At 50.4% G+C, this 141308-nt stretch overlaps 2 protein-coding genes across 3 annotated transcripts; one reads left to right on the top strand and one right to left on the bottom strand.

The window, feature by feature from the left end:
• Positions 1-25636: 25636 nt before the first annotated feature.
• Positions 25637-82214, top strand: SH3BP5 (SH3 domain binding protein 5). Its single transcript, XM_062214868.1, has 9 exons — positions 25637-25857; positions 27483-27545; positions 47728-47856; positions 71024-71188; positions 77920-78050; positions 78517-78559; positions 79083-79302; positions 80330-80590; positions 80864-82214. Exons 1-9 carry the CDS (start codon positions 25720-25722, stop codon positions 81079-81081), a joined length of 1368 nt encoding a protein of 455 aa, XP_062070852.1. The 5' UTR covers positions 25637-25719; the 3' UTR covers positions 81082-82214.
• Positions 82215-86284: 4070 nt separating this feature from the next.
• CAPN7 (calpain 7) lies at positions 86285-138165 on the bottom strand. Of its 2 annotated transcripts, XM_062214850.1 has the most exons (21): positions 138064-138165; positions 131554-131662; positions 126338-126495; positions 125275-125342; positions 123324-123524; positions 121117-121203; positions 112081-112207; positions 110304-110389; positions 108755-108848; positions 107212-107358; positions 105512-105618; positions 104469-104589; positions 98483-98627; positions 98257-98356; positions 97823-97958; positions 97216-97291; positions 91495-91640; positions 90588-90650; positions 89894-90024; positions 87527-87619; positions 86285-87437 (listed from the first exon to the last, which is right to left on the bottom strand). In XM_062214850.1, exons 1-21 carry the CDS (start codon positions 138163-138165, stop codon positions 87293-87295), a joined length of 2442 nt encoding a protein of 813 aa, XP_062070834.1. In that variant the 3' UTR covers positions 86285-87292. The 2 variants fall into 2 exon arrangements, with proteins under 2 accessions (XP_062070834.1, XP_062070842.1); XM_062214858.1 differs by lacking the exons at positions 91495-91640; positions 97823-97958.
• Between the last annotated feature and the right edge of the window lie 3143 nt (positions 138166-141308).

Below are 141308 nucleotides of genomic sequence, written 5' to 3'. Positions count from 1 at the left end.
GAGAAGGAGAGACACAGAGGTCTTCCATCCGCTGGTTCACTCCCCAACTGGCCACAATGGCTGGAGCTGCGTCAGTCCAAAGCCAGGAGCCAGGAGCTTCTTTCAGGTCTCCCACATGGGTACAGGGGCCCAAGGACTTGGTCCACCTTCTACTGCTTTCCCAGGCCATAGCAGAGAGCTGGATGGGAAGTGAAGCAGCCAGGACTCGAACCAGCACCCATATGGGATGCTGGCACTGCAGGTGGTGGCTTTACCTGCTGCTATGCCACAGTGCCGGCCCCTGGGAAAAATATTTCTCCCTCAGAAACACTATGACTATACCACCTCTGTGGACCCACAAATATAAATTAAGAATCAAAAGAAGACTCCATTAAACCAACAGGAAGGAAGGGAGTGGTGTCAGATTTCTTGGCTATTGTTGATTGGTCTTGAAAATCCCCTTTGGTAGCTGTGGCCTTTTGTTTTACTCTTCCTTCCCCTGGGTTAGAATTGTGCCCTTGAGAGGCAGGTGTCCTTACTGGGCCCCAGTGTCTCCTCTTCCTTTCTGTTTCTTTTCCACCTGTACAAATACATCCGCTGTTGGGGTGCATAGTGCGAGACCCGCCAGGTTAAATAGGGCCCTTGTTCCATGGCAGGCCGTCTCACAAAGGTCAGGAAGGGGGGGTAGAAGCATTACCTTGGACTTGACCTTCCTTTCCCGGAGTTAATCCAGCCCACCCCTCTTCACGCATCTGCCTTGCCTGCTCTATGCTGACTCTGGTTGGCTTCCCGGGCCTCTTTGTTCTGCCTTGAGCAGTAGTCTCTGTCTCATTCACACGTCCCATGCCCAGCCCCCAGCACTAGGACTGGGAGTGGGAGACACGGGTGGGTATTTAGCCTAGGGTTTTGGACACGTTGGAGTGTCTGGGTTTGATGACTGGCTATGGCTGCTGACTCCAGCTTCCTGCTAACGCAGACCCTGGGAGGCACCGGTGATGGCTCAAGGAACTGGGCTCCTGCCACCCACGGGGAAGCCCTGCTGTCAGTTCCAGGCCCCTGGCTTTGCCCAGGCCCAGCTGGGGCTGCTGTGGGCATTTGGGGAGTGAACCAAGGAGTGAAAAACCTCTCTGTCCCTCGTTTTCTAGCTCTGCCTCTTGCTCTTTCTCTCTGCCTCTGATTTTTTTTTTTTTTTTTTAAGGAACACTTACACTGCAGAGTTCGCCAGGCTACTCCTCGCCAGCCGTCCCCAATGCTGGCTGGCACTGACAGTCAACCTTAAGGTTTAACTGTGCCCAGTGGTCAGAGCTGAGTCCCCACTGTGTCAGCTCTTCTCAGGAGTGACAACTTCCCTCTTCCTTCTTGTTCAGCAAAGAAGCAACTTTTCCCCCTGAATTAAAAAAAAAAAAAAAAAAAAAAAAAAAAAAAAAAACAAAACACCCATCATGCTTTTTGATATATTTTCAAAAACTGTAAATTTTTTTCACTGGATTTGAAAGCCAGAGAGACACAAAGAGAGCAACAGAGAGACAAAGAGAGAGCTTCCATCCCCTGGTTCACGACAGCCAAGGCTGGTCCAGAGCAAACCAGGAGACTGGAACTCCACTGCAGTCTCCCACAGGGGAGGCCAAAGAACCAAGCACTTACAGCTGCCATCTGCTGCCTCCCGGGGTGTGGGTTAGCAGGAACCCTGGAGTCAGGAGCCAGAGCCTGGACTTGAACCCGACACTCTGTTATGGGTTACAGGTGTCTCCACTCCTGCGCCAAATACTGCCTTCTAACTGCTTCTCCCCGTACTCACTGATGCACATCTTCATTCCTTGTGAGGACAAAACTTCAGCGGAAGCCTTGGGTCTTGGGTCCAGGGAGTCTTTCAGGAAGCCGGGAAGGAGGAGTGTGAGAATAGGGGAGTGCAAGGAGAAGAAGCCTGGAGAGGCTGTGGTGCTGCCCGGGTTACTGCTGTGGACAGCGGGACTCGCTGCCACTGGCCCTGGGTGGCTGTGTGCAATGAACCCGGTGGTACCTCTGAAGAGCCAGGGGCTGGGGCCTCTTCCCACTGAATCCATTTCTCCCCTGGCAGAGGATGCCTGGGGGAGGCGGTGCTTCCTGCACAGGGAACAGGTGTTGGGCTCAGTGATTAAACTGCCACTTGGGACAGCCGCGTCCTGGGTGGCAGCAGGTGATGGCTCAGGCACTTTGGTCCCTGCCACCCATCTGGGAGACCTGGGTGGAGTTGCTGGCTCCTGGCTTCAGTCTGACTCAGCCCGGGCTGTTGTAGGCATTTGGAGGAGTGGTAGCCCTGTCTCTGCGTCTCTCAGATCAAATGAAAATAAATAGGGGCTGGTGCTGTGGCACAGCGGGTAAAGCCCTGGCCTGAAGCACCGGCATCCCATATGGGCGCCAGTTCGAGACCTGGCTGCTCCACTTCCGATCCAGCTCTCTGCTATGGCCTGAGAAAGCAGTAGAAGATGGCCCAAGTCCTTGGGCCCCTGCACCCATGTGGGAGACCTAGAAGAAGCTCCTGGCTCCTGGCTTCAGATTGGCACAGCTCTGGCCATTGTGACCAATTGGGGAGTGAACCAGTGGATGGAAGACTTCTCTCTCTCTCTCTCTCTCTGCCACTCCTCTCTCTGTGTAACTGACTTTCAAGTAAATAAATAATCTTTTAAAAATAATAAATAAATAAAAATTAAAACAGAAACAAAATATTCTTTAAAAAGATAAAAAAAAAAACATTTATTTGTGGGTGGGTGTTGTGGCATGGTGGATCAAGTCTCTGGCTGGGGCACCTGTATGTCCTAGCAGAGTGCTGGCACCTCCATGTCCAACCCAACTTCCTGCTAAAGCATCCTGGCAGGCAGCAGGTGATGGCCCAAGGACCTGGGCCCCTGCACCCACGTGGAGACCCACACTGAGTTCCAGATTCTTGGTTTCAGCTTGACCCAGCCCTGGTTGTTGTGGGTATTTGGGAAATGAACCAGTGGATGAAAAATCTCTCTCTCTCTCTCTCCTCTCTCTCTCTCTTTCAGGTAGATTAAAATATATGTAAATTTATTTAAAAGGTAGAGAGAGAGCTCGAGAGAGAGAGCTCTTCCATTCACTGGTTCACTCTTTTTTTTTTTTTTTTAAGATTTATTTATTTGAAAATCAGAGTTACACAGAGAAAGAGAGAAGGAGAGGCAGGGACAGAGAGAGAGGTCTTCCATCCGCTGGTTCACTCCCCAACTGGCCTCAAAGGCCAGAGCTGCGCCAATCCAAAGCCAGGAGCCAGGAACTTCTGGGTCTCCCGTGTAGGTGCAGGGGCCCAAGTCCTTGGGCCATCTTCTACTGCTTTCTCAGGCCATAGCAGAGAGCTGGATCAGAAGTGGAGCAGCCGGGACTCGAACCAGCGCCCCTATGGGATGCCGGCACTGCAGGCGGCAGCTTTACCCACTACGTCACAGCGCCGGCCCCTGGTTCACTCTTTTTTTATTATTATTGTTTTTATTTATTATTTTTGACAGAAAGAGTGGACAGTGAGAGAGAGAGAGAGAGACAGAGAGAAAGATCTTCCTTTGCCGTTGGTTCACCCTCCAATGGCCGCCTTATCCTGGTCTCCCATGCGGGTGCAGGGCCCAAACACTTGGGCCATCCTCCACTGCACTCCCGGGCCATAGCAGAAAGCTGGCCTGGAAGAGGGGCAACTGGGACAGAATCCGGTGCCCCGACCGGGACTAGAACCCGGTATGCCAGCACTGCAAGGCAGAGGATTAGCCTGTTGAGCCACAGCGCCGGCCCCGGTTCACTTTTAAATGCCCACATGAGCATAAGAGCCAGAGCTGGGCCTGGCTAAAGCCAGGAGCTATGAATTCCACCCAGGTCGTCCATATCCATGGCAGGGACCCAAGTACTTGAGCCAGTATCTGCCACTTCCCATGTGTGTATTAACAGGAAGCCGGATTGGAAGTAGAGGAACTGGGACTTGAACCCAGGCACTCTGTGAGAGGATACAGGTGCCTACCAGATTACTCCACTGTGCCACAATGTCCTGTCTTACATGAAAGGCTAAAGGTTCTCCACCACCACCACCAACAAATGGAAACAAACAAGCAATATTTGAGACCCTTCTACAGGATGACTTTGTGTCCTGATTACAAAGCTCTGCTTCTTCCTTGGTGCACACATTTCTATTTGGCAGCAAATCTCAGAAGTTTGCTTGACGAGCTTCCTTAACCCGCCTGGAAGGAAGAGCTCGTGTGCACACCCAGCAGAAACGGAACTGCTGGCTTTGTGGCTTCCCAGGTCTCCTTAGAGTGTGCACATCCCGCCTGAAGACCTCCGATGGTCTCTCTCTGGCTGCAGTCTTTTCTTTCTCTCTCTTTTTTCTTGAAGCTATAGACATGGATTTCTTTTGCATTCCATCCAACTTCTCAATGAGCCATTAGGGAGACAATCCTCCTTGGTGTCATAGGCAAGGCATGGCTGGCACACAGTAGGTGCTTCATGGAATCAGTGCACCTCAGCATTGAAAGGGACTTAAAAAAAAAAAAAAGATTTATTGAGGCCAGCGCTATGGTATAGAGGTAAAGCCACCACCTGCAGTGCTGGCACCCCATATAGGTGCTGGTTCAAGTCCCAGCTGTTCCACTTCCGATCCAGCTCTCTGCTATGGCCTGCGAAAGCAATAGAAGATGGCCCAAGACCTGGGGCCCCTGCACCCTTGTGGGAAGACCCGGAGGAAGCTCCTGGTTTCTGGCATTGGATTGGCACAGCTACGGCCATTGCAGCCAACTGGGGAGTTATCCAGCAGGTGGAAGACCTCTCTCTCTCTCTCTCTCTCTCTCTCTCTCTCTCTGTGCCTCTCCTTTTCTCTCTGTGTAACTCTGGAAAAGGCAGAGTTATAGAGGTGGAGACAAGGGGTGGGGGGGAGAGAAAGAACTATATATGTATCTGCTGGTTCATTTCCCAAATGGCCACAATGGTCAGAGCTGGGCTGATCTAAAGCCTGGAGCTTCTTTCAGGTCTTCCAGGTGGACGGCAGGACCCCAAGCACTTGAGCCATCTTTCATTACTTTCCCAGGCTCATTAGCAGGGAGCTGGATATCGGAAGTGGAGCAGTCAGGACTAGAACTGGCGCCTATATGATTTACTGGCAGCAGCTTTACCTGCAATGCCACAATGCCAACCCCTGAAAGAGAGTTTTAAACGCCATGAACCTGCAGTGGACATCTGTAGTTTTGACCTGTTCATTCTGCAGCAAAAGTTCTCAAAGTGAGTCTCTGCATTTTCTGTCTCCAACTGCCCACATCCCATGGTTTTCTCAAATCCCTTCAGGCAGTGAGCAGTGCCCTCCACTGAAACTGCTTAGCTCAAGGCTTGAGAGAGACCCCGAATCCCCAAATCGGGTGGTCGCTTCTCTGTCCACCGAGTCCTTCCCCACCCATAGCATTCAACACAAGGACCGCCCCTTCCAGTGTGGAAGTTCTTTGGGTTCTTCCTGGCTCCCTGTTGCTTCACCAGATGCTCCTGGTCCTCTGTGCGACTTCCCTGCCACTGGTGGCGTTCGGTTTCCCTGGGAGTCAGCCTTGCTGTGATGGCTGCTGGCAGGTCAGGGTGGTAGCTGCTGCAGGTTTGTTCTGTCGCTGAAGCAATGTCTTTCTTTTTATTATTTAAGATTTAATTTTTTATTTATTTGAAGGGCAGAGAGAGAGAGAGAGAGAGGGAGAGAGGGAGAAGAGAAAGAGAGAGGGAGAGGGAGAGAGAGAGATCGTCTACCTGCTGATTCACTCCCCGGGTGGCTGGGGCTGGGCCAGGCTGAAGCCAGGAGTTTCATCTGAGTCTCCCATGTCAGTAGCAGGGGCCATTAGCTGGGAGCTGGCTTGGAGATAGAGCAGCTGGGACACGAACCGGTGCCCCATGGGATGCTGGTGTCATAGACAGCAGCTTTACCCGCTAGGCTGCAGCGCTGGCCCCAGGCTCTGCTTCTAATTCAGGTTCCCCTGCTCTCTCCACATCATCTTCAGCTACTTCTTCCACTAAACCCTTCAGGGTCACTCACAAGACTTGGAGTCACCTTCTACTCCCATTGATGCTGACATTGGCTTCCTCCTTGGGGCCACGGGTGCCCTTTGTGGCCTCTAGGATGGTGAATCCTTGGCAGAAGGCTTTTGATTTACTTTGCCGAGATCCGTTGGCAAAGTCACCACATATGGCAGCCATAGTTTGCAAGATGCGCGTATTAAACGGTAAGACCTGAGAGCTGAAGTTACTCCTTGAACGGATGCTGTGACAGCAGGCAGAAACAGAGCTCAGTCCCATCAGCACTCGGGGTGACCAGGTGTCTGGTCAATGAGCGGTAACCTTTGAAAGAAATCGTTCATTTCAAGCAACGGGTCTCAACATCAGACTGAAAATGTTCAGTAACCCATGTTGGGAACACATGTGCCTTGTCATGTCATATATAGAGCACAGGCAGGATGGATTAAGTTTAATTATTTTTTAAAATTATTTATTTGAAAGGCAGAGGGAGAGAGAGAGACTGAAAGAGAGCTCTCATCTGCTGGTTTATACCACAAATGCCTACAACTGCGGGGGCTGGGCCAAGCGGAAGTTGGGAGCCAGGAACTCAACCCGTGGTGGCAGGGACCCAAGTTCCTGAGCTATCACTACTGCCTTCCAAGATGTACATTAGTCGGATGCTAGAATCAGGCACAAAGGTTGGACTTGAACCCAGGTACTCTTGATATAGGGTGCGGGTAGCCCAAGTGGCATCTTAACTACTATGCCAAACGCCCTCTTGTAGGTCAAGCACATTGCCCTTCACTCAGCTGCTCAAGCTCCGGACTTGGAAGTCTTCCTAGATTCCTCTCTTTTTCTTATCCCTGTATCCTGTGGCTCACATGTCCCATGGTCTTTGAGCACTAGGAATTTGTACCCAACTCTTCTATTTCTCTCTACCAGTATCACTGATTTCCTGTTTATTTTCCTATAGTACATTCCCAGAGTGGGTTTAAAAAAAAATTAGGTCGATCTGAAAGCAAATAGTACTAGCATAAAAGCCAACACACAGACCAAAGGAACAGAATAGAGAGCCCAGAAATAAAGTGACAGTATCTACAGCCAACTTATTCTTGACAAGGGTGCCAAAAACATACATTGGCAAAAGAACAGTCTCTTCAATAAATGGTGCTGTGAGAAGGGCATCTATATGCAAAAGAATGAAACTGGACCCCCAGGGATCAGCGCTGTGGCACAGCAGGTTAAGCCATTGCCTATAGTGCCTGCATCCCATATGGGCACCGGTTCAAGTCCTGGCTGCTCTGCTCTCAATCCAGCTCTCTGCTAATAGCCTGGGAGAAGCAGGGAAAGATGGCCCAAGTCCATGGGCTACCACCACCCACATGGAAGATCTGAATGAAACTCCTAGCTTCAGCCTGGACCAGCCCTGGCTGTGGGTGGCCATTTGGGGAGCAAACCGGCGAATGTAAGCTTCTCTTTCTCTCTGTCACTCTGCCTTTCAAATAAGTAAATGTTTTTTAAAAAAAACTAGACCCATATCTCTCATCATACACAAAATCAACTCAAAATGGATCAAAGACCTAAATCTAAGACCTGAAGCTGTGAAATAACTAGAAAAAAATTGGAGAAACACTTCAAGACCTTAGTATAGGCAACAAGTTTTTGGATAAGACCCCAAAGTGCTGGCAACAAAAGCAAAGCTAGACAAATGGAATTATATAAAACTAAGGATCTTCTTCATAGCAAAAAGAACTAATCAACAGAGAGGAGAGACAGCCTGCAGAACGCGAGGAGAGATTTTCAGACTAGTCATCTGATAAGGGATTACTCTCAAGAACATACAAGGGAGATACACACACCCACTGCCAAATAATTCAATTTTAAAATGGGCAAATGACCTAAATAGAGAAGACACACAAATAGCCAACAAGCATCTGAAAAAAAAAATGCTCAATGTCACTAATCACGAGGGAGATGCCAATCAAAACTGCAATGAGATATCATCTCACCCCAGTCCAAATGACTTTAATAAATACAATGAAAAATAACAAATGCTGGCAAGGATACACAGGAAGAAAAACTCTTCACCCTGTTGTAGGAGTGTCAGTCAGTCCAGCCATCAGGGAGGACGGTATGCAGGGTCCTCAAACAACAAAAGTAGAACCGGGGCTGGCGCTGTGGTGCAGTGGGTTAATGCCCTGGCCTGCAGCGCTGGCATCCCATATGGGTGCCAGTTCTAGTCCTAGATGCTCCTCTTCTGATCCAGCTCTCTGCTATGGCCTGGGAAAGCAGTAAGAAGATGGGCCAAGTCCTTGGGCCCCTGCACCTACCTGGAAGACCCAGAAGAAGCTCCTGGCTCCTGGCTTCAGATCAGCACAGCTCCGACCATTGTGGCCAATTGGGGAGTGAACCATGTGATGGAAGACCTCTCTCTCTCTGCCTCTCCTCTCTCTGTATAACTCTGATTTTCAAATAAATAAATAAATAAATATATATTTTTTTAAAAAAAGAGTAGAACCACAATAGGGAAATCAGTGCATCAGAGAGGTATCCGCACTCCCATGTTCACTGCCGCCCTACTCACAATAGCCAAGATATGGAATCAACTGGACTATCAATGAATGGATGAATGGACAAAGAAACTATGCTATATACACTCGATGGACTACTATTCAGCCATCAAAATAAAGAAATCCTGGGGTGAGCATTTGGCCTACCAGTTCAGGTGCCTGATTCCCTTATCAGAATGCCTGGGTCAGATACTCCCTTTGGCTCCTGACTCCAGTTTCCTACTAATGCAGACTGGGGGGGCGGGCAGCAGTGATGGCTCCAGTAAGTGGGTTCCCGCCACCCATGTGGGAGGTCTGGACCATTGTGGGCATCTGGTGAGTGAATAAATGGATGGGCCCTCTCTCTGTTTGTGTCTCTCAGATAAAGATATATAACTAAAGTGATAAGGAATGGGATTCCGTCATTTGGATAGAACTGGAGGACATTACCTTAGGTGAAATAAACCAAGCACAGGACAAATGCTGCCTATGTCACTTACACGAAAAAAAAAAAAAGATGTCTTATGAATAGACACCAGATGTTAGGAAGGGGAGCGGGGTGGGGAGAGAGGGGGACTGGGTAATGGGTGCCAAAACAGTTACATAGGAGAACTGTGGCCTCGTGTTCTACAGCACAGAAGGGTAACTCTAGCTCCCAGCAATTTATTAGATAGTTTATAATGAACTAGGAGACAGCAGTTTGAAGTTTCCCATCACAAAGAAAAATAATAAATGTTTAAGGAGAGGCATCTGTCAGTTACCTCGATTTGATCATTATACGTTATATACATGTATGGAATAGCTACCCCAGAAATAAGTACAATTATTATGTGTCACTTTTTTTTTTACAGGCAGAGTTAGACAGTGAGAGAGACAGAGAGAAAGGTCTTCCTTTCTGTTGGTTCACCCCCCCAAATGGCCGCTATGGCCGGCGCGCGGTGCCGATCTGAAGCCAGGAGCCAGGTGCTTCCTCCTGGTCTCCCATGAGGGTGCAGGGCCCAAGCACTTGGGCCATCCTCCACTGCACTCCCAGGCTACAGCAGAGAGCTGGACTAAGAAGAGGAGCAACCGGGACAGGATCCGGCGCCCCAACCGGGACTAGAACCCGGGGTGCCAGCGCTGCAGGCAGAGGATTAGCCTAGTGAGCTGCTGTGCCGGCCAATTATGTGTCAATTTAAAAATAAGATTTTAGGGCCCAGCACTGTGGTGCAGTGGGTAAAGCTGCTGCTTACTGTGCTGGTATCCCATATGGGCGCCAGTTCAAGTCCCAGCTGCTCTACTTCTGACCCAGCTCCCTGCTAATACATCTAGGAAAACAGTGGAAGATAGCCCAAGTGCTTGGGCTTCTGCACCCGTGTAGGAGACCGGATGAAACTCCTGGGCCAGCCCTGGCCATGGCGGCCATTTGGGGAATGAACCAGCAGATGGAAAATCTCTCTTTCTCTGCCTCTGTCTCTCCTTCTCTGTAACTCTGACTTGCAAATAATAAATAAATCCTTTTTAAAAAATAAAAGCAAGATTTTAAAAAGTAGTTAGTGGATGAGACTCCCTGTTTAAAATCCTCCAATGGGGGTGGGAATTTGGTATGGTGGTTAAGCCGCCAATTAAGGTACCCACGTACCTGAGTTCACATCGTAGCTCTGGCTCCTGGCTTTAGCTTCCCGCTAATGCAGACCCAAGGAAGCAGTAGGCGTGGCTCAGCACAACTGTTCTGAGTTAAGTGGGAATTGTCTCCTCAAACCTACGCAGCTGTTTAGACACTGTGGTCTTTGTTGTTCATGGTTGAGGGATTAAGGGTGGAGATTTGGCTTAATGATGGCGTCCGGGAGGTGGGGCCCGTGGGAGGGCTTTTATTTATTTTTTTAAAGATTTATTTATTTTTATTTGAAAGTCTGAGTTACACACACACACACACAGAGAGAGAGAGAGAGAGAGAGAGAGAGAGAGAGAGAGAGAGAGAAAAGGTCTTCCATTCGATGGTTCACTCCCCATTTGGCCGCAATAGCGGAAGCCGCGCTGATCTGAAGCTAGGAGCCAGGAGCTTCTTCCCTGTCTCCCATGCAGGTGCAGGGTCCCAAGGACCTGGGCCATCTTCTACTGCTTTCCCAGGCTACAGCAGAGAGATGTATTGGAAGTGGAGCAGCTGGGTCTTGAACTTGTGCCCATATGGGATGCTGGCGCTTCAGGCCAGGCCATTAACCCACTGTGCCACAGCGCTGGCCCCTGGAGGGTGCTCTCATGAGAGGTTTCATTAATTTTAGTTCAACTTTAGCCTAGGCTCTGGCTCTGCTTCCTGCCTCATGATGTGATCCTGCTTCCACACCTGCCACCAGATGCAGATCTGTGGGGCTGCCCAATCCTGTAACCTCAAACTGTGAGCTGCAGTAAACCTTTTCTGTCCAAAGAAGCTTCTCCAGGCTGGCGCTACGGCGTAGCGGGTAAAGCCGCCACCTGCAGTGCTGGCACGGGCGCCAGTTCTAGTCCTGGCTGCTCCTCTTCCCATCCCACTCTCTGCTATTTCCTGGGAAAGCAGTAGAAGATGGCCCAAGTCCTTGGGTCCCTGCATCTGCATGGGAGACCAGGAATAAGCTCCTGGCTTCGGATCAGCGCAACTCCAGCTGTTGCGGCCAACTGGGGAGTGAACCAGTGGATGGAAGACTTTATCTCTCTCGCTCGCTTTCTCTCTCTCTCTTTTAAATATTTATTTATTTGTTTGAAAGTCAGAGTTGCAGAGAGAGGGGAAGAGACAGAGAAAGATACCTTGCATTCGCTGGTTCACTCATTAAGTGGCTGCAACAGCCAGAGTTGGGCCAAGCCAAAGCCAGGAGTTTCATCCAGGTCTTCCATGTGGGTGCAGAGGCCCAAGCACTTGGGCCAACTTTTGCTGCTTTCTCAGGCCATAGCAGAGAGCTGGATCAAAAATGGAGCAGCCAGGACACGAACCAGTGCCCATATAGGATGCAAGAGGCGGCAGCTTTACCAACTACACCACAGTGTCGACCTAACCAGATGATCTCTGTTGCAACTCTGCTGTTGGACTCTACCACAGACACCATGGCAATGAATGTTGTTGTGTTCTAATAAAACTTTATTTACAAAAACAGGCAGTGGGCTGAATTTGGCTATGGGTCATAGTTTGCTGACCTTGGATCTAGCCCTTTGTATTTCCCTAATTTCTCACACATCACCTTGCCCTTCACCATGGCTATGTGTCTAATCTCAGATTGAGGTGGATGGCCTTCCAAGATGGCTGCTGCCAGTGCCTTCCCTCCCTTACAGTAACATCACTCCTCTTGAATGTGCTGCCCAGTGATGACTTTAGGGAAATGGGATGTGGTAGAATTGATGTCCAGGCTCTTCTGAGCTGAGACTTATACAAGACTGGCAACTTTAGCTTCCTTTGTTGGAATTTAGCTCCCATGCTAAAAGGTTATGTGGATGAGAGCCAAGGAGCTCCGGGCCATTGTCCCAGAGAAGCCCCAGCCAGCAGCTAGTAGCTGTGTGACTGAGCCATCTTGGGGATTCCAGTCTGGTCAAGTCTCTAGATGGCTGCAAGCAGCTAGCATGGAGTGGAAGAACTTCCCTGCTGAGCCCAGGCATCTCACAGAGCCGTGAGAGAGGAAATGGCCACAACTTTCAGCCATTGCACTTTGGTGCTCTGTTTTATAGCAACAGATAACTGAAACACTGGTCTCGTTTCTGTTCCTCCAACCCACCCAGCTTGTTCCTCCAGCAGCACCAGCTGCTCCCTCAGCTTAGAACTTGTTTCTCATCAGATAATTGCCTTGGCTGGGCCATCGCCTAGTCCAGGTTGACCCTTTCCTCTGGAAAAGCCACCTTTACTTTCAGCTCACGTGGCTGAACCCCTTCTCATCTCACCCCACCCTTAGCTGGACTCTGGGGTCAACTTGTAGTCAAAGCCAAGTCAATGAGTAATGCTGCCCTCTCCCCTTGATCTTGAGTATTGATTCGGGGATAAGCAAGTCAGCTCAGTAAGTGTTAGCCTCGGGAAATACTGGTGAGGAGAAACTCTTAGCTGGGATTGTTAAGCTGCCTTCGTTAACGAAAGCTTGGTGTCTGGCTGTTCATCACAAGGGTTAGTGCTATCTGGGAATGGAAGCAAAACAGAGGAGAGCAGGGGAGAGAGAGAGAGAGAGAGAGAGAGAGAGAGAGAGAGAGATGGATTCCCAGATCTAGCCATACCTGCATACCTGAAGCAAGATTTCCTTGGACTGCATGGAAAGCCAAGACACTGTGGCAAAAAAATGACCTAAATGAAGGATCTGTGAGTGAGATCCTGGTGGAAAGAAGGGGCCATCAAAGCAGGCGGCACCTTTCTCCGAAGGGAGGAGAGAACTTCCGCTTTGACTATGGCCTTGTCTAAATAAGGTCGGATTTTGTGAACTCAAGAGGCTTCCATGGCCTTGAAAGCTCATGACAAGAGCCTCGGGTGATTACTGACATCATAAAAAAGAGTGTCAATTGTTAAATCAACAACAGGAGTCACTGTGTACTTGCTCCCCATGTAGGATCTCTGTCCTTAATGTGTTGTACTATGAGAATTAATGGTAAAACTACTACTCAAACAGTACTTTATACTTTGTGTGTCTGTGTGGGTGCAAACTGTTGAAATCTTTACTCAGCATAGCGTTGATCTTCTGTAAATAAAGATAATTAAAAATGAATCTTAATGAAGAATGGGATGGGAGAGGGAGTAGGAGATGGAGATGTATTTTTTTTTTTTATTTGACAGAGTTAGAGAGAGAGACAGAGAGAAAGGTCTTCCTTCCATTGGTTCACCCCCCAAAATGGCCACTATGGCCAGCGTATTGCGCCAATCCGAAGCCAGGAGCCAGGTGCTTCTCCTGGTCTCCCATGCGGGTGCAGGGCCCAAGCACTTGGGCCATCCTCCACTGCCTTCCCGGGCCACAGCAGAGAGCTGGCCTGGAAGAGGAGCAACCGGGACTGGAACCCAGCGCTGATATGGGATGCCGGTGCCTCAGGCAGAGGATTAACCAAGTGAGCCACAGTGCTGGCCCCGAGATGTACTTTTTAAATTTATATTTATTAAATAAACGTTTCCTATTAAAAACAAAACAAACAAAAAGGTTTCCTTGGACTTCGCAGTTGCACAATCCGGTACATCTCCCACTCCACTATGCCTGTACCTTTCCTTTGTCTATGCCAGTTTGCGATATGCTCTGTCACTTACTCTTAAAATAGTACCAGTTGCGTGAGTCACCCTCTATAATTACTATCAAGTACAGAAGGAACAATGGGAATTTCCATTCATGCTGGGGTAAGGTGACCGATGTCAGTGATTCCACGGGCCAGTTTATTCAATGACCTCCATAGAGAACTCACTTTCCACTAAGGCAGCCTAATTAAAAAGCGGACGGATTTAAGAAATAGGAACTGAAGGTGACCAAACACCAGCTGCATTTCGCTAGCCCTTCCCAACCCCAGGCACACTCCTCTGAGCACATTTCACGTCTAGGGTAGCACCTGGTGGCAAAATACCACAAGGGAACGTTCTCTAAGAGAACAGTGTGAGATGATCGCCTTCTCCTTCCAAACACAATACTTGGAGCAATGCACCCTAAAATGTCCAGTTTAAAATGTTTAAATGTTAAATGTTTAGGGCGGCGCTGTGGCTCACTAGGCTAATCCTTCGCCTTGTGGCGCCGGCACACCAGGTTCTAGTCCCGGTTGGGGCGCCGGATTCTATCCCGGTTGCCCCTCTTCCAGGCCAGCTCTCTGCTATGGCCCGGGAAGGCAGTGGAGGATGGCCCAAGTGCCTGGGCCCTGCACCCGCATGGGAGACCAGAAGAAGCACCTGGCTCCTGGCTTCGGATCAGTGCAGCGTGCCAGCCGCAGCAGCCACTTGGGGGGTGAACCAACGGAAAAGGAAGACCTTTCTCTCTGTCTCTCTCTCTCACTGTCCACTCTACCTGTCACAAAAAAAAAAAAAAAACAAAAACAAAAACAAAAAACAAAAAAAAACATGTTTAAATGTTAAAATGTTTAAAAATGCGCTGCTGTAAGTCATGTCTTCTCCATCTTGTTCTAGTCGATTTCAAACCAATTTCATGAGCGGAAAGAGAGTCCCAGTGAATTTTGCCAAATTCAATTTTAGTCCACCAAGCCCTCTCTTTTATTTTTATTTAAAAGATTTTTATTGCTTGCCTTGTGGTGTAGTGGGTTAAGCCTCCACCTGTGGCACCAGCATCTGTATGGATGCTGGTTTGTGCCCTGGCTTCTCCTCTTCCGATCCAGCTTCTGTTAATGCCCTAGGAAAGCAGTAGAAGACGGCCACGTGCTTGGGCCCCAGCACTCATGTGGGAGACCCAGAAGAAGCTCCTGGCTCCCGGGTTCAGATCAGTCCAGCTCCAGCTGTTGTGGACACCTGGGGAGTGAATTGCTGCATGAAAGACCTCTCTCTCTCTCTCTCTCTCTCTGTGTTTATCCCTCTCTGTCTCTGTCATTCTGCTTCTCAAATAAAATAAACCTGTAAAAAAAAGATGTTTATTTATTTACTTCAAAGGCAATTACAGAGAGAGAAAGAGAGAGAGGAAGGGTGAGAGAGAGGAAGAGAGATCTTCCATCTGCTGGTTCACTCCCCAAATGGCCACAATGGCTGTTTAGCCTTTGGACCTACCTGTGCTGTCACTGCTTCTCCGCCCCAGGCCAGTAACCATCCAGGTTGCTCGGTCTTGTTGACAGGAAGTCACAGGATACTGGCTGAGCAGGTCCTCATTACTGGGCATTCGTGATCCCGTTCTTGAGAGCTCAGTAGAGCACTGGTAATTTAAGATAGATCAAGTCCCAGTGACAGACCGACCTGAGCATTTTATGTCTCATTGTGGGGGACTTTATCTCTGGGGAGCAGGTCCTCAAGTTAGCAGGGGGATTCCCCAGGGCAGCCTCTCGGGGATCTGGGTTGCTCCATCCTGTGGCTCTGCCATCCTCCAGGGCCTGGTTGTCGTCAGCATCCAGAGAAAAGGGAAACACGCAAAGGAGCACAGGAAGGAAATTCTGGGGGGGTGGGGGGCAGGTGCGCCGCTGCTGTTTGCTTAGTCACAAAGCCGCACACCTCGCCAAATGGAAGGAAAAGAAAGGCCGCTAGAGAATTGCTGAAACAGACACGGAGTGAATTTAGTGAGCAGACAGTGGTCTGCAGCTGAAGTCATCATGACGCGCTACTTGTCACTAAAGGCTGACCCCCCAGCCCTTCCTTTGAAAACCCACCTTCCACTCCTGCCCATTGGCTCAGTCTTTTCCCATTGTTCTCTCTACAGTCGCCAAGCTACGAGAGCGTGACGCAATGCAAACTACACAGAAATTGATGGCAAAGTCAAACCGTCAGTCTTGCAAAATCAGCAAGATTTCAAGATTAGGAAAGCAGTTTTGGTGAACGGCCTTAGTCATCTGCAGAGCGGTTGCCCTAGGAGGAAACGGCAGCGTGGGACGAGAGGCAGTCCAGGAGGATAAAGACCAACAGGATGGCGCAGTGAGACGGGCTCGAGTATCAGAGAGGGACAGACACCTGGGAAAATGATGGTTTCCAAAATTGTACTGATTCTAATTGTGCCAGGAAGGGCAAATCCAAACAGACAAATTTCATATTATGTGATCATACAACTTTATCAGGAAAAAAAAAATACGCAAATTATGGGTCTGGGGGTAATGGCTAGCCTGCAGTTTGGAGACAGTGTATTGTTTTGTATTTTTTTAAAAGAATTATTTTATTTATTTGAAAGATAGAGTTACAGAGAGAGGTAGAGACACAGAGAGAGGTCTTCCATCTGCTGGTTCACTCCCCCAATTGGCCACAACGGCCAGAGCTGTGCCAATCTGAAGCCAGGAGCCAGGAGCTTCTTCCGGGTCTCCCACATGAGTGCAGGCCCCAAGCACGTGGGCCATCCTCTGCTGCTTTCCCAGGCCATAGCAGAGAGCTGGATGGGAAGTGGGGCAGCCGGGACTTGAACCGGTGCCCATATGGGATGCAGACACTGCAGGTGGCGGCGTTACCCACTACGCCACAGCGCTGGCCCCAAGGGTTATGTGTTTAAATGTCTGGCTGTGTTCCCTTAGACTGTAGGCCCCAAGACAACAGGGACTTTGTCTATTTCGTTTGCTGCTGTATTGTCACTGGCCAGAAACACTCACATAATGGATGTCCGATAAATATTTGTCCAAAAAATAACTCATTTTTAAAATACAGCAAAAGAAGACCTTGTTTTTATAATTTTACGTTTCATTTTGCAGGGTAAAGTCCTAGTAAAAATCTTTCTTCGTCAGGCAAGCACTCTGGCTCGGTGTTTAAGACAACTTGGGTCACCGGCATCCCTTATCAGAGTGCCTGGCTTTGACTCCTGGCTCTGTTTCCAATACAGTTTCCTCCTAATGGGAGGCAGCAGGCTCAAATAGTTGGGTCCCTGCCATCTGTGTGGGAGACCTGATGAAGCATGGCTCCTGCCTCATGCTTGCTTCAACCCTGGCTGTTGCGGATATTTGGGGAGTAAGCCAGGTCAGCAGTTAGAACATCTCTCTCTCTCTCTCCCCCTCTCTCTTTCTCTTTCTCTCTCTCTCTCTTTCTCTGCCTTTGAAATAAATTTTTTTTTTCAAAACCTACACAAGCTTTTTCACTATTGGGTGTGAGGTTTTGGTCTCCTTTATCGGGGGACTGAGTTAGGTGGCCTTGCCTGGGCCTATCCCGGTGACAGTGAGGCCCTCCTGTCTTGTGTATTTCCTTCCAGGGAGTTCCTAGGAAGTGAGGGCAGTGCTGACATGATTTGTTTATGGTTAACCCAACGGGGTCACAGGGCTCAGCCATTTCTCTTACATAGCATAGAAGCAGCCTCTGCCCTTTAAAATCCACTCCAGAATCCTGGCTGCGAGGTTCTTGCTCAGTGGTTTGTAAGGTATAGAACATTCTTTCTTCATTTTCTAGCTCCAGGGTTCCAGCACCATGCTAACTATCTACAGATCCTCTGAGATCATAGGAGAACATTGAAAGTCTATTTCCTGGGTTCTCCAAGTGCTCTGGCCTGCAATTCATCTGGGTCAAGAGACCTGAGTTTAATTTGATTTAGGACACAAATAAAGGTTCTCATTAGAAGGGAGCGGCCACAGCACAAGACAATTTGGCAACATGTTAATGTTAATGAGTGGCTGGAAGAAACAGATGTCTCTCTAATGTGGAGGCCCTGATCCCTTTCAAACTGGCATCTCCGGCTCCTTGTGTTCTGAGAACCAGTCATTTGGAGTCCAAAGTCCTGCACCAAAAGAAACTTGTCTTTGAATTCTATCTCCCAGGAGCTTTTTGAAGCTCACAGTGTTGAAGGATTGCAGGTCTACTCTAAAATGCTCTTCCAGGGCAGGTGTATGGCACAGCAATTAAGACGCTGCTTGTTGAGGCTGGCTCTGTAGCATAGCTGGTGAGCCACGGCCTGCAGCGCCAGCATCCCATATGGGCGCTGGTCGTAAGCCACTGCCAAGGACTCTTGCATCCTGCTTCAGAGTGCCGGTTTGTGTCCCAGCACCTCCACACCTAATGCATCTTGGGAGGCAGCAGATGATGGATTCAGTGCTTGGGCCCTGCAACCCACGTGAGGGTCCCAGACGGAGCCCCAGGCTCCTGGGTTGGCCTGGCCCAGCCCTGACTGTGCAGGCATTTAGGGAGTGAACCAGCAGATATAAGATCTCTCTCTCTCTTTCTCTCTCTGCCGCTCTGCCTTTCATTAGATGAAAATAAATGAACATCTTCCATATAAAAAATGAAGATTAAAAAAAGCTCTTCTTACATGAAACTTGTATTTAAATGAAATTAAAAAAAAAATCTCTTCTGTAAAATACCTGGTTCCCTTAGGTTTAGGGCACGGGCAGAGGAGAAGAACAAAGGCAGGGGGAGCTCTGTGAATTACAACTTTGGGATGTGCCGGCTCTTTTGTAAACTTCCTTCTATTCAGTCCTCATGATGTCTCTGCGAGGGAGACACCAGTCGTCTTATCCTTGTTTCGCAGGCGAGGGTATAGAAGTTCAGAGAGAGCACACCAGGTCGGACAGCTCACAGATACTGCAGTTTGGAGCTGAACCCAGTTCAACCGCAATTCCTGCGACTCCCGACTCTGTGAGCCACACCAGAAGGGCCTTGAGTGCAGGCTAACGCTAGCGCTATCCTCAGGGACTGGAAGAACTCTGACACTCTTGCCGGGGCAGGGAAGGCCTTCCAAAGAGTGGGCTCAGCATTTACATGACTGGATTTCCATTTCCAAGTGCAAGGACTAGCTGCGCTTTCAGGGTTTTTCCATAAAAATCAGTATGTCCTAAAATGAATTCATTCTTGCCCTAAACTTCTATGATGGAGAGCCTCATGGTGTCTCCCAGTCACTCAAAGCCTGACCTCATTTTTTTTTATTTGAGGTAGAGTTACAGAGAGAGAGAGAGAGAGAGAGAGAGAGAGAGAGAGAGATTGAGATCTTTCATCCACTGGTTCACTCCACAAATGGCCTCAATGGCCAGAACTGGGCCAGGCCAAAGCCCAGAGTCAGGAGCTTCTTCTGGGTCTCCTACCTGAGCGCAGGGGGTCCAAGCAGTTGGACCATCTTTCCATCTTTTTTTTTTTTTTTGACAGGCAGAGTGGATAGTGAGAGAGAAAGAGACAGAGAGAAAGGTCTTCCTTTTTGCCATTGGTTCACCCTCCAATGGCCGCTGCGGCCGGCGCATCGTGCTGATCCGAAGCCAGGAGCCAGGTGCTTCTCCTGGTCTCCCATGGGGTGCAGGGCCCAAGCACTTGGGCCATCCTCCACTGCCTTCCCGGGCCATAGCAGAGAGCTGGCCTGGAAGAGGGGCAACCGGGATAGAATCCGGCACCCCGACCGGGACTAGAACCTGGTGTGCCGACGCCGCAAGGTGGAGGATTAGCCTGTTGAGCCACGGCGCTGGCCAATTGGACCATCTTTTACTGCTTTTCCAGGTTATAGCAGAGAGCTGAATTGGAAGAGGAGCAGCCAGGACTCGAACTGGCGCCCATATGGGATGCCGGCACTGCAGGTGGCGGCTTTACCTGTTATGCCACAGTGCTGGCCCCGACCTCCCAGGCACTTCAGGCCTCACAGCTCTGCCTCAGATCCTCTTTGAGGCTTTGTTCCACTCCACGTACACCACACTGACCCTTCGTGGCTGCTGCCTAGATGCGGCGGCTCCCTCCAAGCTGTCCTGACCGGGGCTGTCCCTTGCATGGCTTTGAGGTAGGCAGGCAGATAGGAGTAGATTGATTAGATTTGTGAGCTGAGACCACGCCTTTGCTCTGCCCCCTTTCATGATCTCACACCCCTACCTGACCTCACGGATACGCCTAACTGCCAATCACTCAATCTGATTGAGTCTCCTACAAGGGTGGTGTGGATCCAAGTACTTGAACCTGTTGCCTCCCAGATGTGCCTGAGCAGGAAGCTGGAATGGGAGTGGAGCTTGAACTTGCAGCCAGGCCCTCTGACACCAGACGCACGTACCCCAAGCAGTGTCTTACAGCTGCTGGGTCCGACCCTCACCCCTGCACCAAAATAAACTGATTTTTTTCTTCTCATTCATCCATGGACTTCTTGAAGTGCCCTTGTACTCCACCAATGGCCAGCGGAGGTCCTGGGGAAGGGATGGAATGCACACCCTTTGAGTGAAGGAGAAATTTAGACATTTAAAGACAAGTAAAGGGGCCGGCGCTATGGTGTAGTGGACTGAGCCTCTGCCTGCAGTGCCGGCATCCATATGGGCACCAGTTTGAGTCCTGGCTGCTCCTCTTCCAATCCAGCTCTCTGCTATAACCTGGAAAAGCAGTAAAAGATGGTCCAACTGCTTGGGCCCCGCGCCTATGTGGGAGACCTGGAAGAAGCTCCTGGCTCCTGGCTTCAGATTGGCCCAGCTCCAGCCCTGTGGCCATTTAGGGAGTGAACCAGTGGATGGAAGACCTCTCTGTCTGGAACTCTACCTCTCAAATAAATAAATAAATCTTAAAAAAAAAAAAAAAAGACAAGTTAAACAAGAAAACCTGGAACTACAGGATCCATTTCTGTAGATCAGAGGTTCCCAAACTTTGTGTTCTTTAAAATGACTGATGATCCCTAAGAACTTCTGTTTATGTAGCTTTACTTCCTGGTAGCTACTGCACAAAAATTAAAAACATTTTAAATGAATTAATCTAACAAGTAAATCTATCACTTGTTAATACAAGTATAATTTTATGAAAATAACTATAGTTTACAAAATGAAAAGATAAAATAGCTCCCAAAACAAAACAAATAGTGAGGAAGATACTGTTTTACATTTTTCAATTTTTTTTAAATTAAAAAATTATTTATTTGAGAGACAAAAGAGGGAGAGAGAAAGTGTGAAACAGAGAGGCAGGGGCTCAAGGACTTGGGCCATCTTCTACTGCTTTCCCAGGCCATAGCAGAGAGCTGGATCGGAAGTGAAGCAACTGGGACTGCAACTGGCACCCATATGGGATGTCAGCAGTGCAGGTGGCGGTTTTACCCACTACGCCACAGCACTGGCCCCATGGAACTCAGTCTTGGTCTCCCATGTGGGTGGTAAAGACCCGAGTACTTGAGTCATCACCTCTGCCTCCCAGCACATCCACAGGAAGCTGGACTGGAAGTGGGGCCGAACTCAAACCCAGGCACTTGGACATGGGATATGAGACATCCCAAACACTAGGCTAAATGTCCTCCCCCTGCAAATTTCTTAATGAAAGACAGCTGGCATCTTGTAACTTCTGCCTTTAGTCGGTTCGGGTATCACATGTCACAAAACTTCCAGAAAATTCCAAGTGTGCACTTGTGTAAAAATGAGAGTTTGGCAAATGCCACGTAGGCAGGCACCGTGTCTACCTGTGAAGGGGGCAAGAGGCTGCCCTGAAACAGCTGGTGAAGACAGATAGGAAGGTCAGGCTATCATGCAAAGACAAAGAGAGGCGAAGAGGCGCAGCCGCGGGGAGCTGAAAGCAAGGCCCCTCGGCTGCACTGGGATCAGGAAGTCCGGCAGGAAGTTAGCTGTTCCCTGGGCCTGGAGTGAGGCTGACTCTGGGTTCCAGTCCTAAGCATCGGGATTCCCTGCCACCCAGAGCTAGAACAAAGCCTTGGAACCTGCGGTACATTTGCACGTGAACTTGGGTACAAAAGTGGGGAAGTAACCACACAGCGGCTCCCTGGTTCTTAGTGGCTCTCACTCAGCCATTCTCACTTAGCAAACCCGGCCCCGGAATCCTGCCAGAGTCAGCTTTTGGTCTGTGTTCTCCAAATTCTGTTATCACCTGGAATTGAACCAACTCAGGGGGTGGGGGCTGGAGGGTAAAAGGAACTGGCAGATACTGTCTCAGCATGAGGTCATTTGGAGCTCTCAAACACTGTGAAAGGTCTCAGAGATGTCCAGGGCTCTGGCCCATTGCTCCTGATGGGTGTGCCAGCTGAAACAAATGTGCAGCCTTCGCTTGTCTCACAAGCACTCTGTTATACACTGAATGTGTGAGCTCCCCAGAACACAGGCTGAGATCCTAACGCTTCGTGTCCCGGGACACAGAGGTGGGAAGGTGCAGCCTTTGAAGGCTGCCACAAAACACACCAAACACCGGAGTAAGGGAGAGGTTTACTGGGGGAACCAGACAGATTGGGGGGAAGGGGCGAAGAGGGAAAAAGAGAGGGAGAGTGTAAGAGAGTGATCCAGAGATCAAGAGACAGAGAGAGGGAGAGAGATCAAGAGCACCTGTTCAGGAACAGGTCCTCTTAAAACTTTGCTGGGGCGGGGAAGTAGGAGCAGCAAATCCCATTAGGATAGGGGTGGGCCATGTATCATCTGGCTTCCAGCAATGGCGGTGGGGGCTAGAGCCTAGGATGCTGTCAGGGTGTAGATCGCACCGTAGATAAGACCACACCATTTTACTAGCAGCCTTCACCAATGACTGGTGGCCCTGTAACAGAGATCCCAGGGGCTGGCAACGAGGCGCAGGTTTGAGTCCTGACTGCTCCTCTTCTGATCCAGCTCTCTACTGTGGCCTGGGAAAGCAGTAGAAGATGGCCTGCACCCACATGGGAGACCTGGAAGAAGCTCCTGGCTCCGGGCTTTGGCCTGGCCCAGCTCTGGCCATTGAGGCCATTTGGGGAGTGAACCAGCGGATGGAGCATCTCTCCGTGTCTCTCTAACTCTGCCTTTCAAATAAATAAATAAATCTTCCCAGAGAGAGAGAGGGCAGGGGGTAGAGATCCCAGTAAAATCTAGACCTCATTCCAACACCCAAGAAAGCACTGACAGGCTGGCGGCCTGCAGCCCTGGCACGTGTCCTCAGCAGTACCTGGCCTTGCTGGTGTCCTCCCTTCTGGCTCCTGGCCTCCAGAACTGGGAGAAGTGAATTCCTGAGAGACCCTGGGTGAGCCATGCCTGAACGCTGTCCCAAGACCTGGGTGACATGAGTGTTGTCGGTTTTTTATTTTTTGAAGATTTATTTATTTTTATTTTTTTAAAAAAAGATCTATTTATCTGTTTGAAGGCCAGCGTTCCCATATGGGCACCAGTTCGAGTCCTGGCTGCTTCACTTCCGGTCTAGCTCTCTGCTATGGCCTGGGAGAGCAGTGGAAGATGGCCCAAGCCCTTAGGCCCCTGCACCTTATGGGAGTCCTGGAAGAAGCTTCTGGCTCATGGCTTTGGATTGGGGCCAGCTCCAGCTGTTGCTGCCATTTTGGGAGTGAACTAGCAGGTGGAAGATCTCTCTCTCTGTCTCTGTCTCTGCGTCTCTGTAACTCTGCCTTTCAAAAAAAAATCAATCTTAAAAAGAAAAAAAAAAAAGAAAGAGTTAGAGAAAGGGAAGGAGAGACACAGAGACAGAGAGAGAGACTTCCATCCACTGGTTCACTCCCCACACGGGCACGACAGCCCCCAAAGCCAGGAGTCAGGAGCTTCCTCCAGCTCCCCAATGTGCAGGGGCCCAAGCACTTGGGCTGTTTTCTATTGCTTTCCCAGGCCATAGCAGAGAGCTGGATTGGAAGCAGAGCAGCTGGGACTTGAACTGATACCCATATGGGAGGGCGACACTGAAGGTGGCGGCTTTACCCATTATGCCACAGTCCGGGCCCCATGAGCTTTGTTTTTACTTTTTTTTTTTTTTTTTAGATTTATTTATTTATTTTATTTGAAAGTCAGAGTTACACAGAGAGAGGAGAGGCAGAGAGAGAGAGAGAGAGAGAGAGAGAGAGAGAGAGAGAGAAGCAGAGAGAAGGAGAGAGAAAAGGAGAGGTCTTCCATCCCCATCCGCTGGTTCACTCCCCAGATGGCCACAACGACCCGAGCTGCGCCGATCCGAAGCCAGGAGGCAGGAGCTTCTTCCAGGTTTCCCATGCAAGTGCAGGGGCCAAGGACTTGGGCCATCTTCTACTGCTTTCCCAGGCCATAGCAGAGAGCTGGATTGGAAGTAGAGCAGCCGGGACTTGAACCAGTGCCTATATGGCATGGGGGCGCTGCAGGTGGCAGCTTTACCCACTACGCCACAGTGCTGGCCCCTTGAGTGTTGTTTTAAGCCACTGCATTTGTGGTATATTGCCACACAACAATAGAGAATGACTATGGTATGTGTTGTTTTGACTTTAAAATTTTAATAATACTAATGTGCAAAACGAAAGCATTTCTGGGCAGCTGAGTCCACTTTGCCTCCAAGCCCCAGCACAGCCAATCCTGGGCCCCTCCCTGCCCCTTTTCCCTGGGCCAGGGTTGGTAGCCAGTCTTTCTTGGGTATGACTCCTCCTGGATTTTTTCCTTTTATTTATAAGCATGCATAGGTACCAAGAGAAAACATACAGCACTGTTTGTGCTTTATTTTCCTTTGAACTTTAGCAACACCGTTGGGATTAACACTACAGCCGGCCCAGGTCTCCGAAAAAGACAACGCAAGTCTGAAGCTCCAGCTCCCACCTCCCATAGAGCCTTCTGGAGCCACACTCCCCACCTCTCAGCTTAGGGTGGAGCCGGTGGTGTAGAATCGTGGGGAGGCTGGGGTCCCACCTCCTGGGAGGCAGTTACTGTCAGGGCCGACTTGGCATTTCTCCTTTTCAACCTCTGCCCCTTAGGTATTCAGAGACAGGATGAACTTGCTCAGTAGCTGCTGGGTCTTGTGTCTTTGGGTGACACTTGCTGTCACCCTTGTCCCTGCCTCCTCCTATTACTGGAAAACCCAAACTCCAAAGCAATTATGTCTTTGGAGTTTGGGAACAACTTTCAAGAACTGCTGACTCACCCCATCCTTAAAGAAGACAGAACAGGTGGAACCTTTTCTGAAACACACCCATGGCATACACCTGCACTACCCCCAGGGGCAAAGACCCAGCTTTCAGAGCGCCCCACGCGGCCAGCAGGTGCAGGGTGGTCTCATGCAAGGAAGAGTCCAAGAGTCCCTTAGCTTAGCATCTGAGGGCACCCATCCCAAGTAGATTTCCCAAAGGTGGCTTTGACCACAGGCTCCCAGAATGACACTGGTGTCTCCGGGAAGCTTGTCCTCACCCACCCCCACCCCCTTCTGATCTCACCCGTCCAGCATCACAGTGGCCCTCCTGTGATGGTCCCCACGGGGGGGTGGGGGTGGTGTGTGTGCAGGAAACCTCCCCAGCTCACAGAGCCTCTGCCAGAGGGGGCCCCCCGGCTTTGAAAAGACTAAGCCAGGGCCCTGCATTCATCGGGCTAGATTCTTCGTGCTCGCTGGCTATCCAGGTAGGAGCACACACCCAGGAAAGCCTGCGGCTGGGTGCGGGGTCTGAGGACAACGAATCCCGCGAGGGGCTGCCGCGCGCTCCTCTTCGTGCCCCGTGCGTGCAAGAACGGCCCCTTGCTCTCCCTTTTCCGGGAAATCTTCCGGTGGCTGCAGCCACCAGGCTCCCCGTGCTCTGGGTCCAGGGGCCTGAGCAAGGGAAGGAAGTGGCCCAGGTTTCGTCCGGCGTCTGTGACGGGCCCGGGGCTGTGGCACCGGCCGAGCGCGGGCGGCGGGCGGGGCGGCACTGCGCTGCGCTGCCCGCAGCCGCAGGAAGGGGGCGGCCGCGTCTCCTCCGCGTCGGCGGCTGCCAGGCTCCGGGGCGGGGAGCGGCTTGGGCGAGCCTGCGCCGCCGCGACCCCTGCTGCGCTCGAGCGTCCGCCGCGCGTGGGCGTCCCGGGCGCTGCTCGCATGGACGCGGCAGCGAAGCGGAGCCGCTCCGAGGAGCCGGCCGAGTCCCTGCCGCCCGCTCGGGACGTGGAGGAGGTGGCGGAGGAGGGGATGGAGCAGGGCCTGGAAGAGGAGGAGGAGGTGGACCCCCGGATCCAGGTAGGGCGCACGGCGCGCGCGCCTCGCCAGCCGGTTGCGCCAGAGCTGCCGCCGAGGCGGTGCACACGCTTGTCCCGCGCTCGGCCGCTGGCGCGCAGCCCCGGGGCGAGAGGGTCGGACGGGGAGCCTTTATTATTATTATTATTATTATTAACCACCCCCGTCAGGAGGCTGCTGTGCCCGCGTGGATGCGGCCTGACTGCAGGCGGGGGTCCTCCCGCAGAGCCGGGGTACCTGGAGGCGGTGGGGCGGGCGAATTGCAACAAAGGGAAAAGGGGGCGGGGGCGCCACGCGGGTATCGGGGTACCCCCCAAGCCTGGTTCACGGCGCCACGGCCCGCTGGCCCGCAGCGCCCGCGCCGAGGGCGGCCGGGGCGGGTGGGCGTCGTCCTCTCCCGCAGCGTGGGCGGGCGCCCGGGCCGGGTTCGAGCTGTCACCTGGCCGAGGTGCCCGGCCAGAGTCCCCTCTCAGCCCGGTGGGTTCATTGTCCACAGCCCGAGAGGTGTATTGTCCCCCTGGCGTAGCGTCCCGCTAGACCTGCAGCGGGTTAAAACCCAGCTTTTCCCCGTGGAGAGGAGCTGAGCTGGGGACAGCCGAGGCGCGGAGCCGCGGTGGAGGCGGCGGGCGGAATGGCCCTGCTTCCTGCGTCTCCATTTCCAGGAGGGGTGATTAAAAAACGATTTCCAAGCCGACGTGTAGGAGTGACAGCTTAACCTCTTCACCCCTCAAGCGAAAAAGCACAGCAAATTCCTTCCCAAGACCCGGTTTTATACCCTTTCCATAAATCATCTTTAAAAAAAAATACAGGTTTTAAGCCTGCTCTGCGGTTTCTAGAGCTCTAATTGGTTTTTCAGCGCACAGATCAATTTAAAGCGCACTTAACTCAGCGGTTGGGGTTTAAATGAATTGTTTTTGTCAGATTAGCAAGATAAAAGATCAGGTAGGGGAAAAACCCACTCTGTTAGGAATTGTATTAATTAAAATCGTGGGTTTGGATGGCTAAATCCTGTGTTCTTGGTGTGGACTTCTGTTAGCCAGGTGCTTTGTTCGCAGAGCAAAGATGCCAACTTCAGGTTGGGAACTTTCTACGAAACGCCAACTCCTGTATTCTTTAAATATAAGGAATCTGGGTTAAAGCAAGATTTTTTTTTTCTTTTTTTTTTTTTTTCCTTTTAAAAACCAGGTAGCTAGGTTGAACAGTGGCCAGTGGGAAAAGGAATTGAAAAATATAGACAAGCACTGATGAGTGAATTCTGCCTTTGGGTTTGAATGGCTTCCTTGAGTCTGATCATACCTGTGGCTTGGCCGCCACCGCCTTCACTGTTTTCTTGCTCTAAGGCATACGCTGTTGTTTGGATTGGGCTGCTAAGGTTTCCCTGAAGGCCCAAACCTGGAAGAGGTGTTTGACCTTGGGATCCCGGGACACCCATTGGGGTAGTGGAGGGGCTTTTAGAAATGTTGACAGCCATTCACTCGCCCAGCTTAGCCAAGCCTCTGCTGTTTTCCTGGAGAGCGGTCTCACTCTGCTACCCTCCTCTGCTTTGGGCTCGGGGTAACTTTGCAGGATATTGGACCAGCTTATGCCGGAGACGGATGTTTTTAAGTCTTTTTTTTCCCCCCTTCTAGGGAGAACTGGAGAAGTTAAATCAGTCCACGGATGATATCAACAGACGGGAGACTGAACTGGAGGTGCGGAGCTGGGTCCCTGTTCTTGGCACGTGGCTGGGAGGTGATTGGGGCCCCCCAGCCCAGCCTGTGGGCGGGACGCATGTGGATCTGATTTCCAGTGGGGAAGCCCCAGAGGAGCCCAACCCAGGGCTGTGTGGAGCATCACGCAGTGCTTCAAGCCTCGGATTTCTGTGTATCTGGCCAAGTTGGATGGACTGAGCAGAGAAGCGGCTGAGCCCTTTAACGGGGGAGAAGGAATGAGCTCACAGAATCGCCCAAGTGTTTGAGGGCGGGCCCTTTCCTGGTCTTCCAGTTTTTGGCTTTCCTGTCCTGATAATTCCCCCCTCCCCCTTCCGCGTCCCTGCTCATTTCTTCATTGTCTGCTGTGTGCGGAATGTAATTAATCTTAATGATAACGAAAAGCTGTGGAGGCTGGGCCGGGCTTCCTGCTGGGAACATTCTTGGGAGACTAGAAGTTGATTGGAATTTCATGAGAGTTTCTTCTGACCTGAGTGTAAACCAGTTGTGAGCATTCTGCACAGCCGCCCCGCCCCCTGAGTCTTGGTTTCTCCGTCCCCAGCAAACCTGAGCAACCCCTGCACGTATCGGGGCCTGTGGGGGGACACAGAGCTGGAAGAATGCAGGGCGCTGTTGGGGGAGAACTGGCTTGTGTCGCCGCAGAGGTCACTGGCAAGGTCAGACAACACCTGGCCCCTGCGCACGGGGGTGGGAGGGAGGAGTGGAATGTGCCAGAAACTCACTGGCTGCACGTGCAGCCCTGTGGCGGGGTCCTCAGTGCCGTCCTAGGAACCAGGAACCCCCGCTGCCCTTCCCTTCCTGTGCACACTATTTCTTGGTTTCTCATTTATGATGGGTTGACTTGGTTGAGTTGGGCTCTCTGAATCTCAGGCTGGGAATTCTTATAAATACATCTTTTTAAAAAATTTATTTATTTATTGGAAAGGCAAAGTTGCACAGAGAGAGAAGGGTCTTCATCCGCTGGGTCACTTCCCAACTGGCCGCAATGGCCGGAGCTGCGCCGATCTGGAGCCAAGAGTGCAGGGGCCCAAGGACTTGAGCCATCTTCTGCTGCTTTCCCAGGCCATAGCAGAGAGCTGGATTGGAAGTGGAGCAGCTGGGACTTGAAACAGTGCTCATATGGTCACTGAAGGCGGCGGCTTTACTGCCATGCCACAGTGCCGGCCCCTGGGGAATTTAAACCACAGCACCCCTGCTGTCCCCAGCAAACTGTGGGGCTGTAGTGTGTGCACAGTGATGTTTTGTTTTTTGTAAACTTTATCTCGTCCATCCCATCACTAGTGTGGAGCGGTGCTGTCCCATAGGGTAGCCACGGGCCACGTGTGGTGGTTTGAATTTCAGATTAAAATTATTTAGTAAGCTAAAAAAAATTCAGTGCCCTAGTCCCAGTGATAGCGTTTCAGGAGCTCAGTGACAACTGGATTGGCCAAACAAAACACGTCTATCACTGTGGAAGGTTCTAGTAGCCTGGAGAGGGGACAGGCATGGATACTGGGCTCACGGCTCAGTGATGAGGCGGAGCCAGTCTCCTGTCCTAGGCCCAGCACTGTCCAGGTCTCTCATGGGTCTCACATATTCTGTCATCCCAAATGTGGCAGACAAGTTGGAGTTTGTCTGCGCCCCTCCCCCCCCCAAAAGGAAAGGATTGGTCGATTCGCTCTGTTCACCTGCCCCGTGCTGGCCACTGCTGTAGGTCGTGCCGAGGTGGCCCCACATCTCAGCCTGCATGGTGCTTGTCTGCTAGGGGGTGAAACTGGTTCATCTTTTCAACGCTGACTTCCGAGTCCATTTGTGGATGCCCGGAGGTGTTTGTGTGTCACAGGAAGCCGTGGGACAGGTGTTTCCTGCCTGGCCCCAGAGAGTACTTGGACCATGTATAAGGCGAGCCGGCGGGGGGGTGGTGGTGGTGGTGGTGGTGGCTGGGCCTGGGCGGTGGCACTAGATGCCCTCCTCGCGGTGGTGTTGTAACCCAGACTGACTCAGAGCAGGCCAGGCCACAGAATAGAGATTCCTTAGTAGGCGTGTTAAAAAGTAAAAAAGCCGTAGCTTGGTGTCGTGTTAACATGGATTCATTATGACAAAATCACCGTGGTAGTGCGTTAGGCTTTTGCATTAAGTCTTCAAGGGTCTGTGTGTATTTTGTCCTCAGCTCCCCTCCCTGGGGACCTGTCTCCAGGGCTCACTGGCCACGTGTGGCACAGGGTAGCAAGGCCTGATGGGTATTTGCTGCGAGCCTCACACGGAGCCAGGTGGGAGGTGCCCTCCGTACAGGCTCTGTGGACCTTGTCAGGCTGCCGGGGTCTGTCCCTTCTGTCAAGCCCTGGGCGCTCTGGGGGCCCCCTGCAGATTTGTGGGTGCGGGAGAGGTGGGGCAGGGACTGACCGTGCTAAGCACAGCGGGAGAACAGAGAGCCAGGTGACAGAGACTGGAGAGGACGCGCGTGTGCTGGGAGCGGCGGCCCGGGGTAGGGCAGGTGTGATCGGGACAGGAAGACGGCCGTTTTATGGGTCTCGTCACTCAACGCAAGTTGTATCCTATAGAGATGCAAGTGCCGAATAGCACTGGTTCCTAGGGGAAGCGTGGAGTTAAGTTCCTGCGGGCTGTGGGTCACGGTGTTTCCACGGGCTTCTATTTGAAGATCCTTCATGTCCCTGAGTTTATCGTCATTGCTTCCTGGACTTGGCCTCTCCAGGGCAGTGCAGCCTCATGGGCCACTTTTAAAAGCAAAACCAATGAAGCCGCAGTCGCGTGAAACTGCTCTCGCGTGGGTGGCAGGGCCTCGAGCATTTGAGTGATCATCTGCTGCCTCCCAGGCTGCAGTAGCAGGAGGCTGGATCGGAAGGGGGACTGGGACTGGTGCCGTGGTGTGGGATGTGGGCGTCCTCAGCTGTGACATGACCACTGTGCCGCTCTACCCCATGTCCGTTTTGGTGTGTTGGAGGCGGCGTTTGGCTTGGTGGTTAAGATGCTTGCCTCCCGCTTAGGAGCGCTTGTTGTTCCTTGGCTCTGGCTTCCTGCTAACGCAGACCCTGGGAGGCAGTGATGGCTCACGTGATGGGGTTCCTGCCCCCACCCCCATCCCCAGGTGGGGGACCTGGGTTGACTTTCCAGCTCTGGGCTCTGGCTCTCTAAACCCCACTCACTCTGGGCATTTGGGGAGTGAACCTGCTGATGGGAGCACTCTGTCTCTCTGCCTCTGAAGGGGAAAATTAAATTACAGTGAGGAGATGAATATGGAACCCCAAAATAATGAGGATCGACCATACAAAAATACTCCAAGAAGGTCACGGACAAAGGGAACTGGAAGATGATGCATGTTTTCCGTGAACTTGTTGAAGACCCCTCCTGTGTACTTTCAGGACCCCCGGGGAGGGGAACTTGCCGCTGCCTCCACTTCCCTTGGTGAGCTGGAGCGTTCAGTGTTCCTGGCTTTGACTCCTGATTGAGCCAAGTTGGTGACCGGGTTGTGGCAGCGACACCTTTGCCCCTTGGGTTCAGGCACGGCTCCTGGACTTGACCTCCTGGGCACGTGGCCGCCTGACCCGGCTGCCGGCTGACGTCGGAGGTACGCAAAGACCTCCGCACGCAGCCGTCTCTGCCTCTTCCTGCAGCCCCGGTTTGCCTCTGTCCTTCTGTGGACAGCGCCGGGTCCCCTTTTGCCCTCTGATCTGTATCGGAGCGAGCCAGAGAGGCCTTTGGATGGGAGCCCAGTGTTTTCGCTTAAGAAAATAAACATGTCTTCCCACAGACACATAGCTTAGCTTTAAGTATTAATTCACCCAGTATTTATTGATTATGCGCCAGCGACAGTTTTGGGTGCTGGGGAGAGCTCAGTGAAGAGCGTGGGCCTGGAGGCCCTGTCCTCTTGAGACTTACATTACAAAGTGGAGGGAATATGAGAAACATTGGAAATTCACAGTAGGTGACATGGGGTGTCGGCTAAGGGCACGAGTGAGGCACAGAAGGAGGCGGCAGAGGGGGTGCAGTATCAAGTCTGGCCTGGAGAGAGTGGACTTTGGGGCCATATGGAGGGGAGAACGTTGCAAACAGAGGAAACGGCCAGTGCTAAGTGGATGTGTGGCTGGCTGAGTCCAAGCCGGGGGTCCAGGGATCCGGCGTGGCTGAGTGATGGATAGAAGGGATGGAGCCGATTCCAAGAAGCGGGTCACGCAGGTGTGTGACTGCGCTGCCAGGAGATGACATAGAAGGTAACGTGTGGATGTGACTTAAAAATGCACGTGCCATAGAGCCGTCGTCTTTTCCCAGGGTTGTTAAACAGACGCCACACAGAGATTTTCGAAGTCTACTGAGAATCACGGTTTGCGGTATTCTGCACGCACCTATGTGTAGATTTTTTTTTTAACCCCAAAGTGCGGGGTTCTCCTCATTGTCCTTGCTAGCTCCAAAGCTGTTCTGGGGCGGAAAAGTGGTCTAAGGAGGAAGAGGAGGGCTGTACGGCAGCGCCTGGTTGGCTCAGGGTGATGAAAAGCTGGCTTTTCCAGCCTGCCCTTCCCCGGGAGGTGGAAGCAGTTAATTTTGGAAGTGTTCTGGGCTTCCCTCCCTGCTCAGGTGGGGGCGGTCTCCGGGCCAGTGAGCACAATGTGCTGGAAGATCACTGGGATCTGGGTGATCTGTGCTCCCCCAAACCTGCCTCGAGCCTGGGCGCACATCTGCCTGCCCCCTCCAGAAACCAGCAGATGCGTTCTCTCGAAGACAAAGCACAAACCAGACAGCCCTGTTGGGAGCTTGCAAACCCAGAGGCAGGAGGCAGAAGCAGCCTGGCTTCTCGCCAGTGGATTCTCTGGGTTCAGCAGGAGAGGAGACTTCCTTCCTCCAAGGCCAGTGTCACCGTGTCCTCGCCCGCTCTCCTTTCAGCCCCTTCTGGGCGCATGAACACATGTGTGGGGTGCACCGGGGGAGGAAATGTTTGAAGCCGTAGATGGATGAGGGAAATGAGGAGCAACTGTTAAAGCAGGCACCAAACTCTGGGCCTTGCCTGTCTGGGCTGGGAGAGTCTTTGTGAACGAACCTGGCACCCTGCCTGGTGAGCTAAGTCCCTTGGGTGCTGGGGTCTATGGCGGACCGTGCACTTAACCGTGGAGTGAGAGGTGCTGGAGGAGGCACCTCCCTTTGGGAGGCCAGAGAGTCCCAAATCCATTGAGAGGGTCAGCTAACATCCAAAGCAACCTGGGAGTGGAGAAGGACATCGCCTCTGGCGCTGCTTTGGTAATGGGCTTGTTGTGAAGGTAAACACACCTGCGGGCTTTCCTGTGCACCTGCTGCCGCCCCACCTTGGATGTGAAGTTTGGCCATTCATGGTGGGGCTTAGGGCCTGTGCTTCAGTGGTCCCCACCCCACCACACCGCTCCCCAACTTGAGGGCAAGCAGGTAGGCGAATTGGGGAGCCATTTGAAACCTGTCGAGTGGCTACGTCCCGGGACCCCTGACAAAGCTTGGGTTCTGGAGCCAGACTGGCTGGCTTCAAACCCCTCGCCCGCTGTGGGTCACGCTGACTCTGCACCTCCATGTCTTTGTCTGTAAATGAGGGCTCGGTGTTGGCTGTCAAGTAACCAGAATGTGTTTGTTTACTGCCTGAGCCCCGCCTTGTTAGAGTGACTCTTCTGATGTTTGATGTAGGGTGAATGAGTACCAGCCGGGTTGCTTCTTAACAGCTGAGTGACCTTGGACAGGTTACTTAATGTCTTTGTGTCTGGGTTTCTTTATCCCAGGCAGTGGTGCTTAGTGAGCCATGAGTCAGTGTGGCTGCCAGGGTTCTGGTGTAGGGAGGTGAGGGCTGCTCTGGGCTGGGTCCTGGCCATCTTTGCTGCCTGTTCTGTCTCCTGTCCTTTAATAGTGGCAATGACAGCCAGTGACAGTGAGCGTCTACTACGTGGCAGGCCCTGTTTTGAGCACGTTGCACAGGTGGACTCATTGAGTTCACGGCGTCACTTTATGGGTTGGCTGTTACTGCCTGTGCTTTGCAGAGAGCAACACAGAGGCATAAAGAGTATGGGTGTACTCCCTGTGGAGCAGAGGGCCCTGGGAAGGCGTCTGTCCCCGGGCTGACCTTGGGGACAGGTGAGACAACCCCGTGCTGCTCCTTGTTCCCACACACTTTATGGAGGTGTTGGCTCATGTTCCGTCCCTCATGGGGTGTTAGCATGTCGAGTGGCCCCTCACATTAGAAGGGATGATGTGTGTGGCTTGTTGTGCCGCAGTGGGTTAAGCCACTGCCTGCAATGCTGATATTCTGTATGAGCGCCGGTTTGAGTCCCGGCTGCTCCACTTCCAATACAGCTCCCTGCTAATGTGCCTGGGAAGGCAGCGGAAGATGGCCCAAGTGCTTGGGCCCTTGCCTCCATGTGGGGGACCCCGATGAAGCTCCTGGCTCCTAGCTTTGGCTTGGCTCAGCCCTGGCTGTTGTGGCTATCTGGGGAGTGAACCAGCAGATGGAAGATCTCTCTTTGTCATCGTCCTCCTCCTCCTCCTCTCCCCTCCTCCTCTCCCCTCCTCATCCTCTTCCTCCTCCTCCCCCCATAACTATGCCTTTCAAATAAAATCTTGAAGATGATGTGTGTGGATATGGATAAATTGCTATGAACTAATTAATGGAAACATTAGCTCATGGAGGTATATGTCAAGTGTATGTAAAACCATATGTGCAGGGGCTGGCGCTGTGGCGTAGCAGGTAAAGCCACTGCCTGCAGTGCTGGCATCCCATGTAGGCATCGGTTCGAATCCTGGCTGCTCCATTTCCTATCCGGCTTTGTGCTGTGGCCTGGGAAAGCAGTGGAAGATGGCCCAAATCCTTGGGTCCCCGCACCCGTGTGGGAGACTGGGAAGAAGCTCCTGGCTCCTGGCTTTGAATTGGCGCAGCTCCGACCGTTGCAGCCACTGGGGAGTGAACCTATGAATGGAAGACCTTTCTCTCTGTTTCTCCCTCTCTCTGTAACTCTACCTCTCAAATAAATAAATAAAATCCTTTAAAAAAATCTTTAAAAAAAACCAAACAAACCCTATGTGTAGTAAAAGAATGTGTGCACGTGAGACAGAGGTCTAGACCAGAGTTAACTCCCAGTGTGGGCTGAGGAATGTGGACTGCTCGCTGGCAGTTAAAGGGAAGCAAATGCAAGAAATTGCGAGCGAGTCTGGGAATTCCAGACTTGACATTGCCGGGACATTTCAGTCTGCTGGCTTTTGTTGTGCTCCACAATAGCCCTGCCTCACCGCGCGCGTGGGGAGGTTGCCTCACCGCACAGCTTCAGAAGCACGGCTCGGGGACAGTGCTTCCTCTGATGTCCCCAGCGGGTCCCTGGTGTCGCTCAGAGTGCTGACGATGTGATTTCTTACTCTTGGCGTTATCGGAATTGTCTACAGTGAGCACACTTTACAGCTCTCACGGGCAAGGGGGCAGCAGTAGGGAAAGAGGTGGATTTTTATGGAAGGAGTTTGAGGGTCTGTGCAGGCTGATGGGAAGAACTTGGAGTTGGAGGTTTCTGCCTGGTGTTCATGGGTTTGCTCGGTGAATGAGTGCCTTGTTAGGCTGTGGTCGTGGTCACTCATGGAAGAAGGCAAAGCGCTTTAAAGGCTCATTTTGGGATTGTCGAGAGCCAAGAAACACTTGCTGTACTCTTTCTTATAAAATACAAAGAAATCAAGAGGTGTTCCAGCTACGAACAGTAGCTATTCAGTTAGTGCGTGCGTTTGAGGGTAAGCACCCTTGCTTTTCTTTTTTATTTTTTTAAAGATTTGAGAGGCAGAGTTACAGAGAGAGAGATGTGTCTTCCATCCGCTGGTTCACTCCTCACATGGCCACCACGGCTGGAGCCGGGCTGGTCCAAAGCCTGGAGCTTCCTCTGTGTCTCCCATGTGGGTGCAGGGACCCAAGGATTTGGGCCATCTTCTGCTGCTTTCCCAGGCCATAGCAAGGAGCTGGATTGGAAGTGGAGCAGCTGGGACTGGAACTGGCACCCATGAGGGATGGCGGCGTCGCTGGTGGCAGCTGCACCTGCCGGGCCCCTGGCAGCCTCCTATCTCAGTGGCTCTCTCACACGTGTTTTCCTTGCGGCCGCCTTAGCAAAGCCATGTTCGCTTGGGCTGTTGGCTAGAACGGAGAAATACCTACCTACTACTGGAATCTGGACTCTGTTGCCTCACGCAAATTCAATATGTCTTCCTCTGGGGCTACAGAGACCCACAAGCTAACGCAGACTGTCCAGGACCCCTGATAGGAACCCACGGCGCATGCGCAGACTCTTGCCGTTAGCAGCCATTTCTGCCGTCACGTGACTTCCCAAGGTGTCTCTCCTCCGAGGGTCCCCATCCCAAAAGAAGACATGTCGACTGTGGGGGTGGCTGGAGGTGTTGCTGAGAATCTTCAAAGTCCCAGGTTCACAGAGCGCCGGGGGCCCTGTGGACTGTAGCCTCTCCACACGGAGCTGTTCTGTCCCCTTCTCTGTTGTGGGGATTCGCAGCTTGTGGGGTGGTGCGTGTGTGGCCGGAGGAAAATTAAATCTCCCTTTAGCGGGCGTCCTGGCTGTGTCTGCCCAGGCGTGAGCAGCCCATCGAGAGCTCGGCGTTTCCTTCAAGGAAGCTGGGAAGGCTTTTGTTCTGCTCCTTTGCCGGATTATCTGAGAGATACAGAGGCTGCGGGCAGGGGGACATGATGGGAATGCCGCCGGCAGTCACTGATGACCGCAGCCTGGCCCCCTTGCTTACAAACACGGCGATTGTGTGCCTGGCATCTGACGCCACCAGGGGCATGATGCATGGGCTCTGGCCTTCTCGGTGGGCGCCCGCCCTGGTGTCCGCTCCGGCTGGAGAGCTCGGAGGATCGCGGATCTAGTGTTTACTTCCTTGGTTTTGGCTCTGCTGGGGTTGGGGGGAAGAGAGGAAGTGAGGGTGTTGTCCTTGCTCCTTGTTCTGGGTTCTATTTCTGCGGACCTTTGTGGCTCCCAGCAGTGATCTGTGGATCGGGAGCTGGGAGAGGGCTGGAGGGGTCTCTGCCCAGCGCCTCTCGGGCTGGACATCTCTGCAGTGGTAGTTGCCGGCCAGCGGGGCGCTGGGCATCTAGGGTGGCCCTGGCACCTGTCTGTCGTGGACGCTGCCTGGGAGCTCCGCTGCGGTGGTCAACCAGGGCGTGTGACCTTTCTAATGTGGGGTGGGGGCCTCAGGTACCCCATCCTTCCAGGTGGCACTTGGGCCATCCTCTGTTGGTCCAAGCAGGAGCCCACTCCAATTTGGATTCCTCTTGCTAGGTGCAGTGCCTGGGAACTGGAGACCGCCATGTTCCTGGTGACCCTGGAGCCGCGCTGGCTGCGTTTGAGTCCTGAGGGTGTCTTCCTTCCCCATCCCTCCCTCCCTCTCTCAGGAAGCTTTCACAACCACATTCCACTCCTTGGCAGGTGCTTTAATGGTTCACCAGCTGGCCAGGCCAGGCTTTCGCTAGGGCTTGGGGTGATGTTAAATAAGCAGGCCCCGGTAAAAAGCAAAGGGACAGTGTTTAGCTGTGCCCTAGGTCTTGCTACTCTGCCCATTTCTTAAAAATGTTGTCTGAGAAAAATTCAGTGGACCCTGGGGCCAAGGGCACAGTAGTGAGGCAGACTTTATAAATTGGGGAGGCGGGGTCTTGGGCAACCACACACAAGCAGCCTCTGGGGAGGTGGAGGTCTAGTGTTGCATTCACTTGCTAGCAGTTGGCTCTGCTCGCCTGGATGGAACTTGTTAAAACCGCACTTTCATGCTTTACAACATGGGGTCAGAAAAGTGTAGGAAAGGTTTTTTTTTTCCTTTGCTAATAGCATCTGAGAGCTGGTTTTGAATTCTGTCTCTTAATCAGCCTGCAGTCTTGGCAAGTTTGTCTTAGCTTTGCTGGGTTCTCCTGTCCTCTTTTAAAAGGGGGAGGATGGGGCTTAACCTTGCCAGGCTGTTAAGGATTGAGTAAAAGTTGAGTTAGAGTTGAGTGAAGGGCTGGTCGTGAAGTGCCTGGCACGTAGTGTTGGGTTTACCTTTCCTGCTCTGTCATTTATTGAGTACGGGCATCCCCTAGAAAGAGCGACTCTTTGCTGCGAGCTTGTTATATGTGAAGTGTTGTGCCTGCTGGTTCACATAGTTTGTTCTATTCCCACAACAGCTCTTGAGGATGTTGGCGAGAGAGGAGTGGAGACACTGATGTTAAGTGAGTTCTCCCACGTCACACAGCCAGTGGGTGGTGGAGCCAGGATTTTATTTATTAAGAAATTTTTGGTTTATATTTTACTTGAAAGAGGGCCAGCGAGCCAGAGAGAGACTGATTGATTCCATCTGCTGGTTCATGCTGTAAGTGTCTGGGCCAGGTGGAAGTGAGGAGGCTGGAACTCCATCTGAGTCTCCCACACAGGACCTAAGTCCGTGGGCCATCACCTGCTGCCTCCCGCGGTGTACAGTAGCAGGAAGCTGGAATTGGGAGTGGAGCCGGGACCTGCACCCAGCCAGCAGCTGTATCCGCTGTGTCAAGAGCCAGGATTGGAATTCAAGAATCTGGAGTTGGAGCCTATGAGCCTAGATAGTTTTTGGGGTATGTGTTGGGGGGAATGCATAGTCTGAGATCCCCCATCCCCACCCTGCTGAGGTGAAAGATCACTGGCCAAGGACTTAGTGTTTGTCCTGAAACTAACAGGTCCTAAGGAGAGGGCCTCACCTCCCGAGCTGTTAGCTTACTTGCCTGTGAGGCGGGAGCCTCGGAGCCAAGTTTGCCCAAAGCCTTCTCTAGCTGTGTGTCTGAGATTTTCATCTGTCGGTGTGCTGCATACGTGATGACTCGCCTTGAGTATCGCCAGTGCAGGGAGCTCCCTGTGGTCAGTCTCTGCTGTCACAGGCATCCACTTCTCATTTCTGTCCAGTCTGACACGTCCACGTGTAGAAAGCCCCGGAGAGGCTATCCCCAACACGGGAAGGAGGAGCAGCCACGCCGTAGGATCTTCTGGGTGTGTTGGTGGCTCCGTTGCACCCGGGGCCCTCCTTCCTTTCCAGGCTGATTGGCTGTAGTTGGGGGTGGGGCGGGAGGAGAGAGCCAGCCTGCCGCAGAGGGGGCTGCGATGCCTGATCTGCCGAGCCTTGCAAGGCTGGCCCGGGAACCCTCCTCCCTGCTTCTAAAGCTCGGTGCTGATCACTAAGCAGACCTTGTGCGTGGGCGGTGGCGCTCCAGGCACGGCCCCTGGGGAGCATGCCTATCAGTTGTACACTTTGGAATCTGATGATTGTGAGGTTTTTTTGTTTTGGTGGTGGCGGGGGAGTGGCTCTTCAAGAAGATAGATGTTGGGCTTCCTGGCATAAACGTGGAACTAGTCCTCTTGTGGCTGAACTCAGTAAATCGCTGTGGTTTTAGTAATTCTGCCTCCTCTTACAACAAAGAATCCTGTGGGTTTAAGAACATGGGTTTGGCCATGGCTGGAAAGGCACTGGCTCTTGTCAGCAAGGCTTGCTCTGTGTGTGGGGGTGGGGTAGGGGAGCTGTTAGCTGTTGCGAACTTCGGTCCTTGCTCCGGTGCTTGGAGGACTGATTCCTGTGCGCAGAGGTTTAAAGGCTTAGGAGGTTTTCCTTTTGTTTGTGGTGCTCTGGACCTTGGGCTATTGAAACATTCTTTTGTGATCGCCTCACTGCCGTTCTGGTGGCTATGGCCTGTGGCACATCAGCCAAAGTGAGTCTCTTCTAAATGGACAAGCGTTCTGTGAAGTGACTCTTATTTAAGAAATCAAGGCCGCGCAAGACAGAAGACTGAGAACGGTTCCAGTTTGAAAGACCCCAGGGGAAGTGAGGTGTGAGCCTGGACTGGACACAGCAGCAGGAAGAATGTCCCCCCACCCCCTTTACTGTAAAAGACATCAGTGGGACAATAGGTACGGTTGGAAGGAGGCCACGGGTCGGTGCAGAGCTGATTCCGTGTGAATGTTCTGACTTTGATGATTGCACTCTGGTTCCGGGAGACGGCAGTCTTATTTTTAGGAAACATGGATGCCCCACAATACTTCTGGTGAAGGGCATCATGTCTGCTCCATCTCATCCTCCCACTTTTTATTTCAAGACTGAAATTACCGAGGCTGGTGCTGTGGTGTAGTGGGTAAAGCCGCCGCCTGCAGTACCTGCATCCCATGTGGGTGCCGGTTCGAGACCTAGCTGTTCCACTTCTGATCCAGCTCTCTGCTATGGCCTGGGAAAGCAGTAGAAGATGGCCCAAGTCCTTGGGCCCCTGCACCCGCGTGGGAGACCTGGAGGAGGCTCCTGGCTCCTGGTTCCTGGCTTTGGATCAGCCCAGCTCCAGCTGATGCAGCCATCTGGGGAGTGAACCATCGGATGGAAGACCTCTCTCTGTCTGTCTGTCTGTCTCTCTTTCTGTAACTGTGAATTTCAAGTAAAATAAATCTTAAAAAAAAAAGACAAATTACTTCGAGTTAAAACTTTTAAAAAAATTATTTATTTAGAGTTAGAGACGGAGAGACAGAGAGAAAGAGATCTTCCATCCGGCTGCTTCACTCCCCAAATGGTTACTGCAGCCCAGGCCAAAGCCAGGAGACTGGAACTCCATCTGGGTCTCCCTCATGGGTGGCGGAGGCCCAAGGACATAGGCCATCCTCTGCTGCTTTCCCAGGCACGTTAGCAGGGAGCCGGATCAGAAGTGGAGCATCTGGGACTTGAACCGGCGCTCATATGAGATGTTGGTGTCATAGGTAGTGGCTTAACCTGTTGTTCCACAACGCTAGCCCAAAATTAAAACTTTTCTCCAAGAGACAAGGCTTTTCTCCATTCTCAGGCCTGCCGGGGTCTAACTCTGTGCCCGGTGGCAGCGCCTCCCCTTGGTTACGGAATTCTAGAGTGGGACGGCCGTGAGGCTCTGGGAGGCGGGGCTGGGTGCTCGCCAGCTCACCTGCTTATTTGGAAATGCTCTGTAGTCAGAGTTCTGACCCCTAGCCCTTCTGCCTGGGAGGACCTCCACACAGGCCTAAAAGGCCCCTAGACCATTGTTAACTACGGCGGCAGTGGTAGAGGTAGGGTTGTCCCCATCGCCCTCCCCATGAGGAGGGAACCTCTCGGTGAACCAAGGAACCAGGCCAAGGCTGAGCAGTACTGCAGCTCCAGTGGGGTCAGGCATTGGGATCAGGTCCTATCAGGGAGCTGCAGTTAGACCCCCCTCACTTTGTCCCACATCCAAATTGCTGACACTAAAGAAAGGCCCTGGGAGTCTCTGGCATAAGTAACCCAGGGGAGGGAGGCTGCCTGACCCGTGGTCTTGCCCTGGCTCGCTCCCAGAGGTGCCTGACTTGGCTGATGAGCCATATGGCGTGTTACTGCAGGATGAGAGTCAGCGTCCCAGGCCGCCTTCTCTCTTGCTGCATGCTGGCTTTCTCATCTCTGTCTTTGTCCCTGCCGCTGTCGTGGGCCTTGTCCGTTCCGATCCCTGCCAGAGGGTTTGTGTCAGTAGCGCGGCAGCAGGTTTGGTCCTGATGGTGGGAGGACAGTCCTCATGCCGCAGGCCTGTGCTGCGGAAGTCGGGGCTCTGGTCGGCAGGAGGCGGGGCGGGTGCCCCCAGCTCTCCTGCGGGGACCCAGCCGGAGAGCCTCATCTATCTTCTCCTGCCTTCCCACTCGTGCTTCTCACCGAGGGGCTCATTCACCAGGCTCTTATGGTCGGATGGGGCCCATGGAGGTAGAAGCGGGCCTGCGCGGGGACCGAGTGTCCAGTCCCATGATCGCCTTTATCCGCGGCCCCTCCCCTCCACCCCTGCTGCTTCCTGGCTTCTTCACTGGCTGCCTTTCTAGTTTGCCCCACTGTGCAGTCCCTGAATTCCTACCTCTGCTGTAGAATTCTTCCAGGGCAATGAGAGACGCAGAGGCCAGGAGGGGAGGTAGCTGCAGGCCCGGGGGACCACGGCGAGATCTCTCAAGGTGGACATCTGGGGGCTAGGCGTGGCACCACGTGCAGCTGTGTAAATTCTACTGAAACCCCCTGTTCATTCATCCATGAGTGGCTGTGGCTTCTGTAGTGGATGGTGCAGAAAAGGAATAACACATCCAGCCTCGCCAAAGGTTCCGTCGGCCAGCCCTGGAGAGCACTTGCGCGCTGTTGCCAGCGCTGAAGTGGTTGCTGTGTGTGTGCAGTGGCTGCTCAAGTGAACCTCAAGAACACCCGGTCCGGGTGAAGAGGAAGCATTGCAGGTGCTCCGCCACCGGCCGCCACCTTTGGCAGCTTTTTCCAGGAGTGCCTTTCGTCACGGAATTCCGGCGCGCTCTGCGCTAACGTAGATGTTGCCGCCGTCGGCGTCGAGGGCAGTGCTTCTTTCATGCAGTCATTCTGTGGCCGCCATTTTTTGCCATTTGCTGGTGCTGCGTGGGCTGTTTATTCCAAATTGTCCTTTAAACTGATGTATTTATTTTCTTGTACTGCAGTAAGTTTGAACAAGAGACTCTGGAAAACCATCAGAGGAAAACATCTTTAAAGCAAGCATTTTTTTAAGGCAGAGCGAGAGCGAGAATGAGAGAGCGAGCGAGCCAGTCCAGTCTTCTGTCTGCTGGTTAGTTCCCCAGAAGATCAGGGGTCTGAGCCAGGCCGAAGCTAGGAGCCTGGAACTTCATGCAGGTTTCCCATGTGGGTAGCAAGGGCTTAAGTAGTTGGACCATCGTCTGCTGCTTTTCCAGACCACATTAGCAGGGAGATGGATCAGAAACGGAGCAGCTGGGACTTGAACCCGTGCACCCATGTGGGATGCTGGTGTTATGCCATAATGCCAATCCAAAGCAAGCCTTTTTTTTTTTTGGACAGGCAGAGTGGACAGTGAGAGAGAGACAGAGAGAAAGGTCTTCCTTTTGCCGTTGGTTCACCCTCCAATGGCCGCTGCAGTAGCGCGCTGCGGCCGGCGCACCGCGCTGATCCGATGGCAGGAGCCAGGTGCTTCTCCTGGTCTCCCATGGGGTGCAGGGCCCAAGGACTTGGGCCATCCTCCACTGTACTCCCTGGCCACAGCAGAGAGCTGGCCTGGAAGAGGGGCAACCGGGACAGGATCGGTGCCCCGACCGGGACTAGAACCCGGTATGCCGGCGCCGCTAGGCAGAGGATTAGCCTATTGAGCCACGGCGCCGGCCCAAAGCAAGCCTTTTATTAGAGATTAATACACCGGAAGTGCCCAGCGCCTTGGGGCAGAGCACCCTGTATGGTTCCCAGTGGCTGCCTGGCTTTGCTTTTCAAATCCTAGCACTGCCTCCTGTGTGGGAGGCTTGCACCTGCACTTGAGGAGGTTGGGGAGGTGAAGACGATGGCAGCACGGAGTCTTTCTCAGTGACAGAGCCGGAAGGAGAGAAGCAAGCTCCGAGGAGTCGCCGAGAGTGTAGGGTTCAGGAGCAGGCGGGGCGGGGTGGCCACTCTGCTGGCCCCTCCCCTTTACACTCCAGTAATCAGTCGGTGCCCCAGAGAGCGTTTGTTTTTGTTAGTAATTGCAGTGTACGCCCTGTAAGAAGTGAGAACTCAGATGTGCATTTGCTTGAAAAGGTTGCCTCAGCCTAAAATGAAGGATTCTGTACACTTGCAGGTCTCTTGAACGTCTGCTTTAGTAGAACTGGGGTCTTGGGTGACTTCAGTTTGTGGAAAAATGCAATTATAAAAGACGAGTTTGTTTTGGTGCCACAAGAATTTAAAATCCATGCATCGTTTTTTCATAATACATATTCTTCTGTGAACTTGTTGGAGATTTCTCCTATGTGTGGCTTTCAGATTTTTTTTTTTTGTGCATCAAAATAAAGTTATCTTTAAAAAATTTTATTTACTTGATAGGTAGAGAGAGAGTAAGAGCCCCTGTTTGCTTTTTACGCCCCAAATGTCCCAAACAGTCCGGCTGATCAGGCTGAAACCTGGAGCTGGGAATGCCGCCGTCGGGGTCTCCCATGTGGGTGGCGGCAGCTCAGTCTCTTGCGTCATTGTTGCTGCCTCCCAGGGTCTCCACTGGCAGGAAGCTGGACTCAGCAGAGCTGGGGCTGGAACCCCGGGCGGCGTCTCCTCCACCAGGCCAGATGTCTCCCCCAAAACTCGCCTCGTAGCTCCATTTGCCACAGCCTTTTTTTTTTTTTTTTTTTTTTTTTTTTTTTTTTTGACAGGCAGAGTGGATAGTGAGAGAGAGAGAGACAGAGAGAAAGGTCTTCCTTTTTGCCGTTGGTTCACCCTCCAATGGCCGCTGCGGCCGGCGCTTCATGCTGATCCAAAGCCAGGAGCCAGGTGCTTCTCCTGGTCTCCCATGCGGGTACCGGGCCCAAGGACTTGGGCCATCCTCCACTGCCTTCCCGGGCCATAGCAGAGAGCTGGCCTGGAAGAAGGGCAACCGGGATAGAATCCGGTGCCCCAACCGGGACTAGAACCCGGTGTGCCGGCGCCGCAAGGCGGAGGATTAGCCTGTTAAGCCATGGCGCTGGCCTGCCACAGCCTTTTGCAGTGTCCACGTGTCTGGTTCTGTGTCCGTCCCTGCAGGCCGCGTGTCCTACAGCCTCTGGAAAGCCCCAGCGCGCGCTCAGGGGGAGAATGCTGACCAGAAAGGCAAATGCGTCTTCCTCTTCAGCTAGAAGAGCTTCCCCTTTGTGGATTCCCCACCGCGGTTCCCTGGGACCCAGCCGGGGGAGCCCATGGTGCCGTGAAAGGCACGCAGGACTGGGAGCCCACAATGTGTGCTTTTGTGGAAGGTCTGATGCTTAACTCCCATGGCCTCAGGCAGAGTTACAGAGAGAGAAGGAGAGAGAGGAGAGAGAGAGAGAGAGATCTTTGATCAGTGGTTCCCTCCCCACATGGCCACTGTTATCTCCCATGGGTGCTGGTGCCTGAGGACTTGGGCCATCTTCCTCTGCTCTCTGTGTATCAGCAGGGAGCGGGATTGGAAGTGGAGCAGCCAGGATTCCAGGCCCCCTCTCCGGGGTTCTTATCTGCGGGCTGGGGGGTGGTGGTTCTGGCTGAGCCTGTCCGATGGGGTTGTTCTGAGGTGCAGCTCAGAAATGCAGAGCTGTGCCCGCAGAAATGACATTGCTAAGCGCCCTCCGAAGCGTGCCATCATCTCTGATATGTAGGGCAGTTATTTTTAAAAAGCCGGCGTCCTCATCTCCGAGGACAGCGTGGGGAAGGGAGAGGCGGTCATTCTCAGTTTACAAGTGAGGTCACTGGGTGGAGGCGGAAGGCAGGGACTCCGCCCTGCGGCGCTGCCAGCCAGTGCTGAGTCTCCCGTGTCTGAGGCACTGCCCCCGGCTTGCTTTCGCTGGCATTCCTGTGTCACACAGGGCTGTGTTTCTGACGCAGGGACACGCGCACGGGGAGGCCATGCCACCTCAGCAGCTCTTGGCTTGCTCACAAATTGTCCTCGGCCCGAGTCACAAGTGGATGAGACAGTTTTTGGCATTTAAGAGCCGAGGCCTCATGCAGCCAAAGGGAATGGTCTCAGGGTTCCTTTGAGGGCTGGTGTTCAAGATCCACAGGTCAACAGCCCTGGCCCAGGGGAGAGCCTGTTTTCCTGGGCTGGCGGAAGGTCTGCCCGTTCTCCTGCGAGGATTTTGCACTTTGGACCCTCCCCACTCTGCGGGTGGTTTCCGGAGGGTAGACAGCCTGCTCTCCTCCCTGGACATGTGTCCTCCCTCTCAGATCTCGGGGGACACATGTCCTTGTAACTGTGAGAGACAACCACAGTCCGGTCTTTTCCTTGAACTAGGAAGGCAAAAAGCATGTGTCTGAGTGGGGCGGGCTGTCGCTGGCATAGATTGAAAGAGAGGCTTTATAGGGGCCGGTGCAGCAGCATAGCGGATTAAGCCGTCCCCTGAAGCGCCAGCATCCCCTGTGGGTGCCGGTTCGAGTCCTGGCTGCCCCACTTCTGATCCAGCTCCCTGCTAACGCACCTGGGGAAGCAGTAGAAGATGTCCTAGGTATTGGGCCCCTGCTCCCATGTGGGAGGCCTGGATGGAGTTCCAGACTCCTAGCTTCTGTCTGGCCAAACCCTGGCCATTGCCGCTATCTAGGGAGGAAACCCAGGGATGGAAGATCTCTCCCTCTTCCTGTAACTCTGCCTTTCAAATAAATAAATAAATAAATAAATAAATAAATTTTTTTTTAAAAAGAGGCTTTATGACTCTGCTCTTGAGAACCCCAGCTTTACTGGCAGGCCCCCCAGCAGCTGGCCGGATCCAATCACATCACGGTGCTTTGCTGTGGTGGTAGTGGGGGTGATGTGGGCCGCCCCCTCCCTACCTGGAATAGTATGACCACCCTGAGGTGGTCTCATGTTTTCAATTTCATGTTTTTCAATCTCATGTTTTCCTTAAGGCTTAATTGCAGGGGGCAGGAATCTGATTTCACATGGCTGCTTTCACAGTGTAACAAGTTATTCCGGTAGCACATCAGCCACCTTTGCCTGAGGTCCCCAGGTGTTTACTTAATTTATTTATGTATTTATTGGACAGGCAGAGTGGACAGTGAGAGAGACAGAGAGAGAAAAGTCTTCCTTTTTGCCGTTGGTTCACCCTCCAATGGCCGCTGCGGCTGGCGCATCACGCTGATCCGAAGCCAGGAGCTTCTCCTGGTCTTCCATAGGGTGCAGGGCCCAAGGACTTGGGCCATCCTCCACTGCCTACCCGGGCCATAGCAGAGAGCTGGCCTGGAAGAGGGGCAACTGGGATAGAATCTGGTGCCCCAACCGGGACTAGAACCCGGTGTGCCGGCGCCGCAAGGCGGAGGATTAGCCTGTTAAGCCACGGCACTGGCCACTTAATTTATTTATTATTTTAAGTTTATTTTTACTTTATTTGGCAGAGAGACCGACACAGAGTCGTCTTCCATCTGCTCCCAAATGCTCACAATCATTGGTGCTGGCCCAGGCTGAAGCCAGGAGCGCTGTGATTCCATGGGTACACAGTTTTCACGTGGCCCACGGAACACGGGTGCTGCCTGCAGGTAGCTGTTCAGGCTCCAGACAGCCCCTTGGCGCATGAGCACGTGGTGTTCCTTTATCTCTGAGGATCCATTTCCTTTCTTGCAAACTGGTTTGTGGTCGCGTGTGTGCACACACCCTGGGCGTGGCTTTGTCAGGGGGGTGCCAAGGAGACAAGAGGTGGAGGGGATATGGAGTCGGAAGTACAGACCTGACCCGCCGTGGGTCCTGCCGGATGACGGACTGGATTTCTCCTTTTATGTCTTTCTCTTTTAAATTTGAAAGAGTAACAGAGAGAGAGAGAGAGAGAGAGAGAAAGATAAATAGATATCTTCATCTGCTGGTTCGCTCTCCAAATGTCCATAACAGCCAGGGTTGGGCCAGAAGTCCAAAACCCAATCTGGATCTCCCACATGGGTGGCAGGGCCCCAAATGCTTGAGCCAGGACTGCTGTGGGAAGCTGGAGTCTAAAGAGTGGAGCTGGGACTCGAACCCGGAACTCCGACACGGGCTGCAGTTGTCTCGCGTGGTGTCTAAGTCATTGTACCACATGCCTACCCCCATCTGGTTTCTTGACTTTCCTGGTGTAATTGAGCCTAACACAGCCCGACTAACGGTTCTTTCCTTCTGAATGCTGTCAATCCCACGTTGCTGTCCCCAGGGTGAGGGGCTGCCGTAGCTCTGGCCATTTTCCACACTCCAAACCCCGCACTCCCATCTCGCTCATTACCAGGCTGCTCCCCCCTCCCTCTAGGCTGAGCCAGGACCTGCAGCCTGCCTGGGTCTGGGTATTTCCTCTCTCACCCCAAGTGCCCATGCACATTTCAGGTTTCTGTTTGGATACTTTCTAGAAGTTTCCATGAGTCTCTCTCCAGTACTTGTCTTGCTGAGGTCCTCTGCCGCTGGGTTCCATGACCCCTGTGCTGTTCCCATCCCGATGCTGACTTTCCTGCAGTGGCCTATGGTGCTTGCCTTACCCGCCGTGCTACACGCAGGAAATTTGTACTGAGCGTGGAATACTGACTGTGTCCCTTGTGTGGGTGAAGACTTCGTGGAGCACAGGCCATTGTACCGTCATGAAAAGTGCCTTTGGATGGTGCTGGTGGGGACGCTGTTTTGTCAGGGTGTGAAGTTAGGGGCTTGGAGGTTGGGTGAAGTCCCACTTGGCGATCCTGGTGGGGGAGAGCAGGTGTCCACAAGTCCTTTCTTCACCCTGACCTCTGTTTGCTCCATGTCCCCTGGCTGCAGGATGCTCGCCAGAAGTTCCGCTCGGTCTTGGTGGAAGCGACGGTGAAACTGGATGAGCTGGTGAAGAAAATTGGCAAAGCCGTGGAAGACTCGAAGCCCTACTGGGAGGCACGGAGGGTGGCGAGGCAGGTACGGTAACCCCGCAGGGCCTCTCCCCTGCCTCTGCCTGGCGCCTTGGGTTCTGAGGGTGCCTTTGGGTTTCTCTGTCTCTTCGTGCTGGTGAGAAGCAGGCGGCCTGCGTGCTGTGACACTGCTGTGACTGCACAGCCACGTGGGATCTGCTCCGTTTCAGATCGTGATGCTATAAATAGGGTGGGTGCTGGCGTTTGGATGACCTGCAAGTGGGCACCCCCATGGCCGCCTGAGTGGGAGCCTGGTCCACGTCCCTGGGGGCTGGGCCTGCTTCCCGGGATACGCAGCTGCACCCAGAATGTGAGACGGGCTTCTCCTCCTATCCCAGTGACTGCCTGTCAGGTAGCAGGAAGTATACTCCTTGAGACATTGGTTCTGTGTCCTTCCAGCCCAAATATGCAGATAAGGAACCCAGGGGCGTGGCAAGAGGAGCTGTGGACATCAGCCTGGTTTCAGAGCTTGTCCTTTGGTGGCCTCTTAGGTGACACAGTGGATGGCTTTGCCACCTCCCAGCCTCTGATCACGCAGCCCTGTGAAAGGGGCTGAGAAAGAGCCCCCAACAGAGACCCCAGCGCCTGCTACATGCCACGCCCGGGCTGGGGGCTTTTCCCAGACCTTTACCATATTGTCGGGCTAGGTAGGGGAGTCACTGGTGGGGTGAACCCTTTAGAAATGAAGCCCCAGAAATCCAGAAACGTGTTAGGCTGGGAGTCGTGGAGCGTGAGGAGCCAGCCCCCACCCTTTCCATTTCTCATCAGGGCACCCCTGGCTGAGGTCCTGGCGAAGCGTTTGGATTTTGCACTCAGAACTCTGAGCTGAGCTAGATGTGAGGTGTCTGGTGGGGCTGTGCCAGGCAGGGTGCCTTTACCCCTGGACAGAGTGGCTGCCTTGAAGCCTCCTTCCTGTCCTAACCTGGAAAACCGAGCTGGGCGACCTCAGAGTGCCAGCGACCTGCTCCTTGGTTGCAGCAGGCTCTGAGCAGCTACTTCCTCTTCCCGCTTCCCTCTCGTGGCCTCCAGTGCTCCGGGGGGAAGAAACCCTTCCCCCAGAGCTGCTGCAGCTCCGACACTGCACGGCGTGCCTGTCCCCAGAGTCGCTGAGATGCCCCCACGTGGGGTAGTCAAGGCAACCTCAGTCTGAACCCCAAGTTCAAGTAGACAGGGCCCCCCGTTAGGCTTAAGACATCTCTGATCACTTAAATGTCAGGTAAATCCTGAGGAGACCATGAAATCTGTTTTCCTGAAAGTTTTTAACACTTACATTTATTACCATCTGATTCTTTTGTGTCTCGTTAGCAATTCGAAGTCTCCAAAATCTTAAACTTGTTGAGTGAGAACAGGTTGCCACAGTAGACTATTCCACACTCCCAAACTCAGTTTCATGCACGCACTTATTCAAAGTAGCATGTGAAATTACTTTAGGCTCTGGTGTACGTCGTCTGTGAAACATAAATGGGTTTTGTGTTTAGACTTGAGTCCCCTCCCCGAGGTACCTTACTGTATGCCTGCAGGAATTCCAGAATCTGACCACGAGTGGATGTCAGCGTTTTGGATAAGGACTACTCGGCCTGTGCTGAAAACAGCCCCGGGGGCCGTGCTGCAGACCCGCCTGAGACTGTCCTGTGGCAGCGGCCTCCACACCTGCTGTGTCCCTGCCTGCTCCCTCGAGCTCGGATCTCGGGGCAGCGGGAGCTCAGGGGCTGCGTGGTCAGGGCCTCTCGGGGTTGGCGCTCTGATTGAGCCGCTGGCCCTGGCTGCCGTCGGACGCTGCCCTCTGTGGCTGCACTGACGTCACGTGTGCCCCCTCTTCCAGGTCTTTCAACTTCCTGTTGTCATCTGGTGGCCATGGTGTCCCGACCCTCATGTTTCTCATGGCCCAGTCTGTCATCTCCTTCAGATTTTTCTTTCTGTATTTTTTTTTAAAGATGTATGTATTTATTTCAAAGGCAGAGCAACACTCAGACACCCACATACCCACCCACCCACAGAGATCCCTGACATCTGCTGACTCATTCCTGAAATGGCTGCAATGGCTGCGGGGGTCCCAGGCTGAAGCCAGGAGCCAGGAGCTTCCTCCAGGTCTCCCATGTGGGTGGGAGGCCCGAGCACCTGGACCATCTTCCACTGCTTTCCCAGGCGCATCAGCAGGGAGCTGGATGGGAAGTGGAACAGCCAGGATGCAAACCGGCGCCCCTATGGGATGCTGGCAGTGTCACAGCTAAGGCGTAACCCACTGTGCCACAGCCACCTCTCCTTCAGGTTTCTGTTCAGAAATGTGGCTGGGCTCTGCCAGCTGCCTCCCCCTCCCTTGAGTGGGCTTCAGGCTTCCTCCCCAGTAGCACTTCTCACGCCTGCCAGGTTTGGGGAGGGTCCTGCTTCTCAAGGACGTAGAATTCTGTCTACTGGCTGCGATGCTGGCATTCCGGAAACCCTGGGGGACTGAGCAGATGGATGAACTGCCTCCTCACACTGCCCTCTCCTCCCCGCTGCTTCCTGGGGTAGGGGTAGGAGCAGGAGGATTTGAGGCAAACTCCACTTCCTCTGTGCTGGGTTGGTTCAAAGCCTGTGTGGTGCCTTTGAACACCCCACCTTTCTTTTCTGTACCCCGGATCCTCTTCGATGGGGAAGGTCGGAGGAGGCGGGGACTGTGGCTCTCTCCCTTCCCTCTGCTGGGGAGTTCCCTGGGCAAGCCACTGAGTCACCAGGTCTCATCTGATGGGGCCCAGGTCCTGGGGGTGACTGACTCAGTGTGAGTACTGAGGGGCTGCTGTGGGCCTGGGTAGGGCAGGACGAAGGGTGGGGAAGGCTGAGAGTGCGCCCTGCCCCCACAGTCCCCAGGGGAAGAACGGGATGCAGTGTGGCCTCTGCTCTCTGTGTGTGGTGGGCACCTGGGCTGGGGGCAGGTGCGCCCTGACCTTCCTGGTGCTGCTGCCTCGCAGGCCTTCCTGTTTGCTTCCCCTGGCCTCATCGGCCTCCCCCAGTTCCTGTTTGTATTTGCAGCCCCCTCCCAAGCCGGGTATTCCGCCACTGCAGTTCTTTCAGGCGTCTGTGGGAGGCACTGTTCCTACTGTTCCTAGAGCCTCTGTGTCCTCATGGGGAGACTGAGGGCCCAGGGGTCAGTCTGGTTCTCCCAGGACTTAAAGGAGACAAAGTGTTTGACGATGGGATCCCTGCATAAACTTGAGTTTGGGCTTCTTTAAGAATTAGGCTTTACAGGGGCTGGCCTTGTGGTGCTGCAGGTTAAGCCTTGGCACACAGCGCCGGCATCCCAAATGGGCGCCTGTTCTAGCGGCTGCTCCGCTTCTGATCAGGCTCCCTGCTAATGCACCTGGGAAAGCAGCGGAGGATGACCCTAGTCCATAGGCCCCTGCACCACGTGAGAAACCTGGTTGGAGTTCTGGGCTCCTGGCATCTTCCTGGCATAGCCCTGGCTGTTGCAGCCATTTGGGGAGTGAACCAGAATATAGATGATCTCTCTCTGTCTCTCCCTTTCTATCATTCTCCCTTTCAAATAAACCTTTAAAAAAATAGGATTTATGAGTAGTACAGAAAACTTAGCAGACAAAAAGAGAATGAGTCCCAATACCTTCTCTCTCTCTCTCTCTCTCTCTCTCTCTTCTCTCTTTAAAAGATTTCTTTATTTGAAAGTCAGAGTTACGCAGAGAAGGAGAGGCAGAAAGAGAAAGAGTGAGAGAGAGGTCTTCCATCTGCTGGTTCACTCCCCAGTTGGCTGCAATGGCTGGAGCTAAGCCAATCTGAAGCCAGGAGCCAGGAGCTTCTTCCGGGTCTCCCATGTGGGTGCAGGGGCCTAAGAACTTGGGCCATCTTCTACTGCTTTCCCAGGCCATAGCAGAGAGCTGGATGGGAAGTGGAGCAGCTGGGACTCGAACTGGCGCCCATATGGGATGCGGGCATTGCAGGCAGCGGCTTTACCACTATACCACAGTGCCGGCCCCCCCAGTACCTTCTCTTACTTTCTGTATGTACCCCCCCGCATCCCACACCCCAGTCAGCACTCAGGCCATAGCAGTGGTTCCCTGTGTCTCAGGTGCCCATGCCTGCCACAGGGCTCTCTGTAGCTTACACAGAGGTGTAATTGTAGGGCCCTTGGAAACTGTCCATCCTGACTTTGCCGTTCCTGGATGCCCCCTTTTTTCTTGCCAGTGAGTCAGATTCAGTCTTGGAATCCTGAAAAGCTCGAGCAGATTCCCCCCGTGCTGAGCCGTAGAACCTGACCTGTGTGTTCTGGGCTGGAGCTGGCTCTGACTGGCTGGGCCGGGCGTGTGCCCTCGAGCCCAGGCTTGTTTGTGAGGCTGCCGTGACTCATCTGCCCGCCCATCTGGCCTTGGCCTCGCTGCGGGCGGCGTGCTGACTCAGGAGGGCCGCGCGGAGAGCCTTGCTTTCTTGCTTCCTGTGCTCCTTGCTTTCCAACTCGCGAACAATGACCTCGGACTGTCCTTTGGTCACCGCCAGGGCCAACCCTTGTTCATTCTTTGTAGACAGTTCTGGTAAAACAGAGTGATTGTTTAGCCCTTTTAAAGGTACAGGGGTGGGGCTGGTGCTGTGCTGTAGTGGGTAAAGCCACCATCTGCGTTGCCCGGAATCCCATCTGGGCGCTGGTTCGGGTCCTGGCTGCTCCACTTCCAATCCAGTTCTCTGCAGTCACCTGGGAGACCCGGAAGAAGCTCCTGGCTCTTGGCTCTTGGCTTTGGACTGGCCCAGCCCCAGCCATTGCGGCCATTTGGGGAGTGAACCAGCAGATGGAAGACCCCCTGCCCCTATCTCCCCCTATCCCTCTGTAACTCTGCCTTTCAAGCAAATAAAATCAAATTGAAGGGAAAAAAAAAAAAAAAACAGGTGCAAGCCCATGGCACGCAGTGCGTTGGCTTGGCTGTGCCACCCTCAGTACTTCTGCCTCCAGAACCGTCCTGTCTTCCTCATTAAGCCGTAACTCCCTTCCTTGTGTTTCTATGAATGTGACCACTCCAGGTATCTCACGTAGTCACTTAGGAATCACACACCGCTTGTCGTATTTATGGCTGGCGGCTTTCTCTTAGCAAGATGTCCCCATGCCCACCCGTGATGTAATGTGTATCGGCGTTCCCCATCCCCCGTGATGTAGTGTGTGCCTGCGTTTCCCCCCCCCCCATGATGTAGTGTGTGCCGGCGTCCCCCCCCCCCCCCCCCCGTGATGTAGTGTGTGCCAGCATCCCCCGCCCCGTGATATAGTGTGTGCCGGCGTTCCCCCCCCCCCCCCCGTGATGTAGTGTGTGCCGGCGTTCCCCCCCCCCGTGATGTAGTGTGTGCCGGCGTCCCCCCCTTTTCCAAGGCTGAATGCTGTCGTGTCAGGTAGATCAACTGCATTTTGTTGGCCTGCTTGTCTGTATCTGTAGGTACGGGCAACCTTGTCATTGGGGGAGCGTGTTGTTTTTGGAACATACCAGAAGAGAGCTGAGCAGGTTTAATAAACGCAGAACCATGAGGGTCGCTCAGGGCTGGAAGTTGCCTGTTTAGTGTCTGTGGGGCCATGGAAATCCTTGGCCTACATTGAACCCCTTTAGAAAAGTAGGCGAGGGGAGGCATAGAAACTTCAGTGGCTTAGCCATGGGGACAGCCCCTGGAGCCAGAATGCCCAGCGTCGAATCCCAAGCTCACCCTTTGATAGCTGTGGGGCCATCAGCAGCGTCCTATACCTCTGTGCCTCACCTTCTGCATCTGTACAATGGAGCTGTGTATCAGTTAGCTGTGGCTCCAGAATAAGCCTCCCCAACACTTAGTGGCCGAACACACGGACATAGCTCCTGCTGTTGCTGGGTAATTTTTCTGATCTCAAGCTTAGCTGCCCTCGTGCATTTACCATCTGTGGGTGGCTGGCTGGGGCTGGCTGATCCTCAGGGGGTCCTTGTCTGTCCACGGTGGGCAGGGGTGACTGGGCCACATGTGCGTGACCCAGCAGACAGCCTGGTCTTTGTCCCTCTGTGTTGGGATTCCAGGAACAAAAAGGGCGTGCTGCTTTCAGCCCTCTGCTGTGTTTGATTCTTTTTTTTTTTTTTTTTTTTTTTTTTGACAGAGTGGACAGTGAGAGAGAGAGAGAGAAAGGTCTTCCTTTTCCGTTGGTTCACCCTCTCATGGCCACTGCGGCCAGCGTACCGCGCTGATCCGAAGCCAGGAGCCAGGTGCTTCTCCTGGTCTCCCATGTGGGTGCAGGGCCCAAGGACTTGGGCCATCTTCCACTGCACTCCTGGGCCATAGCAGAGAGCTGGACTGGAAGAGGGGCAACCGGAACAGAATCCGGTGCCCCGACCGGGACTAGAAACTGGTGTGCCGGCGCCGCAGGCGGAGGATTAGCCTATTGAGCCTTGGCGCCGGCCTGTGTTTGATTCTTAATAGTCTGTTAGTGACCAAGAGGTGGGGAAAGTGAACTAGTGCTAAGTACCTAGAAAGTATTAGAGCTATTTTCATAACTGACCATAGTGATCTAATTAGTACATGGAAAGCAGTTGGGTCAAAGAAATGTTAGTTACTCCAGATGTGTTTTTCTGTGCAAACCTATTGCCTTAAAAAAAAAAAAAAAAGGACTGGTGTTTGGCACAGCAGTTGAGCTAGCTAGCACTTGGGACTCCACAGCCCATCTAGAATACCTGGGTGGAGTTCCGGCTCTTCTACTTCTGATCCAGTTTACTGCAAATGTACTTGGGAGGCAGCAGGTAGTTGGGTGCCTGCCACCCATGTGGAAGATGTGGATGGAGTCCTGGGCTCTTGGCTTTGGCCTGGCCCAGCCTCAGCTGTTGTGGGCCTTTGGAGAGTGAACCAGTAGATGGGCGATCTCTCCCTGTCCATCTGTCTACCTTTGAAATGCAAGTGAAATAAAATGAATAATAAAAAAGACCTCCACTATAACAAAAAGGGACTACCTGGGCCGGTTGGAGGGCTGTGAGGAGGTGGAGTGTGTGAGCAGGGGCTGGGAAATGAGCAGAGAGCGTAGTGTGGCCTGGGCCTTGAACCCACGGGGAATCCCATTTTCCAGTGGAACGCAGCCGGGTATGTGCAACAAATCGTCTTGTGGATTGTGCGTGCATCCCAGGCAAACACAGTGCTGTAGTCTTCCCTTGTTGAGTTTGGTTTGCGACTCTGGAACTGGGAGCTGGGATTCTGCAAGGCGGCTGGCTGGGTTAGGACCTCCTTTACTCGGCCAGGGATTGCTTTTCCTTCTGACTTCCTTTCTTTCCTGCAACAGCGGGCGCCCACATGTTGGGCACTGTGCTGCCTGCGTGTGATGTGTGAAGAACCGAGCGAGGATCCTGCCCTGGTGGCGCCCATGCCCCTCTGGGCCGTCTTGTAGGAGTGTGTGGTGTGGGCGGTTGTGAGCAAACGTAGTATCCGTGTCAGAGATCTGGAGTGACATGCCTGTGTTTTCTGCATCTGGGATGGGGAGGGAGGCAGTGGGAGGACTGGAGTGGCCCGGGGCTGGCGGAGCGAAGCATCGCCCAGCGTTTCTGGAGCGCCACCTCTGACGCTCGGCGTGGTGGCAGGTGCATCCTATAAAGCTGCCATGGACACTGAGTCAGCGAGGACTGAGGCATTGCTCCTGGGGACGAAGTGAGGGTTAGGTTCCCGAGAGCCCCTGCTCACGGCGTTCTTGTCAGCTGATTAATGCATAGCCTTGTTGTAGGTGTATTTCTGTTTAAGTATACCTGTTGGATCTGCATAGCTTAGGAGTGATTAATTACAGGGAGTATTGCTATGTAACAAAACACGAGCCGAGAAGGGGCGAACGTCTTCCTGCCTGGACTGTACATTGCAGAGTGCACACACCTTTTCTGTTGCTTCACCCTCGAGCATGGACGTGAGTGGACTCAGGTTCAGATTGGTGCACTTCCTCCTCCTGGATGTGTCGCCTTGTCAGCTCGTTGGCCCTGAACTCAGGGCTGGCAGCGTGACTCCTGGCAGAGGGAGCTCATCCGACACACGTGCTTTCTCCCACTCGGGGGAGAAGCCCCGGTGCAGCCTTGGGGACTCCAAAGCTGGGGCGTGGGCTGTTTCACTTCAGCGGTGATGGCCGGTGCTATGTCCTCTCATTAATGGCAGCTCCGTTTAGGGGTGGGGAGGGCCCCAGGGATGCGTTAGGAGCCGTGTGTGCCGCTCTGGGTTGGGGATGTCATCTCTCTTCCCTTTCTGTCCCTGTTGTACAAATGAGGAACCCAGTCTTGGAGCCCAGGGACCGTGTCTCGGGCCTTGGAGTGATTCCTGGGGTGGCCCAGGAATGTGGAGATGGGAGCTGACTCAGCAGTTAACTAGCTGTCAAGGCTGAGCCCTGGGGAACCTGTGGTTTTGGCCGCAATACCCATGGTGATTGGCAGGGGGGTCTGACCACGAGAGAAGGCTGAGAGCTCGCTTTTCAGAAGGCAAGGCGGGGGCGACCTGGCCTGGGAGGGAGTGGCTTGGGTGGGGGTGGTGCCGGTGACCGCCTCCTGGAGAGCGTGTGTGTGTGTGTGTGTGTGTGTGTGTGTGTGTGTGGAGGGAACAGGCTTGGAGGCAGGAAGGGAGTGACGCACGCACGCACGCAGGGGTTGCCTGTTTGGAATTTCACAGAAGCAGCTGAGACGTGGAGAGGTTGAGTTCTCTGTGCTAAGCACACGGCCCCCTGCCTTGCTGAGGACCTGCTGCTCGCCTGGGGGGCCTGGGGGGTCGCTCGGTGGTGTGGGTCTTGGTGGCTGTCGTCTCCTTTGCTCACTCTGAGGGCGTGCGTGGTCATCACAGGCCTCAGCAGAAGAGCCAAGATTGGAGCCACATCTGCCCGTCCTGTGACGGGCGCAGCCTGAGGGCACGTGGGCATGTCTGAGAACAGGTCGGAGACCTGGGTGACGTGTGGGCCTAGAGGCAGCTCTTGAGCCCATCAGTGTGGTGGGTTATTCCCCTGTGGGTTCCCTGCCGTAGAACTATGGGTCCCTGTTCCAAGTCCCCTGGGACCCTGGGCACTTGGCCCTCCCCCCTGCCCCTCAGCTCAGCCCCGCTCACCTGGGCCTGCAGCGTGGCTCTGTCAGGCCTCCCTTCGCCCCTGGTTGTCGTTCTCCCAAGGGGCTTGGGTGAGGAGGCCCCGATGGTCACAGTTCCTGTGGGCAGCTACAGGCTAGCTCACGGGGACCTGCATCGTGCCCTTGCCTGTGATGAGGGCAAGCCGTGGGATGACAGGGCACCTGTCCTGAAGCCCGGTGACTGGCAGTGGGAATGGAGGATGGGGTCACTGCTCACTCCCGCCTGCAAGGCTGCGTCTAGGCTCACAGTCCCGGGAAGCAGTAGCCGCGTTTTGGAAGCCTTGACTGGCGAATTAGAACAGGGCCTGGCTGCACGCCCCTGACACAGAGCACGTGTTTGCTTTCAGTTGGCAGGCCCGGTTCCTCACCCCCGTGGAACTAGCTGTACCCTTTTGCTTGGCTGGTCTGCCTTGGCCTCCCCCCGCCCCACCCCCCCAGGGCTGGCTGGAGCAGGTGCAGTGCCGCTGACCTTGAGGTCCTCTCCTCGTGGGGTGGTGGGCAGTGACCCTTTCACGCCTGGCAGGTGGCAGGAAGCCCTGTTGGGAGCACTGGTTGTGAGCCGGCTCTTGCCTCTGCTGCTGTCAGGTCTGTCCTGGACAGTCCCCGTGTCCTTGTCCTGTGGCACTTCCCCGTGGCCTGGCTGGGCGGGGGGGCATGCTCTCTGCAGCCGCCAGCTGTGGCTTGTGCCACTGTCTAGCGGGTACAGGGAAGCAGGGTGTGCAGTTTTGCAATTGTACATGGAACCATGAGGTTCCTGGGGCTGGCTGGCTTTTTTCTTCCTGTGGCTTTTTTTTTTTTTTGACAGGCAGAGTGGATAGTGAGAGAGAGAGACAGAGAGAAAGGTCTTCCTTTACCTTTGGTTCACCCTCCAATGGCCGCTGCGGCTGGCGCATCACACTGATCCGAAGCCAGGAGCCAGGTGCTTCTCCTGGTCTCCCATGCGGGTGCAGGGCCCAAGCACTTGGGCCATCCTCCACTGCACTCCCGGGCCACAGCAGAGAGCTGGCCTGGAAGAGGGACAACCGGGACAGAATCCGGCGCCCACAACTGGGACTAGAACCTGGTGTGCCGGCGCCGCAAGGCGGAGGATTAGCCTGTTGAGCCACGGCGCCAGACCCTGTGGCTGTTTTTAATACGCTCGCTGGGCTGACTCGCCGAGCTCCGTTCAGCCCCCTTGTGCGAACCACAGACATTCTCTGAAGAGGGTGGCGGAGCGGTCACATTTGCAGGGAAAGCAAACCAGACTGTAGATTGTGTCTCTCAACGTGGGCGGGCTTTCTTACGTTGCCAGGCGACAGGGCTTGGGGCCCTTGGCACACCTTTCCCTTCCTGTTCCTGACCTTGGCAGACTCCTGCTTTCCCTGCCTTCCTGGTTGTGACTTCACATCCCCCACTTCCTTCCCTCCTGTGGAAATCTGCCCGGGAGAGTCTGGTGAGCTTCGGCTTGCAGATGGGCCGGTCTCAGCATAGCCATGTGCCCGTGGCGCAGGCTCATCACACACAGGTGTGTCCTGATGGGCGGGGCAAGGAGCCATCCCACCAGGATGCCATGCGGGAGGCACTGAGTGGTCCAGACGCAAGAATGTCCTTGTGGAGTTTCAACTAGAGGTAGGGTTCCCGGAAGGATGTGGGACCAGCCTACATCAGAGTTTGAGACAGCTGTTGTTTTAGCTGTAAGTCCGTCTCATGCAGTGTTTGAGACCTGTGTTGAGAAGATGGTGTGTTCGCTCGCAATTCAGATTCCAGTGGGAGCCTACTGCAGTTTGATATGATTTGGCGACAGCTCATGAAGTCGGAAGTTGGTGGTGCTGAGGAGGAAGCTTTGTCCAGTTTTGGGGTCTAGGAGGTGGGCGTGCCCCCTGAAGGTAGGGGAGATAGTTAGAAAAGCCAGCTGGGGCCGGAGCTCGCTCTCGCTTCCGTGGTACAAGCTGCACAGGGGAGTTCTCTGACTGTAGTCCCTTCTGCTGATTGTCCTGCTCAGGACTGTAGCACGCGTGATGGTTGATTCTGTGCTGGGCCCTGTGGCCAGATGCCGGGTCCAGTGTTATTCCAGTGTTCCTGTGAGACTGTGTGTGGATGAGGCCGACTTTGGAATCGGAGGCCAGCAGAGTGCCCTGCCCCTCCCGATCAGTCAGAACAACCCTATGACCTCCGGTGTGCGGCAGGGGCTCCTGCAGCCTGAGCCACAGCCCCGGCCCCTCGCCGGGTCTCCAGCCTGCCTGCCTCCACAGTCGCTGATCCAGTCCCTCGGAATAAGCCTGTTTGTTTCCGTGAGCCCGTCCGATTGCTTCTGTTTTTTTCCTGGGGGACGCTGGCTCTCGCACAGCTCCTGTCTTCCGTCTCCAGCGTCAGGCTCCAATCTGAGCACAGCACACCAGGCCCTGTGCCATCTGGCCGAGCCGCTGTCATCTTCCGCATCTGTGCTGTGCACACGCCCCCACCCACGCCACAACTCCTGGCTGTTGGAACACCACGTCTCGGTCTCTGTCATGACGTCATCTGTTTTTTCTTGCAATGGTTTCCCTGTGCCCCTGCTAGGGCTGCGATGGGGGCCATTAGCCCCTCGTGTCACCAGCCACGTCTGAAGGGCTGCTCTTCTGGGACAGTGCAGATGGAGGGCGTTTCTTTCACTGCAGAAAGTTCTGAGGGACGCGAGCTCGACTTTAACCCTTCGTGTATGGGAAGCAAAGACCCAGCCCCCACAGGGTGGGGGGCTGCCGGGAGCCCCTCCCGGGGTCCCCTCCCCTCCCCCTCCCTGAGCATCCTTCTGCTTGGCTGCTCTGAGTTTGGATCTGTGAGAGCAGAAACACTCCCCCTGGGGTGAGAGTTCTAAGTGCACCTTGGAGGCATTGCCGCGAGGACATAGCCCCGGCTTGGCTTATGTAACAGACAGCCAGTCCTCCCCTGCTGTGGGTGCCTCCTGTGCACTGACTCGCTCGCTCCTGGGCTGCTGTTGCACGGCCCGCTTGGGGCTTGATCCAGGCTACCTGAGGTCCAGCGTGAGTTCCCAGCATCGAAAACACGGGACCTCTTTGAGGGTAGAAATCGCCTCTTAGCCCGGCTTAGTCCATTGTAGCCTGGAGACGCTGGGACTCGTGTGTGTGTGTGTGCGTGTGTGTGCACGCATACATGCCTTGTCCTTGTCCTTGCTGACTTCCATCCTCCTCTAGGGTGAGGAGAGGCCTTGGGTCCCGCAGGGCTGCTCCATGTGCTGGTGACAGGTGGGAAGGGAGGGCCTGCCAGGGCCTGGGCTCACACACAGAGCCTCTGGCACCCCAGCTTGTGTCCACCTGGCCTCCCCAGGTGGGGGCCCAGCTGCTGCCCTGGCCTTTGCAGGCCTGTTCCTGTCTCTTGGCAGGCCTTGGGGGGCCTGAAGTGCCGTGAGCCTCAGCCTGCGTGGGTGACGCTGTCTGATGAGCTGCGTGGCCAGCTCTGCCACAGGCTGACACACATTGCTCGGCTTTTCCATATATTGTGCTGGGGGGGGGGGGCGTTGTAGTGGCTGCTATTTATGCCAGACCCTCGTCTTCCTCTGCGCCCCTGCCCGGCATTCCTTTGGAGCTGTTCTCGCAGGTGCACGGGTTGAACGCCGCTAATCTGAGCATGCAAAACATGCATTTTTTGAGCTCAAAAAATTGTGGCTTGTGCAATGTTTTAGATTAGAGATACCCAACTGGCAGAGACTGTGTAAATATTTCAAGATCTGTAAGACCCTTGATGTTTGAACCTTTCAGGCCCCAGGCATTTCAGATAAGGGATCCTCAACCTGTCTTAAAATCAAGCTGGGTCACTCAGAGCCAGAAGCAAAAGATGGGCTGGAGCTGGGGGTTGGAGTTGCTGTGAAGCGGTCATTCCCTTGGCAGTGCTCCGTGCACCAGGCTCCGTGTGCTGCCCAGTGACGGGAGGTCACCTGGAGGAGGTCGGGGGACCAGCCTGGAGGTGCACTGATGGGCAGACCTCGCCCTGCCTTCAAGGGATTTCCAAACTCCATCTCTATGATAGGCCTTCAAAAAGTTCGTGGAGATGGGTTTCAAAATTTGGGAGCCAACGTATATCTGTTAATTCCGTTTTCTGCGAATCTTTTGCAGTAGTCATATGATCTCAAATGTGGCCTGGTGAGAAATACAGAAATTTGGTTCTGTAAATTCAGAGAGGGTCTGGGGCTGGTGCTGAGGCCCAGCGGGTAAAGCTACCATCTGCAGTGCCGGCATCCCATATAGGCTCCAGTCTGAGTCCTTGTTGTTTCACTTCCGATCCAGCTCTCTGCTATGGCCTTGGGAAAGCAGTGCGTGGGAGACCAGGAGAAAGCTCCTGGCTCCTGGCTTTGGATCTGCCCAGCTCTAGCCATTGCAGTCATTTGGGAAGTGAACCAGCAGATGGAAGACCTCTCTCTCTCTCTCTGCCTCTCTGTAACTCTGCCTTTCAAACAAATAAGTAAGTCTTTTAAAAAAAATTCAGAGGGTCATATTTTACCCAGGTGCAAATTTCCTGAACCCCATGGGACTCATCCCAGCTCCTACCATTCAGCTTAGAAGAGGCACCTTGAGTGCAAGGGGCAATGTTTGATTTTTTTTAAAGATTTATTTTTCTATTTATTTTCTATTTGAAAAGAGTTACAAAGCAGGGATGGGGAGAGGGAGGTCTTCATCCGCTGGTTCACTTCCTAAATGGCCATAATGGCTGGGACTGGGCCAGGCCAAAGTCAGGAACTAGGAATTGGGTATCCCACGTGAGTGCAGGGGCCCAAGCACTTTTGCTATCTTCTGCCTTCCCAGGTGCATTAACAGGGAGCTGGATCAGAAGTGGAGTAGCAGGGACCTGAGCCAGTGCTCATATGGGATGCTGGCATCACTGGCAGTGGCTTAACCTGCTATACCACAGCACGGCCTCAGTATTTGGTCTTGAGAGAATGGTGCTCAAACTCAGGATTTACTGTGTACAGTATGGAGGTTTTTCAGGTGAATTTTTACATCACCATAAACAGGCACTTCCAAGGATAGATGCACTCAGAGAGACCTTTATCTATTACGTGAGCTGCAGGAGATAACAGAAATCACAGATGAATTAAAACGATTGGCCATGAGGGAGTTTGTGGCTTCTCATTTGTACTGTAGCTGGGTACCTTAATTAAGCAAATGCGTCTTCTGCATATGCAATGCACCGGCCACGGTGCCAGGTTTGGGGAATGCATGCATCCAGCCACGGTTTCTGCTCCCATTTGCCTCCTTGGTCACCGAGGATGCTGCTGCTTCCAAAGAGCATAGAAATCCCATGTGCCGAGCGGGAGGGGGCCAGCTGGGGGCCGCTGGACTGTTTTGCTGTTGCAGCTGGACACTGTTGAGGGGCCTGGGGCTGCAGGTGTCCCTGGGTTTGGGTTGTCCTCTTGTCTCTCTCCTCCCTGACCTGCTCTTTATGGGTCTCTCCCGGGCTCCCAGGCCAGGAGAGGACGCTCCAAGGTCCCACGCCACACAGTGAGCTGGTGTTCACTGAGTCACTTTGTAAGAGTGACCTCGGCCTCTGCCGATGGCAGCCCGTTGGGAGGGAAGCCAAGCGTTTGTGCAAAGGTGTCCAGTTAAGCAAGAGCCGCCTCTTGTAGATCCCGCCTGGCAGGGAGGGGGCTGCTGACAGATATTCCTTTCATTCCTTTTGAGTATTTCTTGTCTCAGGGACATGAGGGATAGTAATGGCTTTAAAACCCACTTATTTATCTATTTAGTTTATTTGAGAGACAGCCCACCAGCCAGATCCCATCAGTTGGTTTAAATCCCAGATGCTCAGAGCAGCAGGGGCGCAAGCCAGGAGCTGGGGACTCCATCCACGGTTCCCATGTGGGTGGCAGGAACCTGATTACTTGAGCCATCACTGCTGCTCCCAGGGTTCTGCACTGGTGGGAAGATGGAGTCAAAAGCCCTAGGTGAGACTTGAACCTGGGTACTCTGAGGTAGGACCCGGTCATTGTTGTCCTTTTTAACAAAGATTGATTTATTTGAAAAGCAGAGAGAGAGAGAGAGAAAGGGATCTTTAATCTGCTGGTTGACTCTCCAAATGGCCAGGCCAAAACAGAAGCCAGGAACTCCATCCAGGTCTTCCACATGGGTGCAGGGGCTCAAGCTCTTGGGCCATCTTCTGCTTCTTTTCCAGGCACATTAGCAAGGAGCTGGATCAGAAGAGGATTCATCAGGACTCAAACCGGCACCCATATTGGATGCTGGCACTGCAGGCCATGGCTTAACCCACTACGCTACAGCGATGGCTCTGGACATAGGCTTCTTAACCAGCCTCTTAACCATAAGGGAGTTTGTGGCTTCTCGTTTGTACTGTAGCTGGGTGTCTTAATGAAGCTGAATGTCTGGCTCTGAACCCATTTATCTTTATTTGAAATGTGCGCACACACACACACAGATACACACAAATCTACATCTACCTGTTGCATTCTCTGGTTCACTCCTCAAATGCCCACAACATCTGGGGTTAAACCAGGGCAAAGCTGGGAGCTCGCTGTGTAGGTGACAAGGACTCAACTATTTGAGCCGTCGCCTGCTGCCTCCCAGGATACACATTAGGAGGAAGTTGGACAGGAAGCAGTCCTGGGACTCAAAATGGGAAGCAGACATTTTTTTTTTTTTTAAGATTTATTTATTTATTTGAAAGAGTTACACAGAAAGAAGGAGAGACAGAGAGAGAGAGAGCGCGAGAGAGGTCTTCCATCCATTGGTTCACTCCCCAATTGCCCGCAATGGCCGGAGCTGTGCTGATCTGAAGCCAGGAGCCAGGAGCCTCCTCTGGGTCTCCCATGTGGGTGCGGGGGCCCAGGGTGTTGTGCCATCTTCCACTGCTTCCCCAGGCCATAGCAAAGAGCTGGATCAGAAGTGGAGCAGCCAGGATGGGATGCCGGCACCGCAGGTGGCCTTACCCGCTACGCCACAGCGCCCTAGAATGCAGGCATCTTAATGGCGCTGTGCCTCATGCCCACCCCTGAAGCTGTTTGTTTAACTCATGTTAGAAAGCAGTTTCCGAATGAAGCTGAGCGGAGTGCAGGATTAGCACCGATGGTTTGGAATGTGGCATGCGTGGTGGGCTGGGCAGGTGGTGAGGATGGGCGGCACTCCGTGTGTTCTCACTGCCCCTCTCCCGGAATCCAGAGGCTGAGCCTCCCTGGGCCATGTGTGATGATGTCTCCTTGTGATTGGCTGTTAGTTTCCTAGCCCTCTGGGTGTGATTGAGGGAGTTTGGGAAGGATGGGTGGCTCGGGAACCACAGACTTGGTCTTCCCATGTTGGCTGAGTGTGAGCATGGCCTTCTTTAGCACGGTGGTGGGTAGGAGCTGGGGAGTAGTCTTCTGGGACGTGGGACGGGGCCGGGGAACACACCAGCAGTGCCGCAGCATGGCTGTGTGTGGGGCGGGGGCGGGGGAGTGGTGGGCGTTCTGCTCCGTGCTGGGTGCAAGGTTCCCGCGTTCAGCAAGTTTTGGGTTTGCAGATTCTTGGGGTGCTTGGCTGCTGTTGTACAGTGCAGTCTGTCTTTGAACGGGTTTTCCATCAAGTGCTGGCAAACTGAAGCTCAGTAGAAATTCAGGAAAGAGGGGACCTGTGAGTCTAGAATAGGACCATGCGTTGTAGACTGAGGGGTGACAAGAACTCTTTTTAAATGGGATTCCGTAAGCAAGAAGAGCTGATCATTCAGTGGCGGCCTCCAGCACGCCGTGGTACGTGAGAATTCACAGAGGACTGGACATTTGAGATGGGTTTGTGAGGATGAGCCGGCGTTCCCTACAGGGAGGTGAGGGAGAAGGGTGTGTTCCTGGCGTCCAGGAGTAGGGAGTGGATGGTGAGGGCAGTGGGCAGGGGGAGCGTGTGCCGCAGCCTGGTCCTGTTCAGGAAGGGGTGGTAGGCCAGGGAGCGGGCCATCAGATGCACACTTTGTCGGGGTGCCAGCGTCCCGAATGCCGTTGTGTGAGACTTGGTCTATGCCACGTGGAGTGTGGGATTCGGAGCGGGGAGGCCAGACAGAAAGCTTTTCATTTAATCCAGCAAAGTCGCCCTGGCAGACACCTCTGCTGCGGTTTCCATTGAGCCCGTCGGTGCCTAGGTACGGAGCCACAGAGGGCGCGCCCCGCCTGTGCACGCTCAGCGGAGTGGCTGTGCAGCTGGCGGTGTGCAGGGGGTTTCCGGAAGTGGGTTTTCGTGTGCGCCTCAGCAGGCTGCAGCGTTGGGGACGTGGAATGGCACAGGGCCCGGGTGTGCTACTTCCCTGCAGCTTCTTCAGGTTGGGGGTCTGGGTTCGAGTTCCAGTTTCCTTCCTTGGTAGCCCTGGAGCTTGGACCAGGGCCCTAGCCTGTTGCTTTGAGTGTAAACGGGTACAGAACCTGCCAGCAGGGCTGGAGGCCAGACTCCACATGGCACCCACTGGGGCTGTGGCAACCAACTACCCTTCGCTGGCGCCTGCTGTGCCCTCTGCCAGGGCAGTGTGAGTGGAGGGCAGCATTGGCCCAGGCCTGCAGGCGGGCTTTGGCCCTCCTGGGAGGACTGTGTAACCGAGAGTGGCTTTTATCAGTGCCTTTGGTCTTCTGTCCATGGTAGGACTTGGAACGAGCTGGGGGTTCGTGTCATAGCAGAAGAGAGCATTTTGCCTCCCCCCTCACTGCCCATCTTAGAGGTGTTTCTTTCTTTTGGTTTTGTTTACTTTCTGAAAATTTTGCCTCTCATAGGGCCCGCCCGTGCCCAGCATCCCTGTTCTAGTGAGTAGCGTTTCCTTGAGGGTGACGCGGAAGGGAACTAGCAAAAGCAGTAACTGATGAACCAGTGGTTTCGAAGGCCAGGCTTTGTAACTTTTTTTTTTTTAAAGATTGTATTTATATGAAAGGCATAGTTACAGAGAGGCAGAGGCAGAGGCAGAGGCAGAGGCAGAGAGAGAGAGAGAGAGAGAGAGAGAGAGAGGTCTTCCAGACGCTGGTTTGCTCCCCAGATGGCCTCAATGGCTGAAGCTAAGCCAGTCTGAGCCAGGAGCTTCTTCTGGGTCTCCCACACTGGTGCAGGGGTCCAAGCACTTGGGCCATCTTCTACTGTTTTCTCAGGCCATAGCAGAGAGCTGGATGGGAAGTAGAGCAGCCGGGACTTGAACCGGCACCCATATGGGGTGCCGGCACCTGCTACACCACAGTACCAGCCTCCTCACCCCCGCAACTTTCTTTTTTGGAATTTCTCAGGTGTACACTAAAGCAGGGAGTCATTGTGAAGCCCCGCGTCCCTGTCGCTGGCGTCAGCTGTTGCTAACGTCACTCATGTTTCATTTCCCCTGCCTCGATACTCACTCACCTTAGCAGAGAAGAACCTTTAAAAGATCACATTTTTATTTCATAACAAAGGTAATCATATATGTTTTATAAAAAAAGTATTCATTTTTCTGAAAGGCAGAGTGAGCGAGCGTGAGAGAGAGAGATATTGTAGAATTGTGTATCCACTGATTCACTCCCCAGCTGGCCGTGGTGACCAAGGCTGGCCAGGTTGAAGCCAGGAGCCTGGTTATCCGCCATGTGGGTTGCAGGGGCCCAAACACTTGGACCATCTTCTGCTGCTCTCCCAGGTGCTTTAGCAGGGAGCTGGATTGGAAGTGGAGCAGGCAGGACTTGAACTGGCGCCTACATGGGCTGTCAGTCTCACATGCACTGGCTCATGAATGCACTGTGCCACAACACCGGCCCAGTCATAATTCTTAAATATCTAGTTCTTTTTCAGATTTCCCCAGCTGTCTCAAATATGTGCTGTCTTAGGACTGGGTTAAAGCAAGCGACTGGAAGCAGCTGCTTCGTTGTGGTTTGCTCGGGAGCAGGGGCCGCCTCCTGCTCCTCCCACTGTTACTCCTTAACCCAGTGGCATGGCGTGGAGTATAAAGAACTGAATGGTAGATCACCAGCAAAGGGATAGCTGATTAAGATGTGCACCGGGAAGCAGTTTTAGAAACTTCTTAGGGTGGAAAACTTGCAGGCATACAATGATGTTGCAAAAGCAAAGTCGTATGGGAGGGGGAAGCCATTGTAATCCATAAGCTGTACTTTGGAAATTTATATTCATTAAATAAAAGTTAAAAAAAAAAAAAGCAAAGTCGTTCGATGGTTCCACGGCCCACTGCCCGTGTCTGCTGACCGCCACTGTGATTCTGTGTGTGCAGCCCCTGGGGGACCACACAGGCCTTGGCGTTCCAGTCTGCGGAGGTGAGGGACTGGTTCAAGCTCGTGGACCCACGACAATGGCCATTGTTGTTGGTGCCAGGAATGTGCCCTGTTCCTCCTGCGGCCTCACAGTGGCCCGATTGTCCTGGGCAGTCAATGCCAGTTCTGTCCAGGGCGTTGGAATGTTTGCTTTGTTGCCACTTGCTAAGAGCTGGGGTCCTGGGCCTTGGAGAGCTATGGAGAACCACCCATGTGGTGCTGGTGGGACCATCTCTCTGGACAGCTGTGTTGGTAGCTGTGCTGCTGATGCCCAGGTAGCCAGCGCTGGGCCTGCCGAGGCAGAACCGGAGCACGGGAGTGACCTGGCTCCTCCGCCTTCCGGCTGGGCTCGGAGCTCTGCGGGGCCTCTTGTGCCTGCTGGGTCTCGTCTGCTGAGGAGATGTTATTTCTAGAGCTGGGATCCCCGGTTCTTTGCACAGCCACCCCTCCACTCCTGGGCCCCCTCTTTCTCAGGGGAAGCCAGCAGCTACTCATTAACTGCCGAGGACTGTCACGGGCACAGCTCCAGAGCGGGCGCTTCCTGCCACGGGTGGCGTCCTGCTGTGCCTGCCCTCAGATCGTCGGGCAGTGACCGGGCCACTTTCCGTGGCCCGGGTCCGTGTGTTGTGCATCGTGGTGGAAGGGTGTAGTGGCTTCCCTCATGGGTGTGTCTTGCACACCTTGCAGGTGCTGCTGTGTCCTGGGGGTGCTGTGGAGATGGCAGGAGTGCACGTGGCAGCGCAGGGAGCAAGGGACAGACCCGCCCCAGCAGGGGACCCTGAGTTTTTGTCTCCGTGATAAAATGGCTGCTGCACATTGTTTCTGTGTCCTTGAGTTCTGTGGGCCAGGGGCCTAGGTATGGCGGTGGGCCCTGCCTGTGGGTGTGGGCCCCCCCAACATCGGCAGTTCTGTGTGGGTGAGGGGGGAAGCTGCTGTGGTGCCGGCAGCACCGTGGGGAGAGCAGGAGGAAGCCCACAGTGCGGCCCCCCTCTGCCCAGGGTGAGTGACTGCAGTGCCCCGCAGTGACTGGAGGGCTGTGACTTGGGGCGTGCTGGTTCCGGGGGCCGCTGTGTGGTTGGCAGGCCATGAGCCGCCATGACTGTGAAGGATATAGAAGTGTGGGAGGGGGGCCGGTGCCGTGGCTCACTTGGTTAATCCTCCACCTGCGGTGCCGGCATCCCATATGGGGGCCAGGTTCTAGTCCCGTTTGCTCCTCTTCCAGTCCTGCTCTCTGCTGTGACCTGGGAAGGCAGTGGAGGATGGCCCAAGTGCTTGGGCCCTGCACCTGCATGGGAGACCAGGAGGAAGCACCTGGTTCCTGGCTTCAGATTGGTGTAGCTCTGGTCATGGCCACCATTTGGGGGGTGAACCAACGGAAGGAAGACCTTTCTCTCTGTCTCTCTCTGTCTTAACTCTAAACGTCAATTTAAAAAAAAAAAGTGTGGGAGGGCTCACAGGTCTTGGTACAAAGCCTTGGCCCCCTCCTGCTTCACAGTTTTTTTTTTTTTTTTTTTTTTTTTTTTAATATTTATTTGCTTGAAAGAGTTACAGAGAGACAGAGGCAGAGAGAGAGAGGCATCTTCCATCCGCTGGTTCACTCCCCAGATGGCTGCAGCGGCTAGAGCTGCGCCGATCTGAAGCCAGGAGCCAGGAACTTCTTCCCGGTTTCCCATGTGGGTGCAGAGGCCCAAGGACTTAGGCCATCCTCTACTGTTTTCCCAGGCCATAGCAGAGAGCTGGATCGAAGTGGAGCAGCTCAGACTCGAACCAGTGCCCATATGGGATGCGGGCACTGCAGGTGGCGGCTTTACCCTCTACACCACAGCGCTGGCCCCTTGCTTGGCAGTTCTTGAACTGGGGAGATGCTCTAGGGTGGCACACAATGCCCGGGCGTTGGGGCCATTTGTGGAGTGAACCAGTGGATGGAAGCTCTCCCTGTCTCCACCACCCCTTGCTGCAGCGAGATGTCCTGTGGCTGTCCTGGCAGGTACAGCGTTCTCCTGTGCCTCCTGGTGCTGGTTTGCCGTGTGGTGCGGGGGCGGGGCGGGTCTTGCTGCCCACGTTGCTCCTCAGTGGGTCGATCAGCTCCAGGGAGGTAGTGTGGCTGAGCATGCCTGAGCTTACATGGGTGGCTGGCTGGTCCCAGGGCCGCACTGTGGGGCCGCGGCAGGCAGGTCCCTCATCAGAGGTGTCGCCTGGCCTTCATTCAGAGCCTCTGCTCAAACGTGTGAGCCGAGGCTGTTAGAGCTCTTAGAGATCCTCCTCTCAGCGCACTGGGTTCCTCCCAGCTGGCCTGCCGCTGGCCCTTGCCTGTCTCTGTGTCACCCTCTCCTTTGTCCTCAGCCAGGACCCCTGCGGCTCGCCCTGCAGGAAGTCATTTCTGCTTGGAGTTCCCTGTGGACTCCCTGCAGGCTGCGGAGTCCACCTTGGGCTGCTTCCTGGCTGAGTCCACCTGGGGCCCCTCCCCTTTTGCCCCGGGGCGGGGTGGGGGTGGGGAGCTGGCGTGCTCCCAAGCCTCGGGTTCTCCTTTTCCCCTGCACCATCTTCACCATTGTCCTCAGCCTGCGGTTTCTGAACACTTCCTCTAAGTCATGTGAGAGTCACTCCCCGGGCAGGGTGGGGCCCTGCTGGTCCTTCTCCCTTCTGAGCCCCAGGGGGCTACCCCCTGGGTGTCCCAGCAGGGCCTCTGTCAGCCTAGGGGGACCCTGCGGTGGCCAGCCCTTGGCCGTGGCGTGAGGGGGCCTAGGCGGCTGATTTCGGACACATTCACACTGTTGTAGTCATAGCCACGTGGCCTGTTCTTCCGGGAAGCATTTCCCTCATCCCAGAGAAATGCAGCGTGCATCTGCTACGTATTTTGCATTTCCCAGTAGACAGAGTGGGGGAAAAAAAAAAAAAAACAGAAGGGGCCAGCACCATAGGTTAATCCTCCGCCTGTAGCACCAGCATCCAATATGGGCGCTGGGTTCTAGTCCCGGTTGCTCCTCTTCCAGTTCAGCTCTGTGCTGTGGCCCAGGAGTGCAGTGGAGGATGGCCCAAGTGCTTGGGCGCCTGCACCTGCATGGGAGACCAGGAGGAGGCACCTGGCTCCTGGCTTCGGATCAGTGCAGTGCGCCGGCCGTAGCAGCCATTTGGGGAGTGAACCAATGGAAGGAAGACCTTTCTCTCTGTCTCTCTCTCTTACTGTCTATAATTCTACCTGTCAAATAAATTAAAAAAAAAAAAAGGAAACAAGTGACCTTAATTTTAATGTATTTTACTTGGCCTCCTATATCCCAGATGTTTATCGTGTACTAAGTGTACAAATCACCCAGGGGCTATTTTGTAGAGTCTAAAAATTAGGCGTGTTTTGTGCTCCACGGCGGATTAATGCCATTTCAGATGCTCAGGAGCCCCCACGGGCTGGCGGGGCTGAGCTCTTACAGGTAGGCCCTTCCCTTGTTGCTGGTATCTGTGAGTGTGACTGCAGTGGGGGACTGTGTGGCAGAGCCACAGTGCTGGCCTGGGGACTGTGCTGCCAGCAGTCTGCCCCCAGCTCCCCGTGAACCAGCCCTGTGACCCGGGGTGGCCCGTGCTCCCTTGGGATCCACCTTGGCCTCAGGAATCTCTCGGAGCGTGTGACCACAGCTGGGTGCACCTGTCTGGCACTGACTGAGAGCCCGTGTGTTTCTTCTGATCTTTTGGGTCCTGCATTGGGAAAAGTACCTGTTTACCGAGTCAGCACCTGCTCCTCGTCGGGCAACTGTTGTCCTATCCGGGTTTCCAAGGCCTTGGGGTACCTTGCCTGTCCCAGAGTGGGAGAGGCAGAGCTGGACGGGGCACATCCTGGCTCTCGGGGGTGCTCGGTTTTTTGGAGGTGGGGGAGAGCGAGACAGGCCATGGGGAGCCCCTGTCACTTCTCACGGGGGTGCTTTGTCATGCAGGCTCAGCTGGAAGCCCAGAAGGCCACACAGGACTTCCAGAGGGCCACGGAGGTGCTGCGTGCCGCCAAGGAGACCATCTCGCTGGCCGAGCAGCGGCTGCTGGAGGATGACAAGCGACAGTTCGACTCCGCCTGGCAGGAGATGCTGAACCACGCCACCCAGAGGGTAGGAGCTGCCCCGGGCTGCGGCTGAGCCCGCGCTGCACTGCGCCTGCGCTCTGTTCCCCCAGGTGTTCGTAGTCTCTCTCCAGAGGTCAGCTTGTCTTCTTCAGGTGGTCTCTTGGCTGAGCCTGGTGCCAGGTCCCACTCGGGTCACTGCTCCCCCGCTCAGGACCACTTGGAGGTCAGCCTGGTAGAGCTTATCCCTGAAGGTCTTGACCGTGGACGTGGGCACCCCAGGGGGACCAGGTGGTTTTCCACCGTCCACTCCCACTGAGCCCCAGCAGAGGGCTGGCCGTGTCTGGGTGTGGAGTTCCAAGTGGACGTCTCAACTGCGCTGGACCTGGGCTTGGCGGTGGTGCTGTTGGTGGAAGGTGGGGGTTGTGGTGGATTAGGCCAGAGTTCGGGGGCCTGGCAAGGCTGGGATTCGAGGAGCCAGCCTGTGTGCAGAAAGCAGCTGTGTCTGATCTTCAGTCCTTGACTGGCTTGGTTTTCTGCTGTTATTTGGGGGCTCCTGTCTGGCCAGGTGGCTCCACGTGGGAAGTGGTAGAGCTCTGGTCCGCTGGGGCTGCTGTAACTGATGGACCGTACACCCAGTGGTTTATAAGCCCCAGAAAAGTGCATTCCCCAGTTCCTGAGAATGGGGCGCCAGCAGGTGTGTCTGCAGAGGGCTCATCTCCCGGCTCATGGTGGCATGGGGCACAGAGCTCTCTCGGGTCTCTGTCATAAAGGCACCAGTACTGTTAACAGAGGCTCCACACTGGTGAGCTGATCAGCCCAAAGGCCCCACCCCCTAATGCCACCACGCCAGGGATCCTGTTTCAGCACAGGACTTGGGGGCTGGGGGACAGGTAGGGATGGCAGCTTGGCTGCGTGGGACCTGGGCAGGGGGCAGGTAGAGAGGACAGTTTGGCTGTGCGGGACCTGGGCACTCCTGCCTGCCTCTGCTGGGCTTCTATGCTGCCCAGAATGGAGGCCTCCTGGGTTCCTCCCTCCTATTCCTGCTGACCTTCAGCGCCAGCCTGGGCCTGGCCTCCCCCCACTCCCCCACCCCCCAGTCCCGTGTTGAGATCCCAGCTGGCTGACTGCAGGGTGGGCCAGGGAGCTTCACTGGGGGGGCTTCAGACCACAGCTCTGGCCCAGGCCGGGGTCAGGGAGGCAGGGTCAGGTCACAGCACTGAGCTGTGACTCCCGAGGCTGCCAGGAGACTGGAATAGAAAGGCGGGAGGGGATGCCAGCAGCCTCTCCCCTTTCAGTGTTGCCACCGACAGGGGCCCGAGCTTCCTTAAATAGAAAGGCAGGGTCAGATCCTGTGGACCTTGACCACCTCCCCCCCGTCTGCCTAGGAGCTGGCTCTGTGTGAGTCTTCTGCCCCCCAGTGGGCCTGATGCTCACAGCTGAGTCCAGGCTGGGACCGCTTTTTGGGGGTCAGTCGTGGAAGCCAAAGGGGAGGGTGGAAATCTTGGAGATTGACAAGCCAGAGAGGTTTGAAATGGACACCCCGTGCCTGCTCTCCCTGCTCTAATAGAACCCAGCCATCAGCTGTCCTCAAAGCCTCCCCTCCACCCCAGCTGGAGCTCTGGGTCGGCCTGTAAGAAATTATTCCACGTGTTCTTTAAAAGACGAGCAAAGCATGCATCTGCTTCGAATGTCACTTTACAAAATTAAAATTATTTTTTCCAAACATTTGTTTTGTGTGAGAGACTCACAGATCTCCCATCTGCTGGCTCACTCCCCAGATGCCCACAGTGGCCGAGGCTGGGCTAGGGCCAAAGCTGGGAGGCCAGAAGTCTGTCCGCATCTCCCATGTAGGTGGCGGGGACCTGGTTGCTTGAGCCATCCGGGCTCTGCCCTGGCAGAGGCTGGAGTCAGGAGCCAGAGCTGGGAATCAGACCGGGGCACTCAGCCGTGGGATGTTGAGTGTCTTAACACTAGGCCAGATGCTCAGCCCTGGATTATCTAGTTTCCCAGTTTTGAGGCCCTAGTGGCGGGGGGAGTATGCCCAAGGAGAGGTGACTTCCTGACTTCCACATTGCACATCTTGGGGGGGGGGGGTGCTGTTCACAGCAGTCTTGGGCAAAGTCGCTCTCTGCAGTTGTGCAGTGCACACACCGTGGAGCTGTACAAGACGGCCGGGCATCTCCTGAGGTCACACAGGGCTCCACAGTGGCCCTGGAGGCTCAGGGGATGTGTGCCTTCTCCGTGGCTTCCTTGGCCATGGGGGACACCTCTGCAGATGAGGGGGCCAGGGTTTCCACCTCGGGGCTTGGCATTTCTCATTTCCTTCACGATTGCATAGCCTGACTGCTTCTCCCTGAACTGACGGATTCAAAACTGACGCCAGCAAGAGGCAGCCTGAACATGGCCCACGGGGCAAGCTCTCTGGACGTGAGGGTGCCACAGAGCTGCGTGCTCCCTGCAGGCCAGATGTCTGGCTTTGCGGTTGTGCTGCTGACTGGGAACCCCTCTCTGGGATCCCGTCTCCCCAGAAGGGGGCTCAAGTCGACCACTGCAGAGCCTCACGGGCCTGGGCGCTCATCCTGCTGAGGGACACTGCTTGTCTGACTTAATCCTCCGGGAAGCCTGCGTCCAAAGAAGGTACTAGCTAAGGGCCGAGGAAGAGCAGACCCAGAGCAAGGCCCGGGGTGCAGGTGTTCAGCCTGGGGGTTAGGATGCTGCCCGGGACGCCCCATCCCGTGTTGGGGTGCCTGGGTTTAGTCTCAGTTCTGCTCCCACCTGCAGCTTCGTGCTCTGGTGCACACCCTGGGAGGCAGCAGGGTGATGGCTCACGTGGTTGGCTCCCCGCCACCCACGTGGGAGACCTGGATCAAGCTCCCACCTCCTGGCTTCTGCCTGGTCCAGCCCGGGCCATCGTGGGCATTTGGGGAGTGAAGCAGAGGATGGGCGATGTGGGAGTCCATCCCGCCTCCCCTCGTCCTCTACCTACACACATGAAAAAAGAAGAGGAGGGGGAGGAGGGCCCAGGGCTGGCCTTTCTGGGAACGTGATGGCGTTCCCGGCCCCGCTGCGGGAGGCTGGGTATGGGAGGAGGGAACACGGCTGGGAGCTGGAGGGGCCTAGGCTGTTCCCGAGATGGTGCAGCAGGTGGCTGCCGGAGGGCAAGGGGACGGGGCTCAGAGTCGGCGCCAGCCCCAGCCCCTGGTCCCGGGGAGCAGGTGTGCTGCGTGGGGCAGCCGTGCTGGCACACGTGGGTCTGAACCACCCCTCTCCCGTGTGGCGGTGAGAGCTGCCTTCTTGGGAGTGGGAAGAATCACGCAGTGGCATGCAGGGCTCACTGACGGCCTGAGCAGACGGTGAGACTGCTGTTCCCCACGGAGCGGCCTGGCCTTGACCCTGTGCTGCCGGAAAGACACGGAGGGACAGGCCCCTGGGGACGGGCAAGCAGCAAGCTGCGGCCATGTTGGCTGGATAGCTCCCACTTGGTGCTGGTCATTCTGAAGGCTTGGGATCCAGGGGGAACTTGGCCACCTGTCCAGTGCCCACTGGTGTCTGGGTAGGGAGGCCCCAGCTGTTGGACAAGTCTCCTGTGGGCTGCTCTGAGCAAGGGCAGGGCTCCTGGGGGCGGGGAGGGTGGTGGCCTGGCCTTGGGTGGCATCCCAGGCCCGATGCCCGCCTGCTTGTCTGGTGCCCGTTCTGGCTGAGTCTCCTGGGCGGTCCCGGAGGTGGAGTGGGTGTCTGAAGGTTTCAGAAACCCCAGGGTGGCCTGGCTTCTTAGGGCTGCTAGCTGAGGCAGACACAGTCTGAAGTTGAAAGGGAGCCGGTGGCTCACCCCAGGCAGGCAGAAAGTTCCAGAATATCCAGCTTGGCCCCCCTGGAGCAGAGTGTTCCTGGGAGCTGGCCCAGGCAGATGGCAGTGGGGCAGAGGGCCCCAGGGCTGGATAAGAGGAGGGACCGCAGCACCTGCCAGCCCCTGAAGCACTTTGGCTGCCACTGCCCCAAAGGCCACAGACTCGAGGTCACCCTCCCGGGTTCACCTGCCACGGGCTCCAGGTGTTGCTGACTTGAGAGTCACTGCCAGGCTTGGTCTCTGCTGTGTCCTGGGCAGTGCCTGTACACAGCAGGTACTTAGTCAGTGCATGGGGCTCTGAACTGAATATGATGGGAGTGAAGAGGAAGAGCTTGGTGCAGGGATGGGGGCGGGGTTTTCGAGTCCAGACCGGACATCTGGTTAACGTGACCCTCGAGGAGAGCAGGGTGGCCCCCGGGAGGCCTGGGGTGTGGCTTCAGGGGCCTTGGGTCTGAGCCGTGGCTGTGTTCTGTTCCCTGCTGCTTCCACTTCCCTGCAGAACCCTGGGCCCGGGGCTCCCCCTCCTCCCTTGCCTGATGTGGGCTGCAGCAGGAGGGGGCTTCTTGGTTACCTAGGAGACATGGCCAAGGTGACACGCTTGGTGGCCTTCTGCCCGGAGGCGGGAAGCTGAGTGTGTGTGGGCCTCCCTCCCAGCTCGGGAGGCGCGAGTGTAGGCAGGGAGGGTGGGATTGGGCTGGGACATGGTGGACGCGGCCTGATGGGCAGAGCGGGGCCAGTGGTGTGCTTGTCTGTCACCTCGAAGTCTCGCCTGGGAGCTGTGTGAGCGCCTGAGGCTGGGAAGCCTCTGCCTCTGGGTGCCGCACAGCTCCCCTGGCCCCATGTCTGGTTTTGAGTTTCCATCAGACTCCTGCGGGTGGAGCCCTGTAGCCTGAGATGTGAGACCACCCCGAGAGTCACTGCTGTTCCCCCGGGTCACCTGTGAGATGCTTCTCCTGCGTTTCGGTGCAAAAGGAAAGAATGCGTCCAGCCCTTGGGTCTGGGTTGAGCAAGCGCGTCACCACTGCCTTAGCTCAGTTGCTTCTGATTTTGTTTTTATTGTTTTAAAAACTACTACCAGTGTGGAAGCCTTTGTTAAAAGATACATCACTGGGGCCGGCGCTGTGGCGAGTGGGTTAACACCCTGGCCTGAAGCGCTGGCATCCACATGGGTGCCAGTTTGAGACCCGACTGCTCCACTTCCGACCCAGCTCTCTGCTATGGCCTGGGAAGGCAGTAGAAGATGGCCGAAGTCCTTGGGCCCCTGCACCCGCGTGGGAGACCTGGAAGAAGCTCCTGGCTTCAGATCAGCTCAGCTCTGGCTGTTGAATTCATTTGGGGACAGCAGATGGAAGACCTCTCTGTCTCTCTGTCCCTTTCTCTTTGGTTTTACCTGGCTCTGTAACTCTGTCTTTCAAAAAAAAAAAAAAAAAAAAAAAAAAAGGCAGTTACATACATACACACACACAGGAAAAGAGAGAAAGGTCTTCCGTCTACTGGTTCACTCCCTAAAAGGCCAGAGCTGGGCCAACCGAAAACCAGGAGCTTCTTGGAGGTCTCCCACACAGGTGCAAGGGCCCAGGCACTTGGGCCATCTTCTGTTGCTTTCCCAGGCACATTAGCAGGCAGCTGGATCAGAAGTGGAGCAGCTGAGACTTGAACCTGCACCCACATGGGATGCTGGGGCTGCAGGCTGGGGCTTTACCTGCTACACCACAGCCGCCGCCCCCCCCCCCCCCCCCACTTTTTCATGCCTGTAGTAAGCCTTTCGTGACTTGCTCTGCTAGCCTTTAGAGTCCTTATCACAAGGAAGTGCGCCGACACGTGGTCCCAGGGCTGACCCTGGCTGCTGGCCAGGAGGAGATGGCAGGACGTCGGCCTCCTGGGCGGGGGGCCTCACTGTTAACCTTAAGTTCTGGGCACAGCGGCCCCTTCCTGCAGTGTGGCTCCTCAGGGCAATCGAGACCCCCGATCAGCGTGCGTGAGCTGTCGATGGAAGATGGAGAGGGGTTAGGAAGCTGCTGCCGTGGCCAGGGCTTCTGGGTGCTTCTCTTCTCCTCCAGGCAGGCCTCGTTCTGTTGCTTGGGTTTAGGAGGCTGGGCAGAGGGCCGGCCGGGCCCCTGTCTCTGGGAGTGTGCCATTGAGGGCCCTGGACCGATGGCCTTTGGGTCACCAGGCTTAACAAAATGTTCCCACCAGGATGTCCTGCCAGAACTTTGGTCTCCTGGTCATAAACCTTTGTGAACCTCAAAATCAGATCGGAGCGACTTGGCTTTTGTTTGGTTAACGTTTGACCCTTCCGGATCCTGGATTCTTTTGTGCCCGGCCAGCTAATTTGGGATATTTGGGAAAGGCCCAAACAACTGAAATAGGGATTGCCTCGTTGGCTACACTGCTGTCACACCTGTTTGCGTCTCTGTTTAAGATGTTGGAAGGCAGAGTGACAGGGAGGGAGGGAGAGACCAGAGATCTTCCGTCTGGTTCACTCTCCAAGTGGCTCCAACAGCCAGGACTGGGCCAGTCCGAAGCCAGGAGCCAGGAACTCCAGGCCTGCTTCCCGCATGGACGGCAGAAGCCTGACTCCTTGGGTCATCATCTCCCGTCTTCCCAGGCCCATCAGCAGGAAGCTGGATGGGAAGCAGTGCGGCTGGACTGATCTGGCGCCCCACGTGGGTGCCAGCGTTGCAAGCAGCAGCCTGACGGGCTGCCATGCCTGCTGGTGCGCCTTCTTTCTTGGACTCTCCTTCCAGTTTCTCGATGTCTCTGCTCTTTGCCCTGGTGCTGCTTGGCCATTTGTCTGCCATCGGCCCCTGCCCCGGTCTCACTCTGCTTACTCGTTTCTCCAAAGCGTATTTTTACAGAGTGATGTAAGCCATACCCCAAGCAGCAGCTGTTCTGTGTTTGCCCGGGCTGACCCCTGCTCTTGTCTGAAGGTCATGGAGGCCGAGCAGACCAAGACAAGGAGCGAGCTGGTGCACAAGGAGACCGCAGCCAGGTACAACGCCGCCATGGGCCGCATGCGGCAGCTGGAGAAGAAGCTCAAGAGAGCCATCAACAAGTCCAAGTGAGTCTGGTGCGGCCCTCGCCCTCTTTCTCCGGGCCACACCAAGCCCCCTGCTTCCTGCAAAATTGCTGGGCCTCCAAGAGAGAGGAGCAGGACTGGGGGTGGCCCGCCAGCCAGAGACATGGAGCAGGGTGCATGTGCGGGGCTCCAGAAAGACCTGTCCTGGGGCCCTGGACTCCAGTTCCAGCCAGGAGGGGCCTGGGCCTGGGTGGGGTCCAGGTGCAGTGAGGGAGACGGCCTGCAGGGGGCGCTCTGGGCTCTGCTGAGCAGCAGGTGTTGGTGTCCGTGGCATTTTCGTGGGCAAGGGGAAGGTGGGCAGTGCTGCTGTGCTTCCCCCACTGCCGTGTGTACGCCGGGTGGTGGCTGGGAGCCTCGCCCTCCTTCCCCTTGGCCTCTGCTACAGCCGTGGGGGTCTCTGTCACGGTCACCAGGGTACTCTGAACGCTTTCTTCCTTGTCTCGTGTAGGCCTTACTTTGAGCTCAAGGCGAAGTACTATGTGCAGCTGGAGGTACGTGTTGCCTGGGGCTTCCTGGCGGGTGGGACTTCCTGCCCCTAGGCCCCCGCCTTGTGATGCAGCAGGCCTGTCCCAGGATGTAGTTTGGGCTGTGGTTTTCCCGGGAGCTCCTGGACTGGGCTGTTCGGTCCCTTGCTGTCTTGGGCCCGGCTGTGCCTTCGCACTGTGTGCTCCTGGGACCAGCAGCCTGTGTGGGCCCCAGAAACCGGATTGAAGGGCAGGCTCCCAGGCCCCACCCTGCACCTGCTGAGTCTGAGACTCTGGGGGTGGGGCCCTCCACCGGGGCGGGTGTTCCTACATGAGCACATGTTTGAGAGACTACTGTTGTTCCCTGGCTGTTGGAGCCTGTCCCCTGGTGGGAGTGGGGGGCTGATGGGAGGAATCAGGTCTTTCCTCCCTCGTGTGTTGGCAAGCCCCAAAGTGATGGGCAGGGGCCGTGTACTTGCACCTGTCACCTGTGCAGCTTGAGGTCAGCAGGGGGCGCTCTCACTCACCGAGCCTCTCCCTTCCTGCGCAGCTGCTGAAGGCGGCGGTGGACGAGCTGCAGGCCAAGCTGAGCCTGGCGAAAGGCGAGTACAAGACGGCCCTGAAGAACCTGGAGATGATCTCCGACGAGATCCACGAGCGGCGGCGCTCCAGCACCATGGGGCCTCGCGGCTGCGGCGTCGGCGCGGAGGGCAGCAGCGTGGCTGCGGAGGGCCTGGCGGGGAGCAAACCAGAGCCGGACGCCGTCTCCGGTGAGTCGGGCCGTGTGGTGCGCTCCCAGGTCCCCACCCTCTGTGGTCTCAGAGCTCAGCGGGCTACGGCTTCCCAGGATGCTGGGGTCCCGTGAGTCTGGAAGTCATCCCAGACTGGGTCTCCTGCGCGGCTGGCAGGGACCCGACAGATCTGACCTGGCTGCTCGTGGTGAATCAGGAGACCCCTCCGGCACTGGCCCTGCACCCCTCTTTTCTGTGCTACAAACCCCATGGGCTCTTTCCCAGGACTTCTTTGGTTCTCAGGGAAAAGGGAACCGTCATCTAAGCAGCGACTGTGTGTGAATTACCGCTCATTAATCCTCCACGGAGAGAAAGCTGGAGCCCAGAGAGGTTAGGTTACCACTCAGCAAGGCGTGGAGTTGGGGTTTGGATTGAGGTCTGAGCCCGTTTTCTGTCCCCAACATTCCTGAAGCCCTTGTCATTTGGAGTAATTCTCTGTGGGAGCTGCCAGGCTGTTTCTAAAGGCGAGGGAGGAGGAAAGACCTAGTAACACATGGGCTGTGCGCGGGCTCCAGGAGCTTGGAGATGAGGCCAGGGCCCTGCCTCTGGGCCTTGGTGGTCCCGGTCCCCAGGGCAGGCGGAGCTCCGGGGCCCTGCGGAGGGAGCAAACAGGGACCTAGGTAGGCACTGAGTGCATGTTTGCGGAGCTCAGGAGTTAGCTGGGGGTAACAAAGACCCCCAGCTGCAGGCTCCGCAGGGCCAAGTCTTCCAGTGGCTCCTGCTTCTCCTGTCCTGGCGTGGGCGGGGCCAGACCCCTTCCTGTGCACCTGTGCATCTCAGGGACACAGGTGGACAAGAGGGCTGCTCTGCCGCTGATTGCTCTTCCAGGTGGAGGGCAGGGTTATGGGTATTTTGAGGACCTGGTGTCCAGGGCTCCGGCTGCAGAGAGGCTTGGCAGGGCCGCAGTGTGTTCCCTGTGCTGTGTCTGAAGCAGGGCACCCTGGGAGGGGAAGTCGAAGGGCAGGTGACCATCAGCACCCGTGTGACTGACTGTCCCCTGCCCCAGTGGCCTCGGAGGCCTTCGAAGACGACACCTGCAGCAACTTCGTGTCTGAAGATGACTCAGAAACGCAGTCGGTGTCCAGCTTCAGCTCCGGGCCCACGAGCCCGTCAGAGGCAGCCGAGCCGTTCCCTGCAGTGGCGAGGCCTGGCAGCCTGGACCTGCCCAGCCCCGTGTCCCTGTCGGAGTTCGGGCTGATGTTCCCAGTGCTGGGCCCCCGCAGTGAGTGCAGCGGGGCCTCCTCCCCCGAGTGCGAGGTGGAACGAGGTGAGTTGCAGCCTTGCCCTGTCCATGGAGCCTCGCGCTGCGGCGGGCCACTTTGTACCCTTCCACCCCTCGGCCGGGTCTCGGGGTCCCCCCAGTGCCAGGCGCCTTTGCCATGCTCCCCAGGGGGCTCCTGCTGGAGCTCAGGCCCTGTGCTCTCAAGGGCTCGAGTGTGGGAGCCGCCCTTTCTGTGCAGTGGGCAGCCCCTGGAGCCCCGCGGGTTGAGTGGGCCTCCCGGCCCCTGCTCATCTACTCACCTGCGCTCTATCTCCCCAGGAGACAGGGCGGAAGGGGCAGAGAATAAGACAAGTGACAAAGCCAGCCACAGCCGGGGTCTCAGCAGCGGCAGCGGCAGCGGCGGCTGCCGGAAGAACCCGAGCAGCGTGTCCCTGGAGGGCCAGGCCCTGGAGAGCCGGGTGCAGCAGCTCTCCCTCCAGTGCTCCAAGGGAAGAGAGGGGCTCATTGCTGACATAAACGTGGTGCAGATCGGCTGACCCGGCCCGTGGCCCCCGTGAATGCTATTTATACAGCAAACTGGAGAGCGCCGTGCCAATAGTCGTTCACTCTATGCCAAATCCTAAGCATTTACTTTGAACTGAACTAATGAAGTCTCAGTGACCTTGGGGGCTGAAGATTGTTCTGGTAAGAGCTCTCGAGCTGGCTGGTGTTTCGGAGCAGAGCTGCTGTGGCGGGCGGACTGGGCCCTGCTCGCAGCCTGTGTGCCGGCGCTGTGGAAGCAGTACCGCGTTCCTGGGAAAGCTGCGGAGCCAGGCCCGGCGTGCAGCGTGCGCCTGCCCCTCAGGCTGGCTGGGAGGATGGAGGTGTTCCCTCCCTCATTCTCCAGGCCCCCTCCCCACTGCCTCCCCCAGCAGACACCCTTTTCAGGGTGTTCCGAGCACCCCTGTTTGGACCCAGTGAAGGCCTCAAGAAACCGAGAACGGAGTTTGCTGTCATCCACTTCCTACGGCGCTCAGAGGCCGTAGAAAGGTCACTGGGAACTGCACTTTTGGGGGTGGGATGGATGAGTGCCAGGGCGGGGGTGGGGGGCTGCGGGCGGAAGGGGCGTTTCAGAGAATGGGAGGGCAGGTTCCACAGCAGAGACCTCACCCTGCCAGCCAGCCGATCTTCGACGAGAAGTGCATGTGAGGAATGGCTGCCGCTGTCTCTAAGACCGACCAGTGTTCCTTTCTCTGTAGTTGTAACGTAAGGAAATTATGTAAGGGGTTTGCTGCACTAGAGTTCCTTAGAGGAAGCTGTTCCTGAAAGCTAGGGAAGGGAGTAGGCATGTGTTGGCAAAGGCTGTCAAATAGGAGCAGTGGAGACTGGAATGCTAATAGTAGTGTTAAGACCGCTTTATCTTTCTTCCTCTCATGGTTATGCATACTTCGAGCAGCCTATTTTATTTTGTCCCTGTTTTATTTCGGGAAATACAGCATTTCTGAACGAGGGGAACAGCAGCCTCTCCCTTTCAGGTTGTGTGTTACCACGTCGCAGCGTCTGCATTTTAGGCATTTGTAAAGCTCTTCATACTGCGTGATGTCTCCTTTTTTATTCACTGATACAATATCCTACTTACAAGATTATTTTGTACTTGTCTTAATACCTTGAGTGTAATAAAAACGGCTTAAGAAAACCTAGTGTTTGGCGACTTCAGTTAAGAAAATCCCAGTGTTCTTGGCCCAGGGCGGGGCATGAAGGTGGTGGTCACCTGTTCTCATTTGTCACTCCTGGTCGGGAATCCTGACAGCTGGGACCCGGTTCCCCTTCCGCTGCTGCGGTGAGTGGGTGGCAGGCGGGGATGAAGGGAAGGAGGCAGGCGCCGGAGCTGTGCGCTGCCTCCGCACCCCCAGAGGCTGCCACTTGGGACTTGGGGCACACGTGGGCATCGGACCTGGAAGAAAACTCAGGTACGGGAGTCCGATGGTCATCTTGGGCCCTGTGTCTCGTGGAGATGTTCTCGTGTCAGTGTGTTGCACGCTGAAGTGTGCTGTGGGGCACAGAGTGCGTGGTTTCAGGAAAGCTCATAACCCTTTGCACCATAAACTAGAAATGCTTTTTTCCTAGTTAATATTTCCTGTCCTGTAGAAAAGCTCCCAGAAGGCCCTTCCACTAGGTTTACAAATAAAACAGCTACTCAGTTCTCATAAAACCCCCTTGACTGTGAATTCTCAGAAGACCCCTTCCTGAATTACTGTCAAAAACAAAAAACAAAAAACAAAAACTGCTCCCTGCAGTTGAAACATTGTGTTTAGCTTTTTCCCTTCTAGAAGAGCAGCCACACTGGGATGGTTACAGCGCCTCCACCTGTGTGTGGGTGGCAAGTTGGGTGACAGATTTGGGGACACCAATTTTCTCTTGTAAATACATAGAAACCACAAAAGTACATTTCACTAATTTTTATAGTATTTTTTTTAAGATTTTATTTATTTGAAAGAGAGGAGAGAGAGAGAGGTGTCTTCCATTCACTGGTTTACTCCTCAATTGGCTGCAACGGCTGAACTATGCTGATCCGAAGCCAGGAGCTTCCTCCAGGTCTCCCACGCAGGTGCAGGGGCCCAAGGACTTGACCCATCTTCTTCTGCTTTCCCAGGCCATGGCAGAGAGCTGGATCAGAAGAGGAGCAGCCGGGACTAGAACTGGCACCCATATGGGATGCCAGCGCTTCAGGCCAGGGCGTTAACCCGCTGCGCCACAGTGCTGGCCCCAGAACATTTCACTAATTAATGATTCAGAATGAACCTCTTGAGTCCTTCCGGCAGAGTTTGGAAGACTAAAGCCTTACGTCATCAAGGTAGTGTCCTGGATTTGGGCGCTAGGACTGCTGGGTAATCTATCTCTTTGCCACCTTCTGACTCTGGCTCCCTCTCACCCTGCCCCTCCTGACGCTCCCCGCAGACTGCTGGGTGATGCGGTGCCCACCCCCATCACTGCAGCCGCCTCTGGGAATCACTGCTCACCTGGCTTTTTTACCTCCCCCAGGCCCCCCGCTCCTAATCTTCATAGTTACTACTTCTAAAAATGTGGTCCCTAAACCAGTTCTTAGCCACTTCTAATTTTGGGGGTATCTCGGCCAGTCGCCACGTGCTTACTGCAGACCTGGGTTTTCCTGGACCACCTTCCTTTAATGGGCTTCTCTGAACTCTCTGAGCTCTTCCCGTAGGCCAACAGCCACCCTCCAACTCCATCGACTCCTGACTCATTTCTCTGTCTCCAATCCACCCCACTGTTGGAATTGAGGGCCTGGCCTGAGATTGGCACTGTGGCTTAGCAGACCGGCATCCCATGTGGGTGCTGGTTCGTGTCCCGGCTACTCTATTTGTGATCTAGCTCCCTGCTGATGGCCTGGGATGGGGGCAGCAGAGGCTGGCCCAAGTGTGTAGGTTCCTGCTCCCATGTGGGAGACCCGGAGGAGGCTCCTGGCTTTGGCCTGGCCCAGCCCAGGCTGTTGTGGCCAGCTGGGGAGTGATCTGTGGGTGAAGATCTGTCTTTTCCTCTGTAACTCTTTCAAATAATTTTTTTAAAAGGACCTGGCCTGTTTTCCCTTTGTATCTCATCATTCATTGCAGTTACTGTCCTGAAACCTGGCTGAGCTTGCCCTCCCCCGCAAGAGTCAGCGTCTGTGATGTGCTTCACTGCCCCACACTGCACGGAGCAGAGCAGCCCCAGCGCGCTCTGGACAGACAGCTTAGGAGCCTGGGCGGAGAGCTGGGACCTCTGCCATGGCTCTGGGTTTGCTCAGCGTGGAAAGGAAGTACTGGTACCAGTGCTCTGTTCAGCCAGTGGGAAGATAAAAAGGGACGCACACATTAGCTACATAGTAGACACTCACTGCTGGCTACTTTTTATGGCTGCCAAGTGCGCTTCTCTATATTGGTTCAGCCCGTCCTTAAACTTCTGGATAAAAGAATTCCAAGGTCCTAAATTATAAGAACAGGAGGAGGAAGGAGGGGAGAGGCGAGCTGTGGGCCAAACCAACAACAAAAAGTACCCCACTCTTGCATGTAAGGACCCTTGACTGCAGGCCGAAGCAGGTCAGCTGCCACTGTGATGCCAGCATCCTGTATGAGCGCCAGTTCCTGTCCCGGCTGTCCCACTTCTGACCTGGCTCCTGCTAATGTGCCTGGGAAAGCACTGGAAGATGGTCGAAGTGCTTGGGCCCCTACCACCCATGTGGGAGACCCAGATGGAGTTCCAGGCTCCTGGCTTTGGCCTGGCCCAGCCCTGGCTGTTGACATCATTTTGGGGGAATGAACCAGTGGATGGAAGATTTCACTATGTCTCTTTGTCATCTCTGCCTTTCAAATCTTAAAAAAAAAAAAAAAAAAAAAAAAAGATTTATTTATTTGAAAGTCAGAGTTACACAGAGGAGAGGCAGAAAGGGAGAGAGAGGTCTTCCATCCATTGGTTCACTCCTCAGATGGCCACAATGGCTGGAGTTGCACCGATCCGGAGCCAGGAGCCTCTTTCCGGTCTCCCATGCAGTTGCAGGGACCCAAGGACCTGGGCCATCTTCTACTGCTACCCCAGGCTATAGCAGCTACCCCAGGCTATAGCAGAGAGCTGGATCAGAAGAGGAGCAGCCGAGACTAGAACTGGCACCCATATGGGTATGCTGGCGCTTTAGGCCACAGCGCCGGTCCCAGCCTTTCAAATCTTTTTTTAAAGATTTTTTTTTTATTTGACAGGTAGAGTTATAGACAGTGAGAGAGAAAGGTCTTCCTTCCGTCAATTCACCGCCCAAATGGTCGCCATGGCCAGAGCTACACCAATCCAAAGCCAGGAGCCACGTGCTTCCTCCTGGTCTCCCACGCGGGTGCAGGGCCCAATGACTTGGGCCATCCTCTGCTGCCTTCCCGGGCCACAGCAGAGAGTTGGACTGGAAGAGCATTTGCTGGGACTAGAACTGGCGCCCATGTGGGATGCCGGTGCTGTAGGCAGAGGATTAGCCAAGTGAGCCATGGCGCCGGCCCCCAGCCTTTCAAATCTTAAAACCACCCTGACTGAAGTGGCTGAGCCCCTGGGTGCCAGTGTGTCCCGCTCAGAGCCCAGCAGCAGCCCGCCCATCCCCAGGCCTCCTGGCCTGTGTGGTCTTGCCCCTCTTATCTAGAGCCAGCACAGTTCAGATTAAATAACTTTGCTCTCCTCAGATTCTCACTCTAAAAGTGCTCTCTGCCCGGGCACGAGTAGACGCCTCACCAGTTGTCACCCAGGCTTGCTGCTGGCGAGTGTGGGAACTCACCCCTTTCCTGGCTAGCATCTGCTTAGTGACTTAGTTCAGAGAAGTTGTGGTTTACTCTTTCATCTGTGGCACTGCACCTGCAGCTCTGTTAGAGAACTCAACACTGTAGTACAGTAAGTCGCTCCATGCGTGTCTCCTCCATTCGATTCCCGAGGGCGGGTCCCACTTTAGTACATGCCCTGCTCAAGATCTTTAACACACAAGGCTCAAGTCATGTGCGTTGAATATATACAGCTTGTATGCATTGGATTTTTTAAAAAATCTCAGAAAATTAGTCAAATTAATCCAGCTAGAATCAGTATGCTAAAAGTGAAATATCAGTAAATCTATCACTATCCTGAGTTAAAAGAACTATGTATTTTTGTTGACCCGTGTGTGTTCATGCAAATACTTTTCTTTTAGACCAGAGAAGAATCTTTCAATAAATAAATTTTTCTATGTTAAACCAGCAGTTTCCATTAAGTATAAACATTTTATTTCAATTAAAGGCAGTAAAAATACAAAATAAAAAGTTTTGATAATTATAAAGTAGAGACAATGAAAAATTCCACCCTTTAGTTAATTTCAGATCTTTAAAATCATGGGTGTCCGGTTCTGATGGGGTTTTATATAAATGACTGGCCAGTCTACACAACACTAGACTTCATGGCGAATTATTTTCCCGAATGCGCTCTAACCCAATCACCATACATTAAATTCTCCATTTTCTTCTTCAAAGTGCTGAGCACTAAACTACAGAGCAGTTTTATGAGTCGGTCCACACTGAACTGTGTCTTCAGTGTGTCAGCTCACTACTTCCAACAACACTGAACACACCTCGGTCCTTGCCACACAGTTCCATGTGATGTAGGGGTCTAGGGTCCACAGCCTGCATTCTTAACATGAGCGTCTTCATGCTAAGCTAGTCAATACTTCTTAAAGCTTTCCTCTTTCCTAACATCTGGGCAACAAGAAACATTAAGTCCTAAATAATGCACAATTAAAGTCAGTTACAGTGACATGATTTGGTAATTGGTCGTACAAGATGTACAGCGGAGCCAAAACAAGCAGGTTTAGCTTACAGCATGCTCGGTAAAAGGAGGACATGATAACGTTCCAGGCCGCCATTCCACTCAGTCTCTGCCCCTCTGCTTCCTCGTCTGGTCTCCTGCCCTGTCCTCTTAGCAAAGGCCTGTCACAGTGATGAACGAGTCTAGTTTTTAATCCTATGCACTGTCTGATACAGGATGGCCCCTACGTACAAGCCAACTCTGCACACACAGCCATGTACACAGTGTTTCTAGATGATTCAGGAAATTCTGACTATATACATCTCTTACCCAACGCTGACAAGCACCAGGTCCCACTGTGACGTGCTGTCTAGAGCTGCACGATGGTCGTTTCTCAGCCTGAAGATCTGCGTCTTTCCTCTGCGGTGCCGGAGCCAAAGCCGGGGAAACAAAGCGCTAAGGCTGCAGGGGTCCCCGTCACTGCAGCTGCGTTGTCTTGATGGGGACAGTGCTATTAAAGTCCAAGAAGAAAGGGCCTTCTTGTTTAGGCAGAAACGTGCTAGGGATGATGTTGAAGATCCCAGCAGGTGTATTTTCCAATTCGAGGTAGCAGAATCCACACCTGTTGTATTCAGGGACAGGGAAAATAAGGTTTATTGAGGATGGTGCCAAGAGTCAACCATAAATTCGATACAATCCAAATGCCATTACCTGTAGTCTCCGCTGGATTTCCTCTGGAAGCCGTGAGGGCCAGGATCTCCCACCCAAGAAACTGCTACAACCTCAAATCCAACGCTATATTGCCTGGCAAGGAAAACGAACATCATTGAAATAAATGAGATAGAAAATAAGCACATCTAAAGTGCAGATTATCAAGTATGAGGGGTCTTCACAAAGTCAATGGAAAATGGGTATTACAGAAGTAATGCATGGATTTCAAAGCTTTTTGCTTAATAATTAGCTCAGCTTATTTTCATTTTCCACAAATTATTTTTTAAGGTTTATTTATTTGAAAAAGTTACTGAGAGAAAGGGCCAGAAATAGCAAGCCTCCATTTCCATTTGCTGGTTCACTCCCCAGGCGGCTGCAAGGGCTGGGGCTGGGCCAGGCCAAAGCCAGGAGCTTCATCTGGGTCTCCCATGTACATGGCAGGAGCTCAAGCACTTGGGCCATCTTCTGCTTTCCAGGCCATTCATTAGCAGGGAGCTGGATGGGAAGCTGAGCAGCTGGGACTTGAACCGGCGCCCATAGGGATGCTGCTACGCCGCGACAGTGGCCCCTGCTCTTTGAAGTGCCCGTGTATGCTTGCTGAAGCTTCTGAAACCGCTGCAAACTATTTTCACTTCTAATTATACGAAATCCCCTGTGCTTTAAAAAAAATATTTATGAAAGAGTCACGCAGAGGGAGAGAGAGGGAGGGGGAGAGGGAAAGGGAGAGGGAGAGGGAGAGGGAGAAGGAGAGCGAGAGAGAAAGAGAGATGTCTTCCATCTGCTGGTTCACTCCCCAATTGGCCGCAACGGCAGGATCTGGGCCAATCCAAAGCCAGGAGCCAGGAGCGCTTCTGGGTCTCCCATGCGGGTGCTGGATGGGAGTTGGGCCATCTTCTACTGCTTTCTCAGGCCACAGCAGAGAGCTGGATCGAAGTGGAGCAGCCAGGACTTGAACTGGCGCCCATATGGGATGCTGGCACTGCAGGTAGTGGCTTTACCCACTACACCACAGTGCCAGCACCCCCGTATGTTTTTAATCAAGTGTATTTTTTATTTGAAGCCATAAAGAGTAATACTGTACTAAACTTACTTTAAAAGATTATTTTCATCACAGGTTCTCCGAGAACTAATTTAAAAGATGAAATATTTTGTCATGTAAATTTAAAAGATCTGATAGTTTTTATCATAATAGGAGACAAGCCTATGGAACAGCAAAGAAAGCCCTGGGATAAAATCTAAATTTCTACAGTGAACTGACAGTTCTCCCAATCAGTAAGGAAATAAAGGACTAATTTAGATGGTGATGAGCTGAAAATAAAATTGAATTCCTATCAAATACTGAAATATGTACCATATGGATTTTTAAAAATGTAAAAAATTAAATCACAGAAGAAAATAAGGTGCAAATCTGGTATTTGGGTGAGATTTCCTGTTTACAGTAAAAGGAATCCAGAAATGACAGATCAGATTCCTTTAAAATGATCCTTGGGGCTGGTGCTGTGGTGCAGTGGGGTAAGCTGCTGCCTGTGACGGCACCTCACATGTGGGCGCCAGTTCGAGTCCCAGCTGGTCCGTTTCTGATCCAGCTCCCTCCTAATGAACCTGGGAAGGCACTGGAGGATGACCCAAGTGCTTGGGCCCCTGCCACCCACATGGGAGCCTTGGATGGAGTTTCAGGCTCCTGGCTTCAGCCTGGACCAGCCACAGCCACTGAGGGAGTGAACCAGTGGATGGAAGACCTCTTCCTGTCTCTCCCTCTTTTTTTGTCACTCTGGCTTTCAAATAAACAAAACCTAAAGGAAAAAGGCTACTTCTCTATGTGAAAAAACATTTGCAAATGTATGAAGGAATTAATATCCTTGTTCATAACTTCTATAATTAAGACCAGGACAACAGAAGAATGAGCAGAAGACATGAATAAGCAGTAAGAGGAAACGCACACTGCTCATGAACTAAAAATCCTCACGTGTTCAATTTCTGTGGACATAAAATACAAAAGGGCAATGAGATCCCTTGTTTCCCTACAAGGGTACCTCAGAAAGTTCCCGGACACACGGAATCAGGCGATGCGTTTTCCATGAACTTTCTGGGACCTCTGCTACCTTCCAGAGGCTGTACTCTTCTGCGGGTCACATCTAGGTGTGGAATCCACTTGGAACTGGTTTTGGATGCAAGGTGAGGTGGGGTTGGTTACCATTTCTCGTCCCTGGGCACTCGGCCATTCCATTCCCTGGAGAGACTGCCCTCGCCCCGGTGCCACAGTCACCACAAATCTAACATCTACACAGATGCGGGGCTGTTTCCAAACCTCATCCTCTCCTACAGAGCTCACTTTTAACGACATCAGGAACATTTGCCATCACACACCTTGGTCCTCTTAGCTCAATCAGTAACGGCCCAGGCTTTTCCACGTGGAATTGGTAGATGGGGTTATTTTTGTGAGTCTCTTGAAAATTCCCACATCCTCCAGCACTCTGACCACTCCACTTCCCATTAATCTAATAAAATAAGTTTTTGTGTTAGCAAAGTTTTACATTCTTCAATTCCACTGTACAGACAATACTCCTTTCTATCTTACCAACAAAAACAAAACAAAAAAGAAATAACACTTCTACCCCGTTGCTAGTCCACTGACAGTCAGTATAGCTGCATTTCAGCCAGGCTGTCTTGTCACACCAAGCCCTCTGTCTCCCTGTTTACTAAATGGTTCCTCTTGCCAAGAGCGTCCCTGGAATCTTCTACACACACGCCCACCCTGCAGCCTTCAGCCCTGATGCTGCTCTAGGCCTCCCCCACACACGGCCTTCTCTAACCACTGAGGTTTCTGCTCATCCTTTGTCTGGATAGTTCCCTTTCCACAGAATCACTCTAACGCCGCTCAGTGACGGCCTCACAGCCAGCCCAGACGAAGGCTGCTTCCTTCTCTCGTATTCCTGTCGAGCCCCAGAATGTTCGTTTTGGAATAAATCGTAAAATGAAGAAAAAAAGGAGAAAGGGGAAAGGAAGTTCTAAAGTTCTAGAAGAATGCTGAGATTACAATCTGGAGAAAGAATCGTCTTACCCGTTTAGATAAGGTGTATGGTGAAGGAATCTTTGAAAAAGTGAAGCTGCACGCAGAATACACCTAGATTTAAAAATGAAAGATTATACTGAGGAACTGTAGTTTCTGAGTAGTGAGAGAATATACTGGGAGGCAAAACAGACAGCCGGCACCTGCAGGTTGTTCATGTGCGGGCAATGCAGTGGGAAGCAGGTCAGCGTGAAGGAGCTGGGAGGCGGGAGCTCGGGCTCCGGGCTCTGGCGTGAGCACGCCCTGCTGCGCCTGCGCGGCTCGGGACGCACCGCGGTCTGCCTAGGCCTTGGTGACTACATTGCAAAGATGTGTGGGTGCCCGCTCATCACCAAAAACCTGTTCAGATTCAGTCTCATCTTATTTGTGGCAAATCTATGCAGGGCAACATTACAATGATCTTCCCAGCTACACAGGAACAGTATTTTTATGGTGACTAAAAAGGTCAAAAAGTCTTTTCTAAGTCAAGAAGAGTATTATGTAGGCTAAAAAGAGTTTTTATTCCTTAGTTTAAAATTGAATTTATTAGTCCAACACAGCACATTACTTTAGGACTAAACTATTACTGTAAAAATGAAAATACTCAAAATGTCATTCAAAACAAAAATATTTAAAAGCATTATTTTCCACAGAAAGCATAACTGAATATTGGTACAAACACGAGGATACTTTAAAACATTCATGGAAAATGTATATTATGAACAAACTCTATGAATTTCAAATTTTTTGTATCAAAATAAACTTTAATTCCATTTTTCCATGATCTTTTGAAAGTACCGCTGTGGGAGAAGATAACAATGCATTTTCAGAAACAGGCTTTGTCTCCAGACAGGCCTCTCCGGGGCAGTCAACACGTGTCTACTTTCTAGAACCATGCCTGCCACGGGCCTTGGCTTACCCGAACAGTGTAATGGATCGTGTTCTGTTTTTCATACTGAGAAACCACCAAGGTGAAGGTGTGGGCCCCAGGCGTGGTCAGCTTTATCTTCGTCAGATAATGGGGGCTGTTAATCCGTATCCCATCAATGTAGGGAGGGGGGTCGGCTGCAAACAAGCAGGCAGGTTTACAGAAATGGAGACTTTTCTCTAGATTCCACATTACACCACTGATACTAGGAAAACCAGTGCAATGGACAGACAGCCTTTTAACTGGCTGGGTCTTTAAGATACGAGAACATGATATTGGCAGGTCACAGTTTCAAGGTAAAGCTTTAACATTAAGCAGTCTTTAACAAGCAAGAGCCTCCCTTTGGAGCATGTCCACTGAGTACAACGATCCCTGTTACTTGTTCTGCACTGCGTTCTTCTCCAGTACAGGATTTTAAAGTCAGGTTAGCTTTTTTCTTTTTGAGGTTAAAAAATATAAAGATCCTTGGCCAGCAGCTTCTTGATAAAACAAACTCTTCTACCTACCACCCCTATCTTATGCCCATCCACTGATGGATTTGGTGGGGGTCCTTTCAGACTTTCACACACACCCTTCTAAAAATGAATAAGTTAACAAAATTTTGTGACAAAATTAACAAAACTGTATTTTTGAGTACAAGTTGAACATCCCTAATCTGAACATCTTAGAGGTCTAAAATCCAAAATGTTTTGAGCATATCATGCTGGACTTTGTGTATTTCAAAGCATTTCATATCAGAGATACTCGCATATATACACCTAAAGGATAGTATACATTTCATTTTATCTCTTTTATATTTCATTCAACTTAATACTTTTTTTTTTTTTTTAAATTCTGAGAGACCTCCCAACTGCTGGTTCACTCCCCAAATGCCCAGGAGCAGGGAACTCAATCGGGGTCTCCTGGCTGAGTCGCTAGGATCCAATTCCTTGAGCTGTCATCTGCTGCCTCCTAGGGTGCTCATTAGAAGGAGAGTGCAGGTGGGACGCCAACCCAGGCACTCTGATGTGGAATGTGGGCATCCCAAATGGATCTTAACTGCTGTACCAGCTGTCCACCCCATTCGTCATGTTTTTTAAGATCCATGTGCTGGGGGCGGCGCTGTGGTGTAGCAGGTAAAGCTGCTGCCTGTGGTGTCAGCATCCCATATGGGTGCCGGTTCGAGACCCAGCTGCTCCACTTCCGATCCAGCTCTCTGCTATGGCCTGGGAAAGCAGGAGAAGATGGCCCAAGTCCTTGGGCCCCTGCACCTGCGAGGGAGAACTGGAAGAAGCTCCTGGCTTCAGATCAGCACAGCTCTGGCCGTTGCAGCCAATTGGGGAGTGAACCAGCAGATGGAAAACCTCTCTCTCTCTTTTCTCTGTGTAACTCTTTTTCTTTTCTTTTCTTTTTTTTTTTTTTTAAGATTTTATTGATTTACTTGAGAGGTAGAGTTATAGACAGTGAGAGGGAGAGGAGACAGAGAGAAAGGTCTCCCATCTACTGGTTCACTCCCCAGGTGGCCGCCTTGGCTGTAGCTGAGCCGATCTGAAGCCAGGTGCCAGGAGCTTCCTCTGGGTCTCCCACGTGGGTGCAGGGGGCCCAAGCACTTGGGCCATTTTCTGCCTTCCCCGGCCATAGCAGAGAGCTGGACTGGAAAAAGAACAGCTGAGATTAGAACTGGTGCCCATATGGGATGCCGGCACCGCAGGCGGAGGGTTAATCTACTGCGCCATAGCACCGGTCCCCTGACTTTCAAAAAAGAAAAAAGAAAAAAAAAAAAAATCCATGTCCTGTGCAGAGCCTCTACTCCTTTTAGCTGCCTATGTAACATTTCACCACTTGAGGATGACAGATTTTATCCATACCTCCAATTGGTTATTCAGAAAATGTGGATATGCAGATTGTTTCCCATAGTTTGCTATTACAATGCTGCCTGATAGACTCTTCAGGGCTCTGTCTCATCACTGGAGCCCGATGTAATAAAATCCTTGCCGGCTAACGCACTACTGTGAGTCATGTAAGGTCAATGCTGTGTCACACAGTTTACCTAGGAACACTGAATACTCACAATGTGTATCTCAGTAAGTCTCTAATACTGAGAGGTGGTGTGCCCTGGTGGGAAGAGGAAGAGAATGGGCAAATCTGTGGTCCTGGACAGGTTTCCAACCCTTCCTCCAAATGCAGAACAAGATAAGGCCTATTTATTGTTGTGCTGTCATGAAAATAAAGCCATAAACCTGAAAATATTCTTAGAAAAGTGAACTCACTATAGGTAAAATAGAACTGTTTTTAAAAAAATCCAAATAAAAAGAATAACAAATATGAGGGTACTTCAAAGAATTTATGGAAAATATGTCATTATGAAAAAACTATTCATTTCTAAGGATTTTCATATTTCTAAGGATTTTTATACCAAAATAAATTTTTTCATTCCATTTTCATTCCATGTAATGTGTATTTTCATCTACTTGAAAGGCATGGTGACAGAGAGGAGAACTAGGAGTGATCTTCCATCCACTGGTTCTCTCCGCGAATAACCCAAACAGCAGGGGCTGGGCCAGGTGGAAGCCAGGTCCCACCTCGCTGGCAGGGCCCAAGCAGAGGAGTCATCAGCTGCTGCCTTACAGTACACATTAGCAGGAAGCTGGATGGGAGGTGGAGGATCTGGGACTCGAACTGGCACTCTGGTATGGGATGTGGCTTCAGCCCAGCAGTGGCTGAAGCTGCTGCGCCACAACTCAGGCCCCTCTAAGAACCAATCAAAGTCCTCTCACATACTTGAAAAGCCATGTAACACTTGTTGAATGTCAGGAATACCTCAGAGTATCTGTACTTTCTTTTTGATTTTATAATGACCAATAAACATGTAAAAGATGGAAAATTTAGGTATTCTAACTTGGCAATGACCACTCCAGAATCTAGGGATACTGACTGAGGAAGACCCGGCAATGTCTGCATGGAGGTCAAGATGCTGGATGGGATGCTCGCCTCTTGTATTGAATGCCTGGGTTCCAGTCCTGGCTCTGCTCCAAATTCCAACGTTCTGGTACTGTGCATCCTGGGAGCCAGTAGATGACGGCTCAAGTGACTGGACCTGACACCCACGTGGCAGACCTGACCGAATTCTTACCTTGGCCTGGCTGGTGTGAGTACTTGGGAATGGGAGCTCCGTCCTGCCCTCAGCACAGTGCAATGGGAAGAATGCCGTATTTTCCTATGCTTAGTAACTCGCTTGCACCTCCCATCACTGCCCAGCTCTCTGCATAGGTGCTTCTCTCAGAAAGGGCCAACAGCTGCTTCCTCCAGCAGTCTCCTCTCGAACAGGTGCAGCTGCACTTGCAGCCTCACGTCCCCAGCAGGCTCTCTGTCAAGGCTGGTAACTGCCAGCACGCCAGGTCCAACAGTCTCGTCACCTAATCTTCCTTGACCTCCCAAAAGGCAACAGATGCTGCCGCCCCATCTTTTCCTCTCGAGTTATGTGAAACCTCGCTCTGTTTCACCACGTACTCATCAGGTTCTTTTTCAGTCTTTTCCTCTACTTGGCTTCAAGACATGTGAGTGTCCAAAGGTCAGGTCCTGGATGTCCACCTCTGTATTCACAAGCCTCTCCGTGGGTGACTGATACAGTCCAGGGCTCAATGCCTCCATCTACACCGCCAGTGCTAACCTCACCCCAGAACTGTTTAAAAAACAAAATCCACCTACCTACTTGACAAACCAAAAACGAACTTCAGATTGTACTCTACAATGAATCTGTTCCCTGCCCTCCCCACCAGTTCTTGCTCACTGCAGTAACCATTCACCTTTCTATTGTTCAAGAAAACAAAGGTGTGTGTCATCCTTGGTATCCCTCTGCCCCCTTCGTCAATAAGTCCTGACAACTCTACTGAGACCCAAATATGCCCGCTTCCCCTCGTCTCCACTCCTACCACTATCACTTCTCACACATAAAACCACCTAAATGGAGGCTGGCATTGAAGTATAGTGAGTTAAGCTGCTACCTGCATTGCTGCTATCCCATGTGGGTGCTGGTTTGAGTTCTGGCTGCTCTACTTCCATTTCAACTCCCTGCTAATGTGCCTGGGAAAGCAGCAGCAGATGGTCCAAGTGCTTTGACCCCTGCACCCACGTAGGAGACCTGGAGAAAGCTCCTGGCTTCAGTCTGGCCTAGCTCTGGCTATTGTGGCTATCTGGGGCATGAACCAATGGATGGAAGATTCCTCTCTCTCTCTCCGACTTTGCCTTTTCAAATGAATAAATGAATACACACATCTTTTGAAAAAATCACCTAAATGGTTGCTCTGCTTCCATTTTTGGCCCTTTTCAATTAAAAAAAGAATGTTCTTTTAAAAAAATCAGATGATGGGGGCCAGTGCTGTGGCGTCGTGGGTAAAGCCACCGCCTGTAATACCAGCATCCCATATGGGCACTGGTTCGGGTCCCGGCTGCTCCACTTCCGATCCAGCTTTCTGCTGGAAAAGCAGAAGAAGATGGCCCAAACCCCTGGGCCCCTGCACCCATGTGGGAGAACTGGGGGAGGCTTCCGGCTCCTGGTTTTGGATCAGTGCAGCTCAGGCTGTTGTGGCCAATTGGGGAGTGAACCATCAAATGGAAGACCTCCCTCTCTCTGCTTCTCTTTCATTCTCTGTGTAACTCTTTCAAGTAAAATAAATAAATCTTAAAAAAAAATCAGATGATGCCATTTTCCTGATGAAGAGCCCCAATCCCCAGTGGCTTCCTCTGCATGCCCTTCTGTCTGCAGATCCCACACCTAGCAGGCACGTCGGCCTTCTTCCTGCTCCTCACCACGCCAGTCTTTTCTCAGGGTCCCTGCGCTGGCTCCTTCGGCCTGTAATGCTTTTCTCTCCATTTCTTTGCCTGCCTGATTCCTTTTCTGTGATTCAGAGTTCCTCAAAGAGGCCTTCCACCACCACTCAACCAAAGCAACCAACCAAGCACCAACACTAGACCCTATTTCTTTACACACCTGGTATTTTCCTCGCTTATTATCTGTCTCTCCAATCAGAACATAGACCACATGAAGGAGGGTCCTGTTTTGTTCACCACAGGTTCCCCATGGCCTTGAAACACTTCCTATCACTTAGTTTTTTTTTTTTTTTTTTTTTTTTTGCGTGGGAAAGCAAAGGTGCTTCAGTTCAGTGTTAAGGAAGAGATTCCGTTGGCCTGGCAGAACCCAGAGACGTGTCTTCACCACGTGAATGAGCAGAGCAGGGTACAGGGATTGTGTGGGGGAGGGCAGGGGGAGACTCTTGATGGAAGTGTGTGTGGAAGGAGGGGCAATGAGGCGAAGCCATGGTGTGCTCAGGAGGACCAAGCTTCTCAGTGAAAGCTCTGAAAACCAGGGCACAGAATAAAGTGGGACAGGAAGATCAAGGCCAGAACATAAGGCGGCCCATCCCAAGCTAGAGAGTTCATCAGATTCATCCAAGAGCCCATGGGAAACCAGAGAATACTTCTGACCACAGAAGACAACATGATTTAAGTTTCAGAAATCAGCAATACACAAGAATGTAGAAATCCCAAATTGGTGGCGTATCTAAATTGATCAACAAATAACCCAAATATAAGAGCACAAGCATCCACCAGAGTGGCTTCCTTTAGTCTTTCAGCATAATAATATCTGTACAGCATCTAACTAAAATCAGTCACTTTTCAACTTAATGATGTAAATAAAAATTTAATGTGTATTTGTTTGGCTACTAAACATACCTGGGTAATAAACTTTTTTCCCATCAGTCTTGTATACAACCATTGTGATAAATTCTCGGTTATTTGCAAAATCATCCTAAAATCACAAAGAACTCAATGTGGTTAAGGAAATGGTCATTAAAAATACTCTCTATTTAATGCTAAAAACAATACTTTAATAGCAATTCTTTCGGTTATTTAGTGCTATAAAACAATTTCTAAATCATACTGTCATTTCAATAAACACACTGCACGAAGCACTAAATAATATCCTGAGGTATTAGAATTACAGTTAGCCTTCTTAGAATCAAGACAACATTCTCAAACCCCCTTCAGCGTAATATTCTTAAGATCTAAAGTATATATAATCAACCACAAAACCCTCACTGGAAAGAAAAGCATAAACTCCCTCACATTTTTCTTTAGAGAGGATGTTTGAACAAGATTTAAAATGTCTGATCACAAAACAGAAATTTCATTGGAGGAAAATATCTATATATTTAAGAAAAGACTATTTTCAGGGCACATAAAAAGACAGATTGGTGATCAAATCATGTATCTCATGGTCTGATTATACTCGTACTGAAAAGAATTTCTGGATTGGAGCTCATTAGAAGGGTATCAGTACCTTGTCTGTTATGTGTCTACTAAGCAAAACCCAAACTGCAGCGCCCCCTTGTGGACACTGCACCTCCAGTTTGTACTGGGGGTTGTTGGCCAGGCTATAGGCATCTTTCACAGGTCCTTGCTTAGCATCCCAAGTACTAAAAGATAAAGTCAACAAAGAAGGAAGGAATTACATTTCTCATAGAGCTGAAATACTATATTGCTTTAAAAAGTGTTGTGTTTCAAAAACAAACTACCAGATTTTTTGACTGTTTTACTGTTTTTAAAGTTTTTGGCATAACCCTAAAATATACAAAGAAAACAACTGTTACAAGATAGTTATGGGAGGGCATGACAAAAAAGAAGGAATGCTAGTTTTTCTAAATTAACCATTACATTTTTAGTTTAAAAAGCAGAGAATACTATAAAGCATATTCTGAAATGTACAAAAATTACCTGTGAATACATGTAGATTCTTTAAAAAGACCTGGATTCCAGCTCAAATAAATCACGTCATAGTACTGGCAGAGATCATCCCAGGAAATCCAAAATATTCCTGAAAGTTAATGTCTTTGTTAATCTAAAAAACTCTTAATGATAAATGACTCAAGTATATTTTCCCTGGTTAAAACATGTTATTTCATTGACAAATAAATGGTGTTAAAATTAAAAAGGCATTTACCATTATCTATTTTCTGTGCTGTTCGGGGATCAAAGTTTAAATACTTTTGCAACTCTGGAGTCCAGTTTTTCACATCATTTTCACTGTATCTTCCTTTCCAACGTAAATGGCTCCAAGGGTTTTTCAACTGGATAAATCGCAGCCCCTATGTAAAAATTAGGAGATAATACTGAATTGTAAACCAGTTTTATGTATTATTAGTTATATCATTCTTATTAAGAGAGGATGGAACTTGAGTAGTTTCTTCTTCCCTTCAAATCTCCTGGACATTAATATTCTTTGGATAACATTTTCACATCATCATGTATCTGATAAAAACTGTTAATGGGCTATCTACTCCCCAGAGCTATGCTATCTCTGTACACTAGTCACTAGCCAACCACAAGTGTTTACTTAAATTAAATTTAAAAATGAGTTCCTTAGTCACACTAGCCACATTTCCAGTGCGCAACACATCACTGGTAGCTACTGCAGTGGACGGCACGGTCAGCACGTACGTTCTGCTGGACAAGGCTGCCTGACAGCATCAGGCACTTCCTGCCTTTCTAGTACTCCAGTATCTTTGACTCTAGTCTCATGTCCCCTTCCCCATCCCCATCAACAATCCAGACTCCACTCTGCCTGTGAAGGCATCTGCCCTTGGCTGGAGGGCCTGCTGTGTTCCCACTTAGCTACCTTTTCTTCTCTCAGTGCAGCCTAAAGCAATGAAGAAAAATGGACATGGACTTTGTTGTTGGAATAAAATGGGCTCAAATTCTAGTCTATTTAAAAGCTCTGTGGACTGAGAGGGGGCATCCACTAGTGCATGCTTGCTTACTGGTCTATAAAATGAGGGTTGTCTCCCTGGAAGACCCTGGTGAAGACAAACTGAAGTAACATGCAGAGTATCTAGCATTTACAGCTTTCTTCTTCTAAGCACTCTCTCTCTTCTCAACTGTATATAGTGCTAACAATCTGTATTACATTAGCTTAAAAAGAACAGCCTATTTATCCTGTTCCCTACTTACACAAATGCGGGAGTCTGATCTTCCCATTGAGATCATAAACACCTTGAAATGGAATATTTGTCTTACTTCAAACAGGCAACCTGGGAAAACTATACCTTTTTCTTTTTTTTTTTTTTAAAGACTTATTTTATTATTTATTTGAAAGAGATATAGAGAGAGACAGAGACAGAGACAGAGAGAGAGGTCTTCCATCCACTGGTTCACTCCCCAAATGGCGGCAACGGCTGGAGTTGCGCCGATGTGAAGCGAGGAGCCAGGAGCTTCTTCTGGGTCTCCCATGTGGGTGCAGGGACCCAAAGACTTGGGTCATCTTCTACTGCTATCCCAGGCCATAGCAGAGAGCTGGATCAGAAGTGGAGCAGCCAGGACTAGAACTGGCGCCCATATGGGATGCCGGTGTTTCAGGCCAGGGCGTTAACCCACTGCGCCACAGCACTGGCCCCAACTATACCTTTTTCTATTGATATCATAAATCAAACTAGGGGACATCTGAAAAAAATTCCTTTGCTATTTTAAGTGGTGGCAAGCTGTGGCCTGGGCTACCCATTATTTCTTTTTATTTAAAAGACCGATTTATTTATTTGAAAGGCAGAGTTAGAGAGAGTTAGAGAGAGAGAGAGAGAGAGAGAGAGAGAAAGATCTTCCATACACGAGTTCATTCCCCAAATGGCCACAAAGGCTGGGGCTAGGTCAAGCAGAAGCCAGGAGCCAGGAGCTTCCTTCAGGTCTCTCAACTGAGTGCAGGGGCCCAGGGACTGGGGCCATCCTCCACTATATTCCCAGGCACATTAGCAGGGAGCTGGATAGGAAGTAGAGCAGCCAGGGCCTGAACTGGCATCCATATGGGATGTTGGTACTGCAGACCATGGCTTAACCTCCTGTGTCACACTGTTGGCCCCTACCAATGATTTCTGTACAAAAGGCTCCTTCCTCTCAGGCTATATTCCTGGATCCTTCATAATACAGTGGAGGATTTACTCTGTATCATCTGCACCTTACATCAGTCAGTACACACAGGATGCTGTCCTTCCTTTTCATAAAGCCCAGTTTCATCTGAGTAGGAAATCTCCCTCATCTCAGGACTCTACCAGTTCCTAGAAGGGAACACAGAGGAGAGGAACGCGCTGCTGACCTCAGACACGGGGCCCAGGCACCAGGGACATTCAAGGACAGATCAGACTGCAGGTTTTGTTTGGATAAGTGGAGAATCAGCAATTCAAATGGGCCCAACTAAGGGAAGAACTACTACAGAATTGAAAATAAGAATCTGACTTAACATCGCAACATTCCTTTTCCAAAGTTATTCCCAAAGAGCTGCAAAGGAAAAGCCTCAGGTAGGTTCAGAGCGAAACCCTGAACCAGAGATGCAGCTCCACAGCAGACTACCGAACATGACCTCATAGAGAAGACACAGACAAGACCCTCAAGCAAAGCAGCTGAGAATAAACTGAAGAGAAGATCCTAGAACATGCAGGAAGGTTGGAGGCAGTCATGGGGCTGGCACTAGGGTGCAGTGGGCTAAGCTGCCACTTGAAACGTCCGTATCCCGAGTAAGAGTGCTGCTGAGTCCCAACTACTCCAGCTCTAAACCAGCTCCCTGCTAACGCATCTGGAAAGCAGTGGAAGATGGTCCAAGTGCTTGGGCCCTGCCACCCACATGGGAGACTTGGGTGGAGCTCCTGGCTTCAGCCTGGCCCAGTGCCAGCTATTACAAGGATCCGGGGAGTAAACCAGCAGATGAAGATCCCTATCTCTGTCACTCTACCTTTCAAATAAATAAAATCTTTTTTTTTAAAAAAAAGATTAATATTTCTATGCAAGTACTAATAAACCTTAAGAGACTCTTAAGAAAGTAAAAAGTGATGTAAGACTAAGCACAGCTTTAATCTCTAAGTCTACCTGCAAAAGACTCTAGAGATAAATGTCTGAATGAGATACATGGAAATATTAAAAAATTCTTTTAAACTTTCATTTCATTTCAGACGCAGACAGAGAGAGAGAAACACAGACAGAACTCCCATCCACTAGTTCACCCCTGCAGTGGCTGGGACGGGGCTGAGGCCAAAGGTGTGAGCCAGGAACTTAATCCAGGATTCCCAATTACTCAAGCAATCAGATATTTTAAAACACAAGTCAGAATTAAGTAAATGTCTCAAAATTCTGGCCCACAAAAAAAAACCAAAAAAACAAAAAAACAGAAATTGTGAAGCCAGGAAATTATTCAAATACCCAATAAAAAATACTCGAGGAAATCCACACTAATTTGAATACACATGAAGATGGCTGTAGGCAACGATCAATCCTGACTGTACAAAGATCACATAAACAAAAGGAACCTGGCCAAGGCCAGCGTGATGTCTGCCCAAGCTGGGTCCCGCTGCTCCCGTCAGCAGCTGTCACAGAATTACAACGTGGAGGTGAGAGTGATGCAGCAAATCCTGCACACTGCACGCCTGCTCTCAATCTCTACAATCACTGTCATGAGAAACTGACAGTGCGTGAACAGTGCCACTCATTTTATATACCAGAAATTCTTACACTACTGGCCTTCAGTGATTTTTTTTAAATCAGGTCAGAGCACAGGTGTCTATCTTTCTCATAAATACTGGGTTTCTTTAGAACAATGAAAAAGGCTTATTATTCAAAATAAGTGATAAAATCTTCAGAGAAATTTCATTCATTCAAGCTCATTTTCCTGTTGGCTATTTCATTATCTAAATGTAAATCTCCAGCCATTAGCTCACTGTTGGTCACCTAATCATTAATACTTACCTCACAGGATGTTCTGACAATACAAAGAAAGATGTACACTCAGAGCCGAATAATGGCAACTGTTATCTGTAATGTTTGAGCTGGTGTTTGTGGCAAATTACAATTCTAAAACAAACACAAACCTCTCAGCTTATTCGATTTAATATAATTTATATATTTTTTGCTTTATGAGGCCAATTTTTATGCCACCTTTTGTTTTAAAGATTCATTTATTTATTTGAAAGTCAGAGAGAGGGAGAGAGATTGATCTTCAATTCGCTGGTTCACTCCCTAGATGGCTGCAACAGGCAGGGCTGGGGCCAGGAGCCAGGAGCTTCTTCCAGGTCTCCCATGTGGGTGCAGGGGCCCAAGCAGCTGGGCCATCTTCTGCTGCTTTCCCAGGAGCATTAGCAGGGAGCTGGATTGGAAGTGGAGCAGCCAGACTTGAACTAGTGCTCATATGGGCTGCCAGCATTGCAGGCAGTGGCTGAACTGCCTAAGCTATAATGCTGGCTCCTTTATGCCATTTTTGAAGAAACACACAATCCTATACAGAAAGGTTAAGGTTGTCATATTGACTAGCTAATTCAGCAAGTCTTGAGAGTGTAGATTTTTAGAAAATGTTGGAAGAGTCCCTTATCACCTTCTTAATTCATACACAGTCATGCATGCACTGCATGATGATGTCAATGATGGACCACGAAAAGGACAGTGATCCCAAAGACTGTAATGGAGCTGGAAAACTCCCCCCGCTGGTACCACTGTTGCTGTCGTATTGCCAGAGCAGCACTCAGTGTCTGCAGCGATGCTGGGGTCAACACCAACCGCACTCGGGGTCCTATCAGGGACAGCACACAGAATGATGTGTCGTACTCAAAACTGGAAAATAAGTGTTACTGGCTTGCACATTTTCTCTTTTTCATCATGACTTTTCAGTTTCTGGTACAACAGTCTGCCACATTACACCAGCTGCAGCCTCACACATCTCACATTTGCTCTGTTTCTTGAATGCATCGTTTTCTCTTGACCCCGTTTTAATATGGTGGTGTTTTCTTGTTCAGCATGGTCCTAGAAGCAATAGGCTACACATACACACACACACACACACCAACACACACCACCCTCACTGTTCAGCAGGCTATACCATCTAGGTTTGTGTAAGTGCACCCTCTGATGCTTGCATCACAATGAAATCACCTAACATCACATTTCTCAGAATGCATCCTGGTCAATAAGCCACGTATGACTGCAATTCCATGTGGCACACTTGAAAACCAGTCTAGGGGCTGGTGCTGTGGCATAGTGGGTTAAACCTCTGCCTGTGGCACTGCCATCCTATATGGGCGCTGGTGTGAATCCTGGCTGCTCCACTTCCAATCCAGCTCTTTGCTAATGGCCTGGGAAAACAGTGGAAGATGGCTGGCCCAAGTGCTTGGACCCTTGCACCCACAAGAAGACCTGGAAGAAGCTCCTGGCTCTTGACTTCCGATTGGCCCAGCTCTGGCCATTGTGGCCATTTGGAGAGTGAACCAGCGGATGGAAGACCCCACTCTCTCTATATAAATCTTAAATAAATCTTAAAAAATAAAAATAAAAAAGTGAAAACCAGTCTAATAAATGCTTAGTGATACTCTGTTATTGTTGACTCATCATTACTTCTGTTCTTTGTATTTTCTAACGTTTCGAACCAATCAATTTTTCAGTTAAAAATAACCTGAGAAATAATGAAGCCAAACATTCCAACAATGAAGCCCGAGAGAAAGGGTCAGAAAGGGTGTGCAGGTCTGAGAGCAAGCAAGCGCTGAGAGCAAGGGAACTGCTCACCTGGGCCAGTGGCATGCGTGTTACTCCTTGGGAGCTTCCTGTTTTTCCTCCATTCCTGAGTACTTCCTCAGCATTTACCATACCCTACAGCTTAACACTGACTGACCCAATGCCCCCTGGACCTTGGGGACAAGGAGTATTTATCTCAATCCTACCACTGGTAGGGGGAACAAAAGAGGTAACAGCATTTCTCTTCTGTCATCAGTATCTCTGCCGCCACCATCACTTTATTTCCCACTTTTTACTATCATAATTTCAAGAGGGAGAGGCCAAGTTGTTTCATGTGATAGCTGGAATGGATTAAGAACGCCATCTAAACCTTGATTTGTCAGTGTTTGAAAGTCTCAGAGAAATCATTTGCGATCCATGCAATATCTTAAGAGTCAGAGAAAAAGAGGCGAAACCTTGAACTCTCGAACGTCCAAAACAGCATAGGCATGAGTGGGGACAAGACCCCACTTCTCTCCTTCAGCTTCCGTCATCATCCCAGTGGACGCGGTGATGAGGACATCCCCTTTGTGAAACCTGGACGACCCCAGAAGACAAGCGGCAATCAGGCAAGTGCACTACCACCCTTCATCACACCATCTTCCCTGGGGGTCTGATGGCTCACATCGCCACTTCTGCAGGCTGCAAGTCTGTCTGAGGGGGCTCTTTCTAACACCCTAGAAGAACTTGACAAGAACTGACTTCTAATCCACAACATCAGATAAATCAAATAGTTTCCTTTTTTTCTTTTGAAAAAATAATTTCCCTACTTTGAAAAAAACAATTTCCCTACTCCCATAATAAGGGGACGGCCATTTTCCAGGGGTCGATCGTTTTTCTTTTCCTAGAAACAAAACCAGCACCTACAAGTTTCAAATTTAAAGAGTCCAATAGGCCGAGTCTGTTTTGAGTTACCCCATCCACCATTTTTTCACTCAGGTAAAAAAAAAAAAAATGAATGAGAGCAATGAAGGAAAGCAAATACTCAATTTTCAAATGTTAACAAATAGGGTGAAGATGTGAAACACCAAATTCACCAAAAAGGGGTATCATTTTATTCTTCAAATCATTGGGCTTTTTAGTTTGCCACCACAGGTGTCTCATGATTTGACAGTTTCCCCATCCCTACCCTTGGATTATCCAATCAAGGCTTAAACTCTCAGACTTCTCTTTTCCCACCTTCCCTCAAGTGGAAAAATACTACAAAATACTTTCTCCATATTATGTATTCGAGATGCAAGTACTCTGGGTTATCCATAGTTTGGATTAAGTATAACCATCAGTGAGGATAAATGAGGGTTGATTTTAGCAAGTACATAGTGAAGTCTATTTTTAAAACAATTTCCCTAATAACTAAAGATGACAGCTTCTGCATTCTCTAATCTAAACAAGGCATGATGTGTTTAAGGAGCTTCTTTTACTAATAAATAATAATAATGATAATAATAGTAATAAATACCTTTGATAAAGCATTCGGAAGGAATTATCCTTGCTGAACGTTTGGCTATCTGAATGCATAGCAATCCTTTCTGGTATCCACCCAGTCAGTGCATGAAGATCAATATTCTGCAACATAAACACATTTCAGGGCTGTCAATGGTTCTCAAATCCCCAGGGCAGCTATTAAATCTCATCAATTTGGCATAATGGTGCTGACAGGAATTAAATTAGAGGGTAGTTAAAGTTGTTTTCAACCAGTAATAAATTCTTTCTTTAACTCAAATTCCTACCTGGATTTAAATACATGCTTGTTTCCCCTTATAACCTTGGTTGCTCTTCCTGAATACAAAAGAACTGTTTTACTGATAAATGTAATGAAAACTTACAAAACGATTTTGATGATTATTGTCACCATTTACTGAGTCACTTCTAATGTCTTATACACACTTATTCTTTCTCTAAGCTGAGCTTGGTAAATTAATGCACTGGAATAGAAAGTTAGCCTAAAGGTATTTGAAGAATGGAGTAAATGAATGAAACTGTAACATTCTATTACATTTAACCATGACTTATATATCCTCTGCCTGGCATTTAAAGAACCTGAAGAGTGAAGGAGGCCTGAAACTAACAAGGTATGAATGATGGGTGATTTGCATATAATACTTCATTTACTCTTTGCAACCTTGAGAGGAGGTTATTATCCTGTGTGAAGCTAAGGAACGGTAAATACTCATAGCCTTTCTAAGGCTACAGACCAGCTAGTATGTAAATTTAAAGTCATGTCTAACTGACTAGTTTCTGGTTTGTCTAGTACTCCTCACACAATGGAAGGCCACTGGCAGACAGGTCAGTTTTATAGGTTGTGCTAATTAGAGCTGAAGAAAACAACTCCCTGAACTTGAAATTACAAATCAAAATATACATAAGGATGACAATACAACACACCTCTCTGAGCTAAGCAGCCTGTTCTGGAAAGGTATACTGTACTTAACTGGCCCGTATTCCAACATAAGAGCAAACATATACATTTTAGGCTTTCCTGTATACACATCCTATGTGCAATGTGTTTTCTGAGATGCAGAGAGAGAGAGAGAGAGAGAGAGAAAAGAAGGTACATGAGAGTGAGCGCCCAATTGCTGGCTCACTCCTCAGATGGCTGCAAGGGCTCCTGGCTGGGCAGAGGCTGGGAGTCAGGAAGCAATCCAGATCTCCCTGTGAGGGCAGGGGCTCAACTACTTGAGTTACTGCTGACTCCCAGGGTGTGCATTAGCAGGAAGTTGGCATCAGAGCCAGATACAGAATCTAGGCACTCTGAGGCAGGATGTGGGCATCTTAGCCAGGGTTTTAACCACTAGGCCAAACATCGCCTCTCAATGTGTATTGTAAGCTAACAGAATTTCTAAAAACTGAAGATAAATTTTTTTCAGAAGCATTTCAATACATTCTAAAGCAGTTCTAGCCAACAGAAATCTGTCATTTTATGTTTTCCAATAGCCACATAAAAAGTTAAAGAGAAAGGTAAAAACTAATTTTAGTAACATTTTGATTAATACAATATCAAAATATCAATGTAAGTACCCCCATAATAAGGGGATGGTCATTTTCCGGGGCTTGATCGTGTTTCTTTTCCTAGAAACAAAACCAACACCTGTAAGTTTCAAATGTAAAGAGTCTGACAGGCTGAGTCTGCTTTGGGTTGCCCCATCCATCATTACTTACTGAGTTGGATCCTGGGAAATCATATCCTCCCATGACTTTCATGTATGCTTTTTCTATGAGAGAAACCCATAATTCACTTTTGTTGTTGGAGTAAGAACAGAGCAATTCTCCCTTATGATCAACAGGTAACTGGTCATCAATTATCACCTGGAGAAAGAGAGGATTAACTTCCTTGGGTGGCACAAAATATATTAAAGTTCTATCAAGAAAAAAAGCCTGATACCTTTAACATACTGATAAAGTAAAAGATATAAAATGCCTATTGTTAAGGTAATGACAGTTTCATGCTTCTGGAATCTGATCAATTATCAAATGATGTTTAGCATGGCACCTTCATTCAGTCTTAAATGAACCAACTGGTTACATGTCACGTAATTACCATCAAACTGATGAAGGATCCTAGAAATGTACATTTACAGTAATTCTGAAAGGGTCTCACTAGTAAGGTAAACACTAATATCAGTGTCCTCTTGGTCTAAGCCTGTAAAAAGGACATGTGTTATGTGCGGCTGTAAAGGTGGAATAATATGCCTAAAAATACATTCAAATAACAGAGAAAATAATCAACACAAAGATACAGTTCCCAATTCACATAAAGAAGTGAGCTGGAAGACATGGGATAAGAATAAGTTTGATCTAACACTAACAGGAAGATTTTGCAGTGGCATTTTGAATGATTCTTAGACAAAGAGGTTGAGAATTTTACTTTTAAAAAAAATTGCCAAACATTTTGTTTAGTTTTTAATTGGCTGCAGTGGCTCTCAAAGGGGTTCTATACAATAGTATCAGATCACTTGGGAACTAAGAGAAATACAAATTCTGCTCCCATTCCAGATATGAATTAGAACATCTCCGGAAGGGAGCCCCAGCAATCTGTGTTTTAACAAGGTCCTCTAGGGGGTTCTGTGCAACTCAAATTTGTGCATTACTGAGCCAAACAGCAATGATTTTCAGGATGGACCCACTAGGGAATCTTGTTATAATGCAGATTCTGACCCAGCTGGCCTGATGATGCTGATGCTGATGCACACACCAGGAGAAGGCAGGCACTAGAGGATTCTAACAATGCAAGGCCATTAAATTTCAGAGTGCTAAGGAAATTAAAGTTAAAACTGTGCATATATGTCACCAAGGACAGAACTTTAAACGCCTCCTATATCTCAAATTATGACTACATATAAACTCTTCGGGCTTAACAGACTCAGTCTGTCTGATTTCCATTTAAACAAATAAGTATAAAGAACTACAAGATTAAATTGATTCTACGCATTAGCAATCTTTAGCTGAATGTTGTTTATTCGAACTTTGTGTAAATTTTCTCAAAATCATTTAAAAACACTTTATACTTGTCAAGGTTTACTTTTATTTAACAAAAATTGCTACTGGTAGTAATACAAATGTAATATTATCATAGATGCAAAGTCAACTAAACTGAGCTTAGAACCCTTTATACAGGTAACACTTTTTAATTAATTCCACTCAAGATTCAAAGGTAAGGAACGGAGAGAGACAAGGGGTAGGGGTAGGAAGAGATATCATTCACCTTTCTTGGGACACCATTGAGGTGAAGTTTCACCATATACTTCCCACATGGATTGTACTCTGGTTCACCATCCTTATTCTGAGGGTAAATTATGCTTTTGTAAGGAAAATGAAGAAATACCAACATTAATACTCAACTATTGAACAGAATATGTTTTATTTAAACATATGCAATTGTCTCAGTGACAATATTTTTATAAATATAAAATTTTATAATATATTCCTATTATTCCTCTAATAGACCTAGAAAAAAATTTCAATCTATTTACATATCTAGTAAATCATCTTTTAAGTGGATATATTTTAAGCCAGTTAAGATAAATAAAATGAAGAAGAAAAAAGAAGGCTATTTCAACTACCACAACTAAGGCAACTAAGTCCAACTCTAGGGGAGTTGCATACAATTATACAGTAAGATACTGGCAAAAACTATCAGGGTCAATTTGCTTTTGTTTTAAAAACAAATCTGAACCAAAATGAACATGTTGCGAATTATTTACTTATTTGACAAACAGCTGAAACGAGGGGCTTTGTTTAATCCATCTTTGTACTCTCATGCCACAAAAACCACTCAGGAAAAGCCAAGTGAAAAAAAGTATAGAGGCGGTGCTGTGGCGAAGTAGGTTAATCCTTCGCCTGAGGCACCGGCATCCCATATGGGCACCGGCTCTAGTCCCAGCTGCTCCTCTTCCAATCCAGCTCTCTGCTGTGGCCTGGGAAAGCAGTACAAGATGGCCCAAGTGGTTGGGTCCCTGCACCTGCATGGGAGACCAGGAAGAAGCACCTGGCTCCTGGCTTCGGACTGGCGTAGTTCCAGCCGTTGTGGCCATTTGGGGAGTGAACCAATGGAAGGAAGGACTGTTCTGTCTCTCCCTCTCACTGTCTGTAACTCTACCTCTCAAATAAATGAATAAAATCTTTTAAAAAAAAGTATAATGTATAATAATTTTTACAATGAATGACTGTAAGCTAATAGAATTTCTAAAAACTGAAGATAAATTTTTTGAGAAGCATTTCACTACATTCTAAAGCAGTTCTAGCCAACAGAAATCTGTCATTTTATGTTTTCCAGTAGCCACATAAAAAGTTAAAGAGAAAGGTAAAAACCAATTTTAATAGCATTTTGATTAATGCAATATCAAAAATATATGTAATCTATATAAAAATTTGAGAATTTTTCAGTTTTACATTTTGTGCTTAGTTTTCAAAATCTCATGTGTATCTTATACTTATGGCCTACCTCAATTCAGACTAGCCTATTTCAAATGCAGCCAGCAGTGGCTTTACTATATAGTACAATTATACAGCATTATACTTTGACCACTTTCATTTATATCAAAAACTACTTATTCCCTATATGCTGACTACATTGCACATGTTATCACAATGCCTTAGTGCATCTTTCCCCATTCGCGATTCATCTGGTTAACCTGTAAGAAGGACCAAATTTTAGGTGATATGCCCTCTCCACTTTCTACGAAAGTTAAGACCTAAGTTTTCGATTTCCACTTAAAAAACAAAAGGGTAAAGAGACAAATACAAAATTTTACCTGGTAATCAACTTCTTATTAAACCGTCTTTCATAAGCAGCACTGATAGCTAGTGATGCCACAAAGGAACAATCCGATACTATTGTCTGTTAATAAGAACAATTCATTAACACATGAAAAAGGCTCATGGGAAATGAAAATAAAGATAAGCTTATCTGGTACAAACTTTCTTTTAAATTCATGCATGGATGGAACTGGCCTGCAGTGCCGGCTTCCCCTATGGGCACTGGTTCAAGTCCTGGCTGCTCCACGTCCAATCCAGCTCTCCGCTATGGCCTGGGAAAGCAGTAGTATATGGCCCAAATCTTTGGGCCCTAGCACCTGTGTGAGAGACTCAGAAGAAGCTCCTGGCTCCTGGATTTGGATCGGCCCAGCTCAAGCCATTGTGGATATTTGAGCAGTGAACCAGCAGATGGAAGACCTCTATCTCTGCCTCTCTCTTAACTCTGCCTTTCAAATAAATAAATACATATTAAAAATAAATGAATTCATGCATGGGTTTCCATAATAGACATTTTCTATTAACTTTCTGGAGACTTCTTGAATGAATGAATTTAAAAATTTTTTTGTGGGGCTGGCGCTGTGGCGCAGCAGGTTAAAGCCCTGGCCTGAAGTGCCGGCATCCCACATGGGCACCGGTTCGAGTGCTGGTTGCTCCTCTTCTGATCCAGGTCTCTATTGTAGTCTGGGAAAGTAGTGGACAATGGCCCAAGTCTTTGGGTCCCTGCACCCATGTGGGAGACCCAGAGAAAGCTCCTGGCTCCTGGCTTTGGATCGGCACAGCTCTGGCTGTTGCAGCTATCTGGGGAGTGAACCAGTGGATGGAAGATCTCTCTCTATGTCTCTACCTCTCTCTGTAACTCTTTCAAATAAATAAAAATAAATATTTAAAAAAATTTTTTTGTGCCAAAATAAACTTATCTTTTAATTCTCTTTCCCATGAACTTCTGAATTACCCTCATATTCATTCATTCCTGTAATTTCAACATCACAATATTTAGGCATTGCACATAGCATCTGACTTTTTATAATAAATATCTTTTTTTTTTTTTTTTTTGACAGGCAGAGTGGACAGTGAGAGAGAGAGAGAGAGAGAGAAAGGTCTTCCTTTTGTTGTTGGTTCACCCTCCAATGGCCGCTGCGGCCAGCGCACCACGCTGATCTGAAGGCAGGAGCCAGGTGCTTCCTCCTGGTCTCCCATGGGGTACAGGGCCCAAGCACTTGGGCCATCCTCCACTGCACTCCCGGGCCATAGCAGAGAGCTGGCCTGGAAGAGGGGCAACCGGGACAGAATCCAGCGCCCCGACCGGGACTAGAACCGGGTGTGCCGGCGCTGCAAGGCAGAGGATTAGCCTATTGAGCTGCAGCGCCAGCCTTAAATATCTTCTTGACTGTTGCTTGAAGAGGAAAATAACAGACATGTCACATTGCAGACTCACATATTTTATTTAAATACATGCTAGAAAAATCAAATAATGAATTTCAATGAAATTATTTTAGAATATTTAAATAATTATCCTTCTACTTTTGATATTTAGTTTATCAAAGGTGAAAGTCAGATTTTCAAGTTAATCCACAAACATATAAACAGTATTGTAAAAACAACTACTTAAAAGTTATTCATACTTACAGTAGTACGTTTAAGTCAAAATGCACAAAATGAGTAAACTTTCTAATTATAGTCAAACATCTAAATATGTAACAAAAACCAAAGAGACAACTGAACACTGTATTCATATTAAAGTACTTGCATATGAAATTACACAAAGATGTTTACCTGCTTTATGCTGAAACTCGACACAGTATAAATCATTGTAGGGTTGTTGGTGAGGTCTTCTGGTCGTACCCATTTGGAAAATGTAGCCTTTTGTTTAGGGGATAATGGTAGCTTGCCCCATCTATCACTGAGATAATAAAAAATCAGAATATGTAACAAAATTCATCTTAGATGAACCAAAGCCAAACTAAATTTCCTCATTTCCTACAAATCTTTTTTTTTTTTTTTTTCCTAGTACAGTGATCACAGTTACACTTACACTTTCCTAAAATAACTCTCTGGTGGAACCTGATTCTACTTAACTTTGAATCCAGTCAACCTGACCACAATTTCCCAGTTAAAAATATGCATAAGTAATTGAAAACAGAAGAGCAACCTAAATTTGCTTATTTAAGAATACAACTTAGGGGCCAGCGCTATGGCATAGCTGGTAAAGCCACCATCTGCAGTGTTGGCCTTCCATATAGGTGCCGATTCAAGTCCCGGCTGCTCCACTTCTGATCCAGCTCCCTGTTATGGCCTGGGAGAGCAGTAGAAGATGGCCCAACTCCTTGGGCCCCTGTACCTGCGTGGGAGACCTGGAAGAAGCTCCTGGCTCTGGATTGGCACAGCTCTGACCACTGTGGCCATCTAGGGAATGAACCAGTGGATGGAAGACTTTTCTCTCTGCCTTTCCTTCTCTCTCCTTGTAACTCTTTTAAAGAAAATAAATAAATCTCTTGTTTATGGCGTCAGTAATCTCCCTAGGCTCTAGTCATGAGTTGCCAAGGCTATGGAAGCCTTTAGAGTTTGCCGACTTTGATCTTATTCCAATAGGGTCATAGTCAAAGTGGAAGTTCTCTCCTCCCTTCAGAGAAAGGTACCTCCTTCTTTGATGGCCCTGTTCTTTCCACTGGGATCTCACTCACAGAGATCTTTCATTTAGGTCTTCTTCTTTTTTTTTCTTTTCCATGGTGTCTTGGCTTTCCATGCCTAAAATACTCTCATGGGCTCTTCAGCCAGATCTGAATGCCTTAAGGGCTGATTCTGAGGCCAGAGTGCTGTTTAGGACATCTGCCATTCTATGAGTCTGTTGTGTATCCCGCTTCCCATGTTGGATCCTTCTCTCCCTTTTTGATTCTATCAGTTAGTATTAGCAGACACTAGTCTTGTTTGTGTGATCCCTTTGACTCTTAGACCTATCAGAGTCATCAATTGTGAACTGAAATTGATCACTTGGACTAGTGAGATGGCATTGGTACATGCCACCTTGATGGGATTGTATTGGAATCCCCTGGCACATTTCTAACTCCACCATTTGGGGCAAGTCCGATTGAGCATGTCCCAAATTGTACATTTCCTCCCTCTCTTTTTCCCACTCTTATATTTAACAGGGATCACTTTTCAGTTAAAATTTAAACACCTAAGAATAACTGTCTGTTAATTACAGAGTTCAACCATTAGTACTAGAACAACAACTACAAAATACTAAAAAGGATAAAGTATTACATTGTACAACAAGAGTCAGGACAAGAGCTGATCAGGTTGTTAAGTCAGCAACAGGAGTCACTGTGTACTTACATCTCATGTGGGATCTGTCCTTAATGTGTTGTCTAATGTGAAGTGATGCTATAACTAGTACTGAAACAGTATTTTTACACTTTGTGTTTCTGTGTGGGTGCAAACTGATGAAATCTTTACTAAGTATATGCAGAATTGATCTTCTGTATATAAAGATAATTGGAAATGAAAAAAAAAAAACCTGGCGTTAAATTGGAAATGGCATAGAAAATTAATTTTTAAAAAATATCATGTAGGATCTCTGTCTTTAATGTGCTGTACACTGTTATTTAATGCTATAACTAGTATTCCAATAGTATTTTTTCACTTTGTGTTGCTATGTGGGGGCAAACTGTTGAAATCTTTACTTAATATATACTGAATTGATCTTCTGTATATAAGGAGAATTGAAAATGAATCTTGATGTGAATGGAAGGGGAGAGGGAGTGGGAAAGGGGAGGGTTGCAGGTGGGAGGGAAGTTTGGGGGGGGGGGAGCCACTGTAATCCATAAGCTGTACTTTGGAAATTTATATCCATTAAATAAAAGTTTAAAAAAAAAAGAAAAATAAATCTCTAAAAATATACAATTTAAAGGTTTAACCTAACTTGCCTGTGCTCAAGAAACTCAGCAGTAGCAGTGTCATCATCAAGGGTCCTGACAAGGCAAGTCTGACTCATAAGGAAACAGGGAGCTCTGAACCAACTTCTCTCTGCAGGCTAATAATGGGAAAGAGCAGCTGTGGAATACAAACCAGGTGGCTGGCATCAGGCTGAAGTCCTTCACACACATTCTCCACTTCATGAGCACAATAACTCTATTCTAACAAATATTCTTTGAAACTGGATAAAGTGGCCGGCGCCGCGGCTCAGTAGGCTAATCCTCCGCCTTGCGGCACCGGCATACTGGGTTCTAGTCCCGGTCGGGGCACCGATCCTGTCCCGGTTGCCCCTCTTCCAGGCCAGCTTCTGCTGTGGCCAGGGAGTGCAGTGGAGGATGGCCCAAGTCTTGGGCCCTGCACCCCATGGGAGACCAGGAGAAGCGCCTGGCTCCTGCCATTGGAAGAGCGCGGTGCGCCGGCCGCAGCGCGCCTACCGCGGCGGCCATTGGAGGGTGAACCAACAGCAAAAAAGAAGACCTTTCTCTCTGTCTCCCTCTACTGTCCACTCTGCCTGTCAAAAAAAAAAAAAAAAAAAAAAAAAAAAAAAAAAAGTGGATAAAGTGATCAAACAATTTACCAAGACTAAGAAGTATCAGAACTATCATTTGAATCCAGGTCTCTGGGGCCAAATCCACCATTCTTAACCAATACTGTCTACTAGCTGTATGTTATATTTCTCTAAAATTGTTGTATAGCACCAAAGAAAATAAATCTACCTTTCCCCAGTCCTTTTCTTGAACAAAGGCAATAAATCTTTGGATTTCAAAAACCTTTTAGATAACATAAGGCACACGATATGCAGACTAAAACAAACCTACTGCAACACTCATTTCAGTGAAGGCAGGCAGCAGGAAAGATGGCTCTGTGGTCAGGTGTGGTTTGCAAACTCTGGGTTTAAGCATCAGTTTTCCACTGCAGGCCACCTGTAGACTTCCCTTTCTTTCTTTCCCACTCTCAGTTATCCCACCTCACTACCAAAAAACGGCAGAATTCCAGTCACTGTTGAGACACAGTGTTTAACACAAACCGATACCTGCAGCAAGACGGAGTAACTGGACAATTGACTCATTGACAAGCAGCAGCATGCTCCAAACCACGCCACTCTGACTTCCAAAGTACGTGTGCTGAGAGCTCTGGAAACTGAATTAAATATCTCCACAGTTACGAGGAGTTGTTTAATGTGTCCAACATGTGACTGTATCAATTTGGCATTTCTATAAAAACTCTGAATATCATGTAAAAGTTTCACTTTCTTTGAAAAAGTCATTAACATAAAATATTCACACTTCACCAAAATTTTGAAAAATGGTCTTTCAAAGCTTTGTTATTAATCTGAAATCTTGTTTATCAAAATCTGTTTGTTTATATTCCTCCTAAAACACTAAATAACATTTCTTCACAGGGATGTAAAAAAAAATAAATAAATAAAAGGCAATGCAATGGGGAAGTTTGAAAAGGGATAAGGGTTTTGTTTTGTTTTTTCCTGAAAATAACAGTTAAAAAAAAAAAACCAACTTGCTATACATAAATGTCCTCAAAAGGACACAACAAGATTCATTTTTATTGTTGACTTCTGGATAGCAGAGTCACACATTATGGGAAACAAGTCCACGTTAACATGAAAAATGGTGACTGAGAAGTAAAGTATTTCATATAAAACAAATGAGCAACCTACAAGATGCTAATGTACAACACGTCTAACCGCCTAATCCACACAAACAGCACAGGGAGCCCGCAGAGCAGGTCCCAGTGGACGGACTGGCACGGTGAGCGGGGTGGCCCGACAACAGACAAGCTGCTCTTCTCACGGTGGGAGGAAAACCCAGGCCTGATGTCTACAAGTAACTGGTACTTGAGGTGACTTACGAGTTTAAAAAAACCAGCTTTCTCTTTTTTGCCTTTAAATGACCAAGAACAAAACCGACTGATGTCACTGACAGACTGGAAAAGTGCGATGCAGTCATGGGGGAGGGGCACGGATTCAGATTCTGCTGCTCTGCTAAGAAGGTGTGGGCCGTCACCGTCACTCAACAGGAGGTACCGGGACCACAGGCTGTCTCAGGAAGCTCGGGCACAGGACTCCCCAGGGGCTGCCTGGGGTCCCAGAAGGGCGAGTGGTCCTGGGAAGTGAATGAGGTGGAGGGAAGGCTGGCTGTGCAGAGCATACAGACAGAAAAGCGGCTGAAGGCAATGTGAACAGATCAGTGATGTCAACTCTGATTTTCAGGTCTGACGCCAGACTGGGGTCAGCTATGTCTGTCTTTTCTGCACCTTTTAGACAAACTGCCCTCATCTGTCTTAGGTTCACCTGCTGCCCTGACCCAGCAGGGCTCCCTACAGTGGCATGGTCAGGCCCTGGATGTGGGGTGCAGACTCCCAGTGGTTGAGGCAGCTGCCCTTGGCAAGGGAGAGACTCTCCTTCTAGAAGGAGGCAGCACTGGCTTGGCACTGTCTGCATCCAGGCCTGAGCAGCTCACATTTCAGACATCCACGTGAGATGGGGGTGGAGGGGACAGAGTGCTCAGGGAGGGAACCACAGCGACCACAGGCACAGCCAGCAGAGAAACTCCTTGGGGAGTTGACTAGGGCTAACATAGGGCGGGCCCAGTGGGGTGGAATGGGTAATTCAACTTGTCAGGCTTGCAAACTTGGAGTTGCTAGGGTATAAGGACCAGGAGAAGTTACAAAGATCAAAGTGGGACTCAATACTCTTTGGTATTTACTAAACCAAATTCCTGATAAACTAATATCATTGATTCTTCATGCTTTTTCATCAAAATTCCCAAACTAAAGGAGAGCATTCATTTTGTTCAACATGATAAGGCTATGTACAACGTTTTAAGAAACTGTTCTTTCTGGGTTGTGACTTTTTTAAAATTGGCTATCCCTTTTGCAGACACACCCAGACAGGATGTGATGAACCTGCCGAGCCCAGGGCCAGCACCTTGTACTCTTGAGCAGAGTGAAAACTGCTCTTCAGGAGAGACAGTGGCAAAGCTCAATCCTTCCACACACTTGCAAATGGAAACCCCTCGAGATGCATCAGGGTTTTACAGCTCGAAGGTTGCTGACACAGCGGACACCACATGAAATGAGAATTTTGCTCAACTGAGAAATGTCAGTCAACTAGCTAGCAAAGGCTCCTCTGCTTCCCTGCGCCCAACACTTGTCCCAGCGACTGGAGAGTATTACCATACGGTTCAAAGAGAACTGAGGTGCTGGCTGTAAGCCCACCACCCTGCTTCATAGTAAGCTGTAATTCTAAGAGCCAGCACTGGCTATGCTGGCAGAGGCGTGCGGGAATGAGACTGGAAAGCAGACTCAGGAGGGGAGTCCACCTTCACTCAGGGGATGTGGCTTAAGGAACCTGCAAGGCCTATGCTCCAGGAAACATTCTGGTCCCAGGGTGGGGAGTGTTGGGAGCGACAGAGCAGGGACCCTCTTTGTGCTGAATCTGAGAAAACAGGGCCTCGGTTCTGGTTGTAGGAAGAGGCCTCTGGAACTTCTGCTGGAGGCAGGAGGCCTTACACAGCAGCAGGTGAGTTTTAGGGACCAGGCCTGGGCACAGATGTCACGCCCTCCGAGTTGTGAGGACAACACAGAGAGCCCCTTGGTGAAGGGGCAGGAGACAGATTGTTGCATCCTGTCCCAGGGCTTCTCCAAACACTGACCTGCTCTCTAGATGGCTGTGTCTCTTGACCAATTTTTCACTTAAATAAACGCATAAATAAAGGAGTAAATAATAACTAGCTGGATAAATAAATAATACCATCATTCCATGACATCAGAACCAGGATGCCTATAGATTTTTTTTTTTTTTTGACAGAGTTAGACAGTGAGAGTGAGAGAGAGAGAGAGAGAGAGAGAAAGGTCTTCCTTCTGTTGGTTCACCCCCGAAATGGCTGCCACGGCCAGCGCACCGCGCTGACCTGAAGCCAGGAGCCAGGTGCTTCTCCTGGTCTCCCATGCGGGTGTAGGGCCCAAGCGCTTGGGCCATCCTCCATTGCACTCCAGGGCCACAGCAGAGAGCTGGACAGGAAGAGGAGCAACCGGGACAGAATCCGGCGCCCCAACCGGGACTAGAACCTGGGGTACTGGCAGCGCAGGTGGAAGATTAGCCTAGTGAGTCGCGGCGCCGGCCGATGCCTATAGATTTTAAGAGCTGGCGTTCACTGTAATTTCTCAGAGCAGAATGTGGTATGTATTTCTCAAACTTTTTCAAGGATCATCCCACAGGACCACTAGTATTCAGGGTAACATTTGGTACCTGGGTAATATCAGGATTCCATTATAAAGACAAAATAGTTGGCTGAATTTAGAACAGTCTGAAGACAGCTACCACAAAATCTTCAGGAGAAAAGTTAAGGTTAATTCAAGCTTATAATCTTAATTATTTAGTATTATTATTCACCATACAAACTATAATAGAGCAAATGCAAGATGTCTTACTCTCTACTCTTGCAGGTCACAGCTAAATTACCAAATACACTTTTTCCTTAGAACTTTAGAGATATTAAAAAACTACAACTATAATTTTGACTTAAATATTAATATACGACCAAAATAGAAAAACATTTAAAAACCATTCAATACTGGGGCCAGCACTGTTGAGCAGCAAGTTAAGCTGTTATCTGCAACGCTGGTATACCACATGAGTGCTGGTTTGAGTCCTGACTGCTCCACTTCCAATCCAGCTGCCTGCTAACTCACCTGGCAAAGCAGAAGATGGCCCAAGTACTTGGACTCCGGCCACCCATGTGGGACACCTGGATGGAGATACTGGCTCCTGGCTGTAGCCTGGCCCAGCCTGGACCATTGGAGCCACTTAGGGAGTGAACTAGCAGATGGAAGAGGTATCTCTCTCCCTCTAACTCTGCCTTTCAAATCAATGTTTTTTAAAAGATTTTTATTTATTTACTTGAAAGGCAGAGATACAGAGAAAGCAACAAAGAAAGATCTTCACTTGCTGGTTTACTCCTCAAATGGCCGTAAGAGCCAGGGCTGGGCCAGGCCAAAGTCAGGAGCCAGGAGCCTCTTCTGGTCTCCCATGTGGGTACAGGGGCCCAAGTATCTGGGCCACTTTCACTGCTTTCTCAGGCACATTAGAAGGGATCTGGATCAGAAGTGGAACAGCCAAGACAAACCAGCAATCATACAGGATGCTGGCTGGCACTGTGGCTGGCAGCTTAACCTTTAATGCTACAGTGCCAGCCCCAATAAATAATTTTTTTAAAAAATCATTCAATATCTTTAACCAAAGATAACCATTCATTTAGTGCAGGGCCTTGAATTGGATCTTCTCAGTAAACAATGACACTGTCATTCTGTTGCATGTTTCCACTCAGTTCCCTTGCTGACTTGTATTTCTACCACAGTTAAATCACTAGTTGGACAAACACTATTTCCTTTGTGCCCATGTCAGCCCACTGCAGGCCCACACTAGCTTGCAAGCAGGCTAGGGATAAGCAAGGTTCTCTTGCTTTCCCACAGCCACACCTATCCTCCAATCAATATTATAGTTTTTTTTTTTTTGAAGATTTTATTGGCCGGCGCCGCAGCTCAATAGGCTAATCCTCCACCTTGCGGCGCCAGCACACCGAGTTCTAGTCCTGGTCGGGGAGCCAGATTCTGTCCTGGTTGCCCCTCTTCCAGGCCAGCGCTCTGCTATGGCCCAGGAGTGCAGAGGGGATGGCCCAAGCGCTTGGGCCCTGCACCCGCATGGGAGACCAGGAGAAGCACCTGGCTCCTGGCTTCGGATCAGTGCGATGAGCCGGCCGCAGTGGCCATTGGAGGGTGAACCAACGGCAAAGGAAGACCTTTCTCTCTGTCTCTCTCACTATCCACTCTGCCAGTCAAAAAAAAAAAAAAAAAAGATTTTATTTACTTATTTGAGATGTAGAGTTACAGACAGTGAAAGGAAGAAACAGAAAGAAAGGTCTTCCACCCACTGGTTCACTCCCCAAATGGCTGCTACAGCTAGATCCGAGTCGAACTGAAGCCAGCAGCTTCTTCCGGGTCTTCCATGCAAGTGCAGGGGGCCCAAGCACTTGGGCCATCTTCTGCCTTCCCAGGCCATAGCAGAGAGCTACACTGGAAGAGGAGCAGCTGGCACTAGAACCAGCGTCCTTATGAAACGCCAGCACCGCAGGTGGGGGGATTAACCTATCACACACAGTGCTGGACCCCTGACTTTCAAATAAATAAATAAATAAATCTTTAAAAAAAAAAAATCCATGTCCTGTGCAGAGCCTCTGTTCCTTTTAGCTGCCTGTGTAACATTTCACCACTTGAGGATGACAGATTTTATCCACACCTCCAATTGGTTATTCAGAAAATGTGGACATGCAGATTGTTTCCCATAGTTTGCTGTTACAATGCTGCCTGATAGACTCTTCAGGGCTCTGTCTCATCACTGGAGCCCGATGTAATAAAATCCTTGCCGGCTCACGCACTGTGAGTCATTTAAGATCAGTGTGTCACAGTTTACCCAGGAATGTTGAATACTCTCAGTAAAAAAGATCGGGGCCGTCTACTCCTGCTTTCTTAGGCCATAGCAAAGAGCTGGATCAGAAGACGACAGCCGAGAGTAGAACCAGCGCCCATACGGGATGCTGGCGCTGTAGGCAGATTAACCTACTGCGCCACAGTGCCAGCAGCCCTCCCCCCCACCGCTTTTTAAAATACTTTCTTTATTTGAGAGGAAGAGACAGAGAGATCAATATTTTAATCACCAACTTTAATCTCAAGGCTATGAATAAAATTTGACTTCAGAGTACTGAAAAGGTACAGGAATACTAAAATGACCTTAGAAGTAAAATTGCAACAGCTTTTACTTACCAGAAAGGCATTGGATAAGCAAAACGTTCCCTCAGGTCAACACTCATGAAAGGAACATATTCTATACCATTTATTTTTGATGTTGTCCTACAAAACACAAGAAAAATATCTAATGTCCAAGTCTACTTTAATCACAAATCTTTAAAATTCAAATGATAAGATCTGGTATTGTATTAAAATTAAACTGACAACCTCATATTGTTATCTTTATTTGGACACCATTTTCATAAAAGAAATACCAGAAAATAACTGATTCAATTCAATTCAGGAATAGTAGTCCTATAAGTATAACATCCTGTACAACAAAATCCTAGACTTAAGATTTCATTCTAGAGGGAATGAAAGTGTCCCTTGTACCCAGCACCAAGACACAAAGCCACTTCAATCTTAAACCCCAAGGGAGAAACCAGCTATTTCATTATTTTTGAATTCAAAAACATGACACATAATTCTAACAAATATGTTCTTTATATTTTCTGGTTATGGTAATACAGAATGGGTAGTACAAGAACAAATTGTCACAATTATCAGCTACAGTCTACTGATAAAGAAATGAGGTTTGTGGTAGCTTTGCATGTTTTCTCCTCATTTTGTTATATATGCTTATTTGTGTACATTCACTATCTCTCTTTACATCTGTTAGCGTCCCTTATTTAGAGAAGCTGCAGAGAAACTTCACAACCTAGTCTTTTAAAATTTTTTAAAATTTACTTTAAAGGCAGTGATAGATTTCCCAGCTGCTGGTTCACTCTCCAAAAGCCTGCAACAGCCAGGGCTGGGCCAAGTTGAAGCCAGGAGCCTGGAATTCAGAGACCCAACTACTTGAGCAATTGCCTGCTGCTTTGCAGGGAGCAAAGAGCAGGAAGCTGGAATCAGGAAAGGTACTCTAATATGGGTTACAGATGTCCTAAGTGCTGTACCAATAATTCTGTCAAATGCCTGGCCCACTATTGCCTTTAGGTAACAATATCTGGTAATCTGAGTATTGATTAACATAACCAGTAATGCAAACTGACTGTTGGAACTATGCATATATTCATCTTGGTGAGGAGATGAGAACTTTTCCTTTTCATGAAGAACAGCAATACTTTAGTAAGTGGAAACACAGAGTTGCTTAGTTGCAATGCGGAATTCCAAACATGAGTAGAAGGGGGCCTTTTCACAGTTCAATTTTAGGAAAATTAAAATGTGAACTCACATGACTTGCACAGCTCTAAGCATGCTGTGCCCAATTTAAGAACAGCCACGCTGGTTGGGACACCCATCCAATTTGCTCTGATTCAGAAGGCAATCAGTGCTTTCCATATTACTGTGCTTTGCAATTCTACTATCTGGAGGCTGCTTTCAGATGCATGGGGCTAGCTGCCCAGGGGCCCACAAATGTTTAAGGAGCCAGATGATATACCTTCCAGGGTTTGCAGTGACACATATTCTTCTGGGTTTTGTTGTCTTTTTAAAAAACTATTTAATAGAAACTATTCATAATTCAAGGTTTTTTTTGCTCACTGCTGGCCTAGATGATTTGAAAGGAACATTTTTTTTCCCATTAGGGCTCTGGTTGCAAAGCCACACAAATACAAGTGATTGTTGCAGCTCTAATTTGCTCCTTGATCTTTTAGTGCTCAGTTTGTAGAACGCTAAAATTTTCAGGAAAATACATTATGTCTAGTAAAAATGTTAACTCTAAAATATATTAGGAGGAACACATTTTAACTATTTCAAGTTGTTTTAATACATAAGATTTAGGGGCCGGCACTGTGGCATAGCAGGTAAAGCCGCTGCCTACAGTGCAGGCATCCCACATGGACGCTGGTTCAAGTCCTGGCTGCTCCTCTTCCAATCCTGCTCTCTGCTATGGCCTGGGAAAGGAGTGGAAGATGGCCCAAGTCCTTGGGCCCCTGCACTCGCGTGTGAGACTTGGAAGAAGCTCCTGGCTGCTGGCTTCAGATAGCCCCAGCTCTGGCCATTGCAGCCATTTGGGGAGTGAACCAGGGGATGGAAGACCTCTCTCTCTGCCTCTCCTTCTCTGTAACTCTGCCTTTCAAATAAATAAATAAATATTTAAAAAAATACATGATTTATAATTACATAATAATAGCACAATATACTGTGAGATCTGAACACAATTCAGCAAACTCAATGAGAATAAAATTACCTATATTGATTATGTTAACAGAATCCATCACAAGGAAACACAAACTATTTACCTCAGCACTTCTATTTCCTCTGCGGTGTATCTCTGTCCTTGTGCGTCACAAGACTGTGGACTTATAAATGCCTGAGGCTTTTCAAGGAAGGGGTTAGATCCTAGTGGGAAATGTGTTCTCACTGGAGGTGGCTTTGGTTTAATATTTGTTGACTTGACTTTGCAAAGTGGCTTTGTCAAAGGCTCACTCAATGCTTCAGCTCTGTAAAAGATGCACAGAAAAACTGTTCTAGTTTTTCTTCTCATATTTAAGCTTTTCAGGAGACAATTTAGTCAACAAGTAGTCAAACCACCCTAATGTAACATTACATCCTAGTCAGTAAGACACTTCTAGGCTACTCCCAAAGGTAGGATGAATATTTTTACCAAAAATATTCTGTCAACAACATTAATCAAGCACTTATTATGCTTAATTAATTAATAAAGTAAGAGGTATACAAGAATGTACAAAACAATTCCTACCCTTAAGGTGCTCAGTTTTGTGGGGAATGAGAAAGAAGTGCATCAGGATGTGAGCTGCTGGATGGAGGTGCTGCACGTGAACGGATGCACAGCCCAGCCACCGCCTTCACCACTGAAGAGGGTGGGTCAGGGAAGGCTGCTCCGTTGACGCTGGAGCTGCAGACGAGCTCCCCCACCCCCACCCCGGGGGAGAGGGGCCGCGTTTTCCATAGAGAAGCGCATGGGCGCATGTGCAGAATGAGGCAGCCGCGCAGTGAGCTGGGCTCAGTCCACAACAATGGCGGCAGCCCTGGGAAAAGCGCAACGGAGATGAGCTGGGGGAGGAAGGCAGGGCTGCATCCTGCCAGGCCCCGCAGGAAACGCAAGGGAACCTGGACTTTGTTCTGCCGGAAGGGATGAGCTGCACACGGAAGTTCTCCCCTGAGGTCCACACTCTGAAATCACACGCACAACATTTTCTGTGCACACTGTCCTGGAACGAACCCACACTTTTCAACAGCTCCTCCAAGGATCCCATGGCTGACCCCTCCCAGCCCCCTGGTGCACTCAAGGTGCACTCAGGTATACTGGCTGGGTTACCCAGGCAGGTGAGGGGAGGCACCTGCGGTTCTGACAGGGAAGAAGTCAGGAGGAGAAGGCGACCACTGTCAAGTTCTCACATTTACATGCATTTGGGGAAACATGCTAAAGGCTAATAAACAATGGTGATGAAACGGGGAGATGACTGCTATACCTCAAGAACAAAAAGTGGTGCTGGGGGTGGTACAACTATCTAGTCAGAGCCTCAAAGCAGGTAACTGCATTAACTCATGCTGTAGACACACATGCAATGCCTATCCTTTTCCTTTGTCTATAACACCCTTACGAAAGGTATATTTCTCTTATACAAATTCATTCATTCCTTGACTAACACTTACTGAGTACATACCATACGTCAGGGCACTACGCTAGATGCCTAGTTACAGCACTGAACAAAACAGACAAAATTCTCCACCTTCACACAACTTGTATCTGGGAGATGGGGTTAGAGAGTATGAGTTTAATAAACCAGTAAATTTCGTATACCTTCAAAGTGGTAAGAGCTTGAGAAAGAACATCAGAATAAAATAAGCAAGATGAAAGTACCTGTCTAGAATAGGCATCATTGAAAAGTTGACATTTGGGCTAAGAGGTAAGGAAGCTACACATATTGTGTAATTGGGGTATTTGTAGCAAGCTCATTGTCAATTTATTTTGGCAGTGGCTCTGGAAGGCTTTCTGGAAAGGGTAATCTTCCATTTCAGTCATCACAATTATTTCTGTCCCATATATGGCAAAAACTGAAAACATCTGATTGCTCAGTACTTCTTAAATTTAAGCAAGGGACTAGAGAGAGGAGGGAACTTCACTCAGGGAAGGATCTATTCAAAGGTGGAAGTTTGCTACCATGACCCTGCTACACATTTAGATAGATATGCTGTATAACAAGAACTTGAGTGATCAAAACTTACCTATCTAGGGCCTGTCGAGCCAACTGTTTCAGTTTATTTTGCAGGGTTTTATCAGCAGTTTCATAAGACTTAAAAGAAAGAGACACACATTTTAAAACATAATTCCTTTTAATTGGCTTGGTCTATGACATTTCTATGCAAAAATTTTACATGGCACATTATACTTCTTGAAATTATAATAAAAAGAGATCTTTTATTTTCATCCTTCAAGGTATCACTTAAAATAGTGTTAAAAACTTGTCACTGAAATGAACTTACATACTGCTAAAAGTGAACAGTGCTAACTAGATCACATGTGTGTAACCTCAGGTGCACACAGAAATCAGGCTGGATGCTGTCTGTGAATAAATCACCCTGTGAGAAAGCCAGCCTTGGGGAACAGACAGCAGGACCCAGTCTCCACCACAGCAGACCACATGCTGTTTGAAGTCCACAGTCCCAACAGGGGCTCCTCAGAGAGCAGTAAAAGCACTCAGTGTGCCATATTCTATACTTCTCATTAATAAAGCTCTCCCAAACCAAAATGGAATAAAAAAGATTGTTCTAAATCCACAGATCTGTGATCTGAATTTTTCTGCTACTAATTGTTAGGCTATAAAGAGGTTAATTTTCATGGCTGGTGCTGTGGCTTAGTGGGGTAAAGCCATTGCCTGTAGTGCCAGCATCCCATATAAGCACCAGTTCGAGTCCCAGCTGCTCCACTTCCAATCCAGCTCTCTGCTAATGTGCCTGGGAAAGCAGCGGAAGATGGCCCAAGTGCCTGGGCCACTGGCACTCACATGGGAGATGGGGAAGAAGCTCCTGGCTCCTGGCTTTGGCCTGACCCATCCCCAGCCATTGAGGCCATTTGGGGAGTAAACCAATTGATGGACGATCTCTCTCTCTGTAACTGCCTTTCAAATAAATAAAATTTTTTTAAAAAGTTTGATTATTTATCCTTTTAATGAGGAAATAATGATACTTATAATGATAGAATAATTATTTTTCTTCAAGGAGTTAAGGAAAATTCTCTAAGAAATTTCTCAGTATAATTCTGTATAATTTCAGTTGCAGCCATACATACAGTTTTCAGACAGAGATCCACAGCTTCTGTATACAATTCTATAGCATCTTCCACATTCCCTTTCTCATCTTCATCAAAAGCTTGTGTAACAAGAAAATGAGCACGCTCTAAGTCCAACTGATGCTTTGATTTCAAAGGATCAGCACTCTTCGACTGAACTAGAATAGAAAAAAAAACATATACAGAAGGAATATTACCTAAATATAGCCAGGGAACAAAACATTTTAATACATGTAAGACACTCTTTATCAAAACACTGTAATCCCTAATTTAAAAAGTTCAGCAAGATAAAACAAACAAAAATCTTTAAAATCACTTTTTAAAGATTTATTTATTTATTTGAAAGTCAGTTACACATGCACGCGCACGCGCACACACACACACACACACATAGCAGTGGCTACAATGGCCAGGACTGAGCCAGGCTGCAGCCAGGAGCTTCCTGCGGGTCTCCCACGTTGGTGGCAGGGTCCCAACCACCCAAAAGGGTCATCTTTTGCTGCCTTTCCCAAGACATTAGCAGGGACTGGATCAGAAGTGGAGCAGCTAGGACACAAACTGGAGCCCATATGGGATGCTGGTAGTGTAGACAGTTGCTTTACTCGCTATACATTCTCTTTTCAATCATCATTGTAGGCAAAAAAAAAAAAAAAAAAAACAAAAAAAAAAAAACAAAAACCCTCAATTGTGTGATTTATCACACAAAGACCAGTGATGAAGAATACTAAAAATGTAGCACAGGAACAGGCATTTAGCCTAGCAATTAAGATGTCCATAGCCCATACTGGAGTGGAGTTCCCATACTGGGCTGGAGTTCTGCCTCCAGGTCTTAAGTCCATTTTCCCACTGATGCAGACCTTGCAAGACAAGTGATGGCACAAGTAATTGGGTTTCTACCACCCACATGGGAGACCTGGATTAAGTTCCTACGTTCTGGCTTTGCCCTTGGCCTAACCTCATCCACTGTAAACATTTGGGGGAGTGATTCAGTGGATGGGAGATCTCTTTCTATGGCTGTCTCTTAAGTAAATAAATACATTAATTAAAAATTTTTAAAATGTTATAAAAATGCTTTCACCTGAATTTTTCTCTTTACCAATACTCTTATTTATTTAAAAAATAAAACACTGAAGTCCTCCTCTCACATACCCATCTACTCCAAAAACAAAAATGACAAAACCCCAAATCTTGGAAAATGCTACAACATAAGAAACTCTACCCTAAGGTAATTTTTTTTTTTTTTGACAGTGAGAGAGAGAAAGAGAGAGAAAGGTCTTCGTTTTCCGTTGGTTCACCCCCCCAGTGGCCGCTGCAGCCGGCACACCGTGCTGATCCAAAGCCCGGAGCCAGGTGCTTCTCCTGATTTCCCGTGCGGGTGCAGGGCCCAAGGACTTGGGCCATCCTCCACTGCACTCCCAGGCCACAGCAGAGAGCTGGACTGGAAGAGGAGCAACTGGGACAGAATCCGGCACCCCAACCAGGACTAGAACCCGGGGTGCCAGCGCCACAGGCGGAGGATTAGCCCAGTGAGCCACGGTGCCGGCACCCTAAGGTAATTAAAATTTCTTTCAACAACAGACTGTAGCTATGTTATATTCGGCCCTGATGATAAAAGCTCCTGCTTTTCTTATTCACCTGTACTTTTACTGCTCTTTAAAGTAAGTATTTCCATCTTTTTTTTTTTTTTTGACAGAGTGGATAGTGAGAGAGAGACAGACAGAAAGAAAGGTCTTCCTTTTTGCTGTTGGTTCACCCTCCAATGGCCGCCGCGTCTGGTGCATCACGCTGATCCGAAGGCAGGAGCCAGGTGCTTCTCTTGGTCTCCCATGCGGGTGCAGGGCCCAAGCACTTGGGCCATCCTCCACTGCACTCCCGGGCCATAGCAGAGAGCTGGCCTGGAAGAGGGGCAACCGGGACAGAATCCGGCACCCCAACCGGGACTAGAACCTGGTGTGCCGGCGCTGCAAGGCGGAGGATTAGCCTGTTAAACCACAGCACCGGCCAGTATTTCCATCTTAATACAAAGATATCTTGCTACAAAACATCCAGAATATATCAAGTTCTACAACTCAACAATAAAAAGACAAGTCAAAGATCTCAACAGACATTTCCCAGAGGTATTCCAATGGCCAGCTGGCAGGGAGAAGCAGCTCAGCATCATGAGCATCAAACACTAATCAAAATCACACTGCGAGGGTGGCACTGTGGCGCAGCGGGTTAAAGCCCTGGCCTGAAGCGCCGGCATCCATATGGGCGCCAGTTCTAGTACCGGCTGCTCCTCTTCCAATCCAGCTCTCTGCTATGGCCTTAGTGCTTGGACCCCTGCACCCACGTGGGAGACCCGGAAGAAGCTCTTGGCTCTTGGTTCCTGGCTTTGGATCAACCCAGCTCCAGCTGTTGTGGTCATTTGGGGAGTGAACCAGTGGATGGAAGACCTCTCTCTGTCTTCCCCTCTCTTTCTGTAGCTCTACTTCTCAAATAAATAAATCTTAAAAAAAAAAAAAAAAAAAAAACAAAAAACTGGCACTGTGAATAAGATTTTTATTTGATAAAGAACACTTCTGCTAAAAATGATAAATAAGAAAATTTAACTCTAAATTCAGCTTTATTTAAGAAACAAGCTGGGTCAAAACCTGGCTGAAACAATGTATGTATAATTATGCTTTAAAATTCCGTTTTGAACTTTGTTTCATTGCCAAAGCCTTATCTTCCAGAGATTAGGGCTGTCTCATTCTGTGCCAGGTATCACATTTATAAAGTCTGTGTTGAGAATTTACTTACCAGAAATCAAATGTGATTTTTAAGGTTTAGTTGCACTTCAAAGTACAAAGAGTATTTAAAGAATTCTTTAGCAAAAATAAAAGGGGAGGTCAGCGCCGCGGCTCAATAGGCTAATCCTCCGCCTGCGGCACTGGCACCCCGGGTTCTAGTCCTGGTGGGGGTGCCGGATTCTGTCTTGGTTGCTCCTCTTCCAGTCCAGCTCTCTGCTGTGGCCCGGGAGTGCAGTGGAGGATGGCCCAAGTCCTTGGGCCCTGCACCCGCATGGGAAACCAGGAGAAGCACCTGGCTCCTGGCTTCGGATCAGCGCAGTGCGCCAGCCACAGTGCGCCGGCCACAGTGGCCATTGGGGGGTGAACCAAGGGAAAAAGGAAGACCTTTCTCTCTGTCTCTCTCTCTCACTGTCCACTTTGCCTGTTAAAAAAAATTTTAAAAAGAAAAAAGAAAAGGGGATTCTTATTTTTCCCCAGTTGTTCTAAGGACCCCTAGGATATAAAAAAACCACTGACTGAGGTAAATCTGACAGACAATGGGGTGCCTGAGCATGAGTACATCCGAAGGGGAAAACAGAAATGTCCTGCTGGCGGCCAGGGTTTCTCTCCCCTCCAGAGAGTTGGATTCCACAGTCTGGCATGCTGCAGATCGGGAGATTAAGGGCTTCCTGACGGCACACGCAATCACTCATCTATCACCCAGCACACACTGCATGGCCAAATATGCACCAATAAATGGTTGTGGAAATAAAGGGACAGGGGAATGGAAAAATCATGGAAGCAAGCATGCTACCACCTTCTATACTTCAGAGATAATTTTATTTGAACACACTGTTTAGGAAATAACATACCTAGTTATTGGTCAGTTATTGTAAGAATTTTGCTTACTTTGCTGGGAAAACAAATTACCTTTGAATTACTGGTATTCCGAACACATAAGTCAGAGAAACTTTGTATCAAGTGAGGGCCCATTCCTCAGGTAGTCCACTTTTTAATGCAAACAATTCCTGGGTATCCCCCTGAAGTAAACTGTGTTGTGTTTAAGGGGACAGCAATCCTAAGTAGCTGCTCACATGTAAAGAGCAGTAGAGAGCAGAGTCCAACAGAGTGGAGATTCTTCTGCTTATGCTTTTATTACACAGCAACAGAAAGAGAGCCTCTTAAGAGGTCAGTGCACTTCTTTTTAAATATTTATTTATGTATGTATTTGAAATGCAGATAGAGAAAAGGAGAGAGCAAAAGGAGAAGGAGAGGGAGAGAGCTAACTCTTATTCATTGGTTCACTCCCCAAATACCTACAAACAGTTGGGGCTGGGCCAGATCAAAGCCAGAAGTCAGGAACTCAATCTGGGTCTCCCACATGGGTGTAAGGGGCTCAGGGTACCTATCAGTAGGAAACTGGAATTGGAAGTGGAGCTTGGATTCAAGCCCAGGTATTCCACGGTATGCAGGCATCCCAAGCAGTGTCTTAACTGCTGTGCCACACACTTGTCTCAGATGAATGCACTTCTAAAACAAGATGTCAATACATGATCATTTTCTTTACTCTCCATATGAGCAGCAGATTTTGAGATAAAAACTTACCTCTACCAAAACGGTGACTATTAAGCCTACATACATTCTATCTCAGCACTTGCCATGCCGTTTACAAAAATAAGTATGTTGTTCCAGGTCTCCGCTTACATGCTGCTTTTCCAAATTACAGTTTGGAAGTTCAGCAAAGGTTTGGATGTAGAGGACACTGGCAGAGAGGAGACTGTGAACACCCTGCTCAAGTCTTTAAACCCTGAAGAACAGTTACCAATTTAACACCAGAAGAAGCCATGCCACACATGTTGCACACACAGACTCTGTCCTCGCCCTGCCCTGATAAACTGTTTCAATGGAGATGATTCGTCATCTATGCACCTCCAGGAAACTGGACTTATCTCCAAGGTTCATCTTCAGAGACCTGCTGCCTATTTCTTTTTTCTTTTTTTTTTCTTACAGATTTATTTATTTGAAAGTCAGAGTTACAACAGAGAGAGAAGGAGAGGCAGAAAGAGAGAGAGAGAGGGTCTTCCATCCCCTGGTTCACTCCCCAGTTGGTTGTAACGGCCGGAGCTGTCTGAAAGGAAGCCAGGAGCTTCTTCCAGGTTTCCCACGTGGGTGCAGCGACCCAAGGACGTGGGCCATCTCCCACTGCTTTTCCAGGCCATAGCAGAGAGCTGGATCGGAAGTGGAGCACGTGGATCTTAAACCAGTGCCTATATGGGATGCCAGCACTGCAGGTGGTAGCTTTACCCACCAAGCCACAGTGCTGGCCCCATGTTGCTTACTTCTACATTAAGGTTTTAAATGGGTGATTACCAAAAGAGGAATGAGTAGCAAGAATGAAGACAAGACCCAGAGATAACAGTGGGGAGAAAGAAACACATGGGAGAGAACAAACATTACTTTACTCACCTGCTGAGTGGAGAGCTTGGACTCTTTCCAGATACTCATTTATTTTTTCTTGAATATGTTCCAGGCTTGATCCTGCCATCTCAGCATAAATTAAGGCCTGAGCAGCTTCCTAAAAACAAAGGAAGCCAACAGACACATTATAATTTGAGTTTTCTTTGTCTCTTTCTAATTCACTATTCTATTGGTTTCCATGAATGACAAAACAACAAGAATGTCCTTAAGGTTTTAGGTTTTTTTTTTTTTTTTGACAGGCAGAGTGGACAGTGAGAGAGAGAGACAGAGAGAAAGGTCTTCCTTTGCCATTTGTTTACCCTCCAATGGCCGCCGCGGCCGGTGCGCTGCAGCTGGCGTACCGTGCTGATCCGAAGCCAGGAGCCAGGTGCTTCTCCTGGTCTCCCATGTGGGTGCAGGGCCCAAGGACTTGGGCCATCCTCCACTGCACTCCCGGGCCACAGCAGAGAGCTGGACTGGAAGAGGGGCAACCAGGACAGAATCCGGTGCCCTGACCAGGACTAGAACCCGGGGTGCTGGTGCCGCAGGCGGAGGATTAGCCTAGTGAGCCGTGGCGCCGGCGGTTTTAGTATTTTTTAATACCTCTATATTATCCTCCAATATCTTTTCTTCAGATTTCTTTTTATTTTTTAAGATTTATTTATGATTTGAAAGTTGAAAGGCTGAGAGAGGGAGAATCTTGCAACTGCTGGTTCTCTCCTCAAATGGTCACATTGGCTGGGGCTGGGCCAGGAAGAAGCCAGAAGCCTGGAACTCTATCCAGGTGTCCCACATGGGTGGCAGGGGCCCAATTACTTGGGCCACCTTCTGCTTTCCAGGTGCATCAGCAGGGAGCTAGACTGGAAGTGGAGCAGCTGAGACTCCAACTGGAGCCCACAGGGTATGCTAGCATTTGCAGGCAACGGTTTAACCTGCTGTGCCACAATGCCAACCAGGTATCTACAGTTTCTTATGCTCATGATTTTCATACACTGTTAAAAATTTATGAACTTGGGGACAGCGCTGTGGCACAGTGGGTTAAAACCCTGGCCTGAAGCGCCGGCATCCCATATGGGCGCTGGTTCTAATCCCAGCTGCTCCTCTTCCTATCCAGCTCTCTGCTGTGGCCTGGGAAAGCAGTAGAAAGCCCCTGCACCCACGTGGGAGACCCAGAGGAAGCTCCTGGCTCCTGGCTTCGGATCGGCACAGCTCCGGCCATGTGGCCAACTGGGGAGTGAACCTGTGGATGGAAGCCCTCTCTCTGTGTCTCTACCTCTCTCTGTAACTCTTTCAAATAAATAAAATAAATCTTTAAAAAAAATTTATGAACTCAAGTATGTGAGACTTATTATAACCACTTTTAAAAAAAGATTTATTTGAAAGGCAGACTCAGAGAGAGAGGGAGAGGCATAGAGAGACATAGAGATCTTTCATTCACTGGTTCACTCCCCAAATGACCATAACGGACAGGGCTAGGACAAGATGAAGCCAGGAACCTGGAACTCCACGTGGTCTCCCATGTGGGTGGCAAGGACCCAGACATTTGGGCCATCTTCTGCTGCCTTCCCAGGCACAGTTGCAGGGAGCTGGTTCGGAAGTGTAGCAGCTAGGACTTGAACTGGTGCTCTTACAGAATGCCAGCACTGTAGGTGGTGGCTTAATCCACTGTGCTAGAACATGGCCCCATAAATATCTCTTCACAACAGCTGTGATTTACATGCTTTCTGTTTTCATTATGCAGCAGATTAGACAGAAAACTATATATCTAGAAGAGGTAAAATGATTCTTAAAAGCACTAAAACTGTAAGATATCAAGAAAAGAGGAGAAGAAAAAGTTTAGATAGAAAATAAACCTCACAAAAGGAAGACAATGTTTACCTCCACAGAAAATACTAAGGGTGACATTTTAAAGCAGGTTTCAGTTGGATTTAATAAACATTTTTTTTTTTTTCTTTACAGGCAGAGTGGATAGTGAGAGAGAGAGACAGAGAGAAAGGTCTTCCTTTTTGCCGTTGGTTCACCCTCCAATGGCCACTGCGGCCGGCGCTTCTCGCTGATCCGAAGCCAGGAGCCAGGTGCTTCTCCTGGTCTCCCATGCGGGTGCAGGGCCCAAGGACTTGGGCCATCCTCCACTGCCTTCCTGGGCCATAGCAGAGAGCTGGCCTGGAAGAGGGGCAACCGGGACAGAATCCGGCGCCCCAACCGGGACTAGAACCCGGTGTGCCGGCACCACAAGGCGGAGGATTAGCCTGTTAAGCCACGGCGCCGGCCAATAAACATATTTTATTAAGAAAACTTTGGGGTCAGGGTTGTGGCATAGCAGGTAAAGCTACTGCCTGCAACACTGGCATCCCATATCGGCGCTGGTTCCAGTCCCAGCTGCTCCATTTCCAATCCAACTCAGTGCTAACAGCCTGGGAAAGCAGAAGAAGATGGCCAAAGTGCTTAGGCCCCTGACACCCATGTGAGAGACCTAGAAAAAGCTCTTGCCTTCAGCATGGCCCAGCCCTGACCATTGTGGCCACTGGGGGAGTAAACCAGCAAATGGGATCTCCCCTTTTCTCTCTATAACTCTTTCACATAAATAAAAAGAAAGAAAACCTTGACTCTTCTTCCAGCTGTACTGTCACTTCCCCAGTCAGTTATGCTATGGTTGGAGAGCTCTCGCTCTTTCCATCGCCATTCAGAGCAGGTTACCAATGCTGCCACCCAGCAAGAGCTGTCAGGGCTCTCCAAGTGACACAGCCTCCTACGGTCACTGCCCCATCTGCTAAGCTCCATGGGGTCTCATGCCTGACTGCCCTTTTCTACCATGTATACCTACTGGGCATCAACTCTGGAATCCAGTTATGTAAGCAGTTGTTTCACCAAACCTCACAAAATCAGTAAAAAGCCAGGTTGATTCTAGTGGGAATTCAATCTAAAGGCAGTAGGGTAGAAAAAACATGAATTCTCAGATTCCACAACTCAGATATTTTACGGGAGAAAAGAAAACTTTACACATAAACATAAATATTGTATCTTATGCACCATCATTATGTAAATACTTATACACATCAACAAACCTAATGCCTTATTATATAATAAAGCATTCAATAATCTTAGATATAATGATTTTTACATAATATTCTTGCTTAAAAAATAAAGATGGCATGTGTATTTTGCCCAGCAGTTAAGATACCAGTTGGGATGCCCAGATCCCATATCAGAGTGCCTGAGCCTGAATCCCGGCTCCATGTCCAGCTTCCTGTGTCTGACACCCTGGGAGGCAGGTGCTTTCTGTCACCTACATGGAAGACTCAAACTAGAGCCTGGCTTCCACTTCAGCCTGGCCCAATACTGGCACAAAGGGGGTGAATCGGCACATGGCAGCTTGCTGTCTCGCTGCCTTTCAAATAAAAAATAAGCAAACAGAAAAAAAGCCCATTTTTAAATTGCTGGTATCAATTTTATTTTACTCATATTAAAAATAACTAATTCAGAAATTGCTTAGAGAACAGTACTACAACAGAAAACACTGGAAATCAACTGATAAAGTTTATATAAATCATTTCTAGATGCACAATCACTTCTTTTTTAAGATTTATTTATTTAATTGAAAGGCACATTTACAGAGAGGCAGAGGCAGAGAGAGACAGAGAGAGGTCTTCCATCCACTGGTTCACTCCCCAGATGGCTGCAATGGCTGGAGCTGTGCCGATCTGAAGCCAGGGGCTTCATCCAGGTCTCCCATGAGAGTGCAGGGGCCCAAGGACTTGGGCCATCTTCCACTGCTTTCCCAGGCCATAGCAGAGAGCTGGATCAGAAGTGGAGCAGCTGGGACTCGAACTGGCGCCCATATGGGATGCTAGCAACGTAGGCGGCGGCTTTATCCGCTACACCACAGTGCCAGCCCCACAAACATTTCTTTTACTTTCTCAAAGAGGAAAAAATTTTCCTACATGACCTATATGTAATCCTATAGGAAAATGAGGCATTGCATAGTTCCTTCTGCTTTGGAAAAAGCTATTTTTACATTGTACTATTCTTAATGATACTTTTTTTTTCATGTTTATGTGGTATTGATACAAAGAGATCCAATGTAGTTCACAGATACAATTCTAAGAACATAATGATATTCCTTTTTTATATAATTTTTTTATAAAACCATTTTATGATATTCCCCTTTTCTCTCCAACCTTTCCTCTCCCTTTCTCTCCCTCATTTTAGTTTTTGAGATATTTCACATATTCTTAAATTAATATTATAGTCAAGGGCTTAATACTCCACTAAATAAAGAGATTAAAGTAAAATAGATTCGACTCTATCAATGGTAATATAGGCAAGACTATAAACAACAATCAAATGAAAAGATGACCATTTCACCCCTATGCAGTAAATTTTAAAATAATCATAGCTATTAAAAACTATACTAGTATATCATTCTTGACCACTAGTTTGACAAAGATACAAAAAACAAAGTCTGACTAAAATAATATTTGCAGTAAAATTGAGTCATTTCTTTTTTTTTCTTTTTCTTTTTTTTTTGAAGCACTTCTGTCCCTACCAGTTGCATTTGTGTTTTCCTGTTTGTAATAAATTGTAATTGTGGGGCCAATGTCGTGGTGCACCAGGTTAAGCCTCCGCCTGCGGCGCTGGCATCCCATATGGGCACCGGGTTCTAGTCCTGGTTGCTCCTCTTCCAGTCCAGCTCTCTGCTGTGGCCTGGGAGGGCAGTGGAGGATGGTCCAAGTGCTTGGGCCCCTGAATTAGCAGTCAGCTGGATAGGAAGTGGAGCAGCTGGGACTCCAACTGGTGCCCATATGGAATGCTGCTGCCACAAGTGGCCACTTTATCCACTACACTAAAGTGCCAGCCCCTTCACTGTGGTTTTTATTTGTATTTCCTGATAACTAGTGATCCTGAGTATCTTTTCATGTGTCTGTTGACCATTTGTATGTCATCCTTTCAAAAATGCCTATTCATTTCCTTAGCCCATCTCTTAGCTGGATTGTTCTGTTGGTATTTTCTTGAGCTCCTTAATATATACTAGATATTAATCCTTAATCTGATGTATGGTTTGGAAATATTTTCTCCCATTCTTTTAGTTACCGCTTTACTTTGTTGAGTGTTTACTTTGTTCTGCAGAATCCCACTTGCCAATTTTTGCCTTTACTGCCTGCATTTTTTAATTTGAAAGTATGAGTTACACACACACACACACACAGATGTCTTCCATCTGCTGGTTCACTCCCCAGATGGCCGTAATGGCCAGAGCTGTACCGATCTGAAGCCAGGAACCAGGGGCTTCTTCCAGGTCTTCCCATGCAGGTGCAGTGGCCCAAGGATTTGGGCCATCTCCCACTGCTTTCCCAGGCCACAGCAGAGAGCTGGATCAGAAGTGGAGCAGCTGGGACTTGAGCCACTGCCCCTACAGGATGCCCATGCTGCAGGCGGTGGCCTTACCCACTACGCCACAGCGCCGGCCCCTCTGCAGTCTTATACAAGAGGTCTGTGCTTTTGCCAATGTCTTGCAGTGTTTCTCCTGTTTTCCTTTAGGAATCTGACAGTTTTAGGTCTTAGATTTAGAGCCCTGATCCATGTGAGTTGATTTTTGCACAGGGTTTCAGGTATGGGTGTTGTTCCACATTTCCGTAGAGATCTAATTTTCCGAATTGTTCTTTCTCCAAGGAGGGATTTTAGCTCATTTATCAAAGAATGGTAGGTTGTAGATGTATCCCACTATTGTAACCTGTTGATATTTGTCAGCACCGTTTCATAAAACTAAAACACACAGAATTTTCTTTTAAAGAAACACCACCTGATGAAACTTTTAACAAAGTCCACAAGGAACAATTCTGAAACACACCATCTCTAAATATAAATTATAAAATAAAGGTAGTAAGGTAGTAATCCGAAGCAAATCACACTTTACTGATGGTACATATAGCTATTGTTTAAAAAAAAAAAACCTTCAGTATGATCAAAGTCTGACATTCTTCCTAAAAGACAAGGCATCCTACAGATGCGGCTGGCTGTGCCTGTGGCCGGAGCTGGGGGGCGTGGGCATGATTTCCCACGCGGCGGGCACTCAGGCCCTCTGATTTAGCAAATCCGCACCCAGTAACTCACTCAGAAGAGACTCTGAACGGATGTGCCAAAAATCATTCGCTATAAAAATAATTGCATAAAGATGCTGAAAAAGCAGAATGGGCCTCAACGTCCAGGAGTTTGTACATAAACTACAGTACATGCACGTAAGGAAAATACGATGCGCAGCTGCTATTCAAAATTACAGGAGTAAATTTAACTATCTGGGACAAATGCGAAAAAAAGAACAGGTGAAAAATTAGTAGTCAACAGTACGACCCAAGTTTTATTAAAAAAAAAAGTTTTACACACCCCCAACGGCAAGCAACCGCAAAGAAGTACACCCAGTGCTGGGGTCTCATCCTTTTAAAATTCAGTTTATTACTTCAGGGGCACGAATCCAAGCCGGGCGACAGCGCGAGCAGCCCCAGGCCCCGCCCCCGGCCCTACCTTGTAGTAAAACACCGCCTCCGAGTAGCGGCCCTCGTGGTCGCTCCGCACCGCCCGCCGCGCGAACTGCACCGCGTCCCGCTCCAGCGCCGCCGCGTCCATGGCGCCCAGGCCGCGCCGGCCCGGGCGGGGCCCTGACGCGCGGCAGTGCCCGGCCCGCCGCGGCGCCCCCCGCAACCACGGCCGGGGCTCGGGGCCGCGTCCGCCCGCGGGCCGCGGGGTGCGGGCTTTCCCGACGGCGACCCGCCGCGCCGCCCACTGCCTCGGCGCAGCCTGGCTCCCGGCCCGGTTCGCCGTCAGCCGAAAATCCCCACTCCTCGGTCGCGGAGCCCCTCGCCCCGCCCACCGGCCGCAGTGCGCAGGCGCACCCCGGACGGCGGGCGGAGGCCTGGTAGACTAGAGCCTGTTTAAAGGGCACTGGGCTGGGCGGGGCTAAAACTGGGCTTCGTGGAGGGGCGTGGCCTGTGGTGCACGTGACCGCTGTGGCGCTCCGGATTGGGCTGGCAGTGACAGGTGTCGGGTTTCAGCTGTAGACTTCACACAGGGCCGGCGGAGGCGGCGGCGGTCCGCAGTTGGCACGAGAGGAGCATGCGCCTTACGGAGCCTTCCCTGCGCTGTGAGGAGCGCCTCCCAGCTCCCCCTGCACTGATCAGAAACAAAGCTAGGGCCTAACGTGAGGCTGTGACGTTAGGCTGAGATGCTCCTGGCTAGCATTTGTTTGCCACATGCTTTTTTTTACTCTCCACACCACCCAACCCCCTGTGCCATGTATATGGTATTGTTGGTTGGTTAACAATGTAGTCTATTTTCATTTGTAGGTAGCATCCTTAGGTTAACGTCGTGAAGTTATTGGATAACTGGGGGGTTCTCTGGTTAATGTCTTCCTCCCTGAGAAGTCAGAATTCAGCTGCAACAGTGGTTTCCTTAGTAGGAAAGACCAGAATAGTCTGTAAGGTTAGGGGCCAGCTTGGAGGTTGGGAAGGGACGCCAAGGAGAGCTACAGGAAGCCATGGGTGGGGCCCATTCTCTCAAAGGGGGAAAGAACTGACCAGAGCAGTCGGATTATTGATCACAGTGCATGGAAGCAAGCATAATCCAAAGTGTATACATGCAGTGGAAGTCTCTTCAGAGTTAGGCTGAGTTTTCCCACAGTCCAACAGGTTTCCCCAGCCAGGTGATTTGCATTTCTGGGTGGAGCTGGGGGGAGGTCTGCACTACCCTTAGCTAGGGACTTTGCCAGTCCATCAGGTGCCTCAGAATGACCCTCCACATGCCCTCCTGATGGATAGACAATGTCAAATCTTGGGCATTGGGGTGAAGGTCTCAGCTTCTGTGCTGCTTCGTGCTGGACAGGGGTGTCACTTTGGCCCACCGCAGGGCCCAAGTGTTCTGGGGTGTGGCTGCAGGGATCCCGCAGCAGGTGCTGGAGCCTTAGGGAAGAGAGGGTGGTCCACTCTGGAGAGGTCTGCCCTTGCTATCCAGGGGACTGTAGGCGGCCTCGTGGAGGAATTTGATGTTGAAGTGTTGATGGTCTTGCATTACCATTTGGAAATGGATTTGCTGTGTTCTAGGGGAGATAAACTATACTGAATGATTCAAAAGGGGAGTCCCAGGAGTTAGGACAAAGAGGAGAGATATTAGAAGAATCACTAGGGGTAGGAGAGGGGATGGGAACCAATCTCTCCGGGAGTTCAGAACCCATGCCCAGGGTCTCTAGTTTCCCTGTAGTCTCTGCTAACCTAATCTCAAACAATATTCAACTTCCACAAAACTACAAAATTCTTTTTTTAAAAAAAGATTTATTTATTTGAAAGGCAGAGTTGAGAGAGAGAGAGAGAGAGGGAAGGAGGTAGAGAGAGAGGGAATCTTTTACCTACTACTGGTTTACTTCCCAAATGGCCACAACAGCTGGAGCTGGGCTGATCTGAAGCCAAGGGCCAAGAGCTTCTTCCAGATCTCCCATATGGATGGCAGGAGTCCAAGCCCTTGGGTCATCTCCTGCTGCTTTCTTAGGCACATTAGCAGGGAGCTGGATTGAAAATGAAGCAGTTGGGACTCGAACCCGCATCCATATGGTGGTACTGGTACTGCAGGTGGTGGCTTTACCCACTATGCCAGCCCCTCTACAACATACTTATATTCCCTCAGTTACTTGTTCCTTTTCCTTTCTAGTCTGGAATAATTCAATCATTATACTTTAGGGCAAAATTTCATATACAATGTCTTTGTCCACAAAAAATTCTTGTGCCTTCCTGACCTCCCCACCTAGAATGCATTCTTATGCTTATAACCTCTCTTTCATTTCTCTCTTCTCCTATCTGCTGGTACCTTCACCCGAATTATTTGTTCTATAACATTTCCTGGCCAGCAGATGCAGGTACAAATATACTTCCAGAGTTATTGGAGAGGTATACAGGACATTTTGTTTTATTGAGGGTGCAGGCTTCCCCTTGCGCAGCTGTAGAGGTGTTCAGTTTTGGAGAAGTACACAGTCCTCGGTAGGGAAAGATTGATATTGAACAAGGACAGGTCTCTGGCCGGAAGTGGCAACACGCAGTGAACTGTGTGCACTGGGCTGGGTGCCCTGCTGTTACTGTTACCCTCACACACATCGCCAGCCTTGGGTGACAGTGTCCAGATTTCTGAATGTCGAGGACATTCTGATAATAGGAGTATTAGGGGCCAGTAGTGGCGAATAAAGGGCAGGTGAGATCAGTCAGGGAGGTTAGTGCAAGGTTTTGTTGTAATGTCTCTTCTGAGTGGGACAGTTTGGTAGGACAATAAAAGGTATGGGGAAAGATATTCCTCCCAGGGTGTGCATTTAAGAGGAGGTGGAGGGATCAGGCTTGGGTCGGGTTGGCCATCTATGCTGTGAAGCAGGATCGAGGACCGAAAGTTGTGTCCAGAGGAAGTAGCAAGGGCAGAGTATGTGGACATGTCCACTAAGAAGTCTGTTGTCCCCTGCCATATCCAAGGTGACTCAAGGCTCAGCCATGACGTTGGGAAATGTGGGCATTAACATGGCTTCTGGGCCCTGTCAGGCAGGAAGCAGAGAGTCACCCACTTCCGTTTCCTGGGAGAAAGGAGTGTGTGGAGCATGGTCTCATTTCTGGAGCTTGTGTTTGATGTCTGCTGAGGCTCGAGCGTTGAAGGGGACAACCAGGATGGCAAGGCGGGCCTTCCTGACCGTCAAGATCAAAGTCTGTATTTTTTTTTGCTTGGCCTCTGCCAGTCTAGAGAGAAAT

Source organism: Lepus europaeus, chromosome 2 (genome assembly GCF_033115175.1).
Source record: "Lepus europaeus isolate LE1 chromosome 2, mLepTim1.pri, whole genome shotgun sequence".
In the NCBI taxonomy this organism is placed as follows: domain Eukaryota; kingdom Metazoa; phylum Chordata; class Mammalia; order Lagomorpha; family Leporidae; genus Lepus; species Lepus europaeus.
This window is presented reverse-complemented; position numbering and strand designations above follow the sequence as displayed.

Bases quoted from the DNA above. Each gene is read 5' to 3' on its own strand.
- SH3BP5 (XM_062214868.1), top strand. From the start codon at position 25,720: ATGGACGCGGCAGCGAAGCGGAGCCGCTCCGAGGAGCCGGCCGAGTCC. The intron at 25,858-27,482 runs GTAGGGCGCACG...CCCCCCTTCTAG, and splicing joins AGGTGGACCCCCGGATCCAG to GGAGAACTGGAGAAGTTAAA. The intron at 78,560-79,082 runs GTACGTGTTGCC...CTTCCTGCGCAG, and splicing joins AGTACTATGTGCAGCTGGAG to CTGCTGAAGGCGGCGGTGGA.
- CAPN7 (XM_062214850.1), bottom strand. From the start codon at position 138,165: ATGGACGCGGCGGCGCTGGAGCGGGACGCGGTGCAGTTCGCGCGGCGG. The intron at 121,204-123,323 runs GTAAATAGTTTG...TGTGTTTTGTAG, and splicing joins GAGGAAATAGAAGTGCTGAG to GACAACATCAAAAATAAATG. The intron at 98,357-98,482 runs GTAAATGCCTTT...ATTAACTTTCAG, and splicing joins AGCACAGAAAATAGATAATG to GAATATTTTGGATTTCCTGG.